This window comes from Lepidochelys olivacea (genome assembly GCF_965140295.1).
Source record: "Lepidochelys olivacea isolate rLepOli2 genome assembly, chromosome: 6".
Taxonomy (NCBI): domain Eukaryota; kingdom Metazoa; phylum Chordata; order Testudines; family Cheloniidae; genus Lepidochelys; species Lepidochelys olivacea.
In genome coordinates, this window is record NC_140416.1 from 107,498,880 (window position 1) to 107,627,287 (window position 128,408).

At 41.0% G+C, this 128,408-nt stretch overlaps 3 protein-coding genes across 14 annotated transcripts; 2 read left to right on the forward strand and 1 right to left on the reverse strand.

Annotated features, from left to right (window-relative positions):
* The first annotated feature begins 5,318 nt into the window (after positions 1-5,318).
* WDR20 (WD repeat domain 20) lies at positions 5,319-76,817 on the forward strand. 5 transcript variants are annotated; one of them, XR_014712020.1, is made up of 5 exons: positions 5,319-5,590; positions 37,798-37,980; positions 45,990-47,267; positions 49,103-49,170; positions 57,739-58,559. XR_014712020.1 is itself a non-coding variant. In XM_084630790.1 (5 exons), the coding sequence occupies exons 1-4, from the start codon at positions 5,327-5,329 to the stop codon at positions 75,542-75,544; spliced, it is 1,767 nt and encodes a 588-aa protein (XP_084486916.1). In that variant the 5' UTR covers positions 5,319-5,326; the 3' UTR covers positions 75,545-75,578; positions 76,581-76,817. The 5 variants fall into 5 exon arrangements, 4 of the variants coding, with proteins under 4 accessions (XP_084486916.1, XP_084486917.1, XP_084486915.1 ...); XM_084630790.1 differs by lacking the exons at positions 49,103-49,170; positions 57,739-58,559 and adding exons at positions 75,503-75,578; positions 76,581-76,817; XM_084630791.1 differs by lacking the exons at positions 49,103-49,170; positions 57,739-58,559 and adding an exon at positions 68,998-69,571.
* On the reverse strand, positions 67,804-100,672 carry MOK (MOK protein kinase). Of its 7 annotated transcripts, none has more exons than XM_084630794.1 (12): positions 100,406-100,672; positions 92,246-92,360; positions 89,118-89,207; positions 86,767-86,864; positions 75,442-75,520; positions 75,251-75,299; positions 73,882-74,057; positions 70,843-70,944; positions 70,003-70,176; positions 69,625-69,736; positions 68,252-68,455; positions 67,804-68,156 (listed from the first exon to the last, which is right to left on the reverse strand). In XM_084630794.1, the coding sequence occupies exons 1-12, from the start codon at positions 100,455-100,457 to the stop codon at positions 68,076-68,078; spliced, it is 1,332 nt and encodes a 443-aa protein (XP_084486920.1). In that variant the 5' UTR covers positions 100,458-100,672; the 3' UTR covers positions 67,804-68,075. The 7 variants fall into 7 exon arrangements, with proteins under 7 accessions (XP_084486920.1, XP_084486919.1, XP_084486923.1 ...); XM_084630793.1 differs by having other exon boundaries at positions 67,805-68,156; positions 73,882-74,060; XM_084630797.1 differs by having other exon boundaries at positions 67,805-68,156; positions 86,767-86,837; positions 100,406-100,671.
* Positions 100,673-109,428: 8,756 nt separating this feature from the next.
* ZNF839 (zinc finger protein 839) lies at positions 109,429-126,418 on the forward strand. 2 transcript variants are annotated; one of them, XM_084632043.1, is made up of 8 exons: positions 109,429-110,394; positions 112,190-113,122; positions 117,247-117,498; positions 118,334-118,426; positions 118,796-118,948; positions 120,813-120,953; positions 123,163-123,301; positions 125,018-126,418. In XM_084632043.1, the coding sequence occupies exons 1-8, from the start codon at positions 109,549-109,551 to the stop codon at positions 126,004-126,006; spliced, it is 3,546 nt and encodes a 1,181-aa protein (XP_084488169.1). In that variant the 5' UTR covers positions 109,429-109,548; the 3' UTR covers positions 126,007-126,418. The 2 variants fall into 2 exon arrangements, with proteins under 2 accessions (XP_084488169.1, XP_084488170.1); XM_084632044.1 differs by having other exon boundaries at positions 109,429-110,091.
* Positions 126,419-128,408: the final 1,990 nt, after the last annotated feature.

Genomic DNA, 128,408 nt, shown 5'->3' on the forward strand with positions numbered 1-128,408 from the left:
ATGGAAATGCCTGTTTTCACTTTCTGGTGACATTGTGAATAAGAACAGGGCAGCATTATCTTCTGTAAATGTAAACAAATTTGTTTGTCTTAGCGATTGAGTGAACAAGAAGTAGGACTGAATGGACTTGTAGGCTCTGAAGTTTTACATTGTTTTGTTTTTGAGTACAGTTATGTCACACAAAACATCTACTTTTGTAAATTGCACTTTCACAACAAAGAGATTGCGGTACAGTACTTGTATGAAGTGAATTGAAAAATACTATTTCTTTTGTTTATCATTTTTACGGTGCAAATATTTGTAATAAAAATAATATACACTGATTTCAATTACAACACAGAATACAATATATATGAAAATATAAAAAAAATTCAAAATATTTAATAAATTTCAAGTGATATTCTAAAGTTTTACATTGTTTTATTTCTGAATGCAGGTTTTTTGTACATAATTCTACATTTGTAAGTTTAACTTTCATGATAAAGAGATTGCACTACAGTACTTGTATTAGGTGAATTGAAAAATACTATTTCTTTTGTTTTTTAAAGTGAAAAATATTTGTAATAAAAATAAATATAAAATGAGCACTGTACACTTTGTATTCTGTTGTAATAGAAATCACAAATTTTGTAAATTGCACTTTCACAACAAAGAGAATAGTATTTCTCAATACTACAGTACTTGTGTGAGGTGAATTGAGAAATACTATTTCTTTTGTTTATCATTTTTACAGTGCAAATATTTGTAATAAAAATAATATACACTTCAATTTCAATTACAACATAGACTACTATATATATGAAAATGTTGAAAAAATCCAAAATATTTAATAAATTTCAAGTGGTATTCTATTGTTTAACAGTGTGATTAAAACTGTGATTAATCGCAATTAATTTTTTAAATAGTGATAATTTTTGAGTTAATCGTGTGAATTAACTGCGATTAATCAACAGCCCTATTTAAAATGCAATAAAAATTAATAAACTGATAAACATTAGGAAGTGAATCATGGTAATTCTGTGATACCAGCACTCAGCCCTAGAAAGATGGAGGCTAGGGAGGAGGAATGTCACGTGCTTGGGCAGAACAGCACTGTGGCATTCTAGTACTAAGTGCATGCATCATTGAAGTGTTCCATGCACACACATGGATGCTCTCTTCTTTGAGATGCTACTGGTTAATTACAGGGCTAGTCTAGTCACTTCATGTTGGCTATACCAGAAGGGAGGATCCAGCTGTGACGTTATGAGTGTAATATAATATCTCATTGAAAGGTGACAGAGCCAGAAAGAGTTAATTAACTCACAGACTGAACTGACCAATGGCCGAACTTTAAAGACTTGTTAGGAAGATATGTAAATGAATAGAGCTCTGAAATGCAAGCCTGCATTGTTAGAGATAGAAGGGTAGGTGTTTGCTCAGGTCTTGTGATGTAAGCAGACAAGTCTTGTCTATTGCTATAGCTTTGATTCAAAGATCAGAAAAGGAATATTAACATTTAGGAAGACACCTGAGTGAAGTGAGCTGTAGCTCACGAAAGCTTATGCTCTAATAAATTGGTTAGTCTCTAAGGTGCCACAAGTCCTCCTTTTCTTTTTGCGAATACAGACTAACACGGCTGCTACTCTGAAACCTATTATTGACTATATGTCTCTTTGAAGTTGTGGCAACCTATAGCTGACCTGTTTAATGGATAAATTACCCTGTACTAATTGCCATGATGTGTAGGAGAAGGAAAGTTGAGCCTATTGTTTTCTCAGGCCAAAAGGCTGCTGAAAATGTATAAAAACCCTGGGACACGATCCTTCTTCATCTCAGATCTGCTTCTGGTTTCAAGAAGGGGAAACCTTGAGCCATAAGTATTGAGATCCCCAGTCACTGACTGGAGTCACCCTGAACATGGACATTTGACTATAACCTATGGACTATTTCTAAAAGGACTTTTGGCAACTACAAACTCATCTCTGCTATGTATCTGAACCTCAAGAATTGAATGCAAGTCTGTATGTATATTGATCTTTTAACTAACACTCTCCCTTTTTTCTGTTTTAATAAATTTTAGTTTAGTTAATAAGAATTGACTATAAGCTTATATTTTGGGTAAGATCTAAGTGGTTCTGGGGCTTGGTTCTTTGGGATCAGGAGAACCTTTTCTTTTATATGATGAAATAAGATTTTCAGAATTTATCATCGTATGTTTGACATGCGTGTCTGGATGGAGGCCTGAGGCTGGGTACTTTAAGGGAACTGCATTATTTGGACTTCTGAGTAACCAGTGAGGTGCTATAGAAGCTGTTTTGTGCTGGCTTGGTAAATCTAAATATTGGAATATCCATCAGCTTTTGGGGTTTGTCTGCCCTGTTCTGTTTGCAGTTCACCCTAATTGAGTGACCACAGCTGGCTTCCCTGGGCAGCATTGTCACACCAGCACCAACATTTTATGTAGAGAGTTGGGGAATCTGAGTCCAATTAAGATAATTTTGTAAAATGGGTTCCTAGAGAAACACTTCTTTTAAGATTTTTTTGTTTTGTTTTGGCAGGTTTCAGTCGTAATTTGTTACTTCTGTAACCTACCAATAAAAGACAACTAAACAAATCTTTGAAAGTTTAAAAGAATAGTTTTATTACCGAACAAATTGCGTGAAATGTTAGATTGCTTTCCCTATGTACCATATAAGAAGATGGTATATTAATTACTGATACCTTCACAACAGTGTTATTTTTAAATCTACCCTCCAAGCAGAGCTAACATGTAGGGGCAAGATCAGCACAATACTATTATCGAAAAAGGGTGATGAGAGGAGTAATTCAGATGCTGTGATAGCAGTGGGAGCACTAGTGCAGCAGAACTGTGAAAAAGGATGCTGCCTTAGCAATACATTATCAACCAATCCACTTTCCATTTTTAAGACTCTACAAAATTTTATAACCCATTGGGAGTGTTTTCATAAAGATATCCTGTAATTCACAAAAATAATCTCATTGTTTGTTATAAGTGTTGGAGTTTATCATGGAACTTAAATAATAATCCTATAACCTTCTACAGTGCCTTTCATTTGAGGATCTCAAAGCATTTGATGAATCAGTTTGGGTTCACCGTGTATTTAAACTGGTGTTTTTTCTATTTGGAATTTTTGGCCTTGATTCTCAGTTGCTTTGTTTCTGCATTTAGCATTCCTGCACCTTTGTGATCCCAGGCCCTGAATCTGGGCTTTGGCAGCAGAGAGGAGCCATGAAGCTGGTAGAACCAGACCCTTGAGGATCCCTCAGCATAAGAGGGTTTACCCCAGTGGTGTAGGGCCAGTGGAACAGCCCTACACTGCCCTTCTTTGCAGACAATGGCATAGGTGTTGTCATAAATATAAAGGGAAGGGTAACCACCTTTCTGTATACAGTGCTATAAAATCCCTCCTGACCAGAGGCAAAGTCCTTTTACCTGCAAAGGGTTAAGAAGCTCAGGTAACTTGGCTGACACCTGACCCAAAATGACCAATGAGGGGACAAGACATTTTCAGATCTGGATGGGGGGAAAAAGGCTTTTTTCTGTCTGTGTGATACCTTTGCCGGGAACAGATCAAGGATGCAAGATCTCCGACTCCTGTAATGTTAGTAAGTAATCTAGCTAGAAAATGCATTAGGTTTTCTTTGTTTTGGCTTGTGAAATTCGCTGTGCTGGAGGAAATGTGTATTCCTGTTTTTGTGTCTTTTTGTAACTTGAGGTTTTGTCTAGAGGGATTCTCTATGTTTTGAATCTGACTGCCTGTAAGATTATCTTCCATTCTGATCTTACAGAGTTGTTCTCTTATTTTTTTTTGTTCTTCTAATAAAGTTCTGTTTTTTAAGAATCTGATTGGGTTTTTTGGGTCTTAAAAATCCGAGGCTAGTTTGTGCTCATCTTGTTTATTCTCAAGCCTCCCCAGGAAAGGGGGTGTAAGGGCTTGGGGGGATATTTTGGGGAAATAGGAACTCCAAGTGGTCCTTTCCCTGTTCTTTGTCAAATCACTTGGTGGTGGCAGCAAACTGTTCAAGGACAAAGCGAAATTTGTGCCTTAGGAAAGTTTTTAACCTAAGCTAGTAAAAATAAGCAGGTCCCCACTTTCATGCGGGTCCCCACATCTGTACCCTAGAGTTCAGAATGGGGAGGGAACCCTGACAGGTGTGTACTCAGGATCAAGAAAGTGTTAGTGGTGGGAGGAGGCATGACTGGAGCACACCGTGGCCCAGCTATTTAGTGCTGTTGCAGAAGTGAATATTAAAACAATATTAAAACTGCTCTAATTTATGCCAGGAACTAGACCCAGGTGTCTCCACAATCCAGGATGTGTAAAGATGAACCAGGACTGTGTGAACTTCCCCAAGGGCCATTCCTACCCAGTTTAAGGCACCTTTATATATGCTGCTGGAGTGGCAACAGAGGACTGTAGGGCAAATGAGAATTGGGCCCTTTGCTTTTTATTTGATAAGGTGTATATTTCTTTGATAAATAATTATGCCTAACATCATCCCTATGAGGTAGGTGAAAACAACTAGTCAGCAGGTGAATTTAGGCCCAGGGAGATGAAGTCCATGGTCACAGACAAGGGTCCCAAGAGTCCTCCTGACTCTCACAGCTGACAATTTTTTAAGGTGGGAACAAAAATTGTGCATGGTGATAACAAGTTACCTAGGGGTGCGATAATGGCAGCTCATAGTGCCGCAGGATGCTGTTAAAGACCCTGCCCCGAACAATTAAATCGCCCTTCCCCCGGCCCTGGAGTAGGGTGACCAGATTTAACCAGGAAAACATCGGGACACATGGGGGAAGCAAAAAAAAAAAAAAAAGAAAAGAAAAAAGAAAGAGGCCGGAATTTTATCGGGACGTCTGGTCACCCTACCCTGGAGAGTCCCAAGCTCATGGCATTAAACACTCCCTACCCCCACCCCGTGGGCTTTGAGCCCCCTGTCTCCCCGCAGCACCCATTAGCCTTAAAACGCTGTGCTGCTGGCCCTCCTCCCCAGAGCTCTAACACCCGGCTGCTGCGCTGGCGACCCACCCCTTTGCAAAAGCCCTAGGTGCGCGAGCTCCGCTCTACCCCCGGAGCGGCACCGCCACGTGCTCGCTCGCCAGAGGGCCACCCCGGGCTTTGCTTCTCCCAAGAGAAGGCTCCTCCCTCTCCCTCACTCGGAGCCGCCCAGAGTTCCAGGCAAGCTGGCACATGCGCAAAGGCGCAGTAAACAGGCGAGCCAGCTCCTCCCCCTTACGGCCTTTGCGTGCCGCTCTCGAGTAGCGAGAGCGAGCGGTGGCGGCTGCGCAGTGGGGGCACATCCGGGCACTGGGGCAGGATGAATGCTCCTTTCCAAGATGGCGGCGGAGGGAGGAGGGAAGGAGATGAACGAGATTAAGACCCAGTTCACCACCCGGGAGGGGCTGTACAAGCTGCTGAGCCACTCGGAGTACAGCCGGCCCAACCGGGTGCCCTTCAACTCGCAGGGCTCCAACCCAGTCCGCGTCTCATTCGTCAACGTCAACGACCAGAGCGGCAACGGCGACCGGCTCTGCTTCAATGTGGGCCGGGAGCTCTACTTCTACATCTACAAGGGGGTCCGCAAGGTACTGGGGCAGCAGGGGGGCGGGAGAGGCCAGGGGCCCGACCTGCTCGGAGCACGAGGGGCGTGCCAGGAGGGACCTGCTTGGCTTCAGTGTGGGCCGGGAGCCCGAGCTGCGAAGGCCGGGGAGCCGGAGGCCAGGCCGGGGGAGTGGGCTTTGCCTCAGTGTGAGCTCAGCACTCTTCGAGGGGGGCGAGATCCCCCTAGGCTCGGGGCGAAGGGTGGAGGCACTCTATGGCCGGGAGCTGTACCTGCTCTCCGAGCCAGGGGGCTTGGATGGTGCCGGACCGTGGGGAGGGGGACTCTAAGCCTGAGGTAGAGGTGTAAGGGGGAGAGCTCTGAGAGGGAGGAGAACTAGTGTTGGGGGCTACCTAAAGGACACAGGACTGGAAGTGACTTCTTGGGTTGTAGAGTCCAGTCCCCTGCTGTGGTGGGCAACTATGTCCTATCATCCATTCATACATTTATAAAGCTACATTTAAAAGCTAGTTAAGTTAATGAACCCAGAGAGTCACCACCAGCAGCTAAAGTATGTTCCTGTGCAGCCCTTTCTTTGGCTCGTTTGGGCAGGTTTGGTAATGGCATAGTAACTCTGGGCTTGTCTCACCTACTGCTACAGGCTGAAGATTATGGGACTCTCTCTGAGGAGTGTTTGGTGTTAGCATGGGGCTGCCAAATCTCAGACAGGGTGGGGTTTTACTCTTATTTGGGTTAGGAGGAAATTTTTCACACTAAGAGTGAAAAATTAGAGGTCTAATCTTATAAAATGTGAACTAACCCCAGGTCTGTCTCCAGAGGTGTCCAGTACAGTGAACTGAGTCCTCTAAAGGCTGAAACTTTAAATTTATGATTATAACACACAGCAAAAGCTTTCATCATGAGAGAAGTACTGATGCAAAATAAGTCTCCCAATCTGTGAATGATATTTGGTGGTGAAAGTCTAATAGCTTGTGCATTAAATGGCTAGTATGCTATATTAATGGGCAAATCGTAGCTACATAAGTACTGCATATGTAATTGCTGTTTTGACTTTTTGGTACTCCATGGTGCCTTACTTCCTCGTGTTTAGTGAGGCATTCTGATAATTTGCATCACCAAGTGAACAGGTGTCACTTTTAATATATGTAAACATAGGCATAACCAATCTCGAAGTTTTATTGAGATATTATCTGTTTAGCTTGGGTATGTATGAACCCCCTTCCAATTACTATATTATGTGAGCACCTTACAATATTTAATGTATATATCCTCTGACAGTGTTGAGATGGAGGGAAGAGTTGTTATTCCCACTTTACAAATGGGATCTGAGACACAGAAGAGACTTAGTGACCTGCCCAAGGTCACTTGGGAAGTTAGTAGCATAGTAAGGAATTGGACCTGGGTTTACACAGTTCCAGGTGAATGAATGCCCAAACCACTCTTTCTCTTGCTTGATAATTCATGTAAAATGTAAGCACTAGCTAATTGCTGAGGAGAGTTAAGCCTAGTAAGGATTAGTTGGTAATGACTTGCAACTGAACAGACCCAATATGTGTTGTCTGATTGTATGCACTTGTTTCATACACACATTTGAATTGACATTTGCATAATTTAACTTAATTATGTGATGAGTCTTGATAATTTGGGGATGTTTTAAGTAATTGTGAATTAAATTTAAATATTGATTTGGTATTTAGGCACTCTAGAGTAGTTGATGTTATTGAACAGTTATCTGCCTATTCATGTTAAAAATATTTTTAATATGTCCATTTTATAATCCATAGTGGCCTTTTCTACATATGAGTCAGTGTGGATGATACTTCGTATGGTTAAAATCTGTCCATCTTCCAACCCTTGTAACTGTTAGGAGTTTATCATCTTTGAGTTAGTTTTCAGTACTGAATAATTGCAAACTTCTGCAACTGTTTTATTTAGAGCAGCTCTTAATGCAGCCCAGTTACAGGACATGTGACTCTTACCAATCTTTTTTAGTCATTTGTTATCACACTTAAAGTAAAGAGAAATCTAGAGGCTGAAAATATGCCATGAAAATAGGGAACTGAGGAGTTTTTAAGTGCCAGCTTACAACTTGTAAGTCTCATTTGCATTCTTCTAATAGCTTTTCCAGTATCTTTAATAAAACATAACTTTGTATTTGTGGGTGTAGCAGCAATTGAAAATCCTACTGTACCTACCTGCTGGATGTCTGTTTTGGGTTTTGAGACATACTATAAACATTATAAATATATTATTCTTACTTCAAGTAATACAGTAAAATATACTAGAAGTTTAGAATAGAATTTGTGTTTGAGTTAGTCAAAGCAAAGCAATCCAATCTTATCAATGACCTTCAGAACAGATACTTTTAATACCATAATTACTAACTTCAGTTTAAAAAGCCTTAAAGTAACAGCTGAAATATATTAAATGTATCCAAATTAAAGAAAAGATTATAGATGAGAGAGACTAGGGAAGTTGATCTGCCATACATTTGGAATATTGTATTCATTATGAATGTATCTAGAAACATCGATGAGCTTGAAATCATTATGGGCTGTGATTCTGCAGATTGGGGTCTATGGCTTTGGTTCTCTGTCTGTGTAGAAAATTGGCATTAGCATAGGAAAGATTGTCAGCTGACAGTTACAGCTGTCAGAATGATTAACATAATTTTCATAAAGAGAAATGCCGTTGGTTATAAAACTTGCTACTGCTTCTTGCTATGGTGTATAAGGTAGGTGAAAGAAGGAGAGCTCAATGGTAGATTAAACTAGAAGTGTAAAACACTGTCTTAAAATGAATAAATATAAACTGCTGTAAACTTCACATACAGCATGCTTCTAAAGTTGTCTCTAGACTAGAGAACGTTTAGCCAAGGCTAGCTAAGACTGATTAAACTTGGGTACTTAGCCTGCGTCTATGCCAGGAAAACGCCTTTAACTCAATTTTAGCAGGTTGAACTACAGTATAATTTCTGTTTGTGAACAGTGTTACTCTGAATTTACACTTGGAAGCGAGGCTTGGTTTTGTTTATGTGTAGTTTGGCTTGTATTATGTAAGCCTGACTTAAAATTTATTTCTCCAGATCAATTTAGCTAGATTAGACCAGTGATTATATTTCAGGTACTTTAAAATGTTAACTACAGCAAATGCAGGTTTGTATTTTAAAGCTGCAGTATAACTTAGGTTAAAAAGAAATTGCTAATTTTATTACCTCTTCCTGCCTTTTAAGCAGTCTTTAAAAAGCCTTGTTCCATTAGGTTCTGTTCCTGCAGAAGTCAGAGAAGGAAATGCCATTATCTTCAGAAAAAGCAGGGTCTTATTCCTTTTATTTGGTATGTGCCATGCTTTATTTAACCATGAAAGAGCTAGCAAAGTAAACAGATATTGCAGTGTCACACAGTATCTTTAGGGGAACATATTGTAATAAGTTTATATATTATTGTGGGCCAAGCATATGTGTGACTGTGCTCTGCTCCGTGGGAGAGGGTTCCACAACTCCTTCAGGAACTAAAACAGTGATTACAATATGCGTTATTCACCTTAAACACCTCCAAAGAGGTACATATGTACTGGTTCAAGGTGAGTTTCCACACACGAGGAAAACAAAGAAAATTTGGCTTTAAAAGGCTACATTTAAACTGACTCAAGGCCGCCTTTCTGATCCAATAGACAGGACCTTCTGTCCTAGAGCCTAAACTCTTGCAAAAGACTTCGGCCTATCAGAGCCCCGTAAGACTGATGGATGACTTCTGGTAAGCTTTTAGTGTGCATATAGGCACTCTTATTGATTTTAATGTTTTTTCTGTAATGCTTTTGCCTTAAGAATAAAGGTGCTTGCTTAGAAAGAGCTGTGTGGTAACTTGTAACTGATGGAAATACACTATTTATAGCCTTCGGAGAGAAAGCAAAGCACAGGTGCTGGCCATTAGGTGACTGGCTTGCTGGGGATATCACAGTGTAAGGTACGGAGCTCTGCAGCCTTAAAATTCTGGTCATGAGGGAGAAATGCAGGTCTCCTCCCAAGAGATGTGATGGCTGGGAGCTGAAAACTTTAAATGAGTCACCAAGGAGGGGGCATACAGGTGCAATTACTGTGAAACTGTGACAACTGTCTGGGAACTTCTGCAGGTTTTGAACTTTTGGTATATACTATACTTAATTCAGCCAGGGAAGAACTTGGAAATGGTTAAAATGGCTTGAAATCCCAATCTGAATGTGAGTCCAAATCACATCCCTAAAGAGTATTCCTTTAGGTTACTTTTCTTTATCTGGCTGCTTCCACATCCCAAATCAGCTTTGTTTGCCATTTCTGTTTTGTGAATTAATCTTTAGTTGTAAGTCTCTTTACCCAGGCCACTGAATTGTTTGTGTTGCTTTAGAGATGAATCCTATGTAAGGATTGGTGTTCCATGTGACACTGTGATGCTTTCTTAACCTGGTTTCTTGAAGGTAAAATCTGGAGTTGGATCCAGTGTCTAAGACAGGGACGGGCAAACTTGCCCCCTGATGGCTCCCCTGGGACTCCTGCCCCATCCAACCCCCCCCACCCTTCCCCCGTTTCCTGTTCCCTGATGGGTGCCCCATCCACCACTCCCTGTCCCTTGACCACCCCCAGACCCTCACTCCTGACTGCCCCCCGCCACCCCATCCAAACCCCTGTCTCCTTCCTGACTTGCGCCCCCCCCGCTCCCCGGGACCTCTGCCCCATCCAACCACCCCTTCGCCCTGTCCCCCGCTGTCCCATCCAACCCCCTGGAACCCCTGACTGCCCCCCCTGGGACCCCTGCCCCATCCAACCTTCCTGTTCCCTGCCCTCTGACCCCCCCGCCAACTCCCCTGCCCTTGATCCAACGCTCCCTTACCGTGCTTCCTGGAGCACTGGTGACCATGCAGCCCAGAGCACCGAGTCAGGCCACTGCTCTGCAACTGCACTGCCTGGCTGCCCAGAGTGTGGCGCAGCACGCTGAGACTGAGGGGGCGGGGGAACAGCAGGGGAGGGGCCGGGGGCAAGCCTTCTGGGCCAGGAGCTCAGGGGCCAGACAGGAGGGTCCTGCTGGCTGTAGTTTTACATCATCTTAGACCAGAGGTGGGCAAAGCTTGGAATGCTGAGAGAGAGACTTTGTCTGGGAAAAAAATGCTTCAAACCGCCTTAGAGGCTTTTCATAGCAAACAAGTAGGTTCTTCCAAACTTTCTCTATCAGAATATGTTTAGAAGTGAACTTGAGGAAGGTAGCAGGAAAGAATGAAATACTGGAAACTTGAGAAGAGCAGATGAGTTATATGCCAGCTATTTGACATAAGGAGGCTTTTATGCTGTATTTTCTGTCCCGTTACAGCAATCCAAAGCTCAAAAAAAAACCCCAAAAAAAAAACCTGTTAGTAGATTCTAACCTTGTCTTAAATTTAGATCCAATGGATGGGACGGTGAAACTGTATTTTAGTAAGGAGAAGCTAGGGTTTGATGCAACGAGGTGTGGCCATTTTAATGAAATACTTGGCTAGTTAATGACAGGTTTCAGAGTAACAGCCGTGTTAGTCTGTATTCGCAAAAAGAAAAGGAGTACTTGTGGCACCTTAGAGACTAACCAATTTATTTGAGCATGAGCTTTCGTGAGCTACAGCTCACTTCATCGGATGCATACCGTGGAAACTGCAGCAGACTTTATATATACACAGAGAATATGAAACAATACCTCCTCCCACCCCACTGTCCTGCTGGTAATAGCTTATCTAAAGTGATCATCAGGTTGGGCCATTTCCAGCACAAATCCAGGTTTTCTCACCCTCCACCCCCCCACACAAATTCACTCTCCTGCTGGTGATAGCCCATCCAAAGTGACAACTCTTTACACGGGCTATCACCAGCAGGAGAGTGAATTTGTGTGCGGGGGTGGAGGGTGAGAGAACCTGGATTTGTGCTGGAAATGGCCCACCTGATGATCACTTTAGATAAGCTATTACCAGCAGGACAGTGGGGTGGGTGGAGGTATTGTTTCATATTCTCTGTGTATATATAAAGTCTGCTGCAGTTTCCACGGTATGCATCCGATGAAGTGAGCTGTAGCTCACGAAAGCTCATGCTCAAATAAATTGGTTAGTCTCTAAGGTGCCACAAGTACTCCTTTTCTTTTTGGCTAGTTAAGTATTCTTGGGAGTGCTGGTATGTTCCTGTGGTTTTTGTTTTCACCTCAGCTTCTGGACTCAATGAGGCTAGTTATGTATAGCAATCTCTTGTTAAGGTGAAAGCTTTGTTGGAGGTGAAGTCCAGAGTTGTTTTGAGAGTGATCCCCTCTTTGGGTGGGGAGTGCTATCTGAGGCTCACTTAGGAGTGCTCTGGCTTATGTTTCCATCTTCAGAATAAATTTCTGTCCAAAAGATGACCCTTCTCTTGGAGGTCTATACTTGTGCACTTAGCGGCTGCAGTAGCTATGACTTTTCAATGGTTGCTGTGGTAGGGTGGCAAAGGGTTAAATAGTGGGTGGGTTCTGGTTGGATTGGCACGTTCCTTTGTACCTTTATGGTGAGCATAGGAAGACTATAGTTGAAAAATTATATCTTGCTTAGACCAGGTAACTGAGACTTGCCATCAGGTACATCTTGTTTGTGGACCACAGGTCATTCTTTGATAAAGGTGTTGTTCAGTTCATGTTTACAAGGTCAGTGGTGAATGACATTAACACCATATATGATCTAATCATAGATTAACTCTCCTGGTTTTGTACATATTACCAAGTTACAACTGAATTTAGCTAAGCCTTAAAGGCTAGACTCTCAAAGGGACTTAGGCATTGCAACACCTTACCCTGCTGCTCAGTGGAATCCTCAGCTCTAAGTTAGGGTCCCTATATAATAATGGGGAGAGTAAGGTGCTTAAGAAAAAGATTCACAAAAGCCGGCAAACTGAACAGATGCCTAAACTAGTTAGTGGGAAATGTTGAAGAGAGTGGCATAGCCTAAGCCCTATCATCCAAAGGAAATTAAGTGCCTAACTCAAGATCAGAGGGAGACACCTATCTTGGATTGGGGTTCACAACTGTGAACCCCCTGCTGGAGTTTGGCACCTAAGCAAGATTAGCTCTTTCTCATGAAGAAACCCCTTCCCTCACCTCCTTATAGCCAGTAGTCAGGACACATGCCTGTGATGTGGAAGACTGATTTTTCAAATTCTTGCTTTGCCTGATTTGGAGAAGAAATTTGACTTGAGTCTTCTATGTCCCAGTAAATGTCTTAACCACCAAGAATATGTCTGTCTTTCTCTTTGGCACAATAAATATTTAATTATACTAAGTAGAACAGTTTCAACAGGAGAGATTAAGATCTATCGCAGAATACCCAATAGCCTGGTGGTTGGGGGAGACCTGAGTATAAATCCCTGCTTCAGATCAGGTAGAGCAAGGATTTGAAAATGGGTATCCCATGTCTCAAGTGCCTTAACCACTGAGCTATTGGGTATTCTGAACAAACATGTCAGTTTCAGGGTAACTACACCAGTTTTTCCCCTTCTTGGTGCTTGCTGTTGGTGGACCATGATTAAAGGTTTCCAGCTCCCAGCTGTCACTTCTCCTGGTTAGAGATCTGCATCTCACTCCTTTCTGATGTGAGTTTTTAAGGCTGCACGGCTCCCTGATTTACACTGTGCTTCCCCGCAAGTTAGGCTGCCTAAACAGTCTTTGTTTTCCTTTCCCTCTAAAGACTATGACCAGTGTACTGCCCACAGTTACTTGTTACCCTGCAACTTCTTCTAAGTAAGCACATTTATTCCTAAGGGAAATTCATTAAAGAAAACATATTAAATCAATAAAAGAACCTACATGCATGTTAGAAAGCTTACTAGAGGTAACCCCCAACTTTGACCTAGGGCTCTGGTAGGTTTTAGACTTTAGTCATTGAGTTTAAAGCCAGAAGGGATCATTAGATCATCTAGTCTGATTTCCTGTAAATCACAAGACACGAACACCATCTGGCACCTGCACACTAAACCCAACAAGAAATGAGGCCAAAGTATTACAGCCTACAGGAGACTAGGCTATTATGTGCCATAGGAGAGACTGAAGTGCACCTTCAGAACCCACAACTGGGTTTTCCCTGTGGTTACAAGTTTATCTGCCTTAAATTGAGAACCAAAACGAAGGCTGGGCAGATCACCCATTTCTTTATACAGCTCAGGCCTTTGATCTTGGCCTTCTGTAACAGGTAATTGACAGTCATCCAATGAAATTAATAGGCAACAGGTTTAAAACAAACAAAAGGAAGTACTTAACACAACGCAGAGTCAACGTGTGGAACTTGTTGCCAGGAGATGTTGTGAAGGCCAAAAGTGTAGCTGGGTTAAAAAAAAGCATTAGATAAGTTCATGGAGAATAGGTCCATCTCTGGCTATTGGCTAACGTAGTCAGGGACACAACACTATGCTTTGAATGTTCCTCAGTCTCTTGACTGCCAGATGCTGGAACTAGACAAAATTATCACTTGATCATTGCCCTGTTTTGTTCATTCCCTCTACAGCAGTTGGCATCAGCCACTGTTGGAAGACAGGTTACTGGGCTAGATGGGCTATTGTTCTGCTCAGTATGGCAGTTCTTACGTTCTCCCCTTGAGGGAATAACTTTAAAAGACTGGGGTTTTGTATAACCAGAGTTGGGTAAGTTGCATTAATGTCTCCATAGTGATTACCCAGAAAGTCCACTTAACACTTATTATCGTGAAAGTCCATACTTGTCTGGCACATTTTCTGTATAGTCTTTTGAACTTCCAAATCTCACATCTCCCTCGAGAGGTTACGTATAATCCTGGCCCACCATAACAGGCCTTTCAAGGACATTGTAGGAAATTGCCATATGTGTCACAACACACAAGCCAATCACCCCCAAAATTCTGAAACTGGTGACCCCAATTATCTTGTGTGGGTTAGGTGTGCTCAGTCTTCTGGGCTGACTTTTGTTGTTGCATATTTACAGCACAATTTTTTTTAAATGGTTGTACTTGTACTCAAGAAACAGTGGGTTCATGTTAAATGTTAATGCTTAAATTAACAATTGGCAAGCTTCAGAACTGTTTGAAGGTTGGAAAGTATGTTGGAAATACTTTAAAATCTGAAATGTTGCATAAATATCTCAATTATTGTAGTTGTACTGTTTGTTATGGTTTAGGGTGATAGCCAGCATAGTGAAAACAGATATTGACATGAAACTCCTGTGCAGAAATGGTTTTAAAGCAGAAAGGTTAGGGATGTTACTGAGTTGTAATGTAGGACAAAAGTTGTGGAAGAACAGACTTTACTGTGCAGTTGAAATGTAGTTGACATAGTGTGAGATATCGGAAAGAATGTTCTTTCATTATGGAAGAAAGCGGTTCAAGATGGAGTTAAATTACAAACCTAAAAGGTACAAGTTTCTAGACTTGGTTTTGACTGTCCAGGTGGAAATTAGACTGACATTTTTCAAATTGTACTTAACCATTTTGTCTTGACTAGTGTGTCCTCTTGACAATGTAAATCCTAATGTTCGAGGTTGTATGGTGTTGAAGAGTTCAGTAAGGGCCACAGCACACAGTTCTTGGCTTACTAATGTCTGATTTTAAGTAATTTGGGTTCACTTACTTAGGGTTGAATGAAGAAATATAATATAATGCCAAATGCTATTCTGAACAAGAGTGTCAACTTCTTAAAATGTACTGCAGTGTACAAATTGCATGGGATTTACTGTGTGTGGCAGAATATGGACCTACCTTATTAAGCAAGAGGCGATGTCCCTGAAGATTCTCCAGACACAGAGCATAATTCTTACCCACTTCTATTAGAAAATCACTTTCATTAAGCTACCAAGTTATGAGAGTCTCTTGGGATATGTTTCACTTTGTAAAACTTAGAGAAGTTAGATGTCCTTTTATATCAGTGTTCTGCTATTACTGCTAGTTCTTCACTAAAAGATGCTAATAAGGGCTCCACATACTGAATGTCTTAAAAAAAATTTCATGAGTCATTTGTGGATTTTTAAATTCATGTAATGATGCCTTAAGGACACTTTGGCCTGCAACAAACAGTATAAAGAAATACTCTTACTCAGTAAATCTGTTAAGTTATTGTCTTGTACTAGAAAACATGGTGAGACAAACCAAAGTACAAGGAATTTTAAATGTGTTAAATTGTGTTGAAGGTCAAGTTTTTATTCTTTAGAAAATTGTTTTTTTGTTTCTGCATTTCTGTGTAGGATTAGTGTAGACTGAAGTTTTCCCAATAAGTTCAAATGTTATCTTTTTAAAGATAGTTCTGTAAAACATTAGCTGTACATAGAATCTTTCTTTCTGATTAAGAATAGTATTTATGTATATTCATACTACCATGAAGTTAGTGTTTTACTGCTATACGGTGGTGCCAAACTAGTCCAGCGGGACAAGGGCCAAAGGTGAGATGCATCAGAGGCTGGGAGAACTGCATAACTTCAGATCTGCCCTGCCCCACAGCTCTAGGACCATAAATAGGGCCATACCAAATTCACGGGCATGAAAAATGCATCAGGGACCATGAAATCTGGTCTCCCTCTGTGCAATCTAGTCTTTTTTGTGTGCTTTTATCCTATACTATACAGATTTCATGGGGGAGACCAGCATTTTTCAAATTGTGGGTCCTGACCCAAAAGGGAGTTGTGGGGGGGCCTCAAGGTTATTTTAGGGGGATCACGGTATTGCCACCCTTACTTCTGCGCTACCTTCAGAGCTGGGTGGCCAGAGAGCAGCAGCTGTTGGTTGGGCAGCCAGCTTTGAAGGCAGCGCCCCCGCTGCAGCAATAGCCCAGAGGTAAGGGTGGCAATACCATACCGTGCTACCCTTATTTCTGCGCTGCTGCCTTTAGAGCTGGGTGGCCAAAGAGTGGCAGCTGCTTACCAAGAGCCCAGCTGTGCAGGCAGCAGCACAGAAGTAAGGGTGGCAATACCATACCACTAGGGCCCTGCATGGATACAAATTTATGCCCGTGGGTGTGGATATCCGTGGAACTGCAGGGCTCTCCTGGGAACCACAGCGGCAAAAGGAGCAGAACATGGGGCCGCTGCTCCTAGGATCTGCCGGTGCAGGCTCCTTTGGCATGGCTGTACTGCCCCCGACACTGCCCACTGCGTGGGCACCATGCTCATCGGCAGCTGTCCCTGCTTGTGCTAGTGTGTGCAAGCGGCACACAAGCAACCAGACAGGAGCCGCAGACAGCTGCATGCCATGGCAGGGCTGGGGGCGGTACAGCTGTGCTGGAGGAATTGCCAGCGCGGGACACTGTCTCCTGGGAGCGGCGGCCCCACGTTTTGTTCCTTTCGCCGCTGCAGTTCCCAGGAGAGCCCTGCATCAGTGGGGGGTGCGGGCTCTGGGGTGGGGCCAGGGTTGAGGGGCTCAGGGCTGGGACAGAGGGTTGGGGTGTAGACTCTGGGGTGGGACCCAGGATGAGGGCTCTGGCTGGAGGTGTGGGCCCTGAGACTACGGTGGGGAGAGAGGACTCCCCCCAGCTTTCTCTCCCTGCAGCAGCACCTGGGCTAGGGGGAGGGAGAGGCACTTCTCCCCGCCGAGGCAGGTCCGGGGGTGGGGGAGAGCGCCTGTCTCCCAGCTGCAGCAGATCTGGGCCAGGGCTTGGTTTGGGCTGGGGGAAGGACGCTCCTCCCACGGCTGTGGCAGGTCTGGGCCAGGGCTTAGTTCAGGCCAGGGGAGAGACGCCCCAGCTGTGGCAGGTCTGGTCCGGGGGAGGGGTGCCCCTCCCACAGCCGTGGCAGGTCCGGGGCTGAGTTGGGGCCAGGGGAGGGACACTTCTCCCGCAGCTGCAGCAGGTTCGGACTGTGGCTGGGTTGGAGCTGGGGGAGGGGTGCCTGTCCCCTGGCCGCAGCAGGTCTGGGCTGGGAGAGGGGCGCTCCTCCCATGGCTGTGGCAGGGCCGGGCAGGTTCCCTGAGCGCCTGCACAGCACTTAATAGACAGCTGCGTGGCTGTGCAGCTTACAGGGAACTTAGCTATAGGGTCATGGGATAAGAACATAAGAACAGCCATACTGGGTCAGACCAAAGGTCCATCCAGCCCAGTATCCTGTCGGCCAACAGTGGCCAATGCCAAGTGCCCCAGAGGGAGTGAACCTAACAGGTAATGATCAAGTGATCTCTCTCCTACCATCCTGCTTCATCTTCTGACAAACAGAGGGTAGGGACACCATTCCTTACCCATCCTGGCAAATAGCCATTAATGGACTTAACCTCCATGAATTTATCTAGTTCTCTTTTAAACCCTGTTATAGTCTTAGCCTTCCCAACCTCCTCAGGCAAGAAGTTCCACAGGTTGACTATGCGCTGAGTGAAGAAGAACTTCCTTTTATTTGTTTTAAACCTACTGCCCATTAATTTCATTTGGTGTCCCCTTGTTCTTATATTATGGGAACAAGTAAATAACTTTTCCTTATTCACTTTCTCCACACGACTCATGATTTTATATACCTCTGTCATATCCCCCCTTAGTCTCCTCTTTTCCAAGCTGAAAAGTCCTAGCCTCTTTAATCTCTCCTCACATGGGACCAGTTCCAAACCCCTAATCATCTTAGTTGCCCTTTTCTGAACCTTTTCTAATGCCAGCATATCTTTTTTGAGATGAGGGGACCACATCTGTATGCAGTATTCAAGATGTGGGCATATCATGGATTTATATAAGGGCAATAAGATATTCTCCATCTTATTCTCTATCCCTTTTTTAATGATTCCTACCATCCCGTTTGCTTTTTTGACTGCTGCTGCACACTGTATGGACGTCTTCAGAGAACTATCCATGATGACTCCAAGATCTTTCTCCTGATTAGTTGTAGCTAATGTTTGGTTTAGTTCTAGGAGTAAGTGGATTTTGGGTACACAATACAAATGTTAAATGACTTAAGTCCTGATTAATAACTTTTTTTAACTGAGGAGTTTGCAGTATGTTAAACTGTTATGGGTGTCTCAAGATCTAACTGTACCAGAACTAAACTTGAAGAAACTGTATTTGGTGTCATGATTTAGGCTAAGATTTTGTCACAGATATTGTCACGGGCAAAAAAGAAAAATTAATGGAAGCTGTGACCTGTCTGACTTTTACTAAAAATATCTGGGACAAAATGGGGATCTGGGTCCCCACGCTGCCTGCAGTGGGGCTGCTGTGCAAGGGCTAGGAGCTGCTTGCAGCAGCTGGGGGCTGCAGGGTACCCCAGCTGCCTGCAGCTCTGGGGGTCCCCCCACTGCCCATGAGGGCTGAGAGCTGTGGGGTCCCCCCGCCTCCTCTGCCAGCCAGGAGCTGCGGGGTACCCCTTCAGCTCCAGGGGCCTGCAATGACCAGGAGCTTGGGGATTCTGCTTGCAGCTGGGAGCTGTGGGGTACCCTTGCTGCCTGCAGCTCGGGGGTTCCTCCACGGTGGCCGGGAACTGTGGGGTTCCCCCGTGGCAGCAGGCGTCTCTGGAGGTGGTGGGGGTACCCCTCAGCTCCCAACCACCACAGGCTGAAATCACAGAGGTTGCTGGAAGTCATGGCTTCTGTGACTTCTGTGACTAAATCGTAGCCTTAGTCATGAATGCCACCAAAGCTCCATCTTTTTCATTTCCATGACAAATGTGACTTAATTTTTCATAAATCATGGTCTTTGTAATCTACTGAGCAACACTCCCATGAATTGTAAAGTCTGGTTCTAAATGTCCAGGTGCATGTAGGAGAGTTACCTTTAAGTTTTAAACTGTTAGTTTAAAACCATTTTTATAGCCTCTGTTTTGCAGTAAGTTATCTTGCTGAAAATGTGACCTTGTGACTGCATTTTTCTGTACGTTTTTTCCCTTAATTTTTGCATTATGGACACCAGTCCTCTGAAGATGTGCTAAATAACTTTAAAAATTTCATTGCGACTTCATGCATAAGTTGCTAGCAAGTGTTCAGTTACATAATTCAATGATCTGAATGCTTTTAGGGGTTCTTGAACTGAGGGTTGTGACTTCTCAGAGGGTCATGAGGTTATTACGTGGGGGTCACAAGCTGTCAGCCTCCACCACAAACCCTGCGTCACCTCCAGCATTTATAATTGTGTTAAATATAAAAAAAATGTTTTTAATTTATAAGGAGGGATCGCACTCAGAGGCTTCCTGGGAAAGGGGTCACCAATACAAAAGTTTGAGAACCACTGTGTTTAACAGCTTGGTTTACTAGGGTAATTGTTAACTATAAAAATAAATTAAACAGAGTATTGCAGCTCTACATGTGTTGCTAGACTGCCTCTTTCAGATTAGGACAGAAGTTTATTAGAATGAACATAGATGGATTTGTTTTATTTTACTAACCGTTTCCAAGATTTCATTTTGCAGTACTAGAATTCTTTGAGTACATGGAGCCTTTTCTGATGGTGGGATGAGCCAAAGCACTGAAGTAGGAAGTTACTTACATCCTGACAAAATGAAAGGTGCATGCCAGAAAAGGTTATCCCAAAATCAGGCCCATTTAGTATTTATTATATGACAGCAATACAATTCAAATCAATATAGCACCTTTCATTTCAACACTGGCAAATGTCTAAGAGCATTTTAAATTAGCAAAATAAGTCAAAACATTACCTGTTAAAATTAATTTACTGTAAGGTTGCATGGTATGATGTACGGCCACCCTCACTTCTGTGCTGCTGTTGGCGGTGCGGCTGGGGTGAGCATCCAGAAAGCATGGCTGCGGAGCCCCAAAGACTGCTGCCCAGCACTCAATCCCCCATCTAGGGGCTGTGCCCCCGTATCTAGCTCTCCTCCAGGGACCGTCCCTAGCCACCAGTCCCCCGCACCTACAGTCTGTACCCCATGCATCGGCTGTATCCCCTCGCTGTGCCCCAGCCCACCTTGGCTTCATGTAGCTCAGCAGTGCAGCCTGCCCTGCCCACCTGCTGCTGCGTCCTAGTGCTGAGGAGCATGCTCCAACCAGGGTTACTGGACATGAGATCCTCTGGGGTTTGGGGGCACTGAGCACCCTGGCCTCCTGACAATGCTTCTGGGCCCAATCTGTGCCACCCTGTTCTCCCTCCCTCCCCCAGCTTTGCGCTGGGGAAGGTGCCCCTCTTGCTCTGTCCTAGTTACAGCCCTGAGGATGTTACATGGGCCACAGCTGGGTGCTGATTGGGCCACAAGTGTCCCATGGTTTGAGAACCGAGTCAGATGAACACTTAAGAAATTACCATTCTGTAATTGTTTAGTATTAGCTCTATATCTCAACAAGTGACTTTAGGGAAATTCTAGCTGTTTGTATTAAATGTGTTTTTTTTCTTACTTTCAGATACAAAACCATCTACTTATATCCACATCAAATTAGCATATTAGGTTAACCTGCATTTCTTAACTTCATCAGCTGAATTTTGACCCTTGAACAAATTTGTATATACCCGGATGAAGCAAAATGTGTATGCTAAAAAGGCTCTTCATTTGAAATAGTGACTTGTTAGTGCAGGCATTTAAAAATTCACTTACCTGGGGCGAGAAGGAAGCTTTCCCAGATGAGTTAGACAAGAGCTAAGTCTTTCACATCCATTTTCCTAACGTGGGGTCTCTATCTAGTTTAAAAATAAAATAAAATTCATTAACAAGTACTTCTCCCAGTCCTGATGTTGTATGCCAGAGGCTTCTAGACATGTCTTCTAATTAAACACGTGTCCATCCACGTGACATCTGGTATTTGGTCCAACTTAGTTCTGGCTGGAGATCTTTGAACACTGCTTCCTTTATGATAGCTTCTTGCTGATCCTGAGTTGGTTAGAGGATTTAGTATAAATCCTTATGAAGTGGAGTGAAGGAGGCTGGTAGTCAGATCTGTGTCAGTGCTCTGAGAAGCCTAGTCCCCTGCCATCATAAAGTGCTCGAAAAGGTGAGGATACTTTAGTGTCTACTCATGTGCTGTCCCTTAGTTGTGCTTCGGAGCTTTATTTTTTAAAAATTTTTTAATTTTTTTTTTTTTTGCATTAGGCCACATTTTGTGTTTGACAGATTTGAAAGCTCCATATCCTAATTGCTGGAAAGAGAAGGATCTTGGGCTTAAATCTGCACTAGAAACTTTTGCTGGCATAGTAATGTCGGTTATGAGTGTGATTCTTTTTGGCATTCTTTCTGTGCTGGCAAAAATCATAGTGCAAATGATTATACTGGTATAAAAGCACTTTTGCTGGCATAAAGGAAAGATGGTTTGGTGATTAGGGCACTAGCATTGGACTTGGGAGACCTGCATTCAATTCCCTGCTCTGCCACAGACTTCCTTTGTGTTCTCTGGCGAGTCACTTAGCTGCTCTGTTGTCCCATCTGTAAAATAGGGATAAAGTTGGGTACCTCCTTTGCAAAGTGCATTGAGATCTACTGATAAATGTGATAAGAACTGGATATTAATTTCACTCAGCTGCTGTTTGGCAAAGCTATGAGGAGCCTCAGAGGTACTGGAGCAGTTGGCTTGCAGAATTGGGAAGACAACACTGCTTTGTGTACATGCAGTTCTTATTCGGAAGACTTTCTTGAAGGACTAAACTTCATTTTTAAAGCTTTAATTTTGCAGATATTGGCTTAGCCTCTCCCCACATTTCCAGGAAAACCTTTCAGCTTATTAATGGTGAGTGGGCAAATGGATTTGTTAAGCACTAGGTACATAACTGTTGGGGGCAGGGGGAGGAATAATTCCAGTGCCATGTTTTGTTATCTTATAAATGGATATATAAAATTATGCTTTCTGCTGCTCTTGTAAATTGCAGAGCAGCAGACAACTTATTTAACTTGAATGCCGTTCTGGCTTTGCTTACAAGTAACAAACATGTTGGGTGAAGGTAAAGTAAGAATGCTTCTGTGCCTACAACACAGTTCTGAATGTTGGGAGACCTGGATTTTATCTGAGTGAGACTTTCTGCCTTCCACTCCTAGAACTTCTAAAATAAGGTTCTGGGTTGCAGTTTAGATGAAGTACTTGGTCTGTCCGACATAATAGCATAGCTCAGACATGGTTAGTCCCATCTACTTTACAGGATGAATGTGTATTGCGGCTAGGTTCTCAGTACATGTTTTTTCAGGTAGTTTCTTCGTTTGCCTCAGGTTCCTGCTTGTAAAATTAGAATATTTACTTGCCTCACAGGGATGTTAGCCTTTTGAGAGACATGGAAGGAAAATGCTAGAAGTGTGAAGTAACATTAATACAGCAATTCACAGTGAACAAAATTGCATCTTTTCTGACTATGACCAGATATGACTTGTAGTAAAAACATAAACCAGTTGGACCTCATTTTTGGTATTGAAATAGTGGCTCCGCCTTGGCAAATATTTTATTTATTCAAACTACTACTATCAGACTGTTTTAAACTTCTGTAATAACAGGAAATTAAAGTTTGTTTATTGAATATTAGTAATCTGATTTTTACCACTTGTAGTATTTTTTTTAACATGCTGCAACATGATGGAATTATTTGGGTTGGGTATGTGTAAGATAACATCAAAATACTCTGGTATTCATTCCTGTGGGCCAGTAAGGCCTAACAGTCAGAAAGGATCTATGTTTACAGGATAGTAGTAATTGGTTCAAAAACAGAAATTGACTCATACTGAGCTTTGTAATGAAGAGAATATAAAGTGATTACCAAGCACTGCTACAGTGAAATAAGTTTCTATAGCAACATCGGATGCAATACAGGGTGCAGTTATGCTGGCTGCTTTGTAACAGAATTTTCCCCTCACAAATACACTGTCAGATTAAAATGCTATATTTTATTATAGCATTAGATAATATTGAAATCTTGAGTGCTGGTTTTTCTGGTAAACTTCTGTTGTGTATTCCCTTTTTTAAATCATATCTCAAAGTTTTATACCTAAACTATGAGCTCTTTGTGGCAGGGACTGTCTTTACTGAATGTCTGTACAGTGCTTAGTACAATGGGGCCTTGATCTTTGATTGCTGTTAGGTATTTCTTCAGTACAAATACATAGTTCAGTTCCAACTGTGGGGAGTTAATCTTCGTCCGATTTGAAGGAATTTGGTCTTGCAGTCAGTTTGCAGATTTCCCATTAGTATGAGGCTACTGAAATGTATTTTTAGTGAACTGTATAGCTTTGTTTATGGTTGCTGATATAATGAATTAATATGGATTTAAAAATGTTAATTATACACAATGCTTAATTACTTTTTTCTGAAATGTCAGGATATCCTTAAAGAAGGAAATATTCTTCTTTACGCTGCTCAGTTTCTTTACTTTTTAAAAACTTCAGATGAACTGCAGTTTTGTTTGCCACAGGTATTTTAAAGAGCTACAGACCAGTAGAATATTTCTAATATCTGGATAGTTTTAAAATTAGAGTACAAGAAGTCTTCTAGCACCAAAATTGCATTCTAGCATGCATATTGTTCCTTAACAAATTATCTTAATTTTATGCAATATGTAACTAAAAAAATCAATTTTGCCGGGGGCGGTTGGGGGAATCATATGAATTTCTCATTATACTTCGCTATTGGCTTCTGCTCGATCGTAGTCTCCAATACATACCCAGTCTGTCTCTTTAGGATTGAAAACCTCTAACGTCCTGATACTGCTAACCTCCCATGTGGGGGGTTGCATATGTTTCATAAAGCCGCCTTTTTCTGGTATCCCAAGAAAGGGAACAGCATGTTCACTTCCTATTGAAATGTGACTTTTTCTAAAGTCTTAGAGAAGAAATAAACTGGCTTGTAACTATCAACGGCTTAGTTTATTAACTAAACCTTGCACAGCACAGGAATGAAAATGTGTATGTATTCAGTTCAGCACAATTATGCTAAATATAATGCTGTTTGGTACTATATGACGAGCTTAACAAAAGAGAAGTTGTACAATACAAAATATGCAGTGCGTGTAATCTTCTTAGAAGATGGCAGATGGTCTTCAGTCAACGGGATTGATGTGAAGATGTAGCATAAATTTGATTTCAAAGATGAGCAGACGCCATTGAAAAGAAGACTGGAAAAATTTGAGAATGACATGAGAAGATGAAAGGGAGAATTTGTATGAGAGCTAAGAATAGCTAAAGGGAGAACTATTGACTGTACAAAGATGATAATAGTGTGGCTGAGAGGAGAGGACTAGTCCAACAGGTTAAGTAACTTTTGTGTGGGAAGGAGATCTTCATAGACACCTTGTGAAGCAGGCTGGTGGCGTTCAGTCTGTGGGGTAGATGATTGTCATGCTGAAAGTAAATAAGCACCATTTCCAAACTGCTTCATATTTTTCTGGCAATATAAAAGCAGTTCAGCTGCCTTTGTTTAAATCAGAAGTGCAACTTGTCAAAGGCAGCCTTCATTGGCAAATCTTAACAGTAGTTGTAACTTTCCAACTAGTTTTACTTGTATTACCAGTAAATCTCTCATACTAATGTGGGGAGGATGAGCCAATTTAAAATGTTGGGAATTAAGCTACTTATTTTCACATGAAAACATTTTCATGTCACTTTTGTTGACCCAATGAACTAACTAGTCAAGAATATTTGCAGAACTATATCAGAATACTTGGTTTAGCTGGGATCTATTTGACATGTTTACATTGACTTATTTTCCATAAATCTAGTTCATCTTGTTTGTACAGTACCTTGTTCACTGTTACAAAATACTTTGAGAGAGCTGGCATTTCTTCCATGGGAAGAGACTGGTATAAGTGTAGGGGGTTGCATGAAAGAAGGTACGACTTTAGGAGTGGGAGGAGACTAAAGGATCCATTGAAGGGTTGGGTGGAATATAGGGAATAAGAATAGGGTGAGAATTAATACTCTCTATTTCAGAGAGGAGAATCTGTAATATCCATGTTAAGTTTCTGGCTTTTGGGTAACAGGGAACAGAATTAAGATGCAGTTTAAACTTTAAAATTACATTTAAGCTTATTGATCAAATTACTGTGGAGTAGTCTAGTAATTTCTAAATCTGTCAGAATCTACTTAATTGGCTCACAGAAATGGTATACTTTCCTAATTGGAGATTGTAAATGAACATATTGCAGTGTATTCCAAGTATTTAAATAATGGATGAATGGATGCTCACAAGTCTATTTTAATGATACCTGTGGTTAATTGTAAGCAGTACTAGTAAGCGTAGTTCATACTTCCAAACATCAGCTGACACCTGTAAATATTCCATTTGTAGTGCTGTCGTCTCATTTCATGACAATCTGTAGCTTGCTTTATACAGTTCTGATTTGGATTGTTTCCTACTTCAGCTGTGTTTTTATGTGGCTACAGCAAAAAAGTGGCTAGTTTAGGCAAAAACAACAACAAAAAAACCTCTTCACTCCTTTGTAACTCAAAAGTCTGCAGGCATTTTCTTAAGACTTCCCATCAAATCACTTAAGCAGAGACTAAGGCTGTCCGCACTACTGCAGGATCAATGCTGCTGTGATTGATGCACCGGGAGTCGATTTAGCGGGTCTAGTGAAGACCCACTAAATCAACGGCAGAGTGCTCTCCGGTCAACTCCAGTAGTCCATTGGGAATGAGAGGAGTAAGGTAAATCAATGGGGAGAGCATCTTCTGTTGACCCAGTGCGGTGTAGACACCACAGTACGTCTAAGCTAAGCTACGTTGACTCCAGCTATGTTATTCACGTAGCTGGAGTAGCGTTACTTAGGTTGACTTACCACAGTAGTGTAGACATAACCTAGGTGTGGAAAAACATCAATAGAAAAGATGAATGGTTTAGAATTCGGAGCATGTGAAAAAGGAGGCAGGGGCTGTAATAGAAACTTTCAATCTTAGCTGTAGAAACTGCTATAATTATGAATAAGACAACTTTGCTACTATATGTAGTTTATTTAATATTTCAAGAGATAAAATTGGGGATATTGGATTTTTTGTGTATGAAGCGAAACTGAAACTGTTAATTCATCTCAATTTGTGTCCATACACTATAGTTTGATACAATTGCATGAGCAATTAATGCTGTTATATAATCCAGTGCATTTGACGTTTAGGTGACACCAGACTTTTTTGGTTTCATACTTTCACAATGAGGAGTAGGAACTGTAACTCTTTAATTTAAAATTCTACTGCTTCTGTGTTAAATCACTGTCCTACAATATCAGGCTGAGTTTATAACTAGTTAGTGGCTTTGTTGGCTCCAAACATAATTTGTTTCCGGGCACACTGGCCTGGTCTATGCTGACAGTTCTCGGGAAGTCTCCCACTAGTGTTTGGAACAATGGAAATGCTAATGTGAATTGGCTGCTGACTAGAGTTGAGACTTTTTTCTGGGAGAAAGAAAAAAATTATTTTAATTCTATTACATTAAATATGTAGAAACAAACAACTTGAAAAGATTGGTAGGTGTCTGTCAATTAGTCTCTGCTGACTTCATCTCTGAAACAAGTCCTTTGGTTATAATGCAGCTGGAGTTTTTAAAAATTCCTTGGAAGACTTCCCAAGGCTAGATACAGCCTATTCTTTCTGCAAGGCCAGCTGCAGTGCACCAGAGATCTTTTAAAATCTCCTGGAATCCACTGTTTACTGAGCTATGCCCAGACATGTGGTATAGATATCTGGAGAACTTTGGACCTGATACTGCTAGAATGGTGCTGTAACAGTGTGGATTCACTGAACAGTTTGTGCTTTAACTGATTCTGTAGAAGGTTCAACTGAAAATGGATAAAATGTCTATTGTAAACATGGCTTTGGAAACTGCCACTGTGCCATATTGCAACAGGTGCAGTCAGCATTGACTCTCAGTGCAAAAGGTAGTCTCTTTCTGTGAAGGTCTTCAGAACTTCAGAATTCACTCTCCTTCATCCCTTTTTCCTGATTTCAAGTAAGCCAAGTTTGTTAACCTTTGTGTTCTTCTGCACAGCCCTTCCCCTTTTCCCAGCTTTTAAGGGGAGAAAAAGGGTAAGCTAAGGGTTTGTAGGTTTGTGCATACCCCGAGTGTTTTTTTCCTCTTCCAGTTTATAGGGAGAGGGGTTGTTTTGATTTTTGTACCCTTACTATTTGGTAAGGCTGATCAGAGCTTTGGATAAATGTGTTCCAATTTTTATACAAATTGAAAAAAATATTTAGAATTGTTATGTTTGGACATTTAAAAAACAAACCACAAGTCTTCACTTTAGGTGCATAAAATTGGGCACGTAGTCTGAATTTTTTTCAGAAGTGTTGAATACCCACTGACTTCAGTGGAGGCTATGGATGCTTCAATCCTCCTGGAAAACTAAACCATTCTTATTCCTATTCGTATGCCTAACTATAGATTTATGTGCCCAAGATTCTGGCCTTAAATGATAGAGCCATTATGAGTTTTGTCTTATTCATCCGGCAGGCTATACACTGAAATACTTCTGAAAGTGACTCTTCACTTTCAAAGCACGTATGGTTTTTATACGTGACCTAAAATGAGACATAAAAATTATGCAAGTTTTATTGAGAACTTGGGAACACAATTTTTTTTCTAATCTTATTAGTTTTGTCAAAAATGAACAAGCTAAGCCTTTGTAATGAAATGGCCTGAGACACTTAATTTTGAAATATAAAATTAAGAAAGTGACCGTGTCTCCCAGTTTTACTGGGACAGTCCCTGTTTTTATATGATTTTGCAGGAACTTTTCAGCACACCTGAAATAACTTGATTCTGCATTTAATTAATAAACATCTGGTTTTGATGATCACAAAACTGTTAGTATCTTGCAGAGTGAATTTGATTTAAATCACTAGTCAGGAAGACTCGGTTTAATCATGGATTTCTACGTAAAAGTGCATTCTTGTTGGTTGTTATAACCTTAATACAGTGACTCCTCACTTAATGTTGTAGTTATGTTCCTGGAAAATGCAACTTTAAGTGAAACGATGTTAAACAAATCCATTTTCCCCATAAGTTCTAATGTAAATGCGGGGGGTTAGATTCCAAGGAAATTTTTTTTGGGCAGAAAAAAGGCATTATATACTGTACTGTACTGTGGTTGGGAAGTGCCCCGGCTTACCGCACACAGGCAAAGCCCGCTGCAGGCAAGGATGCTAGGAAGCACCTTTGCAGCAGCAGTGGCAGCTTACCTAGAGAAGAACAGGCACTGACTTTGCCGGGGGATGCTCCTGGCCCGCCTCTTCCTGTCCCCACTCCACTCCACACCCACCTCTTCCCACCCCCAGTCCATCTCCTCTCAGGAGTATGCTGCATCCCCGCTCCTCCGCCTCACCTCTCGTCACCTCCCGGAAAGTCCTAAACACTGCCAAACAGCTCTTGGCGGTGCTTAGGACTTTCTGGGAGGAGTGGAGACACGGTGCTTCCCCTCCCTCCCCAGCGCTTTGCACTCAGGACTTTCTGAGAGGGAGGGGGAGGAGTGAAGACGCATCTCTTTCCTGTGCTTCCCCCTCACTTCCAGAAAGTCCTAAGCGCTGCCAAACAGCTGTTTGGAGGTGGGGGAAGCATTGGGAGGGAGGGGGAGGAGGCAGAGAAGAGGAACTTGTGCAATGCTCCCTTGTAAAGTCGCTGCTCTTCCACAAAATCTTACAAGCAGTGGACAGAGCAGGCAGCCAGACGACGTTATAAGGGGGCATTGCACAACTTTAAACGATCATGTTCCTAATTGAGCAGCAACGTAACTTTGAAACAACATTAAGCGGCAGGACGTTAAGTGAGGAGCTACTGTACATATTCTTCACAACTCAGAGATAGATGTAGGTTTCATTTTTAGACTGTACATGCCATACGTTTTTAAAGTGATTTATTTTGAAAACTTTATAGCTGTAAAACTCATCTGAAACCAGTCATTCATTTTCTGATATTTTCATTTACCAAAGGTAATTAAAGCAGATATTCACCGCCAGTGACCTCATAAATATCTCCAATTCAACAGGTTAATCGTTAATATTTGGAGGATTTTCTTGCCATGCTGTATTAGGAGGAGAACATCACCAGACAGACATTTAAATTGGTTTATTTAACTAAAACAAAGTTATGTATTCTGAATTTTTTTCTTCAACAGTAAACATAATATTTTAACAAAACAAGAATATGAATTTTTGAATTCAGTTAAACATTCAAGTTTTTTAAAATCAGGTTTGTTTTTGTTAATTGTTTTGAACTGAAGTAGTTTTTTTTTAAAAACAAAAATTAGATCGACTAAGTCAGCCAGGTCAACATGAGAAACTTAAAATATTGGCTTCTGCAGCTAACTCAATCATCTTCACCTTCATTTTCCTGTTTGTTCATAATCTGGAAAAGAAAAACAAGCTTTCCTGCTTTTTCAGGTCCCAAACGATTTCTCAATTTGGAATAAAAAGAAAAGGAGTACTTTTGGCACCTTAGAGACTAACCAATTTATTTGAGCATAAGCTTTCGTGAGCTACAGCTCACTAGCTCACGAAAGCTTATGCTCAAATAAATGGGTTAGTCTCTAAGGTGCCAAAAGTACTCCTTTTCTTTTTGCGAATACAGACTAACATGGCTGTTACTCTGAAACCTGTCAATTTGGAATGAATTAGTCCAAAGGACGAAAATATTCTTTCTACGCCGGCAGAAGAAGCTACTGCTGTTAAAAGTGAGGTTATCACTTCAACAGTCGCTGAATCCAAGTGCTTAAGTGACTTCCACCAGTTCTCTGGTGTGACTTCCTTTAAAACATCATCAGCAAACATATATTTTCTTGAATGGTTTTTATTCCCAAACTGGGTCTTTTTGGCCTGCTGCCATTATAGGTTTTCCCTTCTAGTGGGAGAATGGTATGGTAGATCTCAAATCAATGAAGGCTACACTCAGATCTCAAGACTTCTGGAATATGCTGCTCAAACAGTTTCACTTTTGTTTCTACTGCCTGTCCCTTCCTTCTCACATTTATCTGCAGACTTCTTCTCCTTGTCCAGATCTATTCCACCCCCAACAATCTTCTATTCACTGAACTTTTTGAAACTTTGCACTTTTAGAGAGAGGTAAGGGATTGACTGTGTCCACAAATTTGCGAGGAACACCAAGGATGAGGTCTGTTATTTCTCACTTCTATATATTTATTTATTTTATTTATTTAAAACCATTTTTGCTAACAAGCATGTTATTTCTGGAGACACAAATTCACAGTTTGAGAACTGAAAAACTAAGCATCTCTGATGGTATCTTCTAGACTGAGCACTGAGTCCCATTGGGTAGATGAGAACCTAAATCTACACAGAAGCCCCTGGAACCTCATAAGATTGGGTCCCTAATCCATGAACTGTTGGAACTTATTTACACAGTGCTGGGAGAGAGCTTTCCCAGTGCTCTAAAAAAACCACCTCCATGAGGAGCGTAGCTACCAGCACAGGTGCACTGTCTATACTGGCACATTACAGCACTGAAACTTGCAGGGCTCGGGGTGTTTTTTTTCACACCCCTGAGCAAGAAAGTTGCAGTGCTGTAAAGTGCCAGTGTAAACAAGGCCTTAGGTAGATATTAGGAAAAAAATGTCAGGATAGTTAAATTCTGGAATAGGCTTCTGAGGGAGGTTGTGGAATCCACATCCTTGAAGGCTTTTAAGAACATGTTGGACAGACCTCTCTCAGGGATGGCCTAGGTTTTTGTTCATTCTGCACTGTTGCAGGGGGTGGACTAGGTGACCTCTCAAGGTCAGCCCTATATTGCTATAATTTTATGAAATGAACAAGAGAGGGCCCAAGAAGTGCAGAGTCTCCTCATGTTCATCTTCCAGGGAGCAGGGTCAGCTCTCTTTCACAAGTAATTTATGACTTATACTCCCCAAATTTAACTCATTTGTGGTTAAGGAACTGACAAGTATTTATTTAAAATAATAATAAAGACACTTCTTTCATACACCTATTTTCTCTACAACTTGTGCAAGAGCTGTGAATACCTGATCACTCCATATTACCCACTGTCATTCAAGATCAGAAGATCCTCTGGACTGGGATCCTTCTTTTGAGAGAGATTTCCTTAGCTGTGGTAGGAGATTGCTTACTGTAAATCTCAGGCTGTTTAGGTGGCACACAAAGAGCTAATTGTTACAACACCAGCTTTGCCTGAGGCCATAGAAAGTCAATCCCAGCCACGACAGGTGTTGGTAACCACTGAGTAACCTAGAGGTATGTGCGTTGACTGTAAATGGAGCTGCCATGGAAACTTTCTTAGATATATTTTAAAAAAAATTTAAGACCTTGTAGCTCAAAAGGAAATATACACCCTACTGTCATCTTGGTGCTCTTTTGATATAGCTAAGATGTACAGGAGGGATATCTACTACTTGATTGAATACATGAAATGACATGAGAGAGGGGATACTGCAGGAAAACCCTCTTCATCTTTCAAGCAAGTATGACTACAGGCTGACCGGTGTTGTTTCCCAAATAGAGAAGTTTTCAGTTCCTGCCAGTCTCAGTTAAGTGTGGTAGTGAGTGTCAGATTCTGGGATTTATCGTCATGGACCCAGATCTCGCAGAGCAACTTTTCTCCTGGGGTGAGCCTCTCTGTGTAGGCTTGGTCAAAGCCTCCCTGTCTGGACATGTAGACAAGGGATTCAGTGCAGGGCAAATGAAGTATCAAGTCCAGGGAATCTGAGTACTGCCCTTACTAGGGAATCCTGTGAGCTTTCCCAGCAATAGTTTTCTCTGTCAACCTCAGAATCTAATGGTAAGCACCCACAGAGCGAAAGACCGAGAAGGAAATGAGAAGTAAGTACAGTGATACGTACCTATGGTCACTATTGTCCCCCAACTCATCACAGGAAAAAAAACAAAGCATTCCTAAAAAGATTCTACTACTCAGGAAAGCTAATCCAGGCAGAGGTGTCCTTCCCGTTTGTTTCAATCTTCTGATGCTGATCCCTCCAAGGAGGGGCAGGTCTAAGAAGGAAGCACAAATCCAGATTTTGCAGGTACAGGAGTCCTTCAGTGCCTTCCTGCAAGGGAAGGGCAAGCTTCAGAAGAGGAAAAAGGAGGGGAAAAGAAGAACTCTTCCAGTTAGAATTTTTCAAATCTGTGCTTGAGGACAGCTTCCAATTTAGATCTACTTCCTGAGAAAACCTCTAAGACTAAGAGGAGGAACTAGGTCAGAAGAATGACTACACCACTCGGAAGTGTTATCCCTCAGATCCAAAACAGCCATATATTGCCCTCAATACGGCCTTGATAGATGTGATCAAAGAGGAATGGAAATCCCCAGAAAAAAACAAAAAGACCAAGCAAGGTTGTTAAGCATTTCAAGTTCCTGAAAAATCCCAGACTCAAGAAGCAAATGTTTAATGTCCACGCTGGTGACAATCAACGAAGTAGACGTTCTGTCATTATTTGAAAAATGGGAACTTCTTCTTCCCCATTTGTCATCTTGTTTGTGGATGTGCTGTAGTTGGCCAGAAGTTGCACACTAGAAATCTCCAGTCATTTCTGCTGTCCATGTATCATCACACTTTAGTTTAGGAGAGTCCAAATTCTTGGAGCCTAATACTTTCTAAGATGGTACTCATGGTTCAGGAATTAATTACCCAGAGCCACGGTGGACAGAGTAGTACTTGCATCCAATGCCAAGTTTAAGAGATGAAGGGCACAGACAGATGAATTCAATGCAGGGAATTTGGATGGAACAGGAGAAGAAACGGTGTAAACAGGTTGGAATTCAGGACAACTGTGCCATGAATTCAGAGCTCTCTCCCCATAGATGAATGTCCCATATGGTAATGGTGAGGGACAACACTACTACAGTCGCCTACATCAATAAACAGGATGGGACAATGTAGTCATCCTTGCCCAATGAAGCCCATCTTTGACATTCTGGGTGGAGGAAGAACCTACAGTCCCTCAGAGCTCTAAATACTGGAGAAAAGAGGAAAATAGTTGCCAGCTGGCTAAGCAAAGGACAGCTACATCAAGCAGAATGGAGTCTGAACCCAGAAGCTTCACTTTATAGTGACAGGTTTCAGAGTAACAGCCGTGTTAGTCTGTATTCGCAAAAAGTAAAGGAGTACTTGTGGCACCTTAGAGACTAACCAATTTATTTGAGCATGAGCTTTCGTGAGCTACAGCTCACTTCATCCGATGAAGTGAGCTGTAGCTCACGAAAGCTCATGCTCAAATAAATTGGTTAGTCTCTAAGGTGCCACAAGTACTCCTTTACTTTATAGTGAGGAATTTCAGGGTCCTTTCAAACTTGTTTACATCTGTAAGGTCCCCTCCTTTCCCTCCTGAGAGATCCCAAGATAGTAAGCATAGGTGCTCCTTGAGGTGGCCAGTAGCCCTCCTGTATGCCTTTACTTGTTTCCCCCCACTACTCAGAACTAACCAGAAGACAAGGAGGGAGAGTGCACTGGAGATAATAGTGGCTCTGCATTGGTTGAGGCAGCCCTGGTTCTCCAGTCTTTCAACATGGCTCAGTCTGATCCCACTGTCCTCCCTTTTAAGACAGGATTTGCTTTCTGTATGGGACTGATGTATCAGTTAGAGTACAGAAGACTAACTGTATGGCTTTTGAATGGTCTTGTAGGAGACATGGGATATACAGAAGCTGTAATCTCCACTCTGCTGCCATCTAGAAAAGCTTCCACAAATTCCTTCTATTGGTGGAAGTCCAAGTGGCGGTGAAAGAAACATTGCTTTTCTCTGAGTGGATAAAAATTAATGAGAAAAACAAACTGATTTTATTAAACTGCATTTTTTAAATTTAAATGTTTTTTTCTTCTTGAAAATAACAAATCTAATTTTGAAACTTGTATCCAATGTTAAGACCTAAACTTACTATAATTTTACAATTTAAATTAAATAAAAATAGTTAAGCAGTACATGCTTGATGCCAAAGTATTAGTCAAACCAATGAACCTGGTAGAAGTTGCTGAGTATGCACCTGGAACCAGAATTTACTGAAGTGCTAAACCAGCTTTGACAGCAGATGCTTCTTCTGCAGGTGCATAAAATACTTTCTTCGTTTATTGAATAATTAGTTCATTCAAAGTTGAGAAACCAGGTGGAAGATGAAAAAGCAGAAAATCTTGTTTTCCTCTTCCAATCTCTGAATAAAAATAAAGGTGTGAGAGGATGAGCTCTACTAGGTCTAAAACCCTAAAGGGACATGGTGACTAGAAATAGTTCAATTCACTAACTACAGATGTTTCCTTTGTTTCATAAATCAGTTTTAAATACAAAACGTGTTTTTATAAACTTAGTTTTTTTCTGCTGTATTCAGCACCTTTAATGTAGTTTTTATTTAAATAACTGTTTTGTGCGTTTTGATTGAATTCCAGCTTCCATCCAAATGCAACTTGACATGGATCATGAGTACATTAATCTAGTAAATAAGAAATTATCATTTGCCATTTTCTAAGATAATTTAAGAATCTGAATAATGTTTTACTTTGTTAAGCTATATAATTGCTTAAATGTGTAAAGATAGTGTTATCCTAATTTGTAAAAAGTTCTAAATTTAGTGTAAAGGCAAATCAACATGGGTTTTATGGTTACTAACCGGTGAGAATCAATTTTCTTTAGGAAAATAAAGGCAAAAGATTAAAATCTTGATAGCAGTTACTTCTACCTGGAGGGTGTCGGAGGTAGGGGCCTTCCCTCTTGAGGAACAGTATTGCACATTTCACAATGATGTGGTTCTCTGAACAGACCTGGTCTTCGTTCCAAAAATTAACTAGGTTTTTTTTCACAGACCAAGAAATGGTGCTTCCCTCTTTGTCCAAAACATCGTATCCAGCAGAGATGCTTGGACATACATTGAATGTTTATAGATCCCTCAATATCTACATCAATCACACACAGGCTTTTCACAAGTCCACTGCTCTAGATATTCTCTACTATCAGGATGTAAAGAAAAGCATTGAAATCTACTATTTCAGGTGGTTGAGATGGTGTATCTATGAAACCTATAAATCAGTCTGTCTCCAATAACCAACAACATAACCCACGCTTGAAAATGGTGGTGGCCTCTGCAGGGTGGCCACCTGGTTGTCCATTCATACTTTCTCAATTTTACAACTGCATGTTCAGGTATATATGGGTATCACCTTCAATAGAAGGGTGCTACAAGTTATCCTCTCCCAGTAGAGGAGGAGGAATTTAAACACAACTATACCCATTTTAACACCCACCCCCCGCCCCCAAGGGATGCTGCTATAAAAATTCCATCAGTTAACAGATGCATGGACCTTGTAAATGAAAGAGGATAAGAATTTTATTCTGAGTTATAAGGCCTAAAGAGCTGATGAAACTGTTCCACCACCCCACCCTCAAAGTTTGGAGCTGGATTTTCCATGTAAAATTGGAAAATTAAGGCCTCGTACATCAAAAGGGTACAAGCCCTTTTGGGCAAGTCACATAACTACAACATATACCTGTGCCAATTCAAATATGAATATTTCTGTAGTTGTAAGTTCTGAACCTTCTAAATACCTGTCTTTCCATGGTCTGAAGTCAAGCAGAGTGACACTGAAACAAGTGTAAAGGGACAGCTGCTTTCCTCTCAACTTGAAGCCCCCAACTGCATCTGACTTTGAGAATGTGGTGTGATTTCACATCTTAATTGAAGGCATAGGTGTGCTGAATCTCTAGCATGGACTTCCTTCCTCAATTGTTCTCTATGCCTGCTGAATGTAGGGCGAGGTGCAGTAACAGTTTTCAGGAGAAATTGAGGTTTGATATTAGGAAAAACTTTATAAGGATAGTTAAGTTCTAGAATAGGCTTCCAAGGGAGGTTGTAGAATCCCCATCATTAGAGGTGTTTTAAGAACAGGTTGGACAAACACCTGTCAGGGATGGTCTAGAGGTATATTTGGTCCTGCCTTAGTAGAGGGGGCTTGACTAGATGAGCTCTTTAGGTCCCTTCCACATTTACATTTGTGTTCTATGGTTGCTCGACCAATGTTAGTTCTTGAAGTGAAATGGGTGTAAAGAGAAGGTTTTTTTAAAAACAATTTAAAATTGATTCGTTCAGCTGCTCTTCTTTCATTGTTGACTCTTGTAATATAGCCGGAGAACAATGAAATGACAATACGTCTTCCAGGACAGAAAAGAGACTTTAGGGGAGACAAATTAAATAGTCTCAATGTCTCCAGTCTGTTACGTGGAAACTATTCCATGCCTTTAACTTTCTTTGCCAGTCTGAGCCCTTTTATTTACCAAGGGTCATGGGGGATCCATTTCTTCTTCCAGAATAAATATTAAGCTTCCAGTAGTCCAGGCAGCATGTGTATAGACTATATGAGCTGCTTATTATACAGAACAATGAGAGAGAATAGTCTCCTACAAATAGCTTTATGGTATTGGCACTATAAAAAAAACCCTGTGAATTATTTGTATTGCCGTAGTGCCTCAGAGCCCAAATTGCAGACAATTTGCATCCATTGTGCTAGATGCTGTAGAAACACAGAAACAAAGACTGTTCCTGCTCCGAAGAGCATACAATCTTAAGTGTAAGAGAAGAGGCAACAGATGAATGCAGATGTGACTGAGTACAAGTAAACAATGTGACAATATTTGTCGGCATGGTAGCTGTGGTCTCAGCACAGCAGCAACGAAACTATTGTCAAGTTTTTTATAGGCATCATAGCGAAGGAGGGATTTGAAGGAGTGTAATAAGTGAGTTTACAGGGAACTGCTCCCAAGCATGTGGGGCAGAATGTGAAAAAGCATGAAGGTGTTAAATTTTCAAACAAGCAATCTAGCTTCTATATGATTTTATAGCAGGAGCAAATATTGAAGGAGTGCAGATAAGGAGTTCAAAGTGGCTCCAGAGTTTCCTACTGTAGACATGACATAAGAGACCTGGTGGCTAAAAATGTTTCCTGTGCTGTAATCTGTACCACACACAACTCTGCCTAGCAACAAGTATGTGGGAAAGCTGATGCCAGAAAAGTTGGTGGGGAGAAGGAGACATTTTCCCCGTCCATCGGCACATTCCTTCTCAGAAGGAGCCCGGGTGGAAACGTGACTATGTAGAGCCTGGGCCTAGATATTATTCTTTGAGTGTCATTAATCTTCATGTGGGATGTAGTGTAACCACAATTGGTGGACATTATTCAGTATTTAGTAAAACTGAAAGACACATATAATCTTCTTGGTGTGTGTTAAATTGCTGAAAGCATCTCACTTTTTGTTCACACAGCAATGGTAACTTACTAAAGCCAAATTGATTAATATTTAAAGTTGCTTTATAACTTAAGGTTTTTCTCACTACATTTGTTAACCATTGTGTTGATCATCTTGCTACATACAGCAAACTTGTTCACTAATAGAATTTAGTTTATCATAAAAAGTGTATACATAACAGACTATCTTTTTGTTTTCATTGCTCTTTTTGCAGGCTGCTGACTTGAGTAAACCAATAGACAAAAGGATATACAAAGGAACGCAACCTACATGTCATGACTTCAATCACTTAACAGCCACAGCAGAAAGTGTCTCTCTACTAGTGGGCTTCTCTGCAGGCCAGGTGCAACTTATAGACCCTATTAAAAAAGAAACTAGCAAATTATTTAATGAGGAAGTAAGTAGGAATCTTGATCTTTTTGCATGCAAACATGTCATATTTTAAAAAGTTATTATGTAAATAAGCTCAAAGATTTCTACTAAAAATATGTGAACTCTTGCACTATAAGGTGTTTTTTCACAAAACAAATTGTATAGGTGTTGTCTAGACTAGTTATGGTTGTATTGTAACTAGAGTTAGTTGATTGCCAGTTGACTCGAGTTAACTAGCATGAATGTAAATGCTACTGTAGACACTCCACAAACATTGTGTTCAAGGGTGACCGACAGAAACACTTGTGCACGGTAACACATGGTTATTGAATGGCTGCACAACTAGCATAATTGCCAGATGACTTGAATTTAGAATTTGCAATTAACTCTAGCAATCAAAAGCTTTATTCTAGACAGCCTGAAAGAAGAGGTCTAGCCTGGCTCAACTTCGAAACCTAGCCTACTCCTCTTGGGATTGGTGGGAGGCCTCTTCTCCTCCCTCCCCTGACAGCTGTAGAGAAGAGTCTTGAAAGCAGTCTCATTCCCAGTAGGGTGTTGCTTTAGACCTGTCTAGTTCCTCTTAGCTGTTCCGAGAAGAGCGACAACTAGATCAGGAGAGGGAAATTCTCCTTACCCTTTCCTCTTCCACTTCCCCTATCTTCTCCCCTATTCCCCTTGTCTCGCTGAGGGGGGAAAGTTTGTGTTTTCTTGGAATGCAACATTTAAAGGTGCCTTTTGGTAGAAACCAAAGTACAGCAGAGTGAAGCTTCACTGTGATTTTGTCTGTACTAGAAAAAATGGGACCTGTAATTCACCACTGGTACAACTGCATTGGTGTGAGCTGTAGTTTAGACAAGGCACAAGTGGCCTCTGAAATTTTATCACTTTCACATAAATGTGGTAGTTTGGCACAATAGCAAACTTCTGTGACCTTGTCAGCACTTGAATTCCCATTGATAAGGCTACCATTTAATCACAGAGGTCATGGCAGTCACAGATTCTGTGAATTCACTGGACCTTCGTGGCTTCTTGGGCTTCAGGAGGCAGAGCAGGACTGCAGCTCTATCCTGCAACTAGGGCTGACTAGAACCAGGACCCTACAGCTCAAGCCCTGCAGCTTCCTCTGGGGGCTGCAGCTGAGGCTGTGCACCCCAGCCCTGTGGCATCCCGAATATGGCAGAGACTGCAGCCGGAGCTGCATGCCCAGCCCCGCGTCTGCTGGGGGCTGCAGTCAGGGCCACACGCCCCAGCCCTGCGGCATCCCATGCTTGCAGGGCTGGCCTTAGGGAAAATGGCACCCTGGATGAACTTGCATTTTGGTGCCCTGGCCCCTGTGGGTGAGACACCCCCCCCACCCCCATTGCCCCAGCCCTCATGGGCTTCCCCATCCTCCCTTCCCCCCTAACCCCTGCACTGTGCCCCCTTCGCCCCTAATGCCTGCTCCCCCCTCCTGCAACCCTAATCCCTCCACTCCTAACCTGCATTGTGCCCTCTTCACCCCACCCTGCACTCCTCTCCTGTGCCCCAATCTCTGCACCCCTTCAATCCTACCCCTGCACCTCCCTCCTGAGCCCCTAACCCAGGGGTGGGCAAACTACAGCCTGCGGACTACATCCGGCCTGTGGGACAGTCGTGCCTGGCCCCTGAGCTTCCGGCCAGGGAGGCTACCCCCGGCCCCTTCCCCGCTGTCCCCCTTCCCCTGCAGCAACGTTGCTGTGCAGGCAGCGCGACTTGCGCCCGCCCACCTCCCAGGCTTTCCAATAAGCCTGTCCTGCCGCTCTGAGCGGCATGGTAAGGGTAAAGGGGTGGGGGATAAAGAGCAGGAGGCTCCGTGGGGCAGTCAGGGGACAGGGGGTGGTTGGATGGGGTGGAGGTTTGGGGGCGGGGGCGATCAGGAGACAGGGAACAGGGCGGGTTGGATAGGGGGTGAGGTGTCGGGGGGGGGAGGCTGTTGGGACAGGGAGTGGGGGGGTTGGATAGGTGTGGGAGTCCCAGGGGGCTTGTCGGGGGGCGGGGGTGTGGATAGGGGTCGGAGCAGTCAGGGGACAGGGATAAGGGGTGGTTGGTGGGTTGGGGGTTCTGAGGGGGGCAGTCAGGGGGCGGGAAGTGATAGGGGGGGCCAGGCTGTTTGGGGAGGCACAGCCTTCCCTACCCAGCCCTCCATACAGTTTTGCAACCCCGATGTGGCCCTCAGGCCAAAAAGTTTGCTCACCCCTGCCCTAACTTCTGCACTTTGTCCCCTTCATCCCAAGCCGTGCACTGTGTGGCCCCTTCACTCCTACCCTGGATTCAGGGAGCCCTGGTGTGTGTGTTGGAGGGACTGTGTGTGTGGTGTGCGTTGGGTTGAGGGGGGTGTGTTTGTGTGTGCCGGAGTGAGTGAGTGTGCTGTCTCTGTATGAAAGCACTCAGGGTCAGGAGCCTGAACTAGGCTTGTTCAGACACAAGCAACTGCCAACAACTCCGGACCCGGAGAGGCAGCAGTGCGCACAGATTCCCCCTGTCCCGTCACCCCAGCTTAGTGGAAATCGGGGACACGGGGGAGGGAGACACACCACCATCAGCCCCTTCCGCCTCAGTAGCAGGTCAGGTGGAAATCTAAACCCTGTGCACAGTGCCCCCTTGGGCAGGCCGCCCTGGGCAGATGCCTGTACGGCCCACCCCAAAGGCCGGCCCTGCGTGCTTGGTGGGGGCTGAAGCTGGGGCCGTGTGTCCCAACTCTGAGGCTTCTGTTAGGCGCTGCAGCCGGGGCCGTGTGCCCCTGCTTGGTGGCTGCACCTGGAGACCATGTGCCCCCACTTGTGGCTTCCCAGAGCCATGTGCCACCCACCCCCCTCCTTCCCCAGCTGCAGCTGGGGCTTCAATCAGGGCTGCTCACCCCTGTCCCACAGCTGTGACCAGCTCTGTAGCAGGGTCTGTGTGCCCCCTGTGGCTGTAACGCTGGGGGCAGGGCTGTGCTGCCTCCCCCCTCCATGGCCAGGGGCTCAGCCTGTCCGTTCGTGCCCTGCCCTCTCCTCTCCCACGGGGCTCCATTCCTACCTAGCCCTGCCCCCTCTCCCCCGGTTATTTTTTAGTAAAGTCACGCACAGGCCACAGACTGTGAATTTTTGTTTATTGCCCATGATCTGTTCATGACTTTTACTAAAAATAACCGTGATAAAATCTTAGCCTTACCCATTGATGTAGAGGAAATGGTGATAACATCAATGGAGACTTCTTTCTAAAAACCCCAAGTGGAGACATGACCCATGTTGTCTAACCATGAGTAAGCCAACTCTATGACAAAGCCTGCATTCTACCTACACAACTCCTTCTAAAAGATGAAGGTGCACTGGTGGTGAATTAGTTAAATTTTTTGCCAATATATGTGGTGGTAATAGAATAAAAGTTGATAAATGCATTCAAACAGCTTGGGACACTCTCCCCATTTCACAATAACTGGTTCCATTAAAGTGAAGTGAATTGACTCTCATAACACTGAGGCAATTAACAAATGAGATGGTATTCGAAAAAAACAAAAAACTTATGGCAGAGGAGGTCACTTAATACTAGCAGTAGCAGAGATGGGAAATGCAGCTAATAGTGACAAGTTTGGTTGCCTGTGCTAACCTTAAATCTTAAAATTGCCACCATTAACCACAATTTTTTCAAGCTGAAGTGTGGTTGGCTGCAACTAGCAGTGTATCGAAGTGTAGACTTTTACTTGTTCTCTGATCCTGACAGTTTTAATTGTAATAGATTCCTCAGCTATTGCTGTCAAATCTGGGAGCCACCAAGGGGCAGACAAATTGAGACCTTGACACATGCAAGAGTTAGGAAATGTTTGCATCCAGTTCAAAACTTGCCCAGGCTTGTATCTCCTGCAAAATACAGTTGTTGCCAGTGATTTGAAAGCACTTGGGGGAGTGGTCAAAATATGACTGCCTCCTTTTTTAAAAAAGAGACAATCTCTTCTGCCCTAAAGCAGTGAAGATGGCAGATTCCTTCTGACAAATATCTGATTAGCGAAGTAACCTGCTGATATCCCAGATCTTTACACTCATAGTTGCCTAATGAAACAAGTTCAGTAAGATAAAATCAGTCCTATTACTTTGTGATCAAAATATAAAATCATTGGAATATGCAAGACATAGGGACTTGAAAGGCTCAAGAAGCTATTACTCTGGGGGGAATTCTGTGCCAAAACATTAAAAGTTCTGCATGCAATATTTTAAAATCTGCATGTTTTATTTGTCAAAATAACACAATATAAACATGCCAGTTTCAATTATTTTGGTAATTTATTTCAAAATACCTGTCAGCAAGTATGTCTGTAAGCACGCATGCGTGCACACACATATATAGTCAGGAAATGTTTTTTTGACAAATAGATTCCTTCCTGGGCATGTTAATGCAGAACTTTGAGTACTTCATTTAAACTACAATACAGAAATGTATTTCCACACCCCACAAAGCAGTGCACAGGCTTGGGGAAGTCAGGGGTAATGGAGGAGCTGAGGGAGAGGGAAGGAGCTCAGGAGTGAATCTGGAGGGTTGTTAGGTGTGGGTGGGAGAAATATGGAACTTTTTCTTTGGAGGGCAGGGCAGGGGTTGTTAAGGAGTTGGGGAGCCTCTCCCATGCAGACCCTGGCTGACCCCGAGCCTCTCCCATTCAGTCAGGCACATCTGCCCCTGTCCCCATGTATCCTTGCACTCCCCTGTCCCCATGTGGCCCGGAGCCCCTGGCTCAATGCTGTCACCTCACTAGCTACTGGGCCCACACCCCAATCTGTTCCCCCCACCCTCACTAGCCCTTCTGAACCCAAATCTGTGACCCCTCAGCAGCCCCGTGTTCCCCTCTCTGCCTCCTAACCTGGTTCCGCTGGCAGGCTGCTGTAATGAATACAGTTGGCTACTAGCTTTTGTTGGTGGTCAGCCAGCTGTTCTGGGGCACAGCTGCTTCTGGTGGGCAAAAGGTAGAACTGCAGCACTTCTTGGGCAGACAGTACTTTCTACCATGCGGGGAAAATTCCACACCAGACATTAATTCTATGCATACACAGTGGCTCAGAATTCCCTTAGGAGTAGACTATGGAACCTCTGGCTTCTGGTTGGCTGTTCAAATTCAGATCATTTTTGTAGTGATGGAAAACTTTGTCTTGTATGTGAAATAAATTGGTGGTGGTCTTATTTCCAGTGAACAAGTCTGTAATCCAATTACAGCACCCTCTGGTTGGGCAACTGAACTATTAACTATGAAGCCTGTGGTCTAGGCATTTTCGTTTCTCCTGTCTCTTTTGACCCACACATTAAAGCCATATCTCAAATCTTGCAGATTCTCCTCACACAACATCTCCAAGATCCAACTTCTCCTGTCTACCCACACCACCAATTTCTGAGCAAATTCTTTTATCTCCTTCTCCAGCCTCTCTGCCTGTAACCGGGTCCCCTTTCAAGTCTGTTAATATGGCTGCTAGGATTATCTTCTTGTTTTACCTTCCCACCTTTCACCCTCTTAAATCCCTCCACTGACTCCTTAATTTACTGTATCAAATGCAGACTTTTCCTTGCTTTCAAAATCCTCCACAGTTCAGCCTCATCCTACCTGTTCAACCTGTTGTTTATAGCAGTGTCTCTCTGCCAGTTGCCACCCACAGGTTTCTGTTTCTCTAGCAAGCATTTTAGTGCTTTCTCCCATGCTGTACCTTGTGAATTGGAAAAGCTTTCAGTCAAAAATCCATAAACCCATCACCACCTTCTCCAAGCCCCTCCTCAAAACTCTGCTCTGCAGAAAACTGCAACCTTGATGGTTAAGCAGGTGGCAAGTTGTGATCACTTACTAAGATTTGCAAAAAGAAAAGGAGTACTTGTGGCACCTTAGAGACTAACCAATTTATTTAATAAATTTAATAAATTGGTTAGTCTCCAAGGTGCCACAAGTACTCCTTTTCTTTTTGCGACTACAGACTAACACGGCTGTTACTCTGAAACCTTACTAAGATTTGTGCACCTCCCATTTTTGTTACCTTTTGTCATCTGCATCTCCACCTCAATCTGCTTGTTTCTCATCTACCTATTATGTCTTGTCAACTTAGATTGTAAGCTTTTGGGGGCAGGAATTGTCGTCTGTTTCTGTACAAAACCTTCCATTAATGTGATTGTGGCCTTCAGGTGCTAGTGTAATATAAATGTTGAAGAATAATCACCCCTGTAGATGGGGTCTCTAGCCCACTGTTGAGCCATGTTAATAGAGCAATGCGAGAGCTTCCATTGTGCCATCTCAGTACTTATTCCATGGCTAGAGGTCAGATGTGGCCTGTGGCAGGCAGGATTGATCCAGTTTCCTAGCATCATACTTTTAGTAAAGGTAATTTTCTAACTAATATTTTGTTGGGGCCACAATAGAGGCATGATTGGCCAACAACAAAACAATTACCACAATTAAAATAATGAGCACAGAAGCCAACTCTTTAGTTCACCGCAAAAATCGAGCAAAACTGCTATTTGAAGATGCTTGTTATTTCAGAAGAAATTTGCTAGACTAAGTTACTGTTCTGAATCTTCAAATACAAAATGATTTAAGCTCCACTCTTTCGTAGTGCATAAGAAACTGAATGGTAAGTACTTGGCCTACAAATTTTGGCTTCCATCCTCAGATCGACAGCAACAGAAGTGCTTCAGAGCATAGCTTGAAATGTTCATTTAACTGCTGCTTTTCAGTGTGGTAGACACATATGCAGAATGAATATAATTATCTACTGCCTCATCCTTCAATTCATTTCTTTTCTGACAAATATTAAAGTGTACTCTATGGCCAGTCAGTCCCTATATGTTTCCCTGGGAACTCCTTTTTTACTTACTGCAATCTTGACTTTTTGTATATCTCAGCTGTTCTTTCAACCTACAATCTGTGGCCCATAACACTTTCACTTATTTACTGCTGTTGCTTGTTTCTGCCCTAGATCACATTGGAGGTGTGGGTGGTCAGGTGGGCAGCGTGATGGATCAGCTCAGAGTTTACAAATATCTATTGGGCACCATGGCTGGACTAGCAGGCTCAAGCAGCCAGGTGAAATTTGCTAAGCAGCTTTCAATTTTTTCAGCACTAACAAGACACTCAAAATACCCTAAATATGCATATTTAATACACATGGTCACTCATTGTGTCTCAATCTGTGGAAGTACTTCATACTTTAAATGAAACTGCTTCTTGTACAGATGGTGATCTAATGGACTTCTATGTTCCTCTATATGCACTGAATGCATCCGATGAAGTGAGCTGTAGCTCATGAAAGCTTATGCTCAAATTTGTTAGTCTCTAAGGTGCCACAAGTACTCCTTTTCTATATGTGAAGGGTAACTTGGAAAAGGGATGCTCTGATTTAAAGTCTCTGACCAGTGCTTAACTATAAAGTCATCAATTTTCCATCCACCTCTGGGAATTTGGTTATTGTAAGTCAGAGGAAGTAATCACTGAATATACCTGTGGTATCTATCTTGGCACACATTCACTGCAGACTTCAGTAACTAGAAACTTCCAGTGGACTCCTAAAGCTTTTTTTTTTTTTTTTTTGAGGGGAAAGTCCCATATGTGGCTTTTGGGATTTAATCTGAACTCTGGTCTTAACTTTATATTAGATATTCTGTTAGAGTGTAGGTGAGTAACTTCCATTCACTCAGATTGCATACTATTTTTGAGACCCTATTCTTTGGCTCCTTAAGTAAACCTCTTGTTTTTGCTGAGCTTGTAGAGGTAAATCTAAGTGTTAAATTGTGATCTATAACAAATTGCCCTAGTTACTGAGGTAGATTTACTATTGAATAAAAATTGGATTAGAAAGAATAAACTTTCACAAAGCGTCTTTTTCCATAAACAGTAATTCCTCCTCTTCCTAACTGCCTATCTTAAAGTGCCTGGAGCTTCTTTTGCAAATAAAACCATTTTAAAACTGTCATGAGTTTGACAGTGCTCAAAATTCCGTAAAATTTTCTTTTAATAGATGTAAACTGTAAAACTATCACTCTTCTAATGCATATCTTGTTCTTTGTTTTTCACAGAGACTAATAGACAAGTCCAGAGTAACCTGTGTAAAATGGGTACCAGGGTCGGAAAGCCTTTTCCTAGTAGCTCATTCCAGTGGAAATATGTACTTATATAATGTGGAGCACACTTGTGGTACCACAGCCCCACACTACCAGCTACTTAAGCAAGGAGAAAGTTTTGCAGTCCACACTTGCAAGAGTAAATCCACAAGAAATCCTCTACTTAAATGGACCGTAGGCGAGGGTGCCCTGAATGAATTTGCCTTTTCCCCCGATGGGAAATTTTTGGCATGTGTGAGCCAAGATGGTTTTCTTCGTGTGTTTAACTTTGATTCAGTGGAGTTGCATGGTACAATGAAAAGCTACTTTGGGGGACTACTATGTGTGTGTTGGAGCCCAGATGGGAAATACATTGTAATAGGTGGAGAGGATGACTTGGTAACAGTTTGGTCTTTTGTGGACTGTCGAGTAATAGCTAGAGGCCATGGACATAAATCATGGGTTAGTGTTGTGGCATTTGACCCATATACCACTAGTGTAGAAGAGAGTGACCCAATGGAATTTAGTGGCAGTGATGAGGATTTCCAAGACCTTCATTTTGGTAGAGATCGAGCAAATAGTACACAATCTAGGTTATCGAAAAGGAACTCTACAGACAGTCGTCCAGTAAGTGTTACATACAGGTTTGGTTCTGTAGGCCAAGACACTCAACTCTGTTTGTGGGACCTTACAGAAGATATTCTCTTCCCTCACCAACCTCTGTCAAGAGCAAGGACACACACAAATGTTATGAATGCCACAAGTCCACCTGCAGGAAGTGGTGGAACTAATCCAGGAAATAATGGAAACAGTATCACAACACCTGGAAACTCAGTACCCCCTCCTCTTCCACGGTCAAACAGCCTTCCACATTCTGCAGTCTCAAATGCTGGCAGTAAAAGTAGCGTTATGGATGGTGCCATTGCTGCTGGTGTTAGTAAGTTTGCAACCTTATCGCTACATGATCGGAAAGAAAGACACCATGAAAAAGATCACAAGAGAAATCATAGCATGGGACATATATCTAGCAAGAGCAGTGACAAACTGAACCTAGTTACTAAAACCAAAACGGACCCAGCTAAAACTTTGGGAACACCTCTCTGTCCCAGAATGGAAGATGTTCCCTTGTTAGAGCCTCTTATCTGTAAAAAGATAGCACATGAAAGACTGACTGTGTTAATTTTTCTTGAAGACTGTATAGTCACTGCTTGTCAGGAGGGATTTATTTGCACATGGGCAAGGCCTGGTAAAGTGGTAAGTTTTAATCCTTAATGCTGCATCAAAGAACTAGAACTTTGAATAGGTAGTTTTCTCAATATACCTGATTATTAGATATAAAATTTCTTTATGCTTAATGTAAAAAGGTTATTTCCTCAGAGCCATACTTTTGGATACTGCATGCCATATTTCTGAATGATTTGAAGTGTCTTGGGGTATATTTCTTAGTTGCCTTCCAACCAGAGAAATACTGTGTATCCAAAGTTTGTGTTCCTATATTTTCAAACTTTTTTTAATCTAAACACAACATAGTGAAGACAAAGATTTAAAAACTAGATTAAAAGTGTTCAATCACTGAAGTAACAATATTAGTCATTCACACATTTTCCTATGCTGCTGTTTTCCTGTGTTTTGAAATACTACTGCTTTGAGTTGACCATGAAGTGCTAGCTTTTTTAGAATTTAGGTTTCCCATCTGAAAACTTAAGTGTGTAACACTACCTTTTTATGGATTTCTGGAATATTAATAAATGTCAGTCAGCTTGTGAGCAAATTTTTTAAAACTCTCTGCTGACCATATTGGGAATAATTTGCAGTATCTTCCCTGAAATTGTGAATCAGTCCTAAATGCATAATACAGTCCTAATGAGATTTTATGAACCTGAATAAAGATCTTGATTTTGTTTTTATAGGGGTCATTATCATTAGAAGAATCATGGCCATGGTTTAAAAAGAAATTCTGCATAAACAGCTTCATGTTTGGTCCAATAGTGTCATTTTTACTAGTCAAATATGCAGGCAAGACCAATTTTTTAATAGACTTTTTTCAGGCTATCACTTCTGTCAATTTAAGGTAATACATTTCTAGGGTTTTTAGACTCCCTTGTAAAAGCCTCCTAATCTTGAATACAATATTTATTTTGTCCATTGCATGGCAAATTTGTTTTCCTGTGTTTTGAATGAGCCTAAAACTAATTGCCATCTTATAACCTCAAGCACCTTCTATGCCAAGATAGCTTTGTTGAAATACAGTTCTGAGAAACCATAGAACCAGCAGGGGGAGCTCATTTATTTCTGATTACTTGTGTAAAAATGCAGCACACATAGGCTATTGCATTCCTGGAGTATTGGTCTTAAATTATTTGAATATTTTCCTAATTGGACAATGTAGATATATGTAGTTCCTTAATCCTAAACTACCTGATTCTCTAGAGTCATGTTTGTAGTTGGAGCAACCACTGTGTTCCAGAAAACTAAAATACACCACAACTAACTTCAGATTTCTGTTGCAAGAAATTCTCAAAATGAATTATCAGAATTATTCCTTTAAAAGAAAAGGGTGATTCTAGCTGCTTTGAAACCCCAAGCACATTTTGTAAAAGCTCCTCCAGTCTGGTTCTCAAATCTGTCATATTATATGTACACATTGAGAACCCCTTCCACTCAGCATCTGTGCACACTTAGCGGCTAGATCTACTACGTCCAAACATAGTGAATCTTTCTCTTAGAGGTGGGGGAAAGGGCATTACTTTACCTTTTAAAGATACTTAGTTCATGAGAATCATTAACTCAAAATAGTGAAACTACATAACACTGGAACTACTTTAACTTCTGTGAATTAGTGAAAGTCACAAACATTCTTATGAAAGTCACTTTAAACATGTGCATCAGTGTCTCAGCTTTCTAGGGTGGAATATTGCTATTTTGCATAAATGTTAACCCAGATTGCATGTGTATTACCAAACACTACCCCTGTACGTTTTCTTTCTATGAACTTGTAAATTAGGCTTCCTTAAGCTGCTGAGCATAACTTAATCAGTTTTTGTGCATTGATGGTTTTGATTTAGAATACATCATCTCAAATATTTCAGAGATAGAGTATGCAGTACCCAAAATCAGGATTTAAGTATTTGGCTAATATGGAAAACTTTAATTACAGGTAAGTCATTTTCATGCTGAAGTTATCATGATCTTTCAAAATTAATATATTGCACACTGATGTAAATGCCATATTATTTAGGATGTATTTACTTCCCTAGAAAGATATTTTTCAAATGGACTTGTTTCTCTGATTTCTTCATTTGCATTTACAGTGAGTTCACTCTGCGATTTAAACTAAGTTTTAGTGGCATGTTTACAGGAGTTTGATGGGGAAGTATCTCTGCCAGAAAGTAAAGCATCCTTTGGTTTATAGGATAGAGCACTTATTATAACTTTATGCATATTTAATGAGAATGGTCAAAGTATAAAAACACTGATGGTAACGTGTCACTTCTGGGTTATATACCACACATTTCTATATTGCCAGTAGTTTTATCTTTGGCTAAGTCTGTCACTTTGTAGCTTAAAGCTGCTATCTTCTGTCTTCCTCCCATCATCTGGGTTCCTGAAAGTCCTAAAGACTGCCCTCCCTCCCATTTTTCGTGTTTAAAAAAATTCTTCCACCATTGCCTCACAAACAGCCTCAGTTGAGTGCCAACCATAACCAACCCAAAGAAAGACTGAATAGAAAATTAAACTAACCTTGCAGTAGAAAGCATCAGTGCCACTGAGCCATCTCTACCTTTCCCACTCATTTGCCTCCTTTTTGGAAGAGCCATCAAAGCACTTACAGTGCAGTCTGAAAGATGGTATGCCGTGTATTCTCCACTAATTTACAGAAAGCACTGACAACCAGGCACAGGGTGGTCTTCCTCATTTTAGACCTATTGAATCTCTTGCCCACAGTGTTTGGTCTCTACTGGCCTTGGCTGAAAATCCAGAAATGGATCTTCAACCTTGATTTCATAAGGCCAGGATGATGCACTGCCATCCCAGCCCCATACAACCTATGCTAAAAGCTTTATGAATTATTACTTGTTTATCCATCATACCTTGAGCTTTCTTATTGGCTACATTGTGCTTGTAAAGTATGTGACCCAAACACACTTTTAAAATTATCATACTAACTCCTGGTCAAAAGCAGTAAAACAAATTGGGCTAGGGTGGTGGGGAAGCATACTTTACCTGTCTGAAAAATAACTAACAGTTTTTCCTTTCAGTCTGATCCATTCATTTGCGAATTTTACTTTCTCTCATTTTAGGAACTATAATCTTAGCCCACTCTTCTTGAGGGTTTGACTTTTGAGTTTTTTCTCTCCTTAGTTGAGTAACTGTCATCAGATTGGCCAGGGGGATTGCTCCCTAGGTAAACCTAGATGTAGTCATGGAAATTTTAATCTTATCCCTTAACTTGCCTGAAACAACTTAAATAGTTGAGAATTAGAAACGTGAAATTGCGCGTGAATCACATTGCTGGTTACTTCAAGCCAAATTGCAAATACTACAGATGCAGTAAAAATGCTTCGTATTTACATGCAAAGGAATTTAGTGATAATTCTTTTACCTTAAACAATTTTATTAGGCATGACTGTAGCTAATTACAATCACAAATTTGATTACTAAATTTCAATTACTAAAGTTATTTCAATACAAAATAAACTATCTAAATGTTTGATAAATTTAATCTGCTTATCTTGTACAAACACTTCGTTTTAAGGGAAACTTACCACTTATTTCTCTTTTCTGAGAGAGCTCAAGGTAAGATTGGACAAAACTACAAAGGAGAGTGAAATGGCAGTATATATCTGGCAGACTAAATACGTTACCATTTTGTGAAACAATGCACATGAAATTTAGAATGTTTTTGATTCTTATTGTACATGAAAATCTTAAATTATAACATCCTTAAATCTTCCAACTAACTACAGTTGTAGTACAGTATCATGTTTTAGTAAGACTAATGTTTTCGCTAAAAGTACTTAACAAATATTCATGTATTATACTTCGGTGAGTGGGAAGACTGGCTACACATTAATTCTTCCTCAGTGAAAAAGAGCATTTTTTTCCCAATACAACTGAAGGTCAATTACTGGTATTTTGAAGTACTATCAAATAGAATTATTTCAATATGATATTGGTATCTGCATAAATTCTACAGTAAAACTGAATCATGACTATATTATTTCAGGTTACCAAGGTGCAATTTGAAGCTTCCGGTAATGTGCATATAGTAGCAAAATTGCACGTATAGTACACCTTCATTAGCAGAGTGAATTTAAACTAATACACTGGTTTGATAATGTATAGCAAGGTGTGCTCAATGGAGGTGTGGCAAAGTGACTTCAGTGAAGCCAGGAGCGATCATAACCCTGTATAAAAGGTCTTATGGGTGAGGGTTTCTGGATTAGGAAATAACATGACTTTTACTAAATACTTGCAGAAATCCCATGTTTTGAACTATTACCTTTTTCAAACTTGGTTATGTACTTGAAGAGACTGTGTGTACATCTGCCCCTTTAGCAGCTTAAACCTCCTAAATTGATACTGAAAAAAATTGTTGGCCTACTTATGTTACAAGAACGAATTTCATGTCAGTTAATTTACTGTGGCACAACTTAGGTGTAAAAGTTAAAAACAAGATTTTTTTTCCTGCATTTTTACCAATTCTGTATACTTGAGTTTGTTAAAGATTGATATGTTAGGTGATACTGTACAAAATTGTATTGACTATATCTTTAGTGCAAATCAAAAGAAAATTCATATGTATTTCCTTTTTACACTTCCATCTAATTTCTTGACAACTTGAATAAATTTCATAGAGCCTTTCTAACATGAAATATTGTTAAATTAACTGTTGCAATAATTAAGCTTTAATAAGTATTGTTGGTATATTTATAATTTTAAAAATTCAAGTTTGTTTCATACTGCTTATTTTTTAGCTATTCTGTTGTCACTGTTACAGCTGAAGAACCTTACTAAATACTTGACATTACAAAATTTGCTGGGGTTGTCCTCTGTATACTGACGTTAAATAAAATGTGTGACTGAACTGTAAATGTAGATAATTTTCAATAGTCCTTTTCACATCTCAGTTCTGAAAGCTGGGATGTAACAAGTTAAAGTTTTTTTCTATATGCTGTACATACCTTGCTGAACAGATGGCTGCAGTGAAACTGCTAGCTTTTTAGCTGCCATTTTATAATTTAAGGGATTGACTAAATCATGCAATTTTTGAATAAATCTTTCAGAAATTGTTATCAAGTTGACATTAAATCAAATGTGGGATTAGATCTGTCACTTCTAACTTTGATCTATGTTGTAAAGTTCACGTTTTCTTTTAAAATCATTAAATTTCAGAACCATGAAATTGTTTTAAATTCAGATTTAGTAATTCGGACATGGGTAAATTAAGCTGTCAATGTGTATCCATCAAGCAGCAGTTGGAATGGAGAATTTTTGTCTTTGGACTCTACAGGAACTCTTTCCCCAATGGATTCCAGTTCAGGCTGTGCTTCAGTCACAACCTGAAGTAGACCTTGAGGTTACTATAAAAAATTAAGTTCACAGTCCTAACTATGTGGTTCAAAAGAAAAGAGAATTCAGATGCTTCCATCCTATAAATAATATCATAAGACCAGAACAGAACAAGTTTGACATTGACTTTGATGGAAAATGCTGCCCACTCACTTACATCAGAGGTACATAGGGACAGCTCATCAACTCATTAAACCAGAGTTCCAGGTTTATTCACATAACCAGTCAACAAAGATGATATTCAGGAGGTTGTTTCCCAGATTAGGGCTTTCAAGTTCTCCTGGTTTCATTGACCTAAGTTCTAGAGTCATTGTGGGCCCTGGCAAGCAAAGATCAGTTTCCCTGATGGTGAGATTCCTCTGTAGCTTTCTGATGATGGGAGAACCTTCTTTCCCTATTATTGGATTTAAACACTGGATGGTCTTCTGGCACTTCAAGAAATAGTGAAGTGAATGACCCTAATGTGACTGGGCCTGGTAGCATTTTTGAAAGTGTGCTGAGAGGCAAGGTGAAATCCATCCTGATGGCTTGCTGTGGGAACATCTGATTGTCAAATGCCATGTAATTGAGGATTGTTTGCTCAAACAAGTTCCACAGGAATTAGTGGGAACATGAAAGCAATTTGGCTTCCCCCTATTCTACAGTCATAATGGATACTTTGACAAAAGATGTCTCCCAGTTGTAATCTGGCTTTTACTTTCCTTTTTAAATATCTCTTGCACAAAAGTCCTTAAGGAAATAGTCAGTGTGATTGTGCTCTAGTCTGACTTGGGCCACCTAAATCTGAACTCTCATCCATCTTCACTATTTTCCATCAGTTCACTCTTCTGAGATTGAGAGTTTGCATATTCTTGGCTGCTGTAGTTTCTATTCAAAGTTAAATTTGCCTGGTTTCTCTCAAGTCACTTTTTTTACCTGACCTGTAACCTAAATCTTGCCAGAAGTTCTAGCTTCAAAAGGTTAGAGAAAGCTATTCTGTGTACTTAATTATAGGAGTCCTTTCCTCCTAACCTAGGTCCCATGCCTAGCTGGAATTAGGATCCTGTCAGCAAAAGCATGTGTGCGCTTCAGGAGGCTTTAGAGAAGATAAACAAGGCAGTTATACATTTACATTGTACATAAACTCATGAAGTATAGTCTGCCTCTTGGATACAGGTGCCTATCATATCTAAACCAAAGTGTTAAGAGCTCTTAAGGCATGGTATTTATCTAATCTCTGTGGATGTCTGAGGCAAAGAGGGTTTTTACATGGATTGTATATAGATAGTGGAATTTTAGTAGTCTGCTTTTTGTCACACAAGGATGGAAATACACTTCAGTAATGAAATATATCCCTCTACACTAATATATACCAGAAGTAAAATTGCATTTGAATCACTTGTGTTGCTGCTGCACACATTTACAAGGTACTTTATCCTACTAGTACACAAACTATACTCAGGCATATGACATTACTACAGCAAAACAAGAAAAGGCAAGTAGATACTTCAGCACCAAACATAAAAATTTCCATAAAGTGAATAAATATTAAAAAGAAACAAAACAAATAAGCATTTTAAATAGAAATTACTGTAACATCAGCTTTCCTATAACTCCTCTTTCTCCCAGGCTCTCCAAGTTCTTTTCAAGAAGTCTTCTGCTATATGGTGGGTGTATGTTCATAAAGGATTTGCTGTTTTTTAAAAAAAAACCATAACATTTTAACACCAGTTCACTAACTGAGCTTATGACTTCATCAGGAATTCTTTTAGTGTGATCTAGTAAAGAAATTCATGTAGCTTGGTGCTTCATCTTAACACTTAAACACTTTTGCAATTCAGACTATCAGACTCAGCTTCTATAATCTGGAAACTTTGCATTATAAATTTTTGTCTTTACATATCACTTCAGCCTCAAACGGTATTTCAGAAGTGTTGCAAGTTCTTCATGAAGGTGAATTTAAAAAAAATCAAATGCCTTCAGTACGGAGAATTGTCGTACTCCAAAGTTTTTTAAAGGCAGTCTCTTTTCTGAATAGAAAATGCAAATATGGCTGGTTCAGAACTTGATTGGAATTAGATTTACAGGATAGGGAATGAAAAACTAAATGATTTTAAAGTCTGAGCATGTTCAATGAATATTATTTCAGTCCTGGCCTCTTTATGAAATCACAGTATATGTTCTGGCAGGCCTGACTAGCATTTGGTAGGCCAAGGGACCGTTGCTGAAACAACTTGAATTAGAGAGAGAATGCTGCAAAATCCTCCACCAAAAAAACCCGTCTTAACAGTAGGAACAAGGAAAAATATACATGAACTCTGCATATCTGCCCACCCTGGGCTTTCTGCAATTTTTGATTCATTCTATGGTCTGTAACTTAAGCAGATTGACGACATAACCTGAACAGATTAGACTTCCTCCAAAAAAAAAAAAAAAAGCAGTGGCAAAACTATGAACTTCTTCCTACTTCACTAAGGTGAATGGAGTACGGTGTGAACTTCAAAGCTTAACAGGGGTAACTTTTTTCCCTCTTGTAATTGTGGGTTTTTAATTGGAAATTAATTCCTGATTTGAGTGTTGTCCTATGAATGCTGTTCTCATTAAATATTTAATAAAGATAAATACAAAGAATTAATGGTTATTTAAGATGTCAGCAATCACTTTTAATTTGCCATTGTTGAACACTTAGTATATTCTGTTCCTTGTTGTTTGCTGAATACATAGCTTAATAAACTTATTTTGGTGCGCAGTATGCATTGTGTGCATAACATAGCAGATTTGAAGTTGCTGTAGGAATCTGAATTTCTTTGCACTTTCCAGACTTTGACTTTGAAGTGGGCAACATTACTGTTGCATTAGCAAGATTTTTTTGTATTTAAGAATTACTTATGTTTCTGTAATTTGTGTTCTGTCCCATCTTCTCTGGTCTATCCAAGAGTGGTTCAGTTGCAGCAGGCCATTTGCCTCTTTATCTTCACTTCTTTTCTTCTTGAACATAAGTTTTCCTCACCAAATTTTGATCATCCTTAGACCAAAATTCACATCCATATTCATAGTTTAAAGCCAGAAGGGACCATTATAATTATGTGGTACGTGGTATGTGATCACACTGTAAACTCTGCATGTGATTCAGCATGCTGCTTTATACATCACACATTTTATTCCCTATTTAAAAAAAAAATCTTTTTGGGTAACTTTTTCAGAAGTGCCTAATGAGTTAGATGCTGTCAAAATTTTACCCTTTATGTATAGTTCCACTCCCTATGCGTCTCCTCCTCCTAGAGAAGGAAGGCAAACCATAGCATTCCACCTGCCATGTAATACTGAACTCTGAAATGTGCAACTTTGTAAGGCCTGAATATCACATTTGTATATTTCATGACTAAGCCGCAAATCTACATCACTGCATACATTATATGAAAATCAGTTATGCATTGCATAAACAACAAAACACTTGTAGATGCTACTTACAGAGGGCATTCTAAGGCGTAGCACACCGTTCCACCTTCTGTGTACCCATTTTCTGCCATGAACCCCACCAATCCATGTGGATGCTTCCCATGTCTGAATTGGTGGATCGGAGATTTTAAAGGGGAGGATGAGTTTACCTGAAATTAGGTTTTTTGTGACTCAGATCCACCAATCCAGAACCTCTTCCACTTCTGTTTGTGGTTTAAGAGAACAGGGGGGGGTTTTCTTCAGTAGGGGTTCCTGGATACTTGGATCCAAGCAAGAAAGAGCTCCCATAGACTCTGAAGATGTCACTAATTCTACATTCCTATTAATTGCTTCTGATCTTGTCTAGCTTGATGGATCTGAGTCACAGGAACATAATTTAGAGGTAAGAAACAATGACTAAAAGTTTCAGAGTAACAGCCATGTTAGTCTGTATTCGCAAAAAGAAAAGGAGGACTTGTGGCACCTTGGAGACTAACCAATTTATCTGAGCATAAGCTTTTGTGAGCTACAGCTCACTTCAGCGGATGCATCACGAAAGCTTATGCTCAAATAAATTGGTTAGTCTCTAAGGTGCCACAAGTACTCCTTTTCTTTTTGCGAATGACTAAGTGTGATTTTTAGCTATATAGCAAGGGAAAGTGAAGTCATGTTAATCAGGGTACTTCAGGCTTAGCAGGTATTTAGTTCTTCAGGCTGTTAGCACTCTTTAAGAACTAAATGACAAAGTACAAGAAAATAAACCTGCCTTTTGGTGCAGATGTTTGGTTTTTAATCTGAAGGCTGGTGTGCGAATTGAAATTCAGCCATTACAGTTCTTGTCAACCAATGACTTAGGGGAAAGCTTGATCAACTGGCAGCCAAAGTACACAAGTGAAAAGCAAGAAAATACTACTTTATTAAACTATCCAAACCAGTTATCAACAAGAACCATATGTAGCTAAGAATGCTGCATAATTCTTAAGCTACAAATCTGAAATATAAGCAAGCCACTATTGACTTGTAGTGCATTTCAATAAGGTGGTAAACTTATGGAAAAAAAAAACTTAAATAGACTTACCTAAGTCCAAATTTAAATGGTAATGCAAAACTTAATGTGAACTCTGAGTCTCCCCGACACACTCATAGTCTTTTCCAGGCTTCTTATTCCCAAGTAACATATAGGAATATTTGTTAAAATATTTCTTAAACTGTTTACTATTTTTCATTGGCAGATGAGAACTTTGGATTCTCACCAGTAGCGTTAACATTAATGGAGGTTAACTGTCTAAGTTCCCTTTTCTTTTTGATGGCAGAATAGACCCATTGTCTGTCTGTGAAGTGCCCATTTGCTGCATATTTAATCATTAGTTCAAAGGATACTTTTGAACTTTTGAACTACTATTTGTGTAGAGTGGTATAAAAAGAAGTGTCCAGAAGTTGCCAGCGGCTTGAGAAAAATGCAAGGCAAACTAAGATCAAACATTTGCAACAATTCGTGTCCTAAACAGATCTATTAATCTGTGCCAAAAACATTGTTTTGAACATTATTAAGTAGGGCAAATGAAATGTTTCCTATAGAAATCTGGCACATGATTTTTGAGGAATGAAGGCAATATGTTAGTAGTGAGTGCCTGTGCACACAAACCTTTGTGCTGATAAATTTATCTGCTGCAGATTAATTTTAAGTTAATGTCAGGCTCTCTTGCTGGATTAATGTAAACTGCTTTGTTTGCAGGGTTTATTGTCATCCCAAAACCAGGCCAATTCTCCAAGTGGAACTGTAGTATAGCCATCACACTACTGCTAGCGAATCTTTGAACACAGGACAAGAAGTAATGACAGTGGAACCAGGAGCTGTTCTTCATGCAGAGAGCATCAGAAATTATAAAATGGCAGAGTGTAAACTTGGAATTATGTGAATCACATAATACTTTGCAAAAGAATAATGTAATGAATTCTTAGTCTGGCTAATACTTCTAGGCTGCTCACCCAAAGAAGAATTTTCCTTTTAAAAAAGAAATGCTTCATTTGGTGTTGCAGTAAAAAAATTTTTTCTCAGTTTTTATACTTTTCAAGTTCGGTGTAATTTAATTGAGATATATATATGGGGGGGGGAGAGAAATATATATATGTGTAAAATAAAGTATGTTTCTGAAATCCAAGTAAGTTCAATGGTTATATAAATTAGTACTTCACCATTGTTTGTTTTTTTTTGCACTGATTTTTTTCAACCAGAGATGGTTAGAAGACAGCCTGGAATGCACTCATGGAAAACTAAAGTCATTACTTTCTGGCTTAAAAATGTAATTCAGGAAGATGGATGCTGCAATCGTAGATTTTTTTTTTTTTTTTTAAACAGAATTGTTTGCACTTAAATAGTTTAATGCTAGTGGCGAATTACTTTAAAATGGGTAGTCAGACACCCAGAAAAGCTATGTTGTGGAGAAAAGATATCCTTTGTATCTATGAAACATTTATTTTAATATTGTTTCCAATTGCAATCAGCTCTGTATTATATGTATAAATGTAATTCAGTGATTGGGAGGAAAATGGATCAGTACACTAGTAATTTTAATCTAAAATTTCTAATTCTGAAAATACATATTAAACTATCTTGAATATGCAGTTTTGTTTACGTTCTGTTTTAAATTGGATCGATTTTGATGTAATCAATCTTTTGAATTAAATGTTGGGTACAGAAACACACTCTAACGCTTGTAGAACATATTCCTTTCTTACAACCTTTTGCATCAGGAACACTTCCATATTTAATGTTGCTTAATTGGCTTAGGGAAAAGAAACTATAAATTTTCCCCTGCACTACTTCCTATTAAAACTTACCTCTGAATACATTTTCCAGACATTAAACCCCAATATTTATGAAAATAGGAGCCTCAGATTTTTGCAGTAGAGTGATCTCTTCTGATGCCTTTTAATAGTTGCATTTTAGTGGTTTAATACTGTATTTGTCTAAAAATTAGAGGTTAAAACCTCAATTGTTGAATTGCATTGACTTTCAAGCTGATTTTTATGTAGACAACTATGACAGTGTACTACCTGCGCACACTTTGATTTTTACAATCTAAAATTAGGTACTAAAATAGTGGAGCAGTATGTGTTTTGGGACAACTTGCTGTGCTAAAAATATCAGCTGCCCTTGCTATCTTTAACATTTGAGGTAGAAACAGTTATTATGGAGGTAGAGATATCCAAGTATTTTCATAATCCAATGCTACTTGATAGTGGTTGATAGTAAATTGTTTTTTATTAGCAAAACAAAGGCCATTTCATCCCTTCCAGTATTTTCTGCAAGGGGATGAAAGGAATGAAGAATGTGCTACTCTGGATCAAAACCCAGTAGAAAGGGTGACTGAGATAATATGGTGGCATTTTCTCACTTCCTCTGCCCGGCTTAAGCCCCTTCTGACTCTCTGTTGTTGGGCTTTTTCTGAACTTTGCAGATGTGCAGCTAGGAGGGGATATAAGCAACAGCTTTCTCAGCTCTGCTCTGGCATTCATATCCTTCAAAATGGAAGGTCTTTCCAAAAGTCAATTTAATGCTGATACTGATGGCATGATCTGGGCCTAAACTACCAACAAACTTTATCTAAGGTTCCAACAACATTTTTGTGTAAAATTTATAGTTGAATAGAATTTTCTTTAATTGCAAGATATTAATACTCTACTGTCATTTTAGAATAAACTACATAATTATACATAGAATCATAGCATTAGAAGGGACTATGAGGACTATCAAGTCTTACCTGCCAGGAAGGTGAGTTTGTTGTGTCTAAACCATGCAAGACAGATGGCTATCCAGCCTTCTTTTGAAAGCCTCTGAAGGAGCTTCCACAACCTCTGTAGGCAATCTGTTCATTGTCCTATTGTTAGGATGTTTTTCCTGAGATTTAGTCTACATCTGTTTGTAACACTGGAGAAACTCAAACTGTAGCAAGCCTCACATGGTTCTACATATCCTCAGTTTAATAAAAATTAAAGCCTCACTCCTGCTCCCACTGAAGATAAACTTTGCTGTTCACTTCAATGGAAGAATAATCAGGCCTGTGATTTATGCAGTTCAGGTTTATTTAATCCTTGGATATAAACAAACTGGGTTGAAACTGTCAATTTAATAATCATTAACATTCTAATTTTACCTTCCTTATTTAAATGTTTCCAAATTTGATTCAGGTAAATATGGAAATAGCGAGACACTTGGTTGCAATATATTTTAAATTCTTAAACTGATTTTTAAACATACAGTGGAGACAGAGTATCCTATTACCAAATGCTCTGAGCCAGTCACCTTCTGGGTTGCATGCGGATCACTAACCAAATTAGAAAAGACAAAGTTGTTACTGTCTGACAGCTGTTCACTGCTCTACGTAAAATGTGCTGGTCTGTGGATAGCTGTCTTTATCATGACTAACATTGATTGGCACCCTTGGCACAGAAACAAAGCACTGAATGGAAACCAACTTTCTGCCCAATTTCTGTAATAAGGGTCAAAAAGTACTTTGTTTAGAAGAAACTCCTTTCCCCAAGTTTAGAAACTTTCATGGCTGCCACCCAAGTCATAAATTCTTTTGCTAAACAGACTTCATTTCTCAGTTCTGTTATTCCAGCACCCTTCACAAGTCTTGTAGGTAAGAAGTAGACTTGAAAATATGATCCTTTCCCTAAACATATTTTTGTGACCATGTTCTGTGAACACAACAATCACTTAAAATAAGGTTTCAGAGTAGCAGCCGTGTTAGTCTGTATTCGCAAAAAGAAAAGGAGGACTTGTGGCACCTTAGAGACTAACCAATTTATTAGAGCATAAGCTTTCGTGAGCTACAGCTCACTTCCTCAGATGCATATCGTGGAAACTGCAGCAGGCTTTATATATACACAGAGAATATGAAACCATACCTATTCCCACCCCACTGTCCTGCTGGTAAAAGCTATTACCAGCAGGACAGTGGGGTGGGAATAGGTATTGTTTCATATTCTCTGTGTATATATAAAGCCTGCTGCAGTTTCCACGATATGCATCTGAGGAAGTGAGCTGTAGCTCACGAAAGCTTATGCTCTAATAAATTGGTTAGTCTCTAAGGTGCCACAAGTCCTCCTTTTCTTTTTACTTAAAATAAGGGTGTCAATCTGTCCTGTTTTCAAGCTGTAAGACTCATACTTGGAACAAAATTTTGATCATCATTTTGCTGCAAAGTAACTGGAATAAACAGTTTAAATACTACATTGTTGGATCAAGCAATTGTAAAAACAGATGTCCAACAGAACTATTTAAATCTAATTAAAAAAATCCTATGGGGAGTATGAAAATGTATTGGTTTTCCATCCAAACATTGCAGCTTTGGGCTACTTGCCTGAGAATCTGAAAGTGAAGTTGACTAGAAATCATAAAAGTGGATAGACGGTAGGTTTAAACTGACATTCAAAAAAGTAAACAGCATAAATACAGTCACTATTTAATTTGTCCTATATCCCTATTCCAAGTGCTCTGGTATTCAGAATATTCTACATTTGCATGCAGAGACTACTAGTCTTAAACCTGAAATATTGAATATAGTTTGAATGATGAAAGGAATTCTTCAGTGAAAGTGCAGTCACTTGAAAAGATCTACCTATTTAAGACCTTATTCAGCAAAACACTTATGAGCATACTTAACTTGAAAAGACTGGAGCATGGGTAATCAACAAAGCACTCATCACTCTCTTACCATAGAAGGAACCCAGTCCTGCATGCCTCATTCAGAATGGTCCCAGGAAATATGCCCTTTTGGACAAGCTTAAAATAAAAAAAAAAAAACCACCTGCGTTTTAACAACCACCCCCAAAGTTTTGCCAGACCAGCAATATTTGAATTCTGTAGGTAGACTGGCAATTCTAAAGTCAGATCATGTATCTTCTGGGTGTATATGTTCAGCCTCTAGTGTGGATAATTGGTATGCAATACAGCAAAGCAAGGCCTAAAACTGCACAATAAAAACAGTGACTATCCTAATTGTTTGGAAGATTTTGTATTTTGCATAAGTCAGGTGATGGAAATATTGTAAAAATGTTTATATAGTGTACTGATCAGAACAAGACATTCCTAAAATTTTAGGAAACACAAAATCCTGAAATTTTTAAGCAGGAGAAAATACAGGCATTGTTCCATATTGAACACAAGTCATTTTTTGCACTAAAGCAAACTGAATGCTGGGTGAGAGGAAATTAATATTATGGCCTGGCAAGGTTACTCTATAAAATGTCATTGTAGGGTTCCACGTTTCTCAGTTAATTCCCAATTTGCTTATTTTACAAATGAAGATTTTTCTAACTCCTAGCCTGACAAACTCAAGCTGGGTTTCCCTAAATGTTAGCACCCTTCATAAAGGTTCTGCAGGCCCAAGTATGCCCTCATTAACTTTATGCAATCCCCAGTGCTTTCAAGGTTTACAGTGACATAATGGATTCTAATTGGAATTTAGTAAATAGTTCTGTTGATGCTCTAGAAATAGAATCTAGAATCCAGCTCCCATTGTTGGCTCTATTGGTTCTGGGGGGGTCTAAAAAGAGGTAAAAGCATATTGTAGTATATGACAATACACAAAATCAAAAAGTTGCATTTTTTACATATATTCAAATCTGAAGAGACTACACTTAAATTTTCACACTTGGAAATATGTCACTTATGATAACTAATATTCATGCTAAAGCTAGTGATTGCCACTCTGCCACATTGACAAATTGGTGAAAATGAGAATTTTGTATCTGAACAAAATTAACAAGGATAGACTTTTATATAGGTGGGTCCTTTTTAAAAAAGGAGCTGCATATTAAATTGTCAGAAGTAAAACTAACGGCTTGCACAACTCTCTGTATGTTAATACAAAATTCCAGGTAGACCAATGAAGGCAACTACCATGCATCTGAAATTAAATAAAACTGTTTAAAGATTAACTAACAAATCAATGTAGTATGAGTTTTATTAGTGCTGTAGATAACTCAGGTAGCTAATTGGTTGGCTTCCTCAGCTGAAACTTCTGATGTTTGTAAAGCACTGTATCTATTTCATAACCAGCCCTTTGGGATGTGTGTTACTTAAGCAGCTATTTTTCAGCAGGCCTACTTGTTCTGGTGGTTCATCAGGTAGGAGTTGTATATTTCATTTGCTCTGTCCAATAGAGTTAAGGATCATATGGGAATATCCTCTTCACTTACATGCCCGCTTAACACCGAAATAATGGTGTCACAGGCAATGATGTTTTTCACTGTTAACTACTAGTAAGCTGACAGTACAAGTTTGAAACACTTTCTAAAATCTGATGTGATAAAATTAAGTTTTCAAGGTGACATACTTTAGAGAGTGATTTTCTTAAGTTAGTCGTCTTGGAAGTCGTCCGCCTCTAGTTTGGCTTTTTCAGATAGTTTCCTTGAATAATGTTTAGGGCAGTGGTTTTTCATCCTGTGGTCTGTGGACCCTTGGGGGTCTGCAGACTACGTTTAAGAATCCCAAAGGGATCTGCACTTCCAGTTGAAATTTTTTAGGAGTCCACAAATGAAAAAAGGTTGAAAGCCACTGCTGTAGGGTGTCCTAACAAGTTAGTCTGTTTCAAAATGCACAACTTAAGTAACAAAACCCTACTATGAGATAGGCATGAAAGCAGTTTGGTTTTTGGCATACTTCTCATTTGTAATAATACTTATCTGTGAGGTATAATGGTAAAACCTCATACAGATAATTTTCTGTAAAATTCCATGTTTTCTTTTGGAATTGGAGTGTTACATGAAAGTAGGTGGTTTACGTGAATTATTTAGGATCAACTTGAGGAAAAAAAGTGCTTAGGAAAGCTCTAGGAAACAATCAGATTAAATTAACTTTACCGCTGACACTAGTAGATTGCTGCTGCTGTGAACTCTAATCTACAGCATGAGCTTGAAAGAGTAGGACAGATGTAAGACTTTTAGAACCTGGAGAGAGTGTGCTGTTCACGTCAAATGGTAATCAACTTCATTTTTCAATTTGATCTTCTAATGAGCAGCCTGTAGTGAAATTTTGCAGCAGATCAAATGTTCTGGGGATTTGTATCCATCACTCTACAGAACAACACTGTCCACTGTATTCATCAAACAAGATAAGCTCATCAACTTTTAGAATATTAATACTCCTGTAGGGTTGGCCTGTTGCTACTTTAGTTTTTAGATATGCTTCATTTCCTTGCTTCAAACATACCTAAAGCCTTGTATCTTTAATGGAGAACACAAGTGCCTCTGCCACTTCTGCATTCTTTCAATCTGACTTGAATGCCTGACAGGAAGGTCACCCAGCTCCTACAGTGTAGTATCTTGCAATACAAAAATCATTTTGTGCTTTTTTTTGCTCCTGCTCCCTCACAACATTGAAGATTTGCCAGGAGGCAAGCTTTCCGAAAAAGGGAGCTCAGAAATACAAATGTAACCGCTTCCATCCCCCAAAAGCCATCTTCTGGACCTCTGTACCAAATTTCTAGAGATAAGGAATAGTAGGTTACTGTTGCACCATAGATATGGGTCTCTAGCTTCCATTTCCTCAATACCAATGTTGTAGCCATGTAAATACATAGCACAAGTACTCATCCATATAGCATTCACCTATTCTTGTTCAAACTCCCTAAATTACCGGTATTTTCTACTTACACATCACTATCATCCTAAATCACTTCAAACCCTTTCTTCTTTTCCCAGTTTTCCAGTTCATTAGGTTTTCATGTTTGTGAAAGATGAATGATACCCCAGGAGCTGTAAGTCCACTATCCAAGCCAGTGGTATAGGGTGGTTGGCAGCACTGCAAGCAACCCCACAGATTCCCACTACTGGGCCTTGGCCCTATGCTACAGGAAATTTCTGCAGGGCTGCGAAAGTATTTACTCCAGGCTCTGACCTTTAAGACAGACACCTGTTGAATAAGAACTGGAGTAAGAAACGCATCTTACAGGCCAGCGAACAGCCATGAAATAATGATGTGGGTAGTGATCAGGTCAGATTTAAACTGGAGGCCAAACAGTGGGACTCCATGTTCTATGACCAGTACCCTTAGCCATACACCCTGCCATGCAATGAATTTGAGAGAACTTACCTGTGTCAGAACATTAGACTTTGAAAACTGGCTTTCCATGATGATATCTAGCTCTTACATAGCATGTTCACCAGTAGATCTCAAAGAGCTTTACAATGGAGGTATGTACTGTATCCCCACTTTAGAGATAGGGAAACTGATGCATAATAGGGTAAAGTGAGTTGTTCAAGATCACCTACTAGACCAGCAGTATGGCTGGGAACAGAACCCAGCTCTCCTGAGTCCTAGTGCAGTACTCTATGCACTAGGCCACACAATCTTAGAAGACATAGCAGTGATTCATTTAAAAAAATAAAAACATACTAACTTCTATTCTCACATCTACATGGTTAGTATAGAATGACATGCTGAGATTTTAATGATAAATAAAATTAGTCTCAGCATCTTATTTACAAAGCAAGACTTGTTGATTTTATAACAGCCTAACTTTCAAATACCAAACAACTTGTGAAAAAAATTCTGGAGGTTATGGTAAACTCCAGCACTATTTTAGCTGTATGTAGACTGACTTTCTTAGGCCAGGTCTACCCTACAAACTTACATCAGTATAACTATGTTGCTCAGGGATGTGAAAAATCCACACTCGAGTGACGTAGTTCTACTGAGCTAACTGCTGGCGTAGACAGTGCTATGTTGATGGGAGAGCTTCTCCTGTTGACATAGCTACCGCCTCTTGCAGAGGTGGATTAACTATGCTGATAGGAGAAGCTCTCCTGTCAGCATAGTAGCATCTTCATTAAAGTGCTACCACGACATAGCTGCAGACAAGCCCTGAGTCTGACTGGATTTATCTTCACATTTAATGTCCTTTTATGAAAAAGCTGGGTTTAGTTTGGCTTATGTTTTTTTCTAATAAAAAAGTGACCAGCCATCTAGCACTAACAATGCCATTCTACTTCCTATAAGCAATAAGGTAACAAAGATTTAGGGTGACTAGCACACTCCTTACCACCAAACACAACTTACCTAGGAATTAGTTACCTACATATATGTACACATAAAACAATGTATACATTAACAAGTGAAGCCTGTAAGGTCCATGCATTTCCTGGGCATTATCAGGGCATTAAAACTGCATCGTCACTGTGAGGCCTACAGGCAACACCTAGATGAGAAGCCTGCTGCCCCTGACACATGAGCTGTTGGGATTTCTACTGGGGTGCTGTTCCTGGATCTTGACTAATGGCTCCATTGTTTGTATTGAACTTTGGCTAGTTGATGTCTGATAAAACATGGAGAAAAGAGGTCTTCACTAGTCTACATCTCTCCAGGGACTACTCTGCACCACAAAGGCTATAGCGTATGGTGTAGCTGTACTTGCAAAGCCCCCTACTGGAGATGCAGTGCCTACTCAGCAAAAGGGATTCTTTTGGCAGTATAGTTAAACCGCGTGCCCCAAACAACATGAGGAGTCCTTTTGCCAGTATAGCTTTTGTCAGTATAAGATGTGTCTACGGGGGAAGGGGAGGGAGAGGAAAGGGGGTGGCTTAACTATATTGATTAGGGGGTGGGATTCTCCCCACCACCCACTCTCCTACCTGACATAACTATGCTGGCAAAACTTTCTAGTGTAGACTGAGTCTGGGGTGTTCTCCCATCAACTCCAATGAATGCCTCAGCAGCACCAACATTCAGTGACTTCAGTTTAACTGCTGTCCACTAAGTTCTGACTAGCAGCTGTAAAACTGAGTGGGCTCTTAATGATTTCACTCTGCTGCAGCCTAGAGAAGCTCTGAAGAGCAGCAGAGGCACTGGAGCTGTTTTTCAAACAGGAAGAGATGTCCATTAACTTTCCAGATGTGAACAGAGTAACTTTTACAACCATAAAGGATAGAATCTTTTTTAAATGCACAGCTCATTGTACAGAAATTATCTTAAGTACCTCCATATTATATATCAGGAAAAGCTTCCCACTTAGGAATAGCCAGAACTTGAAAAATCCAGTCCCAACACAGCTATAATATCTTCCATAGTTGAACTCCATTTGGTTCTAAAATTGTAAAGCTACTTTGTAACAGAGCTAATGCTAAACTGACAATTTGCCTTCTTACTAGGATATTATAAAAGTTTTAAAAATCAAACACACTGAACTCTTAGTCATTACCTTAAATGGTATCTCTCTGCTACAATGACCAAAATGTTATTTCTGAATTTTGTTGGCTTCTACAGCACAAAAGCTGAGAACCTTATTAAATGAGTGCCTATAATTTGTGAAATGTGAAAAAATGGTCTAAATACATATGCTGTTTCTTTACCACTATTTCAACCAACTAATCGCAAAAGCGATTTGATTAATACAAAAGCATGGTTTAAGAAAGAAAAGGACACAAATGATAAAGACATATCTGATTCATAAGCAAATCTATAACTGTACAGCTATCCTTTGCATATACAAATGTCAAAAGAAATTAAAACTGTTTAATTTTACTAAAATCAGGTGTTTCTCAAATTATATCATAATCCATTAAATATTAACAGACTTGAGCTTTGAAATTATCAACCTAATACAGGAGGTAATTTTCCAACATTGTCTACGCAACTAACATTTTCATCTATTAAAAAAGGTACAAAATGAACAGATCAAGTTTAACAAGTTTTAAATATCATCATAAACTATTTTGTATATAATATAAAACTTAATTACAAAATGGCATTCCTAGCACTCAAACTAAAACATCCTAAATTATCCATTTTTGTTTAAAAAAAATGTTAAAAAGCTAATTTGTTTAAAAGGTTTCAAGTATAAAGTGCATTTTGAGCTGCCAAAATGGTGCTTAGATAAATATTGATACTGTTCAGAAATAAAGTGCTAATAGTCTTGTAGTGTTTTCCTGCAGCATTTCAGGGAAACAAAAGATAAGGCACTATTGCTTTTGGTGTACCTTTGACAATAATATAGAAAGCATGGGTGAATCTGTTTCGCTGCATACTCATGCTTTTCCTTACATTCCAAATATTTGACAAGATGGTCAATATCCTCCACCTCTTCTTTCTATTGTGGGTAAGTGGTATTGTTTCACAGAAGACTTAAGTTCCTTCTGTTTTTCAGACTGTTGAAAAAATGATAGAAGTTTGAAATATAGTCTGTAATACATTTATATTTATCTTCTGTGTATAAGTGAATAAGCAAGTTAAAGTTTGCTACCTTTTGATTTGTCCCAATATATTTAATAGGTTGTAACACAGGGACTTCACCATTTGTTGCAGGTGTGGTAAAAACTGAATGAAATGTATGATTAGGATAAGAAGTCAACTTGGTTACTCCAGAAACATTCAGTTTTGGCAATTCTATCGCATAGGAAGGTTCATGATGTCTTATTGGATTCTCTTGGGTTTTCCTAAGAGAGTGCTTTTAAAATAAAGTTACAAGTTTCAATCTGCTGACAGTGACATTTTTCTTAAACAGGATAAAATAAAAAACAGAACTTTAATCCCCCCCGCAAAACCAACCCACCAAAGATCCATTTCAGTTGAATTCTTAAACATACATCCCTTAATGATGATTACTTATAAAGACCTGCACATTTTCTTTTTGTGGTTTTCCCCAAGCATCTGTGTACAAACCCTATTTCAACCAATTCCCAACAGTTGAATTAGTGGAACAAATGGCCACTAATGGGAAAAAGGACTCATACTTTAAAGATGACCTATAGAAGAAAATTGTGCTTGTGACTTTTTCTGTTGCTAATTTATGATGTGTGTTTAACCAAAAAAGGCCGAGTGTATGTCAACTACAGAGACTTGTGGGAGAGCTCTGAGAAGCTTGAAAGCTTCTGTGTTCCACCAACAAAAGTTGGTCCAATGAAAAGTATTAACTCACCTATCTTGTCTCTGTCAACAACAAAAAAAATCTATCTTAAATTAGGAAGGTCAAGTTCTGTTTTGCTGCAGGTCTCAGTTGGAGGACCCAGAGATGCGTATTAGGAACGTGGCCTTTGAATGAAGGGACGGAGAAGTGGAATCATTTTGGAGTTAGTTTAGATAAGTATAAACAAAATAAAAGTTTAACAGTCTACATATAAATCTCTTCTCTCAGCGAGGCTTCATATCCTTGGCATCTAATGTTACCTTAGTTCTCCAGTTATCTATAGTCTTCCAGGAAAAACAGGATAGACTAGACCAAAATTTCCAGTGTACATGAATAGAAATTAAAAAAAATTCTTGGTCCTTTATAATGCATACAGAAGGCAAAAAGGCACAAAGCTATCAGCAAGACCTACTACCACTATCTAATTAAGGGACTATGGCAAACCTTTAGGCCCTGACCCCTGCCTTTCAATAGCATTTTGCCCAGGTGCGGAGGTCTATGCCAGCAGATTCCTATATAGGACTGGAGCCTTAGTTTACCTCAGGAATAAAACCATGCAGTCACCATTAAGTGACTTTTGTTTATGTATCTAAACTAGACCTATCTGATTATATGTATCTAATGTATATTTGTTTATGTATCTAAACTAGACATTACAAATGACTTTATTTAAATAGGCTGCATGTTCTCCAGTTTGATTTAAATATTACCTGCCTATTACCATCCTTTGAAATACACCACAAGTTGATAGATTCTTGTCCCACTATGTTTTCTGCTAATCTCATTTTTCTGTGCATGGTTACAGCTTGCTTCTCTGCTATTCTGAAAAGAGTGAACAAAAAGTCAAATACCACCCCTTCAGATGAAATCTGGAGTCCAGTAGGATAGTAAAGACAAACTGCCATATGAATTTTACTTCTCAGTTGTTTTAATGCAGTAAATAAAGAAAACTGCTGGTATGTTTATTTGCAAGGCGATTGTAACCTTATAAATTCAGGATTTACTTTAGACCAAGTTCTTTTCTCCACAGTCCATTGTGCATTTCGGGATCTAACTTTAAAATCCTGTATTGAAAGTGTAAAACTTACCTCAGCTCTCGGAAATAAGGATGCTGTAGTGCTTGGTGGGCACCAGTTCTCTGATCAGGATCGTATTCTATCATCGCATACATAAGGGAGAGGCTCTTGGGGGAGATATTAGGCACAAGTGGAGATAGTCCTGTCCCTTTTTTAAAGGGGAAATCAAAACTCATAGCTCTTGACCTGTGTTAAACCCAGTAATAGAGCAAACACTTAACATTCATGTAAACTGCCTCCAAATATTAAACTTACTAAAAAAATACCTAAAAGGTCAATCTAATCTGAGTAGGGACAGTAATTAATTACTACATTTTTGAAAAGGGAAGTAATTAAAGAAGCACTCAAATGTCAGAATTTCCTTCCTTACAAAATTATCACTGACATGCTAGATGGTGCAGAGGTAAACTGCCATGTGAGACCTAGAACACAGTTTTGATTCTCTCTCATCTGCCTGGGAACATCACAAAGGAACTGCCTCTGGATAGGGAGAGAACCCCTATCTGGCAACTGGCATGAAGCAGCATTACATTTGTGGAGGAGGAAAGTCCCCTTGACCACAAAGTTTGTGCAGCAATGGTTCAGCTGGTATAGGCTGCAGGACACAAATCCCTGATGTGGGTAAGAAAAAACTGCTCAAGTTCCCTCTCCCCTCAACTTGAAATCTTGTGTGATCAGAAAATTGCATTTAGGAATTACACTTAAGACAGACTTAGGTATTTACATATTAATTAATGACTATATTTAGATTTAAAGCATTCACAATAAAAGAATGATTGTGGAAACTGATAGATTATATAGCAGATTTCACTTATTTAGATTAATAAATATGGGAGTGTACTACATACTTACTGTTTGAACTTATTAAGAGTTTTCTTAGCAGGGGTGCCTAGAATATCATGGATTTTTGATATTTGGTCTAATTCATTAGATCCAGGAAAGAGAGGGTGGAAACTGAAAGATAAGAAATAAAATTGGCAATACTAAAAGCGATTTAAACTAGTTCTCATGGAATGACTGCCACTGTGTGGTGTGCTCTGAAAACTGACAGACTGTTTTCAGACTGGTTTCAGAGTAGCAGCCATGTTAGTCTGTATTCACAAAAAGAAAAGGAGGACTTGTGGCACCTTAGAGACTAACAAATTTATTTGAGCATAAGCTTTCGTGAGCTACACTACGAGCTGTAGCTCATGAAAGCTTATGCTCAAATAAATTTGTTAGTCTTTAAGGTGCCATAAGTACTCCTTTTGTTTTCAGACTGCATTTCATATTGGTCAGCAATAGGAGAACAATGTGTTTGTTCGCTTATTGCCCACGCTTCTGGTGGGATTGGGCAAATCAGTTCAGGCAAAAGAACAGTCTCTAACCACTGACCTGCCCCCACACCCACAATCTGCCAAGGAATGTCTAAACTCTGTTGTAAACATTCACCTGGAATATACGTACTTGCAGAGCTTTAAAGCTCAGCTGGTTTTTATGGGGATGAAAGTGTGGCATTTTGTAAGAGTACTGTAGAGTTAGTTCATTTGGAGTCAGTTTTATTTTGTGGGAGAAAGGACACATTTGGGTTTTTTGCGTGTCAACTGGCCTCTGCCCAACATAAAATTAGTTATTTCTACTAGTCAGCAAGCAGCCAAAGCAGAAGGGCTGCCAGTTCATGTGGCGGGAGCAATAGCAGCTGAATGTCCTTGGTGAAGGAAGAGAGAGAAGCAAAAAGGCTGCCACTGCTGGTTGCATACCAAACGAGGTGGCAGAGGAGGAGGACAGAGCAGAATTGTTGCCATTGCTAGGGCACACAGGCCAAGTGGAGGAGAAGGAAGAGGAGGAGTGCAACACAGAACAGCTGCCTTTTCCAGAGCACAAGGATGTTCAGGAAATATTCACTGGCTTTTTAAACCATTTTAATGAATTACAATAATAATGGAAATTACAGAGACTCTCCCCAGTTCTATAATTTCTTGCACACTTGCATCTCTCAACCAGCTGAACAAATTTTATTATAGCTTCCGCAAAACTCACTTTTGCATAGAGTCAAACTGTAAGGTCTGGTTTTTTCACAAAACAGAGCCTGTAGAAAATGTGGTTTAACAAACTTTTACAAATTAAACTGCAGAGTTGACTCCCATGTGACTGATTTCCTCTGCTGTTGCAAAAGAGTAAATCAGCAGAGGAGGCAAAAATATTAACATCTCAAATGTACTATCAAAACTGAGGACGGCTATGCTCATGACAACAAGGGTATGTTTACACTGCCATTGAAGGTGTGACTGTAGCACAAGAAGGCATACACCTGCTAGCTTTAATTTATCTAGCACTGGTAATAATAGTGGTGAAGACATGGCAGCATAGGCTAGCAGCCAGAGTACAAGCTTCCTGGAGAGCCTGCTATGTACCTGCGTTGTTAGCCCATGCCGCCATGTCTACTCTACTGTTGTTACACCACACGGGCTAGATAGATTAAAAATAGCATTGGTAGGCTACAATTATATCTCACTTGCACTGTCAGCATAGAATCATAGAAATGTAGGGCTGGAAGGGACCTTGAAAGGTCATCAAGTCCATCCCCCTGTGCTGAGACAGGACCAAGTAAGCCAAGACCATCCCTGACTGGTGTTTGTTTAACCTGCTCTTGTACACCTCCAGTGATGGGAATTCCACAACCTCCATTGGAAACCTATTCCAGAACTTAATTACCCAAATAGTTAGAAAGTTATTCCTAATATTTAACCCTAATCTCTCTTGCTGCAAATTAAACCAGTTACTTCTTGTCCTACCCTCAGTGGACACCAAAAACAACGGATCCCCATCCTTTTTATAACAGCCCTCAACATAGTTGAAGACTGGTATCAGATGTTTCTCCCCTGACCCTCACCCCCAACAGTATTGTTTCTCAAGATTAAACATGCCCAGTTTTTTTAACTTTTCCTCATCAGACAGGTTTTCTAAACCTTTTATCATTTTTGTTGCTCTCCTCTGGGCTCTCTCCAATTTGTCCACATCTCTCCTAAAGCGTGGTGCCCAGAACTGGACAAAGTACTCCCGCTGAGGGCTCACTAGTGCTGAGTAGAGAGAGACAGTTACCTCCCATGTCTTACATATGACACTGCAGAATGATAATAGCTTTTTTCACAATTGTATCACATTGTTGATCCAGTATACCCCACAGATCCTTTTCATCAGTACTACCACCTAACCAATTATTCCCCATTTTGTATTTGTGCATTTGATTCTTCCTTCCTAAATGTAGTACTTTGCACTTATATTGAATTTTATCTTGTTGATTTCAGACAATTCTCCATTTTGTCAAGGTCATTTTGAATTCTAATCCTATACTCCAAAAGACTTGCAACCCCTTCCAATTTAGTGTCATCTGCAGATTTTATAAGTATACTCTCCACTCCATTATCCAAGTCATTAATGAAACTATTGAATAGTACCAGACTCAGGACTGACCACTGCGGGCAACCCCTGGGAGCATACCCCCAGTGAGCCATGCAGGACTCAGTGAGGAAAGGAAGAAAAAACAATCACTATTTCCCAAATTAAGAAATACTCAATCATGAAAAAATATTACAAACAATAAAACACGTAGGGGGAATTAACTACATAAAGGCATGTGACAGTCTTACTTTCTGTTAAGCATCCAGCTACTTTATTGTTAATCTGCTATTATATGTGTTTGGTGACAGACAAGGAAGGATCTGTGCCTAATGTAACTTCCAGACTAGAGGCATGAAAGAGTTCCAGAAAACCACGGTAAATAACATTTATGCCTTTAACATAATATTACTCATGCCACGTGCTGATTACATAATAAATTGATTCTCAACTTGGAGTTTCTTTGACACTGAATAAACCAGACTCTGAATTTCTTTCTACTTAGCACTGTACCTTGTGATTTCATAGAAAACGCAGCCAGAGCTCCACATGTCCATTTTGTAGCTATAGTAGCCATCTGTGAGCAAGCACTCAGGTGCTCGGTACCAGCGTGTAGAGATATATTCTGTATATGGCTGCTTGGAATATACACTCCTACAAGATCCAAAGTCTCCTAACTTCAGGGTATCCTGCTGCAAAAAAACCACAAACAAACAAACCAACCAACCAACCAACCAACCTACCTTATGTTGTCCAATAAATTAGAAAACGGTCAAATATTGAAGCAAAGGCAGGAAGACTTCTGAAATACCTGAACCAGCCATTATAAATCTAATTATAGTTTGCTTTTGGTACTAACTTTTAGGTTTTTTTGTTTTTGTTTTGTTTAAGAGAAAAAAGGTGATTTGGAATGTCAAATTGCATGTCTGCGTTTAAATGTTATTAAAGCCTATTGCAGTGACACTCCAGCAGCCTATCAATGAAGCATATCTCAGCTATGGTAAATGTTTCATTATGGTAACAAATTGTAAAACTGTCCTTTAAATTGTAAGTGCTTCTGAAATTTAAGGCCATTTATGTCCCATAATACACACTAATATCTTTCTGTACATTTTCAGAAAAAATGTTAGAGATAACCATTAATAGTAAAATGTATTAGCTAGTCTTGAAGGGAACGTTGCTAAAAGCAACATATTTAGATGAGGTTATTTTCTTGGTGTCCTCATTTTAGTAGTCACATGATAGATATTTTTCTGGCTTTTCTTTGTATTAGTTCCTCTTTGTCCTCCTGGTTTCATTTTGGGACACACTAAGGACTTTGAAACAGTAAAATCTATCCCATAAAAATAAATGAGCTGAATTCTGGCAACAAAACTACTAAACAACTCTGGAAAATAGGCCTTCTGCCAGCATTTGATAGTTTTTAATACAGGAATCTTTCAAAAACAAAATCAACGTAAGGTCTCCTTGTGCAGTTGTGTGATCAACTTCTGCCGACCATAGGAGTTAAACATGGAAAGGGGGGTTGCAGGACTAAGTCCCAACACTTGTTTCAAAAATAGCACAGAACGGAAAAAGTCATTAATACATGAAAAAGTGAGTTTGTTTGCTTTCAGACTTAGCTCACATGTAAGATTTGCAGCTATAGAACAAGAGAATCCATTTATGCTTTTATCCAATAGCAAAAGAAAACATTTGTTCATTCACCATTCAAGGAAGAGAGGGCACAAGACTAAAGTTACATACCAAAGAGTCAACTCTCTCTAACTATGAACATTATACCTCACACTTACAAAGATATACATTTCTCTGTTTATTCTGAGAAGCTAGTATATGTACTTACACTTTCAGTTAAATGATATCATCTCACAAGACTACTTACCTTTATTAATATATTTTCTGGTTTCACATCTCTATGAAATATTCCATTTCTGCACCAATATAAAAATACCAAAAAGAACAACTCAATGAAAGTATGAGCATATTCACTATGTTTCTAATTATTTGAAGGCAATATTTAATTATAAGCGTATGGCATACTACTTGAAAGGTTACTGCTGAATTTAGTCTTACCTGTGCATGTGATCAAGGGACTTGCACAACTGGTACATGTAGTTCATTATTTTTTTTTCAGGTAATGGCTTTCTCCTCCCTAGAATGTGGAACAGTCAAATGAAATTTCGAGTTGCACAAATGCTTTATATCAGTGAGTAAGTAAACAATAGAAGTAACATCCACTTTTCACCTTCTGATACGGAATCCATATTCCCCTCTTCATGAATAAGAAGAATTTGATTAACATTTTTACACTTGTCGTACAAAACCACCACCATTGCAATCAGCATTTCATTTGAACTAGGACATAAGGTGAAGACAGCCAAATTTCAGAATACACCAGAATAGTCTGACAAGTACAGCTGTGAATCTGACTGCCTATAAATTGGCAGCATTGGTATTGCATGATTTTTCATAGTGCAGGGAGGGATTCTGCTCCAGACAAGCTGAGAGTATTATGCATGGTAACATCATATATCTATTTTCCCCCAAATGTATTATAGCAGAAGTATTCCATTCCAAACATGTTGGTAGACCTCATTTCCTATGTAAGCACTAAAGTAATGATGCATAAAGTTCAAGATTTAGAAGGGATTTATTCCTCTACAAGTGCACTGCCCAAAGTGTCTTATTCCTGTTTTGGTATGCAAATTACAGAACAACCTGTTTACTTCAGTGGGTGTTACTGACAAAGGCAAGACTGCTGACAAGCAAGACTACTCCATTTTTGTTTAGGGTCCTGAAGACATCCGATAATCACTCAGATTGTTTCCTTTACAGGCCTTCTTTAAGGCTTTGAGCTATGCTGTAGTGCCTCTAAATAATATCATTAGTACAAATAGAAAATTAGCAAATTCCTTAGAAAACTTAGTGACTCTGGTTAAACAAGTTTTAAATTACTTCAAAGTTAGACTATATTTAACAATTCATTAACTAAAACTAACTTTAGATTATAATGCTAGTTAACTATATAGCCAAACATGTTATTGCAACCTTTGGATTTTCTATTTGTACTCATTCTTTGCCAGGTAGAGCGGTTTGCCACGTAAAAATAAATGTTATACCTAAAAGAGTAAGACAATAAGAATTCTTTTCTTTAATGGCATTTGTATGGTCCCCATTACTACAGTATCTGAGCACTTACTCCCATTTGACAGATGATGAAACTGAAGCTTAGAGGTGAAATACCTTTCCTAAGGTCTCAAAAGAAGTCTACAGCTGAGCCAGCTACAGAACCAAGATTTCTGGATTCTCGGTCCACTGTCTGAACCACAAGACGATTCATCCCCTTGTTAGCGTAAGAGTCTGCTATAACACAGGTTTGTTTAAGACTAACCTGCAATATTTGTTTTTTCAGAATTCTGCAGAGGATTTTAAAAAAAAATAAAAATCAGATTGGGTCCTTTTTTGCTTCTTTGATGTATATAAAGGCCTGAAAACTTTCCCTTATTTGTTTTCTGCCTTTTTTTTTTTTTTTTACCATTAAGTATCAGGAATGTCAAATCTGGTCTTCCTTGATTTTGCTAGAGGACCTATTGTATCTCTGACCATGTATATTGTGAGCACTCACACCTTATTTGAAAGGGCTGGGGTGTGAAATCTTTGACATGTTTAAAATTCCAAAATGTTAATTACTGAAGGTAATATGTATTAATAAAAAAAATTGTAAACAGTATGACTAACTAAAGATTCCTTCCCCAATAAACTGCTTGCTTTCATTCTCTTGACCCTTGATGTTTCTAGTTTGATAATTCTACCCTTAGCCCTGGTCTACATTATGAGTTTAGGTTGAATTTAGCAGCATTAGATCGATTTAACCCTGTACCCGTCCACACAATGAAGCCATTTTTGTTGACTTAATGCACTCTTAAAATCGATTTCTGTACTCCTCCCCAATGAGGGGATTAGCGCTGAAATTGACATCCCCGGGTTAAATTTGGGTTAGTGTGGATGCAATTCGACAGTATTGGCCTCCGGGAGCTATCCCACAGTGATCCATTGTGACTGCTCTGGACAGCGCTCTGAACTGGGATGCACTGGTCAGGTAGACAGGAAAAGCCCCGTGAACTTTTGAATTTCATTTCCTGTTTGGCCAGTGTGGCAAGCTGATCAGCACAGGTGACCGTGCAGATCTCATCAGCAGAGGTGACCATGGAGTCCCACAATCGCAAAAGAGCTCCAGCATGGACCGAACGGAGGTACTGGATCTGATCGCTGTATGGAGAGACGAATCTGTGCTTTCAGAACTCCATTCCAAAAGATGAAATGCCAAAATATTTGAAAAAAATCTCCAAGGGCAGGAAGGACAGAGGCTATCACAAGGACCCGCAACAGTATCATGTGAAACTTAAGGAGCTTAGGCAAGCCTACCAAAAAACCCAAGAGTCAAATGCCCGCTCAGGGTCAGAGCCCCAGACATGCCGCTTCTGTGATGAGCTGCATGCAATTCTAGGGGGTGCCCCTACCACTGCCCCACTCCTGTACGTGGACTCCTGCAAGGGGGGAGTCTCATGCAACAGTGATGAACATTTTGGGGACGAGGAAGATGATGAGAAGGGGGAGGCTGAAGATAGCACACACCAGGCAAGCGGAGAAACCGTTCTCCCCAACAGCCAGGAACTGTTTATCACCCTGGATCCAATACCCTCCCAACCCGGGCTCCCGGACCTTAAAAGTGGAGAAGGCAGCTCTGGTCAGTGTACCTTTGTAAATATAATGCATGGTTTAAAAGCAAGTTTCAAAGCAAGCGTGTTTAGTGAATACCTTGCCCTGAAGACTTGGGATGCATTCCCGGCCAGTACAGCTACTGGAAAAGTCTGTTAATGTGTCTGGGGATGGGGCAGAAATCCTCCTGGGACATCTCAATGAAGCTGTCCTGGAGGTACTCCCAAAGCCTTTTCAAAAGGTTTCTGGGGAGGGCAGCCTTATTGCATCCTCCACGGTAGGACACTTTACCATGGTAGGCCAGTAGCACATAGTCTGGAATCATTGTATAAGAAAGCATGGCAGTGTGTGGTCCCGGTGTTTGCTGGCATTCAAGCAACATCCGTTCTTTATTTCTCTGTGTTATCCTCAGGAGAGTGATATCATTCATGGTCACCTGGTTGAAACAGGGGAATTTTATTCAGGGGACATTCAGAGGTGGCCGTTCCCGCTGGGCTGTTTGCCTGTGGCTGAAAAGAAATCACCCCCCCCCATTAGCCACACGGTGGAGGGAGGGGTGAAGCGATCATCCCAGAGAATTGGGTGTGTGTGTGGGGGGGGGTTAGTTGGGTTTGTGCTGCACGTTAACCCGAAAACATCAGCCCCTCCTTTTAAATGGCCAATGTGTCTTTTTCCATTTTAATCTCCCTTTTTTTCCTCCCACAGCTCCAAAAGTTTCAACACTGCTACTAGCATCTCTGTCCCAGAGGCTAGCACAGATAAGAAAGTAAAAAAAATGCACTCGCAATGACATGTTCTCTGAGCTCATGCAGTCCAGCCAAACTGAAACAGCCAGCAGAATGCATGGAGGCAGACAATGGCAGAGTCCAGGAAAGCACAAAATGAACATGAGGACAGATGGCTGGAGCAACAGGAGAGGTGACGGCAGCATGATAAAGGAGGCAGAATGCAATGCTGAGGCTACTGGAGGATCAAACTGATATGCTCCGGCGTATGGTTGAGGTGCAGGAAAGGCACAGACCGCCACTGCAGCCCCTATGTAATCAAGCGCCCTCCTCCCCAAGTTCCATAGTCTCCTCACCCAGACGCCTAAGAACGCAGGGGTGGGGGTGCCCCTCCAGGCACCCAACCACTCCACCCCAGAGGACTGCCCAAGCAACAGAAGGCTCGCATTCAATAAGTTTTAAAGTGCAATGTGGCCTTGTCCTTCCTTCCTCCCCTGCTCCCTCACCCCCCCACTCCACCCGGTGCTTCCCTCCTCCCACACCCCTCCCGGGCTACCTTGGCAGCTATCTCCCTATTTGTGTGACGAATTAATAAAGAATGCATGATTTTGAAACAACGACTTTATTGCCTCTGTAAGCGGTGATCGAAGGTGGGATGGGAGGGCAGTTGGGTTACAGGGAAGTAGAGTGAACCAAGGTGGTGGGTTTTCATCAAGGAGAAACAAACAGAACTTTCACACCGTAGCCTGCTCAGCCATGAAACTGGTTTTCAAAGCTTCTTTGATGCGCAGTGCACCCTGCTGTGCTCTTCTAACCGCCCTGGTGTCTGACTGCAAGTAATCAGCAGCCAGGCGATTTGCCTCAACTTCCCACCCCAGCATAAACGTCTCCCCCTTACTCTCACAGATATTGTGGGGAACACAGCAAGCAGTAATAACAATGGGAATACTGGTTTCGCTGAGGTCTAACCGAGTCACTAAACTGCACCAGTGCGCTTTTAAACATCCAAATGCACATTCTACCACCACTCTGCACTTTCTCAGCCTGTAGTTGAACAGCTCCTGACTACTGTCCAGGCTGCCTGTGCATGGCTTCATGAGCCATGGCATTAAGGAGTATGCTGGGTCCCCAAGGATAACTATAGGCATTTCAACATCCCTAACAGTTATTTTCTGGTCTGGGAATAAAGTCCCTTCTTGCAGCTTTTGAAACAGACCAGAGTTCCCGAAGATGCGAGCGTCATGTACCTTTCCTGGCCATCCCACGTTGATGTTGGTGAAACATCCCTTGTGATCCACCAGTGCTTGCAGCACCATTGAAAAGTACCCCTTTCGGTTTATGTACTGGCTGCCTTGGTGGTCCGGTCCCAAGATAGGGATATGCGTTCCGTCTATCACCCCACCACAGTTAGGGAATCCCATTGCAGCAAAGCCATCCACTATAACCTGCACATTTCCGAGAGTCACTACCCTTGATAGCAGCAGCTCAGTGATTGCGTTGGCTACTTGGATCACAGCAGCCCCCACAGTAGACTTGCCCACTCCAAATTGATTCCCAACTGACCAGTAGCTGTCTGGCGTTGCAAGCTTCCACAGGGCTATCGCCACTCGCTTGTGAGCCATGAGAGCTGCTCTCTTCTTGGTATTCTTGCGCTTCAGGGCAGGGGAAAGCAAGGCACTTTCATGGAACTTTGACCTTACGCATGTGAAAGTTTCACAGCCACTGGGAATAATCCCAGACCTGCAACACTATGCGGTCCCACTAGTCTGTGCTTGTTTCACGGGCCCAGAATTGGTGTTCCATGGCATAAGCCTGCCCCATTGCCACCAGGATGGCCAAATTGTAGGGGCCCATGCTTTGAGAGAAGTCTGCGTCCATGTCCTCATCACTCTCATCACACCGCTGCCATCGCCCCCTGCCTGCTTTTGCAGGTTCTGGTTCTGCATATACTGCATGATAATGTGAGAGGTGTTTACAATGCTCATAACTGCTGTGGTGATCTGAGCAAGCTCCATGCTTGCCATGATATGGCGTCTGCAGGAGAGCAGAGTGGCAACGGAAGCGGTCGTTCAATGATGATGGTTTGCAAATCTACTGCACCATCTGCTGCCAGGACACAACAGCTGAGCGGGCTGCACACTTGCCATGTTATGGCGAGACAAGAGCAGCTGAGCAGAGCTTCCGCGGAAGCGGCCCTGCGAGACCACCAGGAGAGCAGAGTGGCAGCGGAAACGGTGGCTGACGACCTGTGAGGTGGATTCATGAGAGCAGAGTTGCCGCGGAAGTGGGAGCCCATGAGAGGCAACACAGAGAAATTCACTATTGAGACAAGAGCAGGAGAGCGGAGTGGCAGCGAATGCGGTGGTTTGAAGACAACAGTTAGCAGTCCTACTGCACCATCTGCTGAAAGCAGTATGGCACCCGCACGGAAAAAAGGCATGAAACAATTGTCTGCCATTGCTTTCACGGAGGAAGGGGTGACTGACGACATGTACCCAAAACCATCTGCGACAACGTTTTTGCCCCATCAGGTATTGGGAGCTTAACCCAGAATTCCAATGGGCAGCGGAGACTGTGGGAACTGTGGGATAGCTACCCACAGTGCAACACTCCGAAAGTCGATGCTAGCATGGGTACTGTGGACGCACTCCGCCAACTTAATGCGCTTAGTGGGTACATACACAATCGACTGTATAAAATCGCTTTCTAAAAATCGACTTCTATAAATTCGACCTAATTTCATAGAGTAGTCATACCCATAGTCAACTATTCATAAGTGCCTAAGTCACATAGGAATACAAATCACACAAAGTGACAGGCATTTCTCAAAATTCCACATTAGTTCCCCAATCACCATAATCCATGTAGATTAGACAACAATGCTTGAAACAGTGGTGCATTTACATTAGGGCTCTTAACAGTGCTGTCAGCAACAATGGGATTTTTTGAAAAACTTTCTTAGTGCAGACAAGATTACATAGTCTTCCACATCAGACAAACTCTGAATTACTAATGTTAAAAATAGAATTAAAAAAAAATAAAATAAATGTAGGCATCTTCATAACAAGGTACAAGCTCAACTGTTTTTTCCCTTTGCAAGTCACCTTTCAGGACTGAACCAATGCTCTTCAGCTTTCAGAATTACAACATTATAAAAGCTTAACTCAATAAATAATTATGAACAGAATCACAACAGGAAGATGTTACCTTGTATGTGGCTGCAATGCACTTGTATCCACGGAATCTTCTCTGGATCTTAAGAGTCCTAACCTCCTTCCACTGAAGTCACTGGCAAAATTCCCATTTACTTAATTGGAATAGACCTGGGTGCCTAGTTTGTAGATAGTGAATGAAGGCGCTCTATTGCGCTAAATGTTCTATTCAGAACATAACTTTGTAAGGAGATTATGTCATAATTCTTTCCCCACTTGAGTAGTTTTAAAGACACTTTCAAAATATTCCTAATCTACATAACCAATGTTAATATTTCTGTCAACCAGAATTTTTTCAGAAAAAATAGGATTAATTTCCAAGACCAGTGCCATTAAGAAACCGAATAAATACTGCTTTCGTAAACATTGCTGTTCTCACACACCTGTTCCAATTACAAATCTATTCTTAGCAAACCCATGCTTGAAAATTTTCTTCATTCCAAAACTTTGTATAGACCAGCTGGTTCTAGACATTTGCTTCCCCTCTTTCATTGTCTCCACCGAGTTTAAAAAAGCCTTTTTGTAGTAGTTTAATGCCTTTTTCAAATTTTATTTTGCAGGACTCATAATTTTATTCAGAAAATTAAAGCATAATTAACACTAAAGAGATATTGTTTACCGGTAGTAATCCATTTCTCTTCTGCACAGTGAAACAGTCTGAGATGTTAACTAGTTTGTGTGGGTGCACAGCTGTGGAGGGCTGCTCTCTGACAAAGCATCAATAAAATAATATCTACAGCAGAGTGATGTACAGATTAGCAATATGTTCCTTCTGCTTCAGAACAGGGCAGCTACAAAAAGGAGATCCTTTTATTTAGTTGCAACTATCATCCAGGTAGTATTCTTGAAGTTGTTGAATACTATACTTTTCAAAATTAAGAAGGATTCATTTATTTTCCAGTTCAACTGTGTGTTGGGAGCTTAACATTTTCTAGGTTTTAAAACAGCAAGTCTCAAGTGTTGGCTGGGTTTTGCAGGTGCCCTTTCTTTTTGGTGGCTCCGTTTGTGGCTATTGCTAGTTCAAAATCAGAATTTCCATCCACAGGAAATGTTGATATTTTGGCACGTGTTTAATTGAGACAAAAGTTGAAATATTTTTTCCACGGAACAGAAAATTCCAAAACAATTCAATTTGAAAATGTAATGATGTTATCTTGCTGCCTCATGTGAAGCTGTAGATCAGGTACGTCATATCCCATTCTCCTCTATGACCCAGGCTCCTCATGGTACATTACCCATAATGCACTGCAGAAGTTAAACAAGAGATGAGACAGTGGTGAATCATGGGAAATGAGTACAGCCAGGGAGCCCAGCCCATAAAGAAGAACCCGGGCACAAGGTTTCATAGCAGCTCAGATAGATGCAGTTCAATGTCAAACTCGAACTAAACTGTAATGTTTCAATTTGAGTTGACCCAACCTGAAATGAAATATTTTGGTTTTCCTAACAGAAAATCAAAAATGTCAGCAAACTTGGAATCTTCCTGTGGAAAACTTTGATTTTTGGAAACTGTTATCCATCAAATTACAAGTTTAAATCCTGGTCCTATATTCAGAAAATCCATCTCCCTTTCAAGGCATTCAAAGATAACACCATATGACTACTAAAAAAATTAGAGAGCACGCTTTAAAAAGGTGAGTTGTAAATGGACTTACAACTCTTTTTAGCAATGCTGATTTCTTCCCATTATCCAGACTATAGCATTCAACTTTCACCTCCCTAACCAGACTAAGGGCTTGTCTAAACTTACAGCATTTCGGCTGCAATACTGTAAAACTTAGGCCTGGTCTACACTGGGGCGGGGGGAAAAAATCGATCTAAGTTACGCAACTTTCACATAGCTGAAGTGGATGTACTTAGATCTACTTACTGTGGTGACTTCACTGCAGTAGGTCGACTGCTGACGCTCCCCCGTCGACTCCACCTGCGCTTCTCGCTCCAGTGGAGTACCGGAGTTGACGGGAGAACGCTCGGCAGTCGATTTATCTTCCTCACTAGATGCGATAAATCGACCTCCACTGGATCCATCGCTCCGGAGGTAAGTGTAGACATGCCCTTCGTGAAGACTCTACCTAAGCCAACGGGAGGGCTTCTCCTGTTGGTGTAGGTACTTCACCTCCCCGAGAGATGGCAGCTGTGTCAACAGAAGAAACCCTCCCATCGACATAGCACTGTCTACACTGGGAGGGTTAGGGTGGTGTAACTATGTCGCTCAGGGGTGTGGATTTTCCACACCCTTGAGCGATGTAGTTATATTGACATAAGTTGGTAGTGTAGACCAAGCCTAAGTCAGGTATTCAAATCCACCCCCATCCACACACCAGGCTAAGGAAGGACATTCAGAATACTAATCTTTCTATTATTTTCATTCTAGGTCTCCCAACATCCATCCAACTGCAGCTAACTAGATCCTACTCTGCTGAAATAGCTACCTTCTACCGTAACTACTTATATGCTTCAGTTGTAGAAAGGCCACCTTTTCCTTCCCAACTCAAAGCAGAGTTGGTCTATAGGCATTCAGATATCTATACTATTTGACACACTCTTGTATAGCTTCCTAAAGCTATAACTGTTTTCCCTCCCTCAAAACTATAACAAATAGCTCTTCTAGCTCCCAACAAGCTGGCTCCATTCTTAAACAGGGTTCCAAGGAAGCTGTGATTGCATCATTTTGGTGACTAATGGGGTTGTATGTAGAGTGGGAGTCAGCAAGCCCTGTGGGGATGAATGTTGTTGAAACCCAAGTGCCTGTGATGGAAGACCATTACTTTTATTTCAGTAACACCTACAGGCCCTAGCCACTGTACACACACAGTGAGAGGTGGTCTCTATTCACAAAGCTTACTATCTAAATAGATTAGACAAGATAGAGGTTGGGAGAGGAAACAAGCACGGAATTGACATGACATGCCAAAAGCCAAGCAGCAGATCAGTGTATGCTGGGAGCAGAATCCTGGACTCCAGTACCCTATTGACAGGATCTAATGGCTTTTAAAGATTTTGTAGCTGAGGAGCTCTGGGTCTTGTATGCCTACGTAAGGAAAACGGACTCATTGCTGAAAGTACTGGAATTCTGTTAATTCCATTTACAAGAAATATTTAATATGGTGGTTTTGTTTATTAAATTATAGGTGTGAGCTTCACAGTTAAGCTGAACAATAAGGGACACAGCAAATGCTTCAGTCAGTTCTGAAGTACAAACCTAAACATTTTAATTTTTCAGAACTGAAATAAGTAACGCTCAAATCGGTTTCCTGGAAGCAGAAAGTTTTGCTTACAATCCATCCGATTAATCCATTGTAGATGACAGCCCCTTACATTACTGACTCAGACTTACTAAGGATACCACAAGTCTGAAGACTAGACTTATTATAAGGCTATTATTTATGTTTTAATAACAAAGACACGAGCTACTGCATGACTCAACTTTTACAATGACAAGCATAGTTCAACTACTTTTCGGCATTCTAATTTCAGCTTTTGATCTAAGTATAGATTAAAAAACAGGGTTATTCACCATTGCAGAGGTCTGAAAGCATGGTCTCCTCAAAGTTAGTAGGAACTTTTCTCTAGATTGTAACTCAGCATGCAATTATTTGCTTATTTGGGTTTTAAAGTACCACATATCATACCCTGGGCATGTTGTTTTTTCTAGTGACTATTTTAAATTTTGAAATCGCTGCACATTAAACTTCAATAACAACCTCCCTAGCCCCAGCCAGCAACCATTATCCAGCACTCAAAATGTCTATGTGGCCTTGTCTACATAGTTTTTGTACTGGCATAACTGTTGGTTAGGGATGTGATTTTTCTTTAAATTGCTATAGAAATACTAGAACAACCCCTTGTGTGGATGCACTTACACAAGTATAAAGGTGCCATAGACCAGTATAGCTCATTCCCTTTCTCTTACATAAATAAACTACACTGATATAAGCACCACTGAAACTTTGTCCACAGTGTGCAGGGGGGTCATATAATTAAAGCAGTACAACTTTTGTCTTTAGACAGCTCTAAAAATAAATGACCAACACACTCTAGCCTTCCTCCACTTCAATTTATTGTCTTTAGTTACTGGCAAATCATCCTACTGTCTTTTCCTGGAAACTCCTCCCATGGTCCTAATTCTTACATTGAAAAACAGCTGCTCTAGCATCAGAAGCTAGGAACTAATGTTTACAGAACATGAAGGAAGTTCCAGGTAGTAATTTGGCAGGCTTCCTCTATGGGGATAAAGTTTAGCAGAAGCTGTAGAGGCTTGTATTACTCTATCATGAGCCCTTCTTGAATAGACTTACCTTGGTTCTCAAACTTTATTAAGTTTCAACTGAAAGATTTGCTGCTTTCAAACAAAATGAGCACAATTTTCTTACCATTAAACTGGTAATTTTTATAATGAAAATGTATAACGTAATGCAATACAAACTTTCCATGTTTCAGAGTAGCAGTCGTGTAGTCTGTATCAGAGTTGTTTCCCTTTCAGGTTTGATCATGTATATCTATAGAGTCACTACTCTGACTCATTTAAAATAGACGTGTGCACAAGTTTCTAAATTAAAAATGCCTATATAGTATAGAAAACAGGCAAAAAATAGTAGAAATTTCCCTAAAAATTGTACAATATACTCTTCAATTTCATACTATATAATCATTACATGAAAGCCAAATGAAAAGTATGATTAATGCCACTTTATGGTCTGTGAAAGGGAGGATTTTGAATGACTCAAACATGCTCTACATACCTCTTATTAGCTCATAAATATTCATGTCCATAAGTTCACATATTAGTGCAAGAGAGCCAGATTTTCTGTCACTGAAGAAACAAATAGGGGGTTTTTTTCTGAGCAAGAAATAAAATTATATTTGCATTTGTATACAAAGTAGACAAAAAGTACTCCACTCAGCAAAAGAGTCAGTTTAATCATCAATAAGGCAACTTGTAGTTTTCAGTTTCAACAAACCTTTACCTAGAGAAACCTATTGAAATTGATTTATAATTTTAATTTACAATGGCATTTTCCCAAACTCTTTGCATTCGGCTCTCCTGGCAGGAAGCCTCATTAGCCTTCCAAGTACTATATGGATTTTTACTCTAAGTATGGCACAATGATGCAGTCTGGAAGCTCCCAAAAAAATAGCAAGACATAATATAGCCATAAAGTATACACTAAACATTGATAAGAGATACAAAAGCATTGTGCCATATCTGAAAATATTTAATAGTTGAGCTGGTCCCAATATTGTTCCGTCTGGCCAAAATAAGTCACATTTTTAGCTATGTCACTTTCTAAATTCTATATTTTAACAGTGGCAGTTTTCTATGATAGTGGATTTCCTGTAACTTGAAGTCTTTAAATCATGATTTGAGGACTTCAGTAACTCAGCCAGAGGTTTGGAATCTATTACAGGAGTGGGTGGGTGAGGTTCTGTGGCCTGCAATGTGCAGGTCAGACTAGATCAGTGATCCCCAAACTTTTTACCTCACGACCCCCCTTACCCCTGTCTGCACCTCCCCCCCCCCACGAGCCGGGAGTGATGGCATGACTCCAGGAGTGGGGGGACGTGGACAGAGGTAAGACAGCTGGGGCCACAGCTCGGGTACGGGGGTGGGAGACCGGGAGCAGAGCCCTGGGTGCAGGGCCGGTGGTCAGGGCCCCGGGGCCAGGTATCACTACCTCACCTGGGGGCTGGCCCGGGCCCCAGCCGCAGCCCCCCAAACAGTCCTCCATGCCCCCTCACACCCCACAGTTTGGGGACCTCTAGACTAGATGATCATGATGGTCCTGGTCCCTTCCAACCTTAAATTCTATATTGGGAATGACCTTCAGAATGGTAATTGTTGTCCATCTGTGCTTTTTCATTTTGCCTGGCACTATGTATGTAATAGGAGTTGTGAAATGATTAAAAGCAGGACCCAGTCTATTCCACAATTGCGACACTCAAATGTTTTACTCCAGAATCTGAGATTTTGGGTTTTGTTTTTTTTTTAAAAATGTTTAACCTTGTAGTTGCAGAAAAACTTGTGAATATGAACAGAGAGTGCTTCCTGTTTGACTCTACAGGGAGCTGGAACATCTCCCTGAGAAGTGTGACCTACCTCATTATCTCAGAACGGGCCCCTGTGGACTTCACAATTCTGCTGCTAAATAACTTGATGTTTTTCCAAGATGCCATGGAATTCATCATGTTCCTGCAGCTGGCAACCGACATTTTGTTTTATTTTTCCTTGCCCTGGTGGGACCTGTCTACGGATGCCTCTTGCTCTCCAATGTTCCTTTCCCAATAATTTGATTACAGTGAACGCTCCCTGCACTGTTCAGTTGAGCCAGGCAAAAAGGAATTGGGGAACCAGAAATGGAGTCCATCTTGCAGCAAGAGAGTGGCTGACAATCTGGGCTGTAGCTAGATCTAGGGAACTCAGGAGATGGGCTACTAAAGATGAATACTAGCTTCCCTCTTCTGGCACTTGTAGTGAGAAGTAGTTTCTAAGCTGGGTTGTCTGGATAACACTGCAAGGGCTGAGGCCCAAAGAATGCAAAAGCCAGCCTGAAGAGCATAGTGAAAAAAAATCCTTGTAAATAATAATCAACAAATGTTATGCTTGATTAATTTCAGCAATGAACCATAGTGTGCAGTTGCACAGGGGTGAGGAGGATGAAGGCAATAGAATAGAAGTCAGCTTTGCTACAGAATTTGGTCTATCTGTGCAACAGAGTACAGGGAGCCTTGGAGGGCAGTAGGCATTAAGTCTCCTTCCCGTAAAACCAGAACATAAATTTATTAATTGCTTAAAAATATCTCTTGTCCCAGATCACTTGTTTTCCCATTTTGATAGTATGGATGTTGTAGTTCATGTTTTTGCAGCAATATACTCTAAAGAAACTGAAAAGTGTAATTTAGAACTGTATCATATCTTTGCTTAACAATAGGCATAAGGGCTTGGGAGAATCAGACAGATCTTCCAAAGATTTCCTTTTTGATGGAATAAATAATTGGTTAAATGCCTCCAAGCTGTCTTTTGTCTCGAAAAGCTACTGAAAAATTTGCAAATAGAGGATACAGGAAGTAGGGGAAATAAATACACTGTACTTACAAAACCACCTCGTGTAACATAAGGATATTGGGATGTGGATTCAGTCGCCTCAGTGCTTGTATTTCTCGCAGACTATTCACTTGCTCGATACTAATGTGTAATTTAAAAAAGAAGTGAGAGTGGAAAACTAGTTTACAATTTAGGAATTAGATTGTGACTAAGTCCCCACACAAGGGAGCAAGAACCTCCCTTCCTCTTATGTCCCTCTGCAAGCTACCCAAATCTGGGGTCCAGGAATGAAGAAGTAATTGGGGAGTTAACTGCCTGGGGCAAGGGGATGGGGTGGGAAATGGGTAATATCCTGGCTCCACTTCCCCTTCTTGCTGACCAGACTGGCTGACCCAGGAGAAGTGGGGAGTAATTTACTGTTGGTGTAGTCCAGAAGTAAATTATTACTCCGCAGCAGCAAGAAAGAAATCGGAGAGGAACTGTGACTCAGAAGTGCATCCAAGTCACAATAACTCCCACTGCTACTCCTGGGTTGGTGCATCTTACAGCTAAAGACTATACCTAAAAGGCACAATCTAGCCCTGTGTAATCATTAGCGTTCAAACTCAATTTAAAAATTAATAACCGCTAGTGTGAAGAACTGAAACACAGTATTTTACTAGCTAGTTGAAACATAATTAAATACTATGTCATTCATGCCTGGGACTCAATTAACCATTAGAAGTTCAGCTACAGAAACCGTTGGGGGAAAAATCCATTTTATGGGGCTTCAATGGCCTTGCATGGACACTAGATATAGCAAATCACTACAGGATAAGCTTTTCCTTTCACAAGCTGATCAAGAGTTAACCAAATGCCAAAATCCTTATGAAACTAAGAAAATTATCCTGTACTAGCAAGATCAATTTATATCACTATTACCTATAGCTATAAGTGAACATTCCAGTAAAAGTGTAACCTCTAGCCATTCATAACTATCAGAGGGTCCAAGACCTAAGGGTCACTTTAATGCATCATAGGGAAGATGCTTTCACAATCCCTCGTAAATATGGGAATGGTGGACATCTAAGTGCAATGAGTTGAACACACTCAAAATTTCTTAATCTCATAACTAGCATTTATTTTTGTTAATTTGGTCTCAACTCTACACACAGTTTTCTTTTTTAATAAAAAGAGAGACAAAACTAAAACAGATCTCTGAAAACTAACATGATTGACTGGATATGTTTTTGGTCTCAGTGCTTAATGTTAGCATTTCTGAATGGTCCCGAATAAAATGTTCCTAATTTTAATTCAAAACATGACCACAGTAAATTGATTCACACAATGAGGGTTATTTTCAGAACCAAAGTAGTACAATTTTCATGTTTGTTTTTAATCAATTTCAATATGCATTAAAAAAGGAAAATATATACTCAAAAGATCTGAACTGCCCATGTGAATTTCCCTGATAAAAATCCATTGCTGGAATCTGTTTCACACGATATACTGCCAGTTTCAACTATCTGTAAATAACAGTAATTTTACTTGGAGTACACTGTGCAAAACTGACCGACTCATCAATACTGGTTTACATGACAGGGCCAGCTACCTCATCATCTAATAAGATTTAATCTTGACAAACAAAAACAAACTGATCATAGCTTCAGTGAGACATAATGGAAGCCTGTTTTGTGTTAACAAACAAAAAATCCCAAAACTCAGCACCAGCAAACTGGCATCTTTCCCAAATAAACCTCATACATACAGCTAATTAAACAAATTCTCAGTTTTTAATATTTCTAAAATTGATTAGCCAAGAAATTTGTGTGCGCATTCAGAACATTCTGGACCAAATATTGGGTTGTAACCAAGCTGCACGCAGTGTAACTAAGGACAGAACCACTTTTACATACACCTTGATCCTCCAGCTGTCCAGATCCCCTGAGTTTATGGCTCCATTGTACTAATGTATCAGCACAAAGTGGCTATAGTATAAAGTTTATATTCAGTGGCCTTGGCTGATTATTTTTTTTTTCCATTTAAAGGAAAAGGATGTGTTGGTAAACTCACTCTTCCTTAATCTCTGCAGATCTTGATAATAAGTGCCGAAACAGAGCACTGAATCAAACCTGAAATTTTTCAAAGCCGTAGACACAATGTCAATTGTTACAAAAATAACTCCCACTGAAATCAATAGGAAATGAATGTTCTAATTGAGAGCTGAACTTGGCCCCATGCTAAAGTTAGGGGTTGTGCACCTTGATTTGGATGAGAATGCCGTGTGTGGGTGTCCAGTAAATCCCACTTTGCCATTTTCCTAATAAGAAAGAGCTCCCACTGTGACTTGTGTTGCCCACTATTAGAGGACACAATCAAATGTGAATAAAGGCAAATACAAAACACAAAGAGGAACAAAATCTATACAGGGAGAGAAGATAACTACTGTTACACGATCCACAATAAAATAAATTTTAAACTGACAATGGATAACGAGGGTGTTCTTTACACCATCTTCTACTACTAATTCATTTATGGCAGGAAGAAAAATGACACGAGCATGTTCAGACATATTCCACTTTTCCTTTCTGGTAGGAATTCATTTACAAATGTAAAACCAAGACCAGAGTGGTGACAGGAACAAATATTCATTAAAGTAGATAGGAATGAACAAAGACCCCAGTCCTCCTCCCTCTCTAATCCTGATCTCAATCCAGTTGACAAGCAGGTATAGAATTTGCTACAGTGAGTGACATCAATGGGTCTACTAGGTAGTAAGCACAATGCCAAATAATAATTCACTATACGATCAGGCCCTCAGTTCCCCCTTTCTCACATATGCCAACATATTTTTCAATACACCTGAACAAGTATTCAGAATCCTCTATTCCAGTGTTTCCCAAACTTGGGATGCTGCTTGTTCAGGGAAAGCCCCTGGCGGGCTGGGCCGGTTTGGTTACCTGCCGCGTCCGCAGGTTCGGCTGATCGGGGCTCCAACTGACCGCGGTTCGCCGTTGCAGGCCAATGGGGGCTGCAAGAAGCAGTCCGGCAGGTAAACAAACCGGCCCAGCCCACCAGGGGCTTTCCCTGAACAAGCAGGAAACACTGCTCTATTCAGTCTTAAAATTTGTATTTATTTCCCCAATAAATGTAAACAAAGTTTTCAGATTTTGGGCAATCGTATGATCAACTATACCTACCTTTCAAAATGCTGTTTCATTTGTTTCCATGCATAGTATTTTCCATCCCTAAGACTCTGTGTCTTCAGAACATCAGAAAATGTTCCCTCGCCTATTTTACCAATTGGTTTATATTCTAAAAACAAAAATATTTAAAATTTTAAAAATCTAAAAATAAGTTTTGTTGTAAACAGTAAATATTTCTATATTTATCGTTAGTTGATTTTCATTAAATTCTGTCTTTGCTGGGTGATTTTCAATATTACGCTTTAGGTTGTGGTTCACATGTCAATAATTTGGGAAAAAATTAAATTGAATTAGAGCAAATTGGGTTTTACTGCCCCATCCTATTAATGCTCGTATTACTGATCATATAATACATTAACACAATCCCAGAGCACAAACTATGACCTCCCTGCTCTGTGACATGGTACCTCTGCACATACAAGAGGCCTTTTTTCTGTCATAGCTAGGGCCCTACGAATTTCACAGCCATGAAAAACATGTCACAGACTATGAAATCAGCCCTCCTCCATGAAATCTGATCTCCCCTGCTGCTGGGAGCCCGAAGCTCCTATCTGCTAGTCTGGCCGTGCTGGGGAGGGACAGGAGTTGTCCTTCCCCTGCACGGCCGCTCTTGGTGGGGAGATCAGACCCATCTCCAGAGGCAGCGCAGAAATGAGGGTGGTATCATTATCCTGTCTTTGACCCAAACTATATTTCTCTTTCATTCTTCGCTTTCTCTACATGTACTTGATTGGTCCTGCTCCAGTAATACTGACTGTTCCATCAGCTAGTCTTATCCATCCCCTCAAGTCCCCTCATTGCTTAGTGTCCCTCCAGATTCCGTCCTTGGTAATCTCATCTGCACCTATAGGTTCAACAACCATCTCCACCAGTGAGCTGAAGGTAAACCAATTCATGTCAGTTTCATGCTACTGTTACTGCTGGGGAAAGCTTATGAACAACAAAGGAAGCAGGCAGTGGAGTTATTCACAGAGAAGAATCCAAAAAGTAGAGACCAAGGGAGAGGTAAAGTAACAAAGACCTCTTTCCTCCCTCATACCCTCATGCCTGACAGCAATCAAGGAGGCTGTAGGAGACTTAGGGTCTGCAGCATTGCAGCTATGCTGCAGCAACACTGTAGTACAGACACATGCTAGAGCAACAGGGTGTTTTCCAATCACTACAATGAATCCACCTTCTTGAGAGGCAGTAGCTAGGTCAACAGAAGAATTCTTCTGTCTACCAAATGGTGTCTATATGGCAGGGGTTCTCAAACTGTGGGGAAGTTATTATGGTTGGGGGGGGAGGAGTCGCAAGCTATCAGCCTCCACCCCCAAACCCTGCTTCGCCTCCAGCATTTGTAAAAGTGTTATTAATATATAGGGGGGGTCAAACTCATAGGCTTGCTGTGTGAAAGGGGTCACCCATACAAAAGTTTGAGAACCACTGCTACATTGGGACTTAGGTCGGCTTGACTACAGACAGGTCTACACTTCAAATGCTGCAGTGATACGGTTGCAGCAGTGCAGCTGCACCATGGTAGTGCTTCAGTGAAGATGCTACTATGCTGGAGGAAGAGCTTCTCCTGTCAGCATAGTTAATCCACCTCTGTAAGAGGTGGTAGCAGAAGCCCTCCTATCGACATAGTGCTGTCTACACTGGGGGTTAGGTTGGTATAATTGCGTTGCTTGGGGTGTGGAACTTTCACACCCGTGTGATGTAGTTAGATCGACCTAAGTTTTAGGTATGGACCAGGCAGTAGGGAAGTGGAGACATACCCCTTTCTCCTTGAAGCATCCAGGAGTCTTTGCAGGGGCAGGAGTGACTGAAAGCTCTTTCTACCGTCCAGAAGCTGGATGGTGGATCTTTATATTTCAGATACCTACCAGCAGTAATACATCTAGGCGTCATCTTCAGTTCTTCTTTTCTACTAGCCAACCTTCATATCCACTCTTGCAATTAATGCTTCTTCTCTTATTAATATTCAAAATCTGCCCTTTCCTCATTACCAAGGTTCTCTTTCACTTCTCATCTTTATTACTGTGACCTTCCCCTTTACAACCTTTCCTCTTCTCCAGTCTAACAGTGGCACTTTGGATAAAATCATCACTCTCTCCTATCACTCTTATCATTTGCTCTTTAAGTTCCGTCTAAGACTCTCCCTTTTCTTCCCTCATGCTGCTCTTATGTTTGAAACACTACTTCTCTAACTAGACCCTCTTTAAAGCCCAGTTCTTCCAGAAATCTATTCTTCCTTTTCATCACCAACACACTCCCTCTCTCTCTCTCCTGAACTATTGTCTTTCATTATTTTCTTGTCTGATTTAGATGGTAAGATCTTCAGTGCAAGGCACACGCAGGCCTGTTTATAAAATGCCAAGTACACTTTCTAATGCTATGTATTAATATAAACAGTCCTTGCTCATGGAGTACTTTACAAGTCAGGAACAGAATCTCAAAAACCAATATAGGAAGGCACCAAAACCCACCACAAAAACACCAAATCAGGAATAATATGCCTAGGTGTCAGAATCCTGCTTAGAAGCCTGATTGCTAATATTTTATAATCCTTAACAACCATTGATTTAGCATGTTCAAACCTCACTATTGTAAAGAACATTCCCCAACAATCTTTTTAAAATAAAACGATAAACTGTCACTACGGCGGAGATAATTGATAGCATAGTGGGTGACATTTTAAATGTATCCCCACACTGTCAGAGCCAGTTTCTTTGTGAAACATATAAGGCAGAGGTGGGCAAACTATGGCCCGCGGGCCACATCCGGCCCGTGGGACTGTCCTGCCCGGCCCTTGAGCTCCTGGCCGGGGAGCTAGTCCCCAGTCCCTCCCCCACTGATCTGCGCCACTGCGCGGGCAGCGCGACTTGCGCCTGCCCACCTCCCAGCCTTTCCAAGAAGCCTGTTCTGCTGCTCTGAGCAGCGTGGTAAGGGGGCAGATGGAGGGGGAGGTTGGATAAGGGGCAGGAGGTCCCGGGGGGAAGTCAGGGGACAGAGGGCAGTTGGATGGGGCAGAGGCAGTCAGGAGACATGGAGCGGGGGGGGGGTTGGATAGGGGGTGGGATCCCAGTTGGTTGGGGGGTCCCGAGAAGGGCGGGGACAGGGAGCAGGGGGGGTTGGATAGGGGATGGGGTCCTGGGGGGGCAGTTAGGGACGGGGGTCCAGGGAGGGTTGGATGGGTCGGGGGTCCGGTCAGGGAGCGGGGGTGTGGATAGGGGTCAGGGCAGACAGGGAGCGGGGGGGGCATTAGGGGTGGGGTCCTGGGAGGGGGCGGTCAGGGGACAAGGAGCAGGGGGGGTTGGATGGGTCGGGGTTTCTGAGGGGGGGCAGTCAGGGGACGGGAAGTGGGAGGGGGCGGATAGGGGGCAGGGACCAGGCTGTTTGCGGAGGCACAGCCTTCCCTACCCGGCCCTGCATACCGTTTCGCAACCCCGATGTGGCCCTCTGGGCAAAAAGTCTGGCCACCCCTGATATAAAGCATCTGCAGCAAAGTTTAGCAAATGGTCTACCTGTTCTTCAATGGTAACAATTGGCAATCTTGATAGTTCTATACTACACAGTCAATTACTAGTTCTTATATACAAATAGTTGATTTTATGGCATGATAAAAATCCAAACCAGGCTATCCTTAGAGATAGAATCTTCATTTTTTATTTCCAGTTTATCAGCAATATGTGATGAAGACTCAAAATACCTAGGCTAAAAAGCACATGTAATACATTAAAAAAAAAACCCCACCACCACAAAACAAAGCTTTCTGATTGATCCCATGACATCTTGTCTGGCTAGAACGCACCACAGAATTTTTCTCACAGAAGAATAGGCCTGGAGCACTGGACCAGGATGGAGTAATTTAAATCACTTTTGTCTATCACTGATTTAAATCAGGTGAGGATTTGGAAAAAAAAAAAAGTGTGCTAATTGCAACTTGGATGATACATTTTTAATCTAACTAAACTATAATTTAAAAAAGCCACTATGCTAGGGTATCATTCGAATTTTACAAAAAGGAGCTGTACGCAAAAACAAATATTAAAGACCCTGATCCTGGAAAACACTGAAGCAGATACAAAGCTTCACTCTTTTGAGGTTTGATCCTGCTCTCATTCAAAGCAATGAAAAATCTTCCATTGATGTGAATGATGCAGGATCAAGCCCCTGTAAAGTCTCATTTACGTCAAAGGCACTACTCATGCACATGTGTAACTTTAAGCATGAGTGTTTGCAAAATCAGGCACTAAAATTGTATTTTGATTAAAAATTTTCTCTTAGTGGCTAAAAATTGTCACTTCACAACAAAAATGCTTCAGTGTTAATGAAAAGTTATCCTTTTCTTTTCAGTGCATTAACAAATACATTATGAAGTTTTTTACATCAAAAATTCAGGCCAAAATTTTCAATAATAAACCCATATGTAGGCATCAAAGAGTGGGATTTTCAAAAGCACCTAAGGCCTAGATCCACAAAAGGACTTCGGCACCTAACTGACACTTTTGGTACCTAAATGTTAGACTTAGGTGCCTTTGAGATCTTCAAAACCTTCATTCAGCTGCTGCCAAACTCTGAAAGCGCCTAAAATCTTTAGATGCCTAAATTTCTTATGTTGAAGTCCCACAGGTGCCTAGAAATCTGCAAATGAGCATGTGCACAGCTACCTCAGGTCCCTAATCCCAGTGTATCCTGACTATTTTAGTGAGTGTTGGTAGCCCTCTGGGAAAGGCACTGCCCAGGTTGTGAAAGACTCAGGCTCAGTTCCCTACTCTGTCTAATATGGAGAAGAAATTTGAATTTGTGTCACCCAATGCTCAGGAATGTGCCCTTATCATTGGGCCCTAGGGTATTCTGGGGCAGGTTTCTCTCAGTCTCTCCTAGCAAAGCTGTTCCACTGTGTATAAATACTTAAATATTTATTGGAGCAAGAGAAGTGGAACCTGAGTCGCTCACATCCCAGATGAGTGCCCTAACTCTGGGCTACATAGTCTTTCTCTCTCTCTTAGGCCCAGTGAATATTTAAGTAATTATACTCAGTGGAACAGCTTCAACAAGAAAGAGAGAGAGAGTTCCAGTCCTGATTTAGACACCCAAATCCCTTTTAGGGGCAGAGCTTATTCCAGCATTCATTCCAGAGCTTATTCTCCTCAGCATTTCCTATTGGCTAGTTTAGGTGACTCTCTTCTCAGCATGCTGGCTTTTGTGGATCCCATTCTTAAACACTTAACTCTCCCCATGCATTGTATAGAGAGCCTAGGAACCTAAATCAGGGCTGTGGATTCCACTGAATGGCAAGGGACCAAGAAAGTTAGATGCTGAGCATTGCAGCACCTAAGTCCCTTTGATGATAGTCCTAAACAATTTAGGAGCACAAATCCCATTGACTTCAAACTGAAAGCCTTGATGGAGGAGAATAGCCTGGTCAAAGCATTTCTTTACTTGTGAAAGTTCATAACGTTGGAAGGTGGTGTTGGTTGCAAACAGCAGGGCTATTTGGTTATCTGAGTTTATGGTGGTGTCAAAGGAACAATGTTAGAGGATGTACACTTGACTTTTCAGTACAGATGCGCATTTTATGTGTGAAGCTTTCAGTAGGAAAAAATCTCTATAAAGCCTGAAATTCTACTAATAATTAGGAAACAAGTATAAAACATCCACATTAGCAACTTAAGACTTTAAAATGGAAAGAAAGTAAAGAACTAAAAATGTTTTTTAAATGATTTTTTTACTTCAACCATTTAAATAAAAATTTGATTTAAATTTTTAAATAAACATCATTTTTATCCACAATGGTGTATACAATATCTAGAACAGAAAGGGCCTAATCCCTAATTAGGAATTGATTTCAGTAGTATCCATAACAAACAAGGCACTTTTTAGACATAGAAGAAAGGATGTCCCTGTTTCAAGAAGAAAAGGAGTACTTGTGGCACCTTAGAAACTAACCAATTTATTTGAGCATAAGCTTTCGTGAGCTACAGCTCACTTCATCGATGAAGTGAGCTGTAGCTCACGAAAGCTTATGCTCAAAGAAATTGGTTAGTCTCTAAGGTGCCACAAGTACTCCTTTTCTTTTTGCGAATACAGACTAACACGGCTGTTACTCTGAAACCTGTTTCAAGAATTTCACAATTTCAGGATAGACAGAAAAGCAGACAGAAGTCAAGGAAGGAAAACAAAATGATTTCCTATACAAATCAACAAAACACACTATAGGTAGTGTGGGAGAAGTAGGTTTCTAAGAGCGAGAGGGTAGAAGTCTTGCAGATTCGGGGAGGTCTAACAATGCAGACATGGCCATATGAAAGACACACAAATCTTCAGATGAGGGTGGGAACACTGGTGGGGTAGAGATGCCATAAAGTTCAACAAGCGAGGATAAGTAGTGAGGGTCTGATTTAAATACAGCCTTGAAGGGAGTGATCAACAGTTTAAATATAACTGTGGATGGAGAGCAAGTGTAGAAATTCAGAGAGGGGAGTAATGTGATCAAATTGACAGCAAGGAAGATTACTTTAGTGGCTGCAGTTTGAATTGGGAGATGATATAGAAGGATATTGCAGTAGTCAAGGTGGGATACAGTGAGGAACCAAACCAGAAATTTGGGTGTGGAGATGGAAAGGAAAGGATGGAGTATGGAAATGTTGAGGAGGAAGAAGCTGTAGGATTTGGATATGGCCTGGATGCGTGGGCCAAGAGAAAGGCATAAATTAAAAATAAAACCCATGTTCAGTGTAAGTAATAAAAAGAATGGTGGTGGTGATGCCAACAGTGATAAAAAAAGGGGAAGAGGAGGTGTGTGAGGAAAGTTTAAGAGATTGTTTTGGGCCATGTTCAGTTTAAATTGAGAAGATAATGTATCTCTCTGATCAGAGGGGTAGCCGTGTTAGTCTGGATCTGTAAAAGCGGCAAAGAGTCCTGTGGCACCTTATAGACTAACAGACATATTGGAGCATAAGCTTTCGTGGGTGAATACCCACTTTGTCGGATGCATGTATCTCTCTGACATTTCCTTTGGGATATTAGTTGGGATTGTTTAGAAAGAGACAGGTCAGTGGTAGAGAGAAAGTTTTGAAAGTCATCAGCACACAGTTGATATTTGAAACCATGTAAGGAGAAGATATTGTCCAGGGTCAGCCTGTAAAGTGAGACAATCAAAAGGCCAAGGACAGAACCTGATGAAGGAATGACTGGATGGGTAGGAGGAAAACCAGAAGAGGGGGCAAAAAGTCAAGGAAAAGATGATCAACAGCATCAAAACCAACCGAGAGGTTGAGAGGGGTCTTTTGGTGCTACTTTACTAATATTAGTAATAAGAGGGCAGGTCCTTCCCCCTGCTACTTATCTCCCTCATATATCTTTGCAGAGTAGGATCTGGTCTGCCTCCCACCAACCCATAGTCCAACATGCATATTCCACCCAATAGCAGGGCCCATTTCTGTTCCAAATGGATCTGACACTGGAGCCTGGTCCTCCACATAGGGTGCCCCACCCACACATAACAGAAATGGGGCACAAGCCCCTCATGCATCCCTTCCATAGCAAGACTTAGACACCCGCTCACCCTCCTCCTCACACTGTATCTCCATTCTCCCTGCCCCAGGAGGGTCTGCTCGCTGCAGCAGGACCCACTGCCAACCTACGGCGATCCCGCTCCCACTTACACATCCTGCCTGCTGCACCCCGGAAGCGCCTCCCGCTCCGCGTTTCCTTCTCTCTCCACAGAGAAACTGTCCCTCCCGCTCCCCACAGAAGCACCCGCCCTGCCGGGACCCTCCCCACAGCGGGAGGCCCTCTCCCGCGCTCCCCCAGCCCACGGGGAGGCTCGCTCCCCTCACACCGCCACCGGGACCCGTCCCTCTCCGCCCCTACTGTTCATCCTGCGGCTCCTCAGCGGTGTGAGGACGGGGAGGGAAAGGCTGAGGCCTTCTCTGCAGCGCCCACCCCTCCCGACAGAACTGTCAGGGCGCCATGTTGTAGTCCCGTCACCCTGGCAACCGCTCAGGATTCCAGCCCAGGAGCACGGCTGAGTCAGCACCGCTCCCGCACAAAGCCGCGCACGCGCAACGCAGCTTCCTCCTCCTCCTCCTCCCCCCCCAGCACGCAAGCACAGCACAGTCTCCTTCTTGTCTCGTGGCGCGAGATTACGGTCTCTCCCGTCTTTACCCAGTTTCACAGTCGCGCAGGCGTAGTACAGCTTGTTTTTAGGCCGGGCCATTGACGACCCCGTTTGCGCAGGCGCAGCAACCTTCTCGCTTTCTCTCGTCTCCCCACCCGTCCTTGACAAAGGATGCACAGGGGCAAACCAGAACCTTGTACTCCTCACGGCTCCGCCTGCGCACGTGCAATAGAGACTTCTTTTGCTCCTCGGTCCGTGACATGGGCAAGCGCAGCAGGGATTTGTGTTTCAGGTTTCGGAGCTCTGAGGGCCAGGCAGGCGCCCCGCCCCTGAGAAGTCTCCGTATGGGCGGGGGAGAGGTTAGACTGGCAGTGGGGGGATCTCTCAGGGCAAGGGGAAGGTCAGGCTGCTCAGCGGCAGTGAATTACTTTTTGTTAAGGTCCAAATTTCATGGTCAAGGAATAGTCAAGGTGTAGACTCCAGAGGAACATTTTTTTCATATTACAATAACAACAATAATAAGCAAAGAACAAGATTTCACTGTCCTTTCAAAAGTGTCTGGTGTTCCAGATTTGGCCCATGGTCCACCAGTTGACTAGTCCTGGTCAAGTCCTTTGCTGAGGCCGACGCAGTCTAGGTGACCATGCGGTAATAGAGCCTGGGACCTCACCATCGTCTGGCTTGGTGTACTCTTACACCAATGGAAACTCTTTGAGCTGCCTTTGTTGTGAACTGTGTTCCAACATGCCCGCATTGTCTGTAGGCTGATGTGTCTACAATAGGCTGTGATCCTGCACGATTCACCTGGGCCCCTGCATTCACACAAACTCCTATTATGTCTTTGGAGTGACTGCTGCAAGAGTGCTTGCCTCTCTCCCCACCAGAAGTTGGGCAAATAAAAGATACTACCTCACCCACCTTGTCTCTGTAACACTTACATTTGTAATAGCCTGAGTAGTCCCATTGCAGGAGCAGGACTGTAAATGCATCTTGTTATGTGTTTTTGTAAAGCACCATGCTTGCCTGTGGTAGTACAAATAAATATTTTTAATTTTAAATCATCAAAGCTATAGAAATAAACTATTATAAAAAACACCCCTCACTCCCACTGTAACTGTAAAACAGTTTGTGAAAAATGGGGCTTACTGGAAGAATTCCATTGAAATTACATATATTCGAACTTGCAGAATTATTTGGCCCTTTCATACATTTTCTTGTAGAAGGTAGTGACTTAGGCTTGTATTTTTTTAACAGTAGTGTACTAGTGTATCACTATTGTGTTTGCACATCAGAATTTAAAAGTCTCATACAAATTTGAAATATGAAGTTTTAATAGTAAGTTTTAAAAGTTTTAAGGTAACAAGCCTTGTGGATAGGGGGGAAGTGGTAGATGTGGTACAGTATATCGTGATTTTAGTAAGGTTTTGATACTGTCTCTCATGACCTCATAAACAAACTAGGGAAATACAACCTAGATGGTGCTAATATAAGGTGAGTGCATAACTGGTTGGAAAACTGTTCCCAGAGAGTAGTTATCAGTGGTTCACAGTCAAGCTGGAAGGGCATCTCAAATGGGGTCCTGCAGGGATCAGTTCTGCATCCAGTTCTGTTCAATATCTTCATCAGTGATTTAGATAATGGCATAGAGAGTACACTTATATTTTTTAATGGGGAGTCCTCGTGGCACCTTAGAGACTAACAAGTTTATTTGGGCATAAGCTTTCATGGGTTATAACCCACTTCTTCAGATGCATGGAGTGAAAAATACAGTAGGCAGGTATAAATGTACAGCAAATGAAAAGATGGAAGTTGCCTTACCAAGTGAGGGGGTCAGTGCTAACAAGGCCAATTCAATCAGGGTGGATGTGGCCCATTCCCAACAGCTGATAAGAAGGGGTGAATATCAACAGAGGGAAAATTACTTTTTGTAGTGCTAATGAGGCCAGTTCAATTAGGGTGGACAAATTGGGGAAAGTCCAGAGAAGAGCAACAAAAATGATTAAAGGTGTAGAAAACATGACCTATGAGGAAAGATCAAAAGCATTGAGTTTGATTAGGCTGAAGAAACATGATAGTTTTCAAGTACATAAAAGGTTGTTAAAAGGAGGAGGGAGAAAAATGCTACTCCTTCACCTTTGAGGATTAAGGAGCAAGGGAGGTTTAGGTTGGACATTAGGAAAAACTAACTGTCAAGGTAGTTAAGCACTGGAATAAATTGCCTCAGGAGGTTGTGGAATCTCTGTCATTGGAGGTCTTTAAGAGCAGGTTAGACAAACACTTGTCAGGAATGGTCAGATACTTCGTTCTGCCTTGAGCACAGGGGACTGGACTAGAAGACCTCTCGGGGTCCCTCCCAGTCCTATGAATCTATGAATTGTTGCTACAGCCACATAAAATTTCTGCTTAATGAACAATTTTAGTAGCATATTAAGTGTATAATACTGTACAGATAGGTGCATATTTACTCCATAAATTAAATATAGCAACAGTGATTAGACCTAATGTAAAAAGAAAAGGAGTACTTGTGGCACCTTAGAGACTAACCAATTTATTTGAGCATAAGCTTTCGTGAGCTACAGCTCACTTGCATCCAATGAAGTGAGCTGTAGCTCACGAAAGCTTATGCTCAAATAAATTGGTTAGTCTCTAAGGTGCCACAAGTACTCCTTTTCTTTTTGCGAATACAGACTAACACGGCTGTTACTCTTAGACCTAATGTGAGTATTACCTTCTCTTTTCAGAGTCATATTTAGATAGGTATGTTAAGCCTACAGTTGATCCTTACAATCTTTCATTCACTGTGAAACAACTAGGGGTAAAAGTGGTGTGGCTACAATCCAGTTAGAAGTTCATCAGCTTTTGCAGAGAACCTATAACATTAGGCAGAACAACTAGTGGATTTCATGCATGTGCGTTAAACAGAATTACTGGTTTACTAACTTGCACTCCCCCTGTTGGCGGTTCTTTTTCTTGTTTGATGGCTTACGTAGCAATCTCATCTGAAAACGGCAAGATTTGCTGCTGGACTGACCATCTATAAATAATACAAGTTTATTTTAATGTAAAATAAATACATCATTTACAATAAACCCAAACGTTATAGAACGAAAATAATACACGTGACTCCTATTTTACCAATGCAATATTTGTTTAAAAAGCAGTATGTAAAATATGTGGGAATTAAACATAAATAATATTAAAATAAATGGCAAAATAAATATTTTGATTTCATGAAATTAAAACTGGAGTCACTTTTAAAAAGCTATTCGGGGGGGGGGATATAAATTACTGGCTATGAATCCAGCCTGCAGTGAATGAGACCGGTGGCTGTTTGTACCTTAGCGTCACTGCTCCTGCATATTCATGGCCCCCATTCTAAACCCTTTGAACGGGCTTGTTCAATCGCTGGCTCAAACATGCCCCTTGAACCTACAAGGGATGGATCCTGGGAACTCGCCGTCTGGGTGGAAACGGAATACTTGTCTTGGGAACAGGCAACGTTCAGAACGACGACAACAAAGGAAGGGTGGAGAAACGACAACAGTAGTTCTTCTGTTATTCTTATGGAGACCAGTGCAGTCATCTTAACAAGAAGTGGCCGGTTAGCTCAGTTGGTTAGAGCGTGGTGCTAATAACGCCAAGGTCGCGGGTTCGATCCCCGTACGGGCCACAGAGTAAAATTTTTATTCTCAATTTTTTATATAACATCGACTTTCCATTAATATGTTTTAATATGAGCGCGTTAATTTGCGTTTTTATCCATCAAAATTAAAATGTTGCTATAAAATAATGACTGAGATTATTTTACTTTCAATCAGCTACCAAAAGGGAGAGGTTTAAACTACCACTCCATCAAGCTTTTTTAAGATCTATAACCTGATAATGCAGTACCATAGTTTTTAGGGGGAACCTTTGCCTGAGAATTTTATGCACCCACAGTTACATTATCTGCTGTCAGAAATGTGGTCCCATTTCTGCAAGTGTATCCATTATGCCTGCATCTAGCTGCACACTCAGATTTGATTTTTAATGTTTTTGTGCATGTTTTGGTGCAATACAAAATAGTAGTTTTAAAAATATATATTCAGCAAAAGAGTAACAACACAGCACATTTAGGTGAGCTTAGAAGTAAACTGTAGATGTCAAATAGTCCCTCCCCAAATTTCAAATAGGTTTCAGAGTAACAGCCGTGTTAGTCTGTATTCGCAAAAAGAAAAGGAGGACTTGTGGCACCTTAGAGACTAACCAATTTATTAGAGCATGAGCTTTCGTGAGCTACAGCTCACTTCCTCAGATGCATATCGTGGAAACTGCAGCAGGCTTTATATATACACAGAGAATATGAAACAATACCTATTCCCACCCCACTGTCCTGCTGGTAATAGCTTATCTAAAGTGATTTCCAGCACAAATCCAGGTTTTCTCACCCTCCACCCCCCCACACAAATTCACTCTCCTGCTGGTGATAGCCCATCCAAAGTGACAACTCTTTACACAATGTGCATGACAATCAAGCTGGGCTACTTCACACCTACAAGATCTCTGTCAAGCTTTCTTACTTAACACCTACAAGATCTCTGTCAAGCTTTCTTACTTATACTGACCGCTATTCCTACCTGCATGCCTCCAGCTTTCACCCTGACCACACCACACGATCCATCATCTACAGCCAAGCTCTGCGATACAACCGCATTTGCTCCAACCCCTCAGACAGAGACAAACACCTACAAGATCTCTGTCAAGCTTTCTTACAACTACAATACCCACCTGCAGAAGTAAAGAAACAGATTGATAGAGCCAGAAGAGTTCCCAGAAGTTACCTACTACAGGACAGGCCTAACAAAGAAAATAACAGAACGCCACTAGCCGTCACCTTCAGCCCCCAACTGAAACCCCTCCAACGCATTATTAAGGATCTACAACCTATCCTAAAGGATGACCCAACACTCTCACAAATCTTGGGAGACAGGCCAGTCCTTGCCTACAGACAGCCCCGCAACCTGAAGCAAATACTCACCAACAACCACATACCACACAACAGAACCACTAACCCAGGAACTTATCCTTGCAACAAAGCCCGTTGCCAACTGTGCCCACATATCTATTCAGGGGACACCATCACAGGGCCTAATAACATCAGCCACACTATCAGAGGCTCGTTCACCTGCACATCCACCAATGTGATATATGCCATCATGTGCCAGCAATGCCCCTCTGCCATGTACATTGGTCAAACTGGACAGTCTCTACGTAAAAGAATAAATGGACACAAATCAGATGTCAAGAATTATAACATTCATAAACCAGTCGGAGAACACTTCAATCTCTCTGGTCACGCGATCACAGACATGAAGGTCGCTATCTTAAAACAAAAAAACTTCAAATCCAGACTCCAGCGAGAAACTGCTGAATTGGAATTCATTTGCAAATTGGATACTATTAATTTAGGCTTAAATAGAGACTTGGAGTGGCTAAGTCATTATGCAAGGTAGCCTGTTTCCTCTTGTTTTTTCCTACCCCCCCCCCCCCCCCCGATGTTCTGGTTTAACTTGGATTTTAACTTGAAGAGTGGTCAGTTTGGATGAGCTATTACCAGCAGGAGAGTGAGTTTGTGTGTGTATGGGGGTGGGGGGGATGTGAGAACCTGGATTTATGCAGGAAATAGCCCAGCTTGATTGTCATGCACATTGTGTAAAGAGTTGTCACTTTGGATGGGCTATCACCAGCAGGAGAGTGAATTTGTGTGGGGGGGTGGAGGGTGAGAAAACCTGGATTTGTGCTGGAAATCACTTTAGATAAGCTATTACCAGCAGGACAGTGGGGTGGGAATAGGTATTGTTTCATATTCTCTGTGTATATATAAAGCCTGCTGCAGTTTCCACGATATGCATCTGAGGAAGTGAGCTGTAGCTCACGAAAGCTCATGCTCTAATAAATTGGTTAGTCTCTAAGGTGCCACAAGTCCTCCTTTTCTTTTTGCAAATTTCAAATAGTGTCTTTTTATCTTTGCTTTAGAATGTTTAAAAATAGACAACTAGTCTCTCTTGATTCTCTTGAATAATTTTATGTTGCTGTGAAAACTGGTTATAGAAAATATTGTCATGCAGAGAAAACTACCCTACTTCAATTAAAAAAACTGAAGAAAACATTCCTAATGAAATGATTAAAAATCAGGGTAGACTCAGTGCTGCTCATTGTAAAATTATGCATGTACATAACCCCATACATTTGAGGATAAGCACACATCTTTGCAGGATCAGAGCCAAAATGTTAAGACAGTGAGGTAATACTTTTGTGGGTAAAATTGACTTGGCATTTCCATTAAAACCCTTTAATCGGGGGATTATATCTTGCGTGTTTCAGAAAGCAAGCTGACATTTGGTTTGGATACAATTTACTTCACAAAAAAGGGCTTGAGATCTTCCCCCACCACTTATTTTTACTTTTAAAAGCACTGTAATAAGTTTCAGATGCTTTTTGTCTGTCCCATGGTGTATCAAATCTATCTATACAGACTTACTGACACCCTATGAATTGCATTGTATTGAATTCTACTTGTGGGGTGTTGCACTGAATTGAATTAAACTTTGTTGTGTTGAATCGCTCTGGACTACTGTCAAATGAGTATCAGAGGGGTAGCCGTGTTCGTCTGGATCTGTAAAAGTGGCAAAGAGTCCTGTGGCACCTTATAGACTAACAGACGTATTGGAGCATAAGCTTTTGTGGGTGAATACCCACTTTGTGGGATGCATGTAGTGGAAATTTCCAGAGGCAGCTATAAATATGCAAGCAAGAATCAGGCTAGGGATAAGGAGGTTAGTTCAATCAGGGAGGATGAGGCCCTCTTCTAGCAGTTGAGGTGTGAACACCAAGGGAGGAGAAACTGCTTTTGTAGTTGGCTAGCCATTCACAGTCTTTGTTTAATCCTGAGCGGATGGTGTCAAATTTGCAAATGAACTGAAGCTCAGCAGTTTCTCTTTGAAGTCTGGTCCTGAAGTCTTTTTGCTGCAGGGTGGCTACCTTTAAATCTGCTATTGTGGGTCCAGGGAGGTTGAAGTGTTCTCCTTCAGGTTTTTGTACATTGCCATTCCTAATATCTGATTTGTGTCCATTTATCCTTTTACGTAGGGACTGTCCAGTTTGGCCGATGTACATAGCAGAGGGGCATTGTTGGCACATGATGGCGTATATTACATGAGTGGACGTGCAGGTGAATGAACCGGTGATGGTGTGGCTGATCTGGTTAGATCCTGTGATGGTGTCGCTGGTGTAGATATGTGGGCAGAGTTGGCATCCAGGTTTGTTGCATGGATTGGTTCCTGAGTTAGAGTTACTATGGTGCGGTGTGTAGTTGCTGGTGAGAATATGCTTCAGGTTGGTGGGTTGTCTGTGGGCAAAGACTGGCCTGCCTCCCAAAACCTGTGAAAGTGAGGGATCGTTGTCCAGGATGGGTTGTAGATCACTGATGATGCGGTGGACAGGTTTTAGCTGAGGACTGTACGTGATGGCCAGTGCAGTTCTGTTGGTTTCTTTCTTGGGCTTGTCTTTCTTGGGCAATGCCATCCACAGCTTCAGAAACAACCCTGACATTATAATCAAAGAGGCTGATAAAGGAGGTGCTGTTGTCATCATGAACAGGTCTGACTACCAAAAGGAGGCTGCCAGACAACTCTCCAATATCAAATTCTACAGGCCACTTTCCTCAGATCTCACTGAGGAATACACTACGAAACTGCACCATCTACTCAGGACACTCCCTACACTAACACAGGAACAAATCAACATACCCTTAAAGCCCCGACTGGGGTTGTTCTATCTACTACCCAAGATCCACAGACCCAGAAATCCTGGACCCCCCATCATCTCGGGCATTTGCACTCTCACTGAAGGACTGTCCGGATATGCGGACTCTCTACTCAGACCCTATGCCACCAGCACTGCCAGCTATCTCTGTGACACCACTAATTTCCTGAGAAAACTACGATACCCACACGAGAAAATAAGGAAACAGATCAACAAAGCTAGACATGTACCCAGAAGCCTCCTGCTGCAAGACAAGCCCAAGAAAGAAACCAACAGAACTGCACTGGCCATCACGTACAGTCCTCAGCTAAAACCTGTCCACCTCATCATCAGTGATCTACAACCCATCCTGGACAACGATCCCTCACTTTCACAGGTTTTGGGAGGCAGGCCAGTCTTTGCCCACAGACAACCCACCAACCTGAAGCATATTCTCACCAGCAACTACACACCGCACCATAGTAACTCTAACTCAGGAACCAATCCATGCAACAAACCTGGATGCCAACTCTGCCCACATATCTACACCAGCGACACCATCACAGGATCTAACCAGATCAGCCACACCATCACCGGTTCATTCACCTGCACGTCCACTCATGTAATATACGCCATCATGTGCCAACAATGCCCCTCTGCTATGTACATCGGCCAAACTGGACAGTCCCTACGTAAAAGGATAAATGGACACAAATCAGATATTAGGAATGGCAATGTACAAAAACCTGAAGGAGAACACTTCAACCTCCCTGGACCCACAATAGCAGATTTAAAGGTAGCCACCCTGCAGCAAAAAGACTTCAGGACCAGACTTCAAAGAGAAACTGCTGAGCTTCAGTTCATTTGCAAATTTGACACCATCCGCTCAGGATTAAACAAAGACTGTGAATGGCTAGCCAACTACAAAAGCAGTTTCTCCTCCCTTGGTGTTCACACCTCAACTGCTAGAAGAGGGCCTCATCCTCCCTGATTGAACTAACCTCCTTATCCCTAGCCTGATTCTTGCTTGCATATTTATAGCTGCCTCTGGAAATTTCCACTACATGCATCCCACAAAGTGGGTATTCACCCACAAAAGCTTATGCTCTAATACGTCTGTTAGTCTATAAGGTGCCACAGGACTCTTTGCTGTTGAATGAGTGTATACCGAATACAACTGTATCACACTGAAGTTCACTGAGTGCCATCGCACAGGAAAACGCTTTTGAAAGTGTCTTGTCCCTGCTGGGCCCCCGTCGTCCATGTGACCACGCCCCTTCCATGATGACGTGTGCAGGCCGCAGGGACGGCCACCATTGGTTCCTGCGTTGCCGGTTCCTCTAGGTTCGCTCCACACCTTTAAGACCTGGGGGCCGAATGCGTCTCCCGTCCCCCGACAGCTGCCAAGATGGCGGCTCCCGGGGATGGGGGCGGCGAGAGCGTGGCAGCGGCATCCCCGCCGTCTCCTGCTGAGGGAGAGCCCCCCGGACCGGCCGCCGCCCGCGGGGCTCTCCACAGCGCGGCGGCCGGGGAGAGGGTTGGCCTGCTGGGACCTGGGTATCTCCCCGGGGCGGTCGCGGCCAGGGCTGACTTGCTGGGTCCGCTGGAGCCTGAGGAGGACGGGGGCCTGCTGGGCCCCCTGGAGGCTGGATCTCCCACCGAGGAGGGAGCGGAGGTGCTGGCGGTGACCGAGGTGCTGGCCCAGAGCCTGGCTGCCAGCTCCTCTGCTGTCGGCACCACTCTCTACCTGGAGCCGGGTGGGAACCTGGTGCAGGGGGCTATGCTGAGCGCCGAGGAGCGGCTGGTGGCGGCGACCGAGAACCAGGCCGTTGGGCTGCCGGGGAATTTGCCGGCGGAGAAGAGTCAGGCCGAGCCACTGGCTCAGCTTCCCGGCCAGCAGGCCACAGCGACGCCTCTGGCCCCCGAGGAGCTGCAGAGGGTCATCGAACAAGTGAGCAGGGCCCAGAAGCAGCCTCCACCGTCTCTTCTTCCCTCCTCTGGAGCTGGCATTGGGTCCTTATTGTTGCCTCCTCACCGAGGTGGGGGGTACTCGCTACCCCAGGAGATTAGCCTCGTGCCCCCAGCATCAGGGTTCAGCAGATCCCCACAGGGCTGTAGCCTGACTGCTGCCTCCAGGTCCCAGCCAGTGACTAGTATCATGCACAATGCAGCACAGCAGTTGCAGAATGTGGCCCAGCAGGTTGCCCTTCAGCAGGGCAAAGCTATCGGTACCACCAGGTGCCTTGTACACAAGGTAAACGAAGGGGAAGAGGAGATGTCTTAGGAAAGCCAAGGGTCAAGTGAATGGGAAAGTGGTCTCCAATATGGAATTGGGCCTGGGCTTTAGAATGTGCTGAACATTGAATAGTCATGGTCCTTTCTCAGTGATGAAACTGTACTGCGTGCCAGTGCACCAGTTCCACTGCTCACCTTAATTTCCTGATCAGTTTAACCTACTTTGGAATTTAGATTTCTCCAGTCTCCTAGTTGGAAGACTGGTGTTGGGAGCAGCTCAGTAACAAGGTAGAGCATACACTGTTGAATGGAGGTGACAGGCGCTGGTCAGCGTGACTTATGTTCTAGTCTGTCAGAATAAGCACAGGTGTCCAGCATGATTTGGAAGAACTACTTTACAGTGACTGGGCCAACGTAACCTGTCAGTCTAGTGTATCCGGCAACTGAGTGTTTGGGGTGCTTAATTCATGCTAGCCCATTGATCTATGGGGATTTTTTTATTACAGTGGCTGCCTGCTATACTTGAGATTTTAAAGCTGTTTCTATTATAACTTTTGTTTTCATGCACTCTTTAACTTTCCCAAATATTTTCCTTTTGGGCTAAGATTTTCCATGCTTGGTTCTTGCCCAATAGTAACTTAAAAAAAAAAAAAAGTGAGTAACATTCATTCAGCTGTGTTTGTATTACAGAAGACTGTTTTTAAAAACAGAAAAATCTTTGTTCACACTCTTCTTGTAATAGGAACATTTGAAGTTTGAAATTAGATGTCTGGACTGAATTTAGACTGTCAGCACTTTGGGGCAGGGACTATATTTTTTTGTTCTGTCCTTTCATACAGTGCTTAGCACAATGGGATCCTGGTCCATGATTAGAGTTTCTGGGCATCACTGTAATACAAGTAATAATAGTGAGTCTTTTCTTTGAGGAATAGTATTTGCTTAATTTCGGGGGCGGGGGGGCAGGGATTATTTGACAAAACTAGAATCAATTAACTTGTAGAATTTTTTTTAAATGGAGAGCTGTCCATTTAAGCCTTGATCTAGCAAAGCACTTAAGCATGTGTTTGTACAGCATCAGAGGGATTATTTGTGTGCTTGCACTCTGGCATGTGCTTAAGTGCTTTGATGAGTGGCTTGCAGCTAGAGAAGTGGACACTTTTCAAGTAAGAAGCAATAGACAGGCTTTGACTCTTCCTCAGTCCCTTGCTAACCCTGTGGTGTGATTTTAAAAAAAAACCAAACAAGACCATAAATAAATAGGATGGAGAGAGGAGGACAGACAGGAGGTGATAGGCTGGTGGCCTGAGTTGTTTATATCATCTTATGGATTTTTTGAACTGTGCATTTATTAGAGTATAACTGTGGCCTAATACTTGGCCTGCAAAATTAATAGACAGTAGGTCTCCTGTGGGTGAGATGTGCTTGTTCAGTTTACAAATTCAGCATAGGTCTAGAGCTTGCAACTGAATCTGCCCATGTGAACCCCATTGACTTCAACAGGGCTCTGTCCAACAGATCCACTTGCAGAAATTATTCTTTAGTTTTTGGCAACTAAATTCATGGTTGATGGACATTACAAATAAAACAATGATATGATATACAAAGTAAACTGAAAATCCTTATCTAAGCAACAAATGCAACTGTATCATAATTTAGTAGCTGGAAGGAAGGAAATATGTACCTTGAGGGTTGTAAGAAAACTGGATGATATATCTAGTTTCTTCATGTTTCACTGTAAGGTCTTATACACAAAGATGTAAAATCTTGATAAATAATATTGTACATTTACATTCTCAACTTTTTTCCCCCTAAAGCAATTAGAAGCCATTTGTGTTCAAGTGCAGCCGGGGCAGATGAAAGAAAATGAAAAGCCAGTGCCACCTCTTGCAGAAGTCCAGTCCAAAGCTATAACACCGAGTCAGCCAGTTGGTAGGAATTGTGGTCTGTCTAGACTTAATATTATTAATCCCCAGATTATTAGGATACAGCCTGTAACAGGAACTGAGCAGCAACAGTTTTTCTTGCATAGTTCTTCTGAGCCTCCAGTTCAGCTACTTGTGCAGAGACCGTTAGCGCCTGATGGACCAGTGTCAGTGAATAAGATTCCCACACACCAGACATTGAATGGACAAAAAACTACATGTGCCGCAGTGTCTGCTGCTGAGTCTCAAAATGTTACTTTGGTGGCAGCCAGTTCAGCAAATACTCTTATCTCGAGCCTTGAGAAAAAGCAAAAAGAAGAACTAAAGCTAAAAAAATCTTTGAAAGTGAAGACTCGTTCTGGACGGATTTCACGTCCTCCAAAATATAAAGCGAAAGATTATAAATTCATTAAAACAGAGGATTTGGCCGACGGTCATCAGTCTGATTCTGATGACTATTCTGAACTAAGCATAGAAGATGACGATGAGGGGAAAGCAAAGGGAACGGATGCATTATTCAATCCTTTGAATTATAACCTGAAGCCCAAAATGTTTAAATGTCAGACTTGTGAAAAATCCTACATAGGAAAAGGAGGATTAGCACGACATTATAAACTTAATCCAGGTCACGGACAATTGGAGTCTTCACAGCAAAAAGTCTCTATGAATAAAACTAACAGACGTGTGTTTCTGGATATTTCTGGAGGAGCAGAAGATGAAACTGTGAGTCTGACGCTCTCGCAACCAATTGCTGTCACTTTAAATAATGAAAATTCGCTAGCTATTGGTTTGGAAGAAACTGCTTCTTCACAGAGTGAGCAACAGGTAAAGTAGTAGTTTGCTTTCTGCATAATACGCAGTTTCATAAACAATATAAAGGCAATTTCACTCCAATATTATTGCAGTTTTAGAACCTTATTCTACACTAATTCATATTCTGAATTCCTATTGCTGGCAATTGGAATTCTTTACATAGATTGAAGTTAGTGGCCTAGGTGCGTGACCAAAAGAGAATAGGAATGAATTAGGAAAAGTTGCAATCTGCTTGTCTGAAACTGCAATAAATATGTATGACCATTGGTTAAGTTTTAAAATAACAAATGAACAAAAAATTGTAGTGACCTGCATGGGGAGAATAAGACTTAGACTTTGTAACTAACCTCACTTATTTCTCAGCATTCACATAAGGAAAAAACACTGTGCAGTTCATGTATATTTCATTTTAAAAGGCTTAAAAAAACCCACCTTCTATATTCAGGAGTCAGTTTGACCCATCACTGAAATACAGCCTCTGCTGGGTTGAAACTCAGCTGTCAGTGGACAGCTATGCTGTGTAGTGTACTGTTGGAAGTGAAGCATGACTTCTGCAATTGAAACTATAGAGGGAAATCTAGGGTAGGTAGAATAGAATTTCCTGAGTTAGAAAAATAAGTAGTTTCAGTTGGAGAGGTTCCAAGAAACTGGTTTTAAACTGTCCATTTCATAGTGAAGTGCATTTGTCAATAGAAATGAATGGTCTTTGTAACCTTTTTGCTGCGAAAGAAAGTCTCCACTGTGAACAGTGGAGGTATAATTGTATCACAACCGCCTTTTTAGGAAGACTGTTCTTTTGGATGCAGCAATGTTATATTTGTTGCGTGTTTGTGAATGTGATGTTGCTTCCAGAAGTGTGAATGTGGGTAGTCTGAGACATAGCAAGGTTAGTAGATAATTACAAACACAAAGCAGAGTTTTCTACAACTTAAAAGAACAGAAAGCTCCATGAAGTCAACTGACTCATTATGTAGATCTAATTTGCCTGTGATGGGGACTTAAGAAAAACCTAAAAATGGTCTTTTGAATTTATTTTGCCATAAAATCTTTAGGACTGTTGATTGGCTGAATATAGTGCTACAGAAAATCTGAAATTTCTATCTGACAAATATGAGCCACACAAAATTTCCCCTTGGTAACTGAATGACTTACTAGTCTATAAATTGACTTAATTATTGTCGCTGCTTCAGTCACCAGGCTAGATACTTTTTTTTCCTTGTCCTTTCTTTTTTTTTGTCAAATAACTATATTTTTGTCCATAAGCCATTGTCAGTTATGATCTTTATCAAGAAACATTAAGAGGATTATCAATACAGGTAGATTATGGAGGAAGAGTAGCACCAGTGACCCACACTTCAAATTAAAAACTTCAGTCGCAGTCGAATGAATTTGGTAATTTGCATCTAGTCCTTGATAGGTAAAACTGTACTAAATTTGCGAAATCTGTGCAAAGAGTGGGGATATTGTTGGAGCATAAGCAAGAGGTATTGAAGGTTAGGACTAAGATGCGTTCATAGAACTGAGAGGACGCTTGAATTATTGTAACATTAATGTGATCAGGCAGTTTATAAATATCTTCAAATGGTAATTAATCTTTGGGACATTAATTTTAATATTCTAGCTAGCTAGTGGCTTTCAGTGAGAGATTCTTGGACTCTGTTTTGCCAACTTTTTTCCATGGTAGCTTTGAGACTATTTTAAAAAATTTATATTTTTGTAACTTCTTTTGGTGTAGTGAATATTGTAGTCCTGCATGTCCATTGTTAAATAGGTTGCTTAAATAGCTTGATTTTGTTTGTATTGAGACCATAACAACCGTTTTAAAAAATGATCTGGAAAAATGGGTAAACAGTAAGGTGGCAAAATTTGCAGATGATACAAAACTACTGAAGATGGTTAAGTCCAAAGCAGACTGTGAAGAGTTACAAAGGAATCTCACAAAACTGGGTGACTGGGCAACAAAATGGCAGATGAAATTCAATGTTGATAAATGCAAAGTAATGCGCATTGGAAAACATAATCCCAACTATACATATAAAATGATGGGGGTCTAAATTAGCTATTACTACTACTCTTGGAGTCGTTGTGGGTAGTTCTCTGAAAACATCCACTCAGTGTGCAGCGGCAGTCAAACAGAATGTTGGTAATCATTAAGAAAAGGTTAAGATAATAAGACAGAAAATATATTACCTCTATATAAATACATGGTATGCCCACATCTTGAATACTGCATGCAGATATGGTCACCCCATCTCAAAAAAGATACACTGGAATTGGAAAAGGCTTAGAAAAGGGCAACAAAAATGATTAGGGGTATGGAACAGCTTCTGTATGAGGAGAGATTAATAAGACTGGGACTTTTCAGCTTGGAAAAGAGACGACTAAGGGGGGGATATGATAGAGGTCTATAAAATCATGACTGGTGTAGAGAAAGTAAATAAGGAAGTGTTATTTACTCCTCATAACACAAGAACTAGGGGTCACCAAATGAAATTAATAGGCAGCAGGTTTAAAACAAACAAAAGGAAGTATTTCTTCACATAACGCACAGTCAATCTGTGGAACTCTTTGCCAGAGGATGTTGCGAAGGCCAAGACTATAACAGGGTTCAAAAAAGAACGTGATAAATTCATGGCGGATAGGTCCAACAATGGCTATTAACCAGGATGGGCAGGGATGGTGTCCCTAGCCTCTGTTTGCCAGAAGCTGGGAATGGGTGACGGGATGGATCACCTGATGATTACCTGTTCTGTTCATTCCTTCTGGGGCACCTGGGATTGGCCACTGTCAGAAGACAGGATGCTGGGCTAGATGGACCTTTGATCTGACCCAGTATGGCTGTTCTTATGTTCTTAAAAATAGGGAAACATAAGATTCAGGGTAGCCTGAACTTGACCTCCTGTGCTCACTGCAGAAACTGTTTGTTTGACAGTATTTTGAGGGAAAGCTGAAGGTATAGTGTCTGGAATAGGGGATAGTTTCTTTGGTATTCTGGCTGGCTGAGTTAATTTGTTTCATTCCATTTGATTGTTTAATGCTGCTGCTGCATTGAGTCTGTTATTCATATATGAACTTAATACTGCTGAGCATAAGCGCTGACTCCATGGGTGCTTCAGGGCTGGAGCACCCATGGGGAAAAATTAGTGGGTGCTCCACACCCACTGGCAGCCAAGCCCCCTCCTCCTTGCCTCCTTCCCCCCACTGAGCATGCTGCGTCCCTGCACCTCCCCCTCCCTCCCAGCACTTCCCGCCCCCCACCCCCGCCACCTAACAGCTGTTTGGCGGTGCTTAGGAGCCTCCGGGAGGGAGGGGGAGGAGTGGGGATGCAGCACGCTCAGGGCAGGAGGTGGAGAAGAGGTGGGGTAGGGGAAGGGGGTGGAATGGGGTAGGAAGGGGGTAGGGACTTTGGGGGTGGGGGAGGGTCGAGCACCCACCAGGCAGAGGGAAAGTTGGCACCTATACTGCTGAGTGGTCATTATGATATTGTAAAACTAACCATCAGGGCAACTAGAGCTTTTTGTTTAGATCTATTATACTATTGTTTAAATCTAAATTAATAATATAAAACCATTTTATTTCATCTTTTAAAATAAAAGATACCATCTTTGAATCAGAAAGCACTTTGACAAGACCGTAGGCTACTCTTGTTTATGATCAAATTCCCTTTGTGTTGTGTATAATACTTAATTTAATGGATCGGCAGGAGAACTAACATTACAAATAGTGACAACAAATTACAGAAGCAGGTGTGTCCCTAGCCTCTTCCTAATTTAATCCTGCAAATACTAATGCAGCTATACTTATCATATCAAATAATACTGAAATTGCATAGTAAATGTTCTTAACTTCAAGTTAGTTTCATAATGGCCATACTGGGTCAGACCAATGGTCCATCTAGCCCAGTATCCTGTTTTCCGACAGTGGCCAATGCCAGGTGCTTCACAGGGAATGAACAGAACGGGCAATCAAGTGATTGTCCTGTTGTCCATTCCCAGCTTCTGGCAAAGAGAGGCTAGGGATACTCAGAGCATTTGGTTGAATAATTTTGCTAAATATTTTAAACTGAGATTTTCTCAGCAGCATATTGAGGGAGACTGTTTTAATGATTCTTGTTTTTTTGTTTTTTTTTTATAAAGACTGGTAAATCTGCAGCAGACAGACCTTTGTTGGCAGCACAACAAAATGAGACTGATTTAGTACATCAGGGACCTGGAATGCCAAATGGACCTGGAAGACCCAGACGACCTAAAAGACGTGGCCGACCGAGGATGACTGGAAGATCAATGTGTTCGGGAAGACTTAGTAGACCTGGTCGGTCCCCTTCTAAGTCGCTTAGTAATGTGGCAACAGAACACATCATATTTAGAAGAAAGGCTGGACTAAAAGAGGTACGGTTCCCTTCTGCAATTATTTCATATGTACCTTTTTTCCCCCACCTGCTGCCAAAATCTGATAAATTTAATCAAAATGTAGTGAGGGTGTGCTTTCCAAGGAGCTGTTGTATGTTTGACATATAGCTAGACATGTATGTGCATAAATGAGGAGCCCTGGGGGTTATTTAAATACCAAAGTTAAATTTTAAATAAGTTCTTAAGCAAAACATAGAAATCAAGTTATAGGTAAAAGATACAGATTTTTTTTTTTTTTTTTTTTTGAAACTGGCCCTGTGGATAATAATTATTGGCCTCTTAGTAATTTGATGCACTCTTGGCTCTGTTTTAGGGAAAAATAATTAGTAGTGCCACTGCTACTATGTGTGTCCATTAATATATAAAAATTGTGTGTAATAAAAATGAGTCCATCTTATTCTAAACATACTTTTCTTACAATCTAAGTAATTGTCATGTTTTTCTGAGCTTCCTGCACATCACTGTGGATTGAGCTTGTGGTTGTGCTTATTTGCTTAATTCATTAAGGTCTACTTTTCTTTTCATATAAGTACACAATTGTTACTGAGACTGATCATTAACTTCTTGTGTTGAAAGAATGGACCATACTCTTAACTTTTCTGGTCAAATATTTACATTCACATTTATTCTTAAAAGCCACTTAATTTTATTGATCCTGTAAAAGAAAGTGAATTGGTCCTTACCACATGCCATTTCTGTAATAGTGACTATTGGGTCCTGTAGTGGAGAACTAAGATTTTACATTATGAATTAAGGGATGATTAGCATATATTGGCTTTTTTCCCCTTAAAGAAACTATTTTGGTGTTTACCAGCTAATCCAACAATGTGACAATGAAGATTTAATGGAGCTGGCTCTTCCCCGCCTGACAAAGCTTGTTACTGTGTTTGAATTTCTACTGATGAAGGTGAGCTTTTCTCATCATGTACATATATTAAATTATTGGAGATTTTATCATTCATGTACACCATGAAAACATCTCTGGGAATTAATCGTAGTTCCATGTGTTATACATATGAAGGCTGAAGACATTTTAGAGTTCACACTTGAGTCTCATGTAGTTAAAGATTGATAGTTTGCCAGATTATACTTTTCATTTTTGCTGCCTGCTTCATCAGTGCTATTTCTGAAGATTTTACAATCCTTTCTTTTCTGGACTGATTGGTAAGGTTAATAAAATGAGGACTGAAAAAAGTGCTAAGCAAAACAAAATCTATATGTTGCTTATTTAATTAATTATATTTCATATTTAATGTTCTTGCTTGCTTCTATTTAGGTTGAAAAAGGTTACCCAGCAAAAGCCTTTTTTCCAGATGTTTATAGAGAATTTGAAGAGTTACATAATATGGTAAAGAAAATGTCTCAAGACCATTTCAGTAATTCTGATTTTCTGAGTTATCAGCAGCCTGTGGAAATAAAAGATCCCAAGGTAAGAGGACACATTTTGGAGGAGGTATTTTAGGGAATGTTCAGCAATGTTTCTCTTGCTAAGCATTATATAGCATAAGTGAACAGAAAAGCAACTTCCTGGTAAGAAAAAATGGAGATAAAGTGTAAACTGAAGGACACATATCAAAAGATTTAAAGATATTTATCTTTTGGAATTTGATCAGTAATAAAAAATATTTGATTAAACCACAGCCTTAGTTGATATCTGACTACAAATTACAAAATGCAAATCAAAACCCCAGGTGCTTAGAGTAATGTGAAGCTATGCTTCGCTGCCAGGGGTACTTTGGTGACTCAACATAATCTCTGATGGACAGTAGCATTAACAGAATCTCATCCCATCTTTGGCTAGAAAGGAAGTGGCCAAGATATGAGGCCCTTGGGGATGAGCTAAAATAAGTGGTATTTGAGGATCTGACAGAGATGCAAAGAGCCTCCTGCAGACAAATCCATTGTATTTGCTAAAGTTTTATTTTCTAGTAAACATTACAGTTTTAGATGCCCTATAATTGAACCATTTGAAAATGTATTTTTAATTTTTCAATGAAAGTATAAATTCAGCAAGCTCATTAACAGAACATAATCAAACTGAGGCATGTAACACAACAAAGATTAGCTCTTTAATAGCTTTTTCAGTTTTTAAAGCTTGTTTGTGCAGATGATGATAATACAAATGTGTGCTGGTGTAAAGAGTTCAGTTTTTCCAGACGCTACTTCACTTCTTAGCATTCGGTGAGAGAGAGTTATATTGGAATCTCACATCTCTTACAGTTCCTGATGCTTGGGATGAAATGACTCTCTATAAGTAATGGTGTATCACTATTGAATTTTCAGTAGTGAATAACACAATATTTTGTACATATTACTGCTGGCAAAACTTTTAAAGTACAAAAAACATGATCAGTATTTTACAAGGCACAAAAGACCGTCTCTGCTCCAAAGATCTTAAATTGAGTGAGACCAAGAGAAGACAGGACAAACTGGAAAATCCAGGGGAGGAAGGGAAGAGAGGAAATAGAGTAATCCTCAGTAAAAATGAAATACAGTATGCAGTTTTAGCATTGGCTAATCGAATATTTGTTTTTCAGAATAAATCGTGGCAGAATCATAATATATACCAAAAGTTTGCCTTGTATTACTATTACATGTGTTCATCTGACTTTATCTCATGCAATTGCTCAATCATGATGTTTCCTCTTTGGAGAAATGAAATTGTACCAATTTAAAGGGACATTGTCAAGGTTGGTAGGCCCAAAATTTGACCTACCTCTTTTGCTTCTCTTTGCAAAGTCCATGTATAATACTTTGATTTTTTTTTTTGAACACATGCTGTAATGTGCTTTTTAAAAAAAAAAAAAAAAGTCCAGCATTCATGAGAAACCCTATACTAACAAACCAATGCGTTCACAAAATAGAGCAAAAATTGGTAAGAGAATGTGTTCGGAGTCTGAGGATACAAAGGGATTTAAAAAAATAAAGACTGGGAGAACTTTAAGTCATGAGCAAACTTTAGTGTCCTTTGTTAAACTCTGCTGTTCAGTAACTTACTCTGGTACTGTGAGCCATATCCACTACATTCCTAGTTCTTGCTCTAAGCTTACCTTCTTGATTTTTACTTTTAGCTGTTATATAGGAGATGCTTAATCTGAATGGAGGCTAATTGTAGAAGTTATTGTAATCTAAAATAGCTCAAGAAGCTGTATATATGTTTTGACTGATAGAGTGGACCCCAGTGTTGAATGTCTTTCTAGATCAGTTTAGAAACATATTTGACTATATAAGTATTGAAAATTTGGTGTTGGAGAAACCACACTTATATTTTGTTATCCCAAATTATTTTATAGGTTGCTGAATCACTAGGAATTACAGAGAAGCTTCTTGGAAAACAAAAGTTACAAGCTATAGATTCCTCCACACAATGTATAATTAAAACAGTTGGTGAACAAATGTTTACAGAGATAGCAGGGAAAAAACGAGCAAATGAGGTACAGAATAATTGTGAACTTAATATATAAACAAGTTAAAGCCTCTTTAAAATATGGTAATGTGAATATTCAAGAAATAAATTATAATAGTGTTACTTGACTTCCATTAAAGTGATGGTTCCAGATATAACTGAGTTTTCTGAGTCAATAACACTGAAATATCAGATTGGGGGGTATTTAAGAAGAGATCAAAATTAGCTAGGTAAAGAGTTTAGCTTTTCAGTGTGTTTCTGCCCTTACTCCTTCATTAAGGATGCGCTACTCCTGGGGACTGGGTTCAGCTGCCCCCCGCCCAGCTTCATCTGTGGGACTCTGGGGGTGGGCTTCAGCACCCTCCCTGCTCCAGCATTGGGCTCTGGGCTTCAGCCCCCTCCTCCATTGTACCCATGGGGCTCTGGCTCTGGGCTTCAGCCCAGGGCAGTGGTACTTCAGCAGGGCTGACCTAATTGGGAGCTGTGGTCAGGAGAGGAGGAGTTGAGTGAACCTGGGGTGCAAGGCTGTGGAAGGGAGCTCGGGGCAATGGGGTGTGGGGGAAGCAGCAAGGTCTGGGGGCAGAGAAGGGCCAGGAGAATCTGTGGGGGGCCAAGGGAGGCAGCAGAAAAAACCCCTACATAAATAAATTGCAATGATTTGGACATGCATGTGCATATTTATTTGTTTTTCCTAAAGATTATTAAGTATTATAGGAAAATTTGTCAGAGTGGCCACCAGCAAGAGTTCATGGGCGCATTCTGAGGCCACCAAACATTTTTGTTGAGAACCCCTGATCTAAAGCAGGATCTGGCAGGCTGACCTTAAGTATCATGCTGTTGGAAGAGAACAGTAGCTTGGTTGGAAAAGGTGGGCTGGCCAGCATGCAAATTTAAGTAGTGGGGGAGAAGTGAGTGCTGCAGCTAATTAGGTTAACAGTGGTGAGTGAAACCAGCCTATTTGTGTCTGAAAGGATCAGATTAGCATATTTAATCTGCTGCCTGTGGCTGTAGCAGTGAGCAGATAGTTTCCTCTCCTCTGATAGCAGCCTCAGTTCAGACTTGGTCTACTCTGCACTACAGAGTTAGGTTGATGTAAGGCAGCTTATCCACGTAATTATGTCCGTGTCTACAGTAGAATGCTGCTTCCACCCAAGTAAGTGACCTGTTACACCGACATAACAGGTCCACCTCCATGAGAGGCACAGCACTTCTGTTGGTGTAGTTAGGGTGATGCAGTGTCCATGCAGACACTGTTACTTACATCACCTCTTGGCTGTCATTCTGTCAGCAGCACCTGCTTATAACTTGGAGCTGTGAAATTGACAAGAATGTCAATTTCACCGCTGGTAGTCTTGGTTCTGTGAAATTGAGCCTGGCCAATTTCTTGTCTCCAGCTGGGAGCCTTGCCCAGTGCTGAGCTCCTAGTGTTCTCAGAGCACCACTGCTCTGAGTCAGAGACAATAACAGCCGTGAAATGGACAAGAATGTCAATTTCCCTGCTAGTAGGCTCCATGCTGTGAAATTGAACCAGTTGGACTCACAGCTGGGACTGCTATCCCGAGGCCGGGGCTCCAGCTGTGAGCCTCACGTGGCTGTTAGTGTGCCATGTTGGCTGTCAGTGCCCTGCAATGCCCCACTTTAGTCAGTGCAAGCGCTCCTCGTGAGGCTGTGCTCCACTGGTTGAAGGAAGGCAATGTGATACCAACAGCCGACTGAATTACCATGGTGGCCATAAGTCAACCTAAATAAGTCGTCCTAATTTTATACAGTAGACGAGCCCTCAGAGCTATCTTTAGAGAGGAGTGATGGCAGCATCTTCCCTTTTTTCTGCCTGTGCTTAAACTTATGACCTTGTCAGCCTTCCCACCCCCACTCGCACTTCTCATGTCAGGGAGTTCACTGCCCTTTACTGAAGCTGAAGAGGGGAGGGAGGAGAGATTTTCTTCTATAGTAGGTACTACTTATGTGTGAGCTGTCCCAGATCTTATTAGTGAGACTTCTCTCAGACCCATCCCTCAAATTGTGAAGCAAGGCCAGGTTTCTTAAAAGATTTCAAAACTAAAAGACAAGAAAACATCTTTACAAAGTTCTAGATTGTGTTTAGAATTTATTTTAAGGGCCTCCTAGCTTTGAAAAACTGTTGTAGGTGGGAGTAATGTTTCACTTAATACTAGAAAAGATTACAAATTGTCTATTTCTGCAAGTGATATCAAATCTGCTAGGTTTTATATTGACAGAGTTCATATGAAGAACTGTTGCCATCAGCTAAAAGGACCAGAGTAGAAGGCATATTGGAGAATGTGAAAGATGTTTATGCTAGCCAAAATGGAGAAGAGGAAAAGAGCTGGAACTTGTCTACGCGGACTACAAAAGACGGTAACATTTAACTTCTAACTTACCAACTCTGTTCTGTTTATGGTGAATGTCAGTTAATTCCATTATCTTGTGTTGTCTCTAAAGATGTATGACCATGCCTTCAACTTAGTCTTGGACTTGTTTCTGTAGGTCCTTAAATGATTGTTTAGCTGAGAAGTTTGAATTAAGAATATTATTTATTTGTATTATCATAGTGTCTAGGAGCCCCTATCATGGACCAGGATCCCATTGTACTAGGGACCGTACAAACACCGAAAAGACAGAATGTGGGGCAGAGTGTAGATCAAATCAGTGTAAGGACTGTATCTTTTTATATAGCTGTTCTTTTGCCACTAGTACAAGCTTCTGTGCTTTAGCTCATTTGATTTTTGCCCCTTCTTCCCTTTCACTTTTTGTGATCCCTCACAAGACCACATTCCTCTTAGCTCATTTATAAGAGGATTTTCTGCTGTACTTCCATTTGTTTAAAAATTCAGTAAAGTTAAACAGTATCTGATTCATTAGTACTTCCGCTAAGGTTTGTGTTAGGTTTTAAAGTGGAGCTGTGCCTTAAACTAACTATATAAAAATGGCACTTTCTTACCTGACAGGTCTCCTGTGTAGTCAATATGTTAATGACAAAAACAAGTTTTGACTCTTGTTAACCATGAAGAGGAAACAGCTAAAATTGAATTAGTTGGCATATCAGTATTTGTTATTGAGTTTGATTTTTTTACTAAGGTCCAATCGACTACACCTGTGAAAACCTATTAAAGTAACAAAGTTGCACAGGTGCAGGAGGCAAGATTTTGGAGGAGGCATAGGAAGTCAGTCTGCGTACACACAGCTAGAATGCTAGGTGCACTTGCATCATCTCTGTAAACAGTTCTGTTAATAAACAGCCAGATTAATTTTAGTAACATACAGTCTTCTCATGTTATTACCCAGCATGCGGTATGTGTAACATCTACCCTTTATAGCAGTGGTGGGCAACCTGCGGCCCACAGGCTGCACGCGGCCCGTCAGGGTAATCCACTGGCGGGCTGCAAGACATTTTCTTTACACTAACTGTCCACAAGCACAGCTGTCCGGAGCAACCAGTGGCTGCGGTTCACCATTCCCTGCCAATGGGAGCTGCGGGAAGTGGCATGGGTTGCAGGGACATGCTGGATGCCACTTCCCACAGCTCCCATTGGCCAGGAATGGCGAACCACGGCCAGTGGGAGCTGTGGGCAGCCATGCCTGTGGACAGTCAACATAAACAAAATGTCTTGCAGTCTGCCAGCGGATTACCTTGACGCTTTGGAAAAAGCAAAAGGGGCATAATTTGGCTGCTGTTGTATCTTTTATTACTAGTATCATGCACGATGGAAAGAACCCAGCATATCTTTGATCACAGGCTGTTTTCAGGACTCGGACAAAAAAACAACCACCACCCTCTCATAAACTAAGATCATTTGATATGGAGCCATTGGGAGAATAAATATGGAACCTACCAGAGCTACTTCTAGAACCTGAGTAGAAGTATACTTCTGATATTTTAGAAAGTATTTTTGTACTGTTATTCATATGGGCAATAGCATAATTCTGTTCCAAGAATCCAACACTACTTGATGGGAGGGAAAACTAGATAAAATCTTAGAAAGATGCTTGTAGAAAATTACTTTTGAGAGTCCAAAATCATATTGTTGGACAACATGCTGTAACTTTTTTTTTTTTTTCCCCTCAACTGTTCAGGTTTTAATCCACTAAATGGGGTGTCTGTGCTCTCCGAAGACAGCGGTATTACTCCTTGCACAACTGGAAGTGCAAAGCATACGGGTGAGCAACGTAAATCATTTGATTTAGAAACTAGAACTAACTCTGCAAATTCAGATATCTTTCAGTCCATGAGAATGGAATGCTCTCAACCCGTAAGTATACAGGGACCAGATAGTACAAGTAACACATCTCCACCATGTACTGAAGTACTGTTGCATGCTGAGGCAGATAACTCACCAGAAGAATTTGTTCAAGCACATTTTGTAAATGAGAACACAGCAGGTGGACTGACAAGTTCTGAATTTTGTAACTGCATGGTATCAGAAGATGTGATTGATAATCAGAGTACCAACTTGTCAATGAACGAAGAAGGTGATCATAATGGAAAATATCAGAAACTTCAACAAGATGAAGAAAACCAGAGTTACACTATTACCAGTGAACAGTCTGAACAACTTAATGATGCTGATATTGCTGATCAGATGCAGCAGCTTGAAAAAGTCTTTTCAACAAGCATTGTGCCAGTAGACCATTCATACAAGACTCAAACTGACCCACATCAGAATCCTGTACAGGAAACCTCCATATCCATTCGGGAGAATCTTGAAAGTTCAATTAAAAACTTGAATGAATTCTCTTGTGGGCTAGAGGAACAACATGCTGGACAACATGAGCTAGAGAATGCAGTTACTGTAGGTGAAACTGTAGCCTTTGAGATTGCTGATGAGAGCCATGAATTCTTGTCTCAGGGACACGAACAGATCTTTATTCAGACTGCAGATGGGCTTATTCTGTCTCATCCAGGTACTGCTGTTCTGTCTCAAGCAGAAGGCATTGTGATTGTAACTAATGCTGATGGTACTACAATGCACATTCGCACCCCTGAGGGGGTTCCTTTGGAAACTGTGGAAGCACTACTGGCAATGGAAGCGGATGGCCAAAGCGAAGATATTTTGCTCTCGTGAAGTGGAGCCATAAATATAAACACCTGTTTTATTTATACATGCTTTCTTCTGGAAAAGACTGATCATATCAAATGTATATTTTTCTAATGTGAATATTGAAATTAACTTATTTGTAAACATTTCTATGACATGTACTTTTTTAAAACTTATGTTTATATTGGCAGTATTGCAACCAAAAATTCTAAGGAATGACTTTTGATTCAACTTGTGCTCTTAATTGAGTGTGTGTGAGGGGACGTGTGGATACCTGTCAACCTTAGTTTTGATGCACTGTTACCATTTTTGTTTTACTCTTTGGCCCAACAGAAATGCAATATAATGTGTTGCACTGCCTGTTGTCAGTGATATGCTGTATACTGGCAACCTGTATATGGGCAAAATAAAAACATTAAAAGGAGCTGTATTTTCTGTATATTAGAGGTTTTATCTTACCTGTACTAGAGCATTTTATCTTAATTGCAGTGTGTTGAATATTCAAGTTAACTTATTTTATTAGTGCACGTGACTTGTCACACAAATGTATAACTGGAAAAATAACTTATCAGCATTTCAGTATTCCAAGTAAACTTTCATTTTTCAAAAATGATACTGTGAAAGGTGACAGTATAAACGCCAAGATCACAACACAGCTCAGCATGGGCTACTATCCAGGCTTGACTTCTGTAAGATAGCAGGCAAAGATACCAGTCCTGTAGAACCCCAAAGCATTATCTGATTCTTGCTAATGTTCTGAAGAGTATCTGACCAGGTTTATTTAAGATGCAAGGTAAAGTCAAATAGTGCTGATGCTGTATGACAACCAATTGAGATGCTTATCTGAACATTAATCTGCATTTTTTATATGATAGCTAGTTTTTTCTTCAATTTCCTTCCTCTCACAGGCTCTTCTTCTTCTGTGATAGAACTTTGTATAAGACCCCATCTTTTTGGCCAAACAGAAGCACCATCTTTCAGAGACTGTCACTATTAAGTAAGCTTTGCTCTTGCTAATAACAAAGCAGACCTCTACCCTTAGATCAGCCCAGTCTTCATCATATTTAAAAAAGTTTTTCTCCTAGACATAGCACTGAATTTTAACCTCTTATCTAAGCAAGATAAGGGAGAAGCTAACAAAGTTTCTGCTGCCAATTAGCTGCTGGTATCTTCTATCTCACTGGCAGGCTTCAGAACATGACCTGGTACTGACACAGCATTAAATATAATGCTCTGGTGGATGACCACCACCTGTCTAGACAAGTGAAGTACATTCATATTCATCCCGATTACTACTGATCACCCAAATAAGCCTGTCTGCTCTAAAATGCTGCCTAGGTGACCACAAACATCCTTAAATAGCTAATGACCTTCCTCTTTTTCTTACCTCAGAAGGTCACAATGGGTAATTGTTCCTCCACCTCTAAAGCCTGCAAGACACTGTCCTCTCCAAGTTTCTCAACATCTGTATGAAGTTGGGTGAGAGTTATGGAGAACAAAGAAGTACCTGCAATATGTAGATGACTTCTCCTTCAGTCCAGTATAAGCAGCACTGTGTCTCAGCTTTCTCAATACAAAGGCAGCAAAGTCACCTGAATGAAGAGCATCAGACTAAAGCTGAATCCAATCAAGATAGAGATTACAATAAGATGGAAGTGCTCTGAAGAACTTGCCTCTTTAACATCATTCAGATTGTTGGATTAGCCTGCAGTTTTGGGCTCTGTTTTGGATGCCCACAATGGCCACTTCATTTATGATTGTCCAGAAAATTAGGTTGGCCATAGCCTATCAGATGTAGGCCTGGACACTAATTATGTATTTGACTTCCAGTTTGATTCTTGCAAGTTGTTAAGGCTGAAACATACCTCAAAGAAGCCCCAATTACTACCAAATGCAGTATCCTACTAACCTGGGTCACCATGAAAACTTCTCCCCCTATGCTGTGCTCTGCATTAACTCCCCATTGAAAAGCATCTAGTTTGAGGACTTTGAGTGTCAAGACTTTGTGGTTAGGACTGCTATCTGAGAAAGCACCTTTTCCATTGCAACTGTGACCTTGCGTGATGGCTGCATTCCATCAGAAAAAACTCCTAACCAGCAGGCCGGCTCAGGAATGCAGAAGACTATTTCCACAGGCACAGGACCTAAATTCTGGTATTTTCTGCTGCAAGAAATAAGAGCGATCTACAGACCTTACCATATGCAGGACTAGATGCAAAACTCATTTCTTCAACTTTACTTCCCCCAATAATTTGTCCATGAGCATCGTAGATCCACTCTCATAATTTTAGTAAGTTTTGTATTTAGAATCATAGGACTGGAAGGGAATTTGAGAGGTCATCTAGTCCAGTCCCCTGCACCCATGGCAGGACTAAGTACTATCTAGACCATCTCTGACAGGTGTTTGTCTAACCTGCTCTTAAAAATCT

Excerpts from the sequence above, each read along its gene's own strand:
- WDR20 (XM_084630789.1), top strand. The coding sequence starts at position 5,327 with ATGCTCCTTTCCAAGATGGCGGCGGAGGGAGGAGGGAAGGAGATGAAC. Across the intron at positions 5,591-37,797 it reads TCTACAAGGGGGTCCGCAAG|GCTGCTGACTTGAGTAAACC; the intron begins GTACTGGGGCAG and ends CTCTTTTTGCAG. Across the intron at positions 47,268-57,738 it reads GGGCAAGGCCTGGTAAAGTG|GGTTTATTGTCATCCCAAAA; the intron begins GTAAGTTTTAAT and ends CTTTGTTTGCAG.
- MOK (XM_084630793.1), bottom strand. The coding sequence starts at position 100,457 with ATGGCCCGGCCTAAAAACAAGCTGTACTACGCCTGCGCGACTGTGAAA. Across the intron at positions 92,361-100,405 it reads CTGCGCGACTGTGAAACTGG|AATATAAACCAATTGGTAAA; the intron begins GTAAAGACGGGA and ends TTTTGTTTTTAG. Across the intron at positions 69,737-70,002 it reads CCTTATTTCCGAGAGCTGAG|AATAGCAGAGAAGCAAGCTG; the intron begins GTAAGTTTTACA and ends CACTCTTTTCAG.
- ZNF839 (XM_084632043.1), top strand. The coding sequence starts at position 109,549 with ATGGCGGCTCCCGGGGATGGGGGCGGCGAGAGCGTGGCAGCGGCATCC. Across the intron at positions 110,395-112,189 it reads CCAGGTGCCTTGTACACAAG|CAATTAGAAGCCATTTGTGT; the intron begins GTAAACGAAGGG and ends TTCCCCCTAAAG. Across the intron at positions 120,954-123,162 it reads GGAAAAAACGAGCAAATGAG|AGTTCATATGAAGAACTGTT; the intron begins GTACAGAATAAT and ends TTATATTGACAG.